The sequence below is a fragment of the Panthera pardus genome, unplaced genomic scaffold (assembly GCF_024362965.1).
Source record: "Panthera pardus isolate Hobbes unplaced genomic scaffold, ASM2436296v1 HiC_scaffold_12, whole genome shotgun sequence".
Taxonomy (NCBI): Eukaryota; Metazoa; Chordata; class Mammalia; order Carnivora; family Felidae; genus Panthera; species Panthera pardus.
In genome coordinates this window covers 50206343-50328238 of record NW_026526677.1, presented here as the reverse complement: position 1 = coordinate 50328238, position 121896 = coordinate 50206343, and the positions used below count along the sequence as shown (strand labels likewise).

The following is a 121896-nucleotide window of genomic DNA, read 5'->3' as shown; positions in this document are numbered from 1 at the left end:
CAGAGCCTGCATCCTTCAGTGACAAAAAAGGGCAGCAAAATTTAGAAGCAGAAGCTTGTCTTGGGTCTGGAAATACTTAGAGATAAATGCTCTGCCAGTTTACATTTAGAGGCAGTTCTAAATTTAATAAGCAGCAGTGAGGACTTCAAACCTAGTAAGTACATGCTTTCCTCACAGTGGGGTCTGCAGTGAGCCATGACCATGGCTCTGTTATGCAAGCACAAATGACATTTCTTATCTGGAGTCCCTGCTTTTCCCTTACTGGCCTTCCCTTTCTAGAATTCTTTGCTAAGCTATACCTGTGACCTCAGGATACCAGGTGGCCCTCAGAGCACACTTTTCCAGATAGCTTAAGGAGTCTGCGATCTTGTGCCCAGCAATGAACTATAGCAGCCCCCAGGAACAGGCCAAGGGATGGGCTCTTGTTTTGAGTTTACTGGTTACCTGTACCTCCAGTTTGCAATTCTGTCATCTCAGGATTAGGGGGAGGGAGAGGCAATACCCCAGAAGTACTGGGGATAGGTTTAATTTTCTGACCAAGTTGAGAGGCAAGTTGGCTTATAGAGAGCACTATTGCACTTAGTAGCTAGGTGATTCTGAGCAAAGCACGTTTTTCTAGGTGGTTTTCTCGTCTACAGCTGAGGAGGTTGGACTGTCCAAGCCTTCAGTAAGAGGGTGAATTAAAGTTGATCCCTGCTTTCATCACTACCTTTTCTGGCTCATCACTGTGCCTTTTTTCTTTCCTAAGAAACATGTCACACCCCTTTCTTCTCTTCTGTTTTCCTGTCCCTCTCCTTTTCCCCCCATCAAGGTCCAGGCAGAGCTACAGATAAGGCCAAGATCCAGAGTTTCTGAGAGAGTAATTCTGAGGGGCTTAGAAAGGGAAGCCCAACTCTGGCCTCATGAAGGCCAGAGTTACAAAGAGGACTTGGTCCGGATGGGTGGCACTTCTCTTGCTGGGAATATACATTTAGCCAGTTTTCATAATGCCTAGAATGTGTATGTCTGTTTGCACAAGATTGTCTTTTCCTATTCTGGAGTGGTCAGACATTTTTGTTCAAAATTATCTGGAGTTTTAGACAAACTTGCAAAACTGTGCTTTTATTAAGTGACTTTTTGAATAAACTCTTTGGTATTCTTGAGCAAATGTATTTATTTACTGGTATGTGCAATGACAAAGTTGGTATTTTCCCATGTTGACATTATATATGTTGTAGAACTTAGTGTTTGTCTAAGTACAGACCATATATCAACAAATTAAACTTGAACTGTTTCAACATGACTGTGCATTTTTTTCTTTGTAGAAAAGGAGAAAAAAACCTTTCTTACCTAAAGTTTTTTCCTACACCATTCATTTCCTTCTGTCCTAAGAGCCTTGGGGGTGGGTGGGAAGGCATCATGGCTTGGTTGGAAACACTATCATGTGGGTTGAGGCTGTCCTGTCTCTGGCTGTGCTCTTCAAATTTAAGGATGGTGAGAACCACACACACATACACACAGGCTGGGAAAGGCTGGAAGAATAGTTAAGGATAGAAGTTAACCACAGTCCTCTGCAAGAATGGGCTGTTTGGTTCCTGAGTGTCACCCTGAGGGCCTGGCCCTTAGGAACAAAAATAGGGTTGGTTTATTTTTTACCCTAGATTTGGAGTTTTTATGTGGCTAAGATAATTTTGGCCTGTATCTCCTTGGCTCTGCCTCTGTGGAAAACAACAGTACAGGTTCTTACTAAAAAGGGAAGAGGTTTTTGTTTAGTGGTTAGGTCAAAAACAAGTCTTTTAAATACATCCAGGATGGGCCTGGTTTACACCTATTGTGTTGGCATAATTATAATTAAAGTCCCCTTTCCCCAAAGCGTCTTAGTTTGTACCATGAGTCATTGATCACCCAAGCCCTAGAAGGTACAGAGAGTGTGGTTCTTCTAGGCCATCTCTTCTAAAGGTCAACTATGCCTCCATTCTTCAACACACCTTCCTTCCTGGGTGTAGTTTCTGGAGTGTGTATACTGCCAGTCTTAGAGCTAGCAAGGTGCTTTCTTTCGCTCTTATTGGACAGGAAAGAGCATCTCCTGGCTGGATCACCCACCTGATTTAACCAAGCATGGTCCCAGGTGACGCAGTGGCTTCCTAGGCCAACTGTCCTCCATGCTCTGCCACAGTGCTCAAAGGTCACTGAAAACTAGTACCTGGGGGCTCATCCAAGTTCACAGCCCAGACCAGTTCTGAAAAATGAAGACAATGGTGAGAGCGAGAGCAGGCATGACAATGAAAACCAGTGCTAGGATTTGGTCATCCTGAGTTGTATGTACACATAATTGTCATCCCTGAAGGATAAAATAATTCTGGAAAATCCAAAAGACTAAACAACTGGTGAATAATCAAAATTTCTAAAATATAAATATGTTAATATTTATTATTGCTGTTTAAGCCAACCAAGAGCTAGGGCAGCAAGAACCATCATGAGCTCTTAGTACTTCTGGGAGGAACTATTCCCATAAGCCAATTTCCCCCAAATATTAACATTCAAAATTCAACAGTTGGTTAGGCAACACCTTACATACCATCCTCAAAAATACCTGAACATCCATACACTTTAACACCAGGTTTGTCTAACACTGCCCTTTCTGCCGAGAATGTTCTCTTCCTTGGCCACCTGAAGTTCTCAGCACGCCTCAAGATCCAACTCGCCCGTCAAGTGTCTTGGAAGTACTTTGGCCAAAATGATCTTTATGTTTCCATAGATTTGGGTCCATGTCTCAATTACAGCATAAAGCCTTGTACAAGAAAAGTAAATTATCTACCACTTATTGAGTGGTTATGTATGAGATAGGAGGGCTAATGCTGTTTTATATGCACTGAGGAGTTCACGTTTAATCCTCCTAACTACCCTATGAGACCTGGACTTGTACTCCCCTGCACTAGATAGGAGAAAACCAAGACTCAGAAGGGTTAAGGACCCAACAAGACTCTATGGACAGAATAGGCATGGATGGAATCATGACCGACATTTCTCTGCTTGCAGAATTCACCATCTTGAGCCCTTTTATAGTTAATAGTTTACCGAAAATAATAAATTAGACAAGGCTCCCACACCAAATTTTGTTTCTCAAAGTTAGGAATTGAGCCCCTGCTCCCACTGCCTACCCCTGGGCAGTGTCTAAATGAACACATGAATGAACAAGCTAGAAACAAACACATCTTAATAATGGAAACATATATACTAAGGCAAAAAAGAAATCAGAACCAGGGACCCAGGACTCCTCATAAATCAACCCCTCACAGTGAATAAAAGGAAATAATGGAAAACAATTTATCAAAACAGTTCAGAGCACCTACATTATTTTTTACCTTAAGCATTACATCTAGATCATTTATAGTACATTTTAAACTACATTCTTTTAAAGTGAATCAAATATTCTACACAGAGATAGATGCAATATACTTCCTACAGACTCAGTTTTCAATGACTTCTCTAACAAAAATGTTAATTTCATCAACAAGAAATGCCTAGTGGTAGCTGACATATTAATATGATCCCATACCTTTTGACAGTCTATAGGCTTAGATGTGTGATTTTAACTATTTTCCTGGCATCTTAGACAACTAGGAACAATGGAACTCCAAAAGCTCTATCTATCCTCACATAATTTAATTTTCACATCTTCTGCATTTTGTGATTGGGAATGTTCTTGGGAATGTGTCTTCTTTAAACTCAGGTCTTACATGTAAACTGAATTCACTCATCTTTACTAGCCAGGATACCTGGGTGCCGTTTTATCTCCAGAAGACACATGGCAGATGGCACCTTAGAGATGAGGTCTTTAGTTTGGTCAAAATCCTTTCAGTCATAACCTACCTCCTACTTTCCCGACCCTTCTCAAAAGACCCAGATACCTGAATAGAGAACAAATAGTCTCTTCCCCTGGCCTATATAGCTATAGGGGCTATATGCCCCTGCTATATTGGTTCTCTGCAAAAGACACACGCTGCAACTTCCCTTTTGGGCTGGCACTTTGTCTACAAGCTCAGTCATCCTCATTTCTGTTTCAATTCATGTGGTTGCAGAGGGCACAACATTTAGAAATACCTTCCAGGCCAGGACTGCTATAAGTACATGGATTCTTTCCCTATCCCTGGCTCTCTGGCCACTTGAGCATCTCATGGAGGACCAGCATTCTCACACGGCTTTCTTGTAGCCTTAACAGCCTCAAACCTTGGATCTGGAGGGCAAGGCCTAAAAAGTCTCTATTTAAACCTTCTTCTGGCCACTGAGGGCCAGAGGTATAAAGGTGCTTCTGGGTTGGCAGTTCTGTAAACACAACAGGGATAAAGGAAGCTAGAGATCCAGGCAATACTGGAGCAAAACAGTCCCCCAACAGGTCTCCGGGCTCATTCACAAATCACTGGGGTCTTCTGCTACTCTGAAGAAAAGCAGGTATCTGAGGCAGCAACAGTGCTCCTAAAAAGGCCCTTGCTGTGGCAAACGGGCTTCAGCTCACACAGCAGAGTCCTACCCTGCTCTGGCCCCATCATACTCAGAAAAAATGTTCTCTTCTTGAACCCAGGAGACCACTAACCTGCTCAAGGCCCACAGAATAAGACATCTTGGACTCTGAAATCTTCACTTTTGCAACCATAAGTCCTCATCACGTGTAAACTGATGTTCGTTCACAGGTAAACCATCTGCTACTCCTAGCACGAGGAGTTAGATCCCTGTCCCTGAGTGTACACTAGATCAAACATAATTACTCAGTGGATCGACTCTCTGGTGGAAGAAAGGCATAAAGAGTGAAGCTGTATTATGTTCATACTAATTGCTACCGTGTTTTACAAGGTGACAGGTGTCTGAGCACCAGGAAGGATACATGATATCCATGGTAGTGGCCTGATTAGCTAGGATATTTAAACACAGAATGAAGTATAGGGCACAGGGCCAAGGATGAAATCGGAGAAGGGAGAGAAAGGTCACCTTGGGACTAGACTAATGGATACTTCCCCAAACCAGCTGTTTTCAACTCCAAACCCTGGGGGTTCCGCTTCCTCAATGTACCATCTGTATGTGCTTTATCAGTGCTCATGTCCAACCCTTTATCCCTGAAGTCTTGGGGCCAGACTTCTTTGGTGGCTTCCTCTTGTTCAGTGTAATTGTCTGCACTGAATCCAGCATTCTCTGCCAAGACGGCAGGATCCTCCTCTTCATGAAAACAGCAGGAACATGTTTCTGGCTTTGGGTCACATGAGGTAACAGAATTATCTTCCTGGACTCTGGGGTCAGTGGGCACTCCCCACCCCAAATGGTCTGATTCTTCACCTTCTAGCAATTCCATTCTTTCAGCTATTTCTTCAGCAGACGGTTCCTTGGGGTCAGGGTAATCCACTAAGATGGTTTCTTGCCTATGCTTGATGCAATCTGAAAGGTCATAAATTGGGTAAGTTTCTTCAGGGTAACCTAGAGAAAAAAGCAGCAAAAAGTCTTACTTTGTGTTGAAGAGACATTCTTTGTATTAGGCTCAAAGAGGCTTCTTAGGCAGCAGCTATCCTGTCCCAACAAATCCATTCAAGAAATCTCTAAGAGGACTCTAACAGTTCTAAAGTTTCACTTGAGTAAATTCTTAGCAATCTGGCAGACTACCCGTGTTCTTTGAAATACAAACCAATTCAGAAGAAAAACTCTTCTTAAGTGCAGGGTGCTTAGGGTGGAGCGGAAGTCTCACACCACCAACTTCTGCTGTAGTGATGAAGATTAAACAAACATGAGCCTTCGGTTAAAAACAAACAAACAAAAAGTACCAAACACCAGAGAGCATAGCTCAAGGCTAATGTTTATAATTTCTATTTGGAACCATTTCCAAATCTTCCTGGGTGGGGAGAGGAGAAGAAAAGGAACACTAAGCTCTTCGAAAAAATAAACCACGAAGGCTTCCACTAATCAAAAGAACTGAAATGGCTTGCAAGTGTCAGAGAGAGAGAGAGAGAGAGAGCACACTCCAGCAAGACATGCCCAAGATCCCGAAGGACAGGAACTGGGTTTTCACAAGACACAATCCCCGTTGTTGGCTTCTTGGTCTTCACAAAATAGAACAAAAGAGACAACAAACCGGTAAGCAAAATAAGTAGTACTGGTACTGAATTCCAGCTATGATAATGAGAAAAGACAAAATGTTGCCAAATTAAAGAACGAAATGAAATAAATCTGTGTCAGGCAAGCTGCGCCAGAGCGGCAGATGGGCCTCGGTGGAGCTCATATGCCAGAGCTGGCAACAGCAGCCGTGCACACTACACGATGTGAAAAGCCGGAGAATTCAAAATCCATTTGCACATTATGATAATTGGCAAATTTCAACCCTAATACAAACCACTTTTTGCCTGCAAATTCTGAAAAGGGTCTTTTTTCTTTTTTATGCAGTGTAGAGTGTGGAGAGACATATTTTAACAACATGAACTGGTTTTTTTTTCTAATCATAAATCATACAGACTCACTGTAAAAATTTTGAAAAACACAGACAAGTTTTAAAAAGAAAACACAAGTCAGCTAGAATCCCACCATTGATGATAATTTGTTGTGTTGCTTCTGGCCTTTTTATCATATACTCATTTTTTCATTCAATATTAGATCATGAGCACTTCTCCATGTCATTAGGCATTTTAAAGTCTGCAAAATATCCCATCATACAGCTACATAACTCACCTGCCTTACCATGCCTTTTCTGTAAAACCTGTAGATTCTTTCCTATGCTCCCTTATTGTAAGTAACACAGCAGCTAAGATCTCTGAATATTAATCTATGTCCACTTCCACATTTCTTTAAGATACACTTCTAGAGGGTGTCTGGGTGGCTAAGTTAAGCGTCTGACTCTTGATTCCGGCTCAGGTCATGATCCCACAGTTTGTGAAATCAAACCCCGAGTTGGGCTCTGTTTGGGAATCTCTCTCTCCTTTTCCTCTCTCTCCCTCTCTCTAATGCCCCTCTCCTACATGTGGGTGCATTCTCTCTCTTTCTCTCTCTCTCATAAAGAAACTTAAAAAAAGATACACTTCTAGAAATATGAGAACTAAAGTTTAGGATTAGACATTTTAAAAGCGTTTTTTACACCCTGCCAAATTACTTTCCAGAAGAATGTATATACACTTTTATTTTTACCAGTGATGTAAAAAAACAAAACAAACAAAACACACACACACAAAAATACAACTGTCCATCTTATACCCTCATCATCACTGATAGTAGTAGGTTAAGAATCTTGCCAATGCAATCTTAGTTCCCAAGCTTAACTTACTGTGTGTGGGTGGAATGCTAGGTAAAAGAGTTTAGCTACCCAAGGCCCTCACTGCCTCCTTGGTCAAGGGCAGGGGGTCCTGGGGAGGCTTACTTGCTAGTTAGCTCCTAGTCACTGAATAGCTTAAGAGATGTCCATTTTCTGGCATGTTCCTGCCTTCTCCTTACACCAAGAACAAAGCCTACCTTTGGAGTTCCATGGCTATCTGGCTTTAGTTTAAGAGGGGGAGGCCTGCTGAAAATCAAATAGGCTCACAAATGGGCTTCTAAGGTAGCCCATTATCTGCCAACATTACTGGCTATTCAAGAACTTTGTTAAAAATATGAGCAAAACTCACTGATCCTAAAAGGAAGTCAGCAGGGGAGCCAAACTAAGCAAACTATGTAAACAGCCCTAAAAGAACAAAAACAAAAACAAAATAGTCAATGTAGGAAACAGGAGTTAATATCAACTTATAATGGATATTCCCAGTAATATTAAAAATAATACTGCATTGATAAAACCCAACCAGGGTTCAGTATAAAAAGGGGAGCAAACAGGCAATAAGAACTATTAGAGCTTGGAAAACTGTACAGCAACATGCAGAAGAATGAACCTGGACCAATTTCTTACACCATACATAAAAACTCAAAATGGATGAAAGACCTAAATGTAAGACAGGAAGCCATCAAAATCCTCGAGGAGAAAGCAGGCAAAAACCTCTTTGATCTTGGCTGCAGCAACTTCTTAACACATTTCCAGAGGCAAGGGAAGCAAAAGCAAAAATGAACTACTGGGACCTCATCAAAATAAGCTTCTGCACAGCGAAGGAAACAATCAGCAAAACTAAAAGGCAACTGACGGAATGGGAGAAGATATCTGCAAATGACATATCAGTAAAGGGTTAGTATCCAAAATCTATAAAGAACTTCTCAAACTCAACACCCAAAAAACAAATAATCCAGTGAAGAAATGGGCGAAAGACATGAATAGACACTTCTGCAAAGAAGACATCCAGATGGCCAACCAACACATGAAAAAATGCTCAACATCACTCATCCTCAGGGAAATACAAATCAAAACCACAATGAGATACCACCTCACACCTGTCAGAATGGCTAACATTAACAACTCAGGCAACAACAGAGGTTGGCGAGGATGCAGAGAAAGAGGATCTCTTTTGCACTGCTGGTGGGAATGCAAGCTGGTGCAGCCACTCTGGAAAACAGTATGGAGGTTCCTCAAAAAACTAAAAACAGAACTACCCTACGACCCAGCAATTGCACTACTAGGCATTTATCCAAGGGATACAGGTGTGCTGTTTTGAAGGGACACATGTACCCCCATGTTTATAGCAGCACTATCAACAATAGCCAAGTATGGAAAGAGCCCAAATGTCCATCGATGGATGAATGGATAAAGATGTATATATATACAATGGAGTATCAAAAAGAATCAGCAACCAAAAAGAATGAAATCTTGCCATTTGCAACTACATGGATGGAACTGGAGGGTATTACACTAAGTGAAATTAGAGAAAGGCAAAAATCACATGACTTCATTCATATGAGGACTTTCAGAGACAAAACAGATGAATGTAAGGGAAGGGAAACAAAAATAATATAAAAACAGGGAGGGGGACAAAACAGAAGAGACTCATAAATATGGAGAACAAACTGAGGGTTACGGGAGGGGCTGGGAGAGGGGGGATGGGCTAAATGGGTAAGGGGCATTAAGGAATCTACTCCTGAAATCATTGTTTCACTATTTGCTAATTTGGATTTAAATTTAAAAAAAATTAAAAAAAGAACTATTAGAAAATATTGGGGCACCTGGTGGCTCAGTCGGTTAAGTGTCCGACTTCGGCTCGGGTCACGATCTCACGGTCTGTGGGTTCGAGCCCCGCGTCGGGCTCTGGGCTGATGGCTCAGAGCCTGGAGCCTGCTTCCAATTCTGTGTCTCCCTCTCTCTGCCCCTCCCCTGTTCATGCTCTGTCTCTGTCTCAAAAATAAATAAACATTACAAAAAAAATTAAAAAAAAAAAAGAAATAGAAAATATTTCAACTTGAGAAAGGGAGAAAATAGATTGAAATGGACACAGTACGTGAGATCAAGCCCTGCACTGGGCTCTGCATGGACAGCATGGGGCCTTCTTGGGATTCCCTTTCTCCCTCTATGACCCTCCTCCACTTGCTGTCTCAAAGTAAACATTAAAAAAAAAAAACATTTTTTTGAATAAACAAACAAAATGGACATGGCTAAAAGGCAGATTAGTATATTAGAAGTCAAAGTCCAGAAATTCTTCTAAGACAAAGGTAAAAATGAAAAGGAGATAAAAACTGTGAGAAAATACACACTGCACTGAAAGCTGGCCCGGGACTACCCAATCTCCAAATCACTGGAATTCCAGAATGAGGGCAGAGTAGGTTGAATGGAAGCAAGAACCAGAAAAAAAAAAAAGTTACAAAAGAAAAGATCACTTAGCTGAAGACAGACTCAAGTCTTCAGATGGAAAAGACTCACTAAATGCTAGACAGAAATACTATGAAAAATCCACATTTTCATACACACTCAGATATGCTAATGAACCTGCCCAAATTCAAATGTGTAAGGATTAAAAGATTATGAATTTTCAGACAGAAAACAAACTAGCTAACTAAAAGCAGGTTCCCTACAGAGAAGAAGAATCAGACTGTGGTAAGATTTCTCATTTTCAATATCAAAGAAAAATAAAGCAACTTTATTTGCAAGTCCTCTTGAAGCAAATCATCTTCAGATGTGTAAGGAAAAATAGCACAAAATTACCTGTATCAAAGTGAAAAATGACACATGCAGATATCCAGGTAATCGTCAAGTACACTTGGGGGTGACAGGGTAGGGGTGGAAACACTTAGGAACTCTGATACAAAGAAAAAAAATAAAAAAATTTGAGAAAGAACATACTGCATATGAGAAAGCAGTGAACAATGAATCGGTAGAAATTATCAATGTAAAATAATTGATACTGTGGTTAGAAATTTAATGCCATTGTTCAGAAATACTTAAAACAGGCTACTATATTTAAAAGTTAATATCACTTGGACCTAAATTCTGTATATTTCAACACCTGAGAGGTAGACAGAAAATGAACAGGATATCGGGACAAGGTTATATAAAGAGATTTGCAATCTGGAGGATAAAATGAATTCCAGTTTTTATTTCCTTGATTACTAGTGAGACTGAAATACTTTTTAATGTTTTGTTAGCAAGGTGCATTTTTTTCTTTTGTGTACTGCCTACGTAGGAGGATTTCAGTGTTTTATAAATTATAGAATTCTTTATATACTAAAAGGTATCAACTTCTTTTCAGTCATACATGTCACAAATGTTTTTCCTGTTTAGTGTTGGCTTTAAGTTTTGTGGTATTCTCTAATCTACAGAAAGTAAAAGTTCTATGTATTCAGAGTACACTATCCTTTCCCTTAAATTTTTTCACTGCTTTTATTATTTTTTTAACATGAAATTTATTGTCAAATTGGTTCCCATACAACACCCAGTGCTCATCCCAACCGGTGCCCTCCTCAATACCCATCACCCACCCTCCCCTCCCTCCCACCCCCCATGAACCCTCAGTTTATTCTGTTTTTAAGAGTCTCTTATGGTTTGGCTCCCTCCCTCCCTTTTTTTTTTTTTCCCTTCCCCTCCCCCATTGGTCTTCTGGTAAGTTTCTCAGGATCCACATAAGAGTGAAAATATATGGAATCTATCTTTCTCTGTATGACTTATTTCACTTAGGATAACACTCTCCAGTTCTACCCACATTGCTACAAAAGGCCATATTTCATTCTTTCTCATTGCCAAGTAGTATTTCATTGTGCATATAAACCACAATTTCTTTACCCATTCATCAGTTGATAGACATTTAGGCTCTTTCCATACTTTGGCTATTGTTGAAAGTGCTGCTATAAACATTGGGGTACAAGTGCCCCTATGCATCAGCACTCCTGTATCCCTTGGGTAAATTCCTAGCAGTGCTATTGCTGGGTCATAGAGTAGATCTATTTTTAATTTTTTGAGGAACCTGCACACTGTTTTCCAGAGCGGCTGCACCAGTTTGCATTCCCACCAACAGTGCAAGAGGGTTCCCATTTCTCCACATCCTCGCCAGCATCTATAGTCTTCTGATTTGTTCATTTTAGCCACTCTGACTGGCGTGAGGTGGTATCTGAGTGTGGTTTTGATTTGTATTTCCCTGATGAGGAGTGATGTTGAGCAGCTTTTCATGTGCCTGTTGGCCATCCGGATGTCTTCTTTAGAGAAGTGTCTATTCGTGTTTTCTGCCCATTTCTTCACTGGATTATTTGTTTTTCAGGTGTGGAGTTTGGTGAGTTCTTTATAGATTTTGGATACTAGCCCTTTGTCCAATAGGTCATTTGCAAATATCTTTTCCCATTCTGTTGGTTGCCTTTTAGTTTTGTTGACTGTTTCCTTTGCAGTGCAGAAACTTTTTATCTTCATGAGGTCTGAATAGTTCATTTTTGCTTTTAATTCCCTTGCCTTTGGAGATGTGTCAAGTAAGAAATTGCAGTGGCTGAGGTCAGAGAGGTTTTTTCCTGCTTTTTCCTCTAGGGTTTTGATGGTTTCTGGTCTCACATTCAGGTCCTTTAACCATTTTGAGTTTATTTTTGCAAATGGTGTGAGAAAGTAGTCTAGTTTCATTCTTCTGCATGTTGCTGTCCAGTTCTCCCAGCACCATTTGTTGAAGAGACTTTTTCCATTGGATAGTCTTTCCTGCTTTGTCAAAGATTAGTTAGCCATACTTTTGTGGGTCCAGTTCTGGGTTCTCTATTCTATTCCATTGGTCTATGTGTCTGTTTTTGTGCCAATACCATGCTGTCTTGATGATGACAGCTTTGTAGTACAGGCTAAAGTCTGGGACTGTGATGCCTCCTGCTTTGGTCTTCTTCAGTATTACTTTGGCTATTCGGCGTCTTCTATGGTTCCATACAAATTTTAAGATTGCCTGTTCTAGCTTCGAGAAGAATGCTGGTGCAATTTTGATTGGGATTGCATTGAATGTGTAGATTGCTTTGGGTAGTATTGACATTTTAACAATATTTATTCTTCCAATCCATGAGCAGGGAATGTTTTTCCATTTCTTTGTATCTTCTTCAATTTCCTTCATAAGCTTTCTATAGTTTTCAGCATACTGATCTTGTACATCTTTGGTTAGGTTTATCCCTAGGTATTTTATGATTCTTGGTGCAATTGTGAATGGGATTAGTTTGTCTTTCTGTTGTTTCATTATTAGTGTATAAGAATGCAACTGATTTCTGTACATTGATTTTGTATCCTGCAACTTTGCTGAATTCATGTATCAGTTCTCGTAGATTTTTGGTGGAGTCTATCGGGTTTTCCATGTAGATCATGTCATCTGCAAAAAGTGAAAGCTTGACTTCATCTTTGCCAATTTTGACGCCTTTGACTTCCTTTTGTTGTCTGATTGCTGATGCTAGAACTTCCAACACTATGTTAAACAACAGCGGTGAGAGTGGGCATCCCAGTCGTGTTCCTGATCTCAGGGGGAAAGCTCTCAGTTTTTCCTCATTGAGGATGATATTAGCTGTGGGCTTTTCATAAATGGCTTTTATGATGTTTAAATATGTTCCTTCTATCCTTTCTTGAGGGTTTTTATTAAGAAAGGATGCTGAATTTTGTCAAATGCTTTTTCTGCATTGATTGACAGGATCATATGGTTCTTTTCTTTTATTAATGTGATGTATCACATTGATTGATTTGCGAATGTTGAACCAGCCCTGCAGCCCAGGAATGAATCCCACTTCATCATGGTGAATAATTCTTTTTATATGCTGTTGATTCAATTTGCTAGTATCTTATTGAGAATTTCTGCATCCATATTCATCAGGGATATTGGCCTGTAGTTCTCTTTTTTTACTCTGTCTGGTTTGGGAATCAAAGTAATGCTGGCTTCATAGAATGAGTCTGGAAGTTTTCCTTCCCTTTCTATTTTTTGGAACAGCTTGAGAAGGATAGGTATTATCTCTGCTTTAAACGTCTGGTAGAACTCCCCAGGGAAGCCATCTGGTCCTGGACTCTTATTTGTTGGGAGATTTTTGATGACTGATTCAATTTCTTTGCTGGTTATGGGTCTGTTCAAGTTTTCTATTTCTTCCTGTTTGAGTTTTCAAAGTGTGTAGGTGCTTAGGAATTTGTTCATTTCTTCCAGGTTGTCCAGTTTGTTGGCATATAATTTTTCATAGTATTCCCTGATAATTGCTTGTATTTCTGAGGGATTGGTTGTAATGATTGTTTTCATTCATGATTTTATTTGGGTCATCTCCCTTTTCTTTTTGAGAAGCCTGGCTAGAGGTTTATCAATTTTGTTTATTTTTTCAAAAAACCAACTCTTGGTTTCATTGATCTGCTCTACAGTTTTTTTAGATTCTATATTGTTTATTTCTGCTCTGATCTTTATTATTTCTCTTCTTCTGCTAGGTTTGGGGTCTCTTTGCTGTTCTGCTTCTATTTCCTTTAGGTGTGCTGTTAGATTTTGTATTTGGGATTTTTCTTGTTTCTTGAGATAGGCCTGGATTGCAATGTATTTTCCCCCAGGACTGCCTTTGCTGCATCCCAAAGCGTTTGGATTGTTGTATTTTCATTTTCGTTTGTTTCCATATATTTTTTAATTTCTTCTCTAATTGCCTGGTTGACCCACTCATTCTTTAGTAGGGTGTTCTTTAACCTCCATGCTTCTGGAGGTTTCCCAGACTTTTTCCTGTGGTTGATTTGAAGCTTCATAGCATTGTGGTCTGAAAGTATGCATGGTATGATCTCAATTCTTGTATACTTATGAAGGGCTGTTTTGTGACCCAGTATGTGATCTATCTTGGAGAATGTTCCATGTGCACTCGAGAAGAAAGTGTATTCTGTTGCTTTGGGATGCAGAGTTCTAAATATATCTGTCAAGTCCATCTGATCCAATGTATCATTCAGGGCCCTTGTTTCTTTATTGATCCTGTGTCTAGATGATCTATCCATTGCTGTAAGTGGGGTATTAAAGTCCCCTGCAATTACCACATTTTTATCAATAAGGTTGCTTACGTTTGTGATTGTTTTATATATTGGGGGCTCCCATATTCGGCACATAGACATTTATAATTGTTAGCTCTTCCTGATGGATAGACTCTGTAATTATTATATAATGCCCTTCTTCGTCTCTTGTTGCAGCCTTTAATTTAAAATCTAGTTTGTCTGATATAAGTATGGCAACTCCAGCTTTCTTTCGACTTCCAGTAGCATGACAGTTCTCCATCCTCTCACTGCTTTTAAAAAATGTAATTGTAGATTCACATGTAGTTATAAGAAATATAGAAACCCCTGTACCCTTTACCCAATGATGGTATCATTACCTTCTCCCAATGATGGTATCTTGCAAAACTATCCTACAATAGGACAATCAGTATATTAATATCGATGAAATTATTATACAGAGCATTTCTATCACCACAAGGATTCCTTATATTTCCCTTTCCCTTTTATTGCCACACCTAGTCCCTCCTGCCCCATTTCCTCCTCAACCTCAGCCAACTACTACCAATCTGTTCTCCATTTCTATAATTTTGCCATTTCAAGAATGTCCTATAATCACACAGTATGGAACCTTTTGGAATTAGCCTTTTTCACTCAGTATAATTATCTGGAAATTCATCCAGGTTGTTGCATATATCAATAATTTACTTTTATTGCTGAGTAGTATACCAAAGTATCAATGTACCATAGTTTGTAACCATTCACCTGGTAAAGGATGTCTGGGTTGTTTGCAGTTTGGGGCTACTACTAATAAAGCTGCTGTGCATATTAATGTACAAGTTTTATGTGAACATAAGTCTTCACTTCTGAGGTTAATGCCCAGGAGTGCAACTTTCAGGTTGCACAGTGGATCTAGTTTCTCCACATCCTTGTCAGCATTTGGTGTTGTTACTGTTTTTTTACTTTAGTCATTCTGCTAGATGTGTGGTGGTATTTATTGTGATTTTAATTTGTATTTTCTTAGTGGCTAATGATGTTTAACATCTTTTCATGTGCTCATCTGCCATCTGTGTATCTCCTCTCTGGTGCAAGTCAGTTCATATCTTTTGCCCATTTCCTAACTGGATTGTTTATTTTTCCCTGTTTTGAGAGTTCTTTATATACTCTAGATATAAGTTCTTCGTTGGACATGTGATCTGCAAATATTTTCTTTCACTGTGTAGCATGACTTTTCATCATCTTAACGGGGTCTTTTGCAGAGCAAAAGTTCTGGATTTTGATGACATCCACTTATCAATTTTTCCTTTTATGAATTGTGTTTATGATGTCAAGCCTAAAAACTCTAGAAAATCCTTGGGATTTTCTAGGATGCCTAGGATTAGGCAAATTTTTTCAAAAAAGGTTTATAGTTTTACCATTTACATTTATGTTGATGACCCGTTTTTAATTAATTTTTGTGTAACATGTAGACCTTGGTTTGAGGATTATTTTTTGCTACGGATATCCAGTTGCTAGAGCACCATTTGTTAACTCCACTGAAATGGTTTTGTAACTTTGTCAAAAATCAGCTGTACATATTTATGTGGTTCTGGGTTCTCAGTTCTTTGATCTAGGTGTCTGGTCCTATACCAGTATCACACAGTTTTGATTACTATACCTATATAATAAGTGTTGGAATCAGGTAAACTAATTCCTCCAATTTTTCCAAAATTGTTTAGCTATTCTATTTTCTCTGCTCCTCCGTAAACATTTTAGAAGAATCTTGTCCAGGGGAGCCTGGGTGGCTCAGTTGGTTAACCTCCAGCTCTTGATTTCGGCTCAGATCATGATCTCACAGTTCATGAGTTCTGTGCTGACAATGCAGAGCCTGCTTGGGATTCTCTCTCTCCCCATCTCTCTGGCCTCTCACTCATGCGCGCTCTCTCAAAATAAACTTTCAAAAATATATAAATAAATAAAATTGATATCAACATATTCTTTGCTATTATGTAGAAATACAAAGATTTTTGTATTTTTATCTTGTAATCTAACACATGCTGAATGCACCCCGGCAGTTTTAAAAATGGATTCCTTGGGGTTTTCTACAAAGGCAATCACGTAATCTTCAAAGAGGAGCAGTTTTGTTTCTTCCTTTTTAATCTGTATGCCTTTTATTTCCCTCACCTGCCTTACTACACTACCTATTTTTTTGGATTATGCTGAATAAGAGTAGTCACCCTTGCCTGTTCCCAATCTCAGGGGGAAAGCATTTATCTTTGATCATTAAACATAATGCTAGCTGTAGGTTTTTGTAGATTCTCTTTATCCAGTTGATGAAATTCCCCTCTATTCCTAGTTTTCTGAAAGTTTTTATTATGAATGGGTCTTGTAATACTTTTATGCTGAAGAAATCCTTTCCTGCTAAAAAGCCAGTACATATTCACAACCATTTTTTCTATTTTTTAAAGGTTCTTCTCTATCCCTAACTTAGTATATCCAGAATCACTTCACTGTTAAATGTGTAGGCTCTTCAGCTCTAGCAATGATGGAGACAAGGGGACCCTTTTCTTTAAACACCTAGAAAACCAGATGAAAAATATGACGCACTGATTTCCAAGCATTACTAAGTAGTGTAGCATGATCCCCGAGAAAAGGGAAACCGAGCCCAGTGGTCTCACTGAGCTGGGAAGATAGACTACAATTTAGGGAGACCAGGGCAGCTAGAATTTACAGGGAAGAATACTAGAAAGAAAGAAGCTTTGCAGAGAAAGATCCCAGGGATCTTCAGAGACAACTCTTCATGCTTTTAATGGAGTTCTGATCTGTGCATCTATGTGAAGGAACTACCCAAGGCCAGGAAAAAACTACTGAAAGGCCTCAAGATTCTTAGAGCTCATACATAGCTGGGAATAGTTCATGTTCCTACTAGCCAGAGTACAAAGACATTGTGAAGCATCAGACAGAATCTTGAGGTTATTGCCTTACTAGTGGGGCTAAATTAGCCAGAGTAAAGGTTGCTCTGGACCCATTCTCACAAATCTTAAAAACAAGCCTGAAGGAATCTGGTAACTTAACTGTGTTAAAAGTATTTTAATGGATTTCTGGTAACTTAACTGTGTGTTAAAAGTAAGTCCAACAGCTATGTAAAGTACTAAAACAAAATACAGAATCCAACGGTGTAAAATTGGCAATATCTTTCATCCAGTCAAAATTTAGCAGGCATGCAAAAAGGGCAATGAAATAAGGGGCCATAGCAGGGAGAAAAATTATTCACTAGAAACAGACCCAGAAGATAAGATCAGCAGCCAAGACTGTTAAAAAGCTATTACAAATATGCCTCATATTTTTAAGAAGGTAGAAGACTATATGAATATATAAGAATGGAAAATGAAATCTATAAAAAAGATCCAAATGGAACTTCTAGAAAGAATATCTGAATTAAAAATACACTAAATGAGATGGAGAGCAGATCATATACTACTGAAAAGATTAACAAACTTAAAGGCACAGTAAGAATAATTATTCAAAATTAAGCACAACATGAAAAAAAAAAAAGAACGGACCATACATTGATATTGACCTGTAAGGACAATATCAAAGGTCTAACAAATGTACAACTAAAGAACCAGAAGTAGGAGGGAAGGAGGGAAGGAGGGGAGGGGGAGAGAGAGAGAGAGAGGTCATTAATAATAGCCAAAGTGGTTGGGGCAGGGGAATCAATCAAGGATCTAGGTTTTCACCTTAAGAAACTAGAAAAAAAAAATAGTGAATTAAACCAAAAGAAAGGAAATAGTAAAGAACAGAAATCAATGAAACAGGAAACATAAAAGTAGTAAAACAACAACAAATGAAACCAAAACATAGTTTTTTGAAAAGATAAACCTGTCACCAGTCTGACCAGAAAAAATTTAAATTAGAGAAAGAACAAATTACCAGTATCAGGACAGAACAGAGAACATCGCTACAGATCTTACATACATTAAATGAATAATAAGGTAATATAAACAACTTTATACTAATAATAGATATGACAATTTGGATGAAATACGTAAATTCCTTGAAAGAAATAAATTATCAAAGCTCAGTCAAGAAGAAATAACCTGAACAGCACTGTATCTATTAAAGAAATTAAATTCATAGTTATGTAAATCTTACCAAGATAACTCTAGGCCCCAATGGTGTCATCAGAAAATTCCATACTTAAGAAAAAAATAGCAATTATGCAAAGTCTTCTAGAAAATAAAAGAAGGAACACATTGCAATGCATTTTATGAGGCCAGCATTACCATGAAATCAAAACCAAAAAGATTACAAGAATGAAAAACTATAGACCAATTTTCCTAAACACAGAAATAAAGAGTCCTTAGCAAGTTGAATCTAGCCATATAGAATATCATGACAAAGTAGAGTTTATCCCAGGAATGTAAAGTTGTTTAAACATTCAAAAAATCAATGTAATTCACTGGGTTAACAGATGAAAAGAAAAATAATATGATCTCAGTTGACAAAAAGTGTTCACAAAAATTCTGTTATCTATTCATGATTAAAAACTCTTGGCAGAGTAACACTAGAAGGACACTTCCTCAGTCTGAAAAAGAGCATCCGTGAGAAACCAACAAACAGCTCACATCACACTAATGGAGAATGTGTGAGTGCTTCCCCCTAATATCAGGAAAGCAAGGATGTTTGCTCTCACCACTTCTATTCAGTATTGTGCTAGAGTTTCTAACCAATGCAATAAGGCAAGAAAAATAAGAGACGTACAGATTGGAAACTCAGAAGTAAAGCTGTCTTTATTCACAATTTGATTCTCTATGTAGAAAATTCTACAAAATCTAACCCTAAGAAATCTAAAGAGAAAAAAAAAGCTACTAGAACTAAGTGTGTTTAAAAAGGTTATAGGAAACAAGGTCAGAATACAAAAATAAATTGTATTTCTAGGTAGTAGCAGTAAGCCATTAGAAATTTTACACTATCACCGAAAATAGGAACTACTTAAGCACAAGTTTACAAAACATGTGCAAGACCTATACACTGAAAACTATAAATGCTGCTGTGAAATTAAAGATCAAATAAATGGTATAATATAAAATGTTCATGGATTTGAAGATTCAGTATTGCCAGGATGTTAATTCTTCCAAATTGACCTAAAGATTCAATGTGATGCCAATCAAAATCCCATTGGGCTTTTTCATAGAAATTGACATACTGATCCTAAATTTATGTGAAAATGAAGGGCTAGAATAACCAAATAATTCTGTAATAAAAGGAAAAAAACAAAGTTGAATTTACACTACTGGATTTCAAGACTTAATATAAAGACACAGTGATAAAGACATTGTGATACTGGTTTAAGTATAGACATGATTTCACACATGTGACATTTAAGAAAACAAATGACCAAATAAAAAAGAGAAACAAAAAAAACAGACTCTTAAATTAGGGAGAACTGGTGGTTGCCAGAAAGGTGGGCGGGCAATGGATGAAATAGGTGAAGGGAATTAAGAGTACACTTATCATGGTGAGCACTGAATAACATACAGAATTGTTCAATCATTATATTTTACACCTGAAACTAATCACACTGTGTATTAATTATACTTGAATAAAAGAATTCTTAAAAAGCGAATCCAGAATAGACCCACACATACACAGTCAACTGAATATCAACATGCCAAAGTAATTAAATGTAACAAAATAAGTAGGAATAATTGGACATAAACTTGAAAAAAATTAACCTCAGTCCTAATGCCTCACACAAGATAGAAGAACTAGCTCGAAATGGATCATAGGCCTAAACAGAAGCTAAAACTACTTTTCTAGAAGAAAAACATAGAAGGCAAACCTTCAGTTAGGCAAAGATCATAAAAGAAAAATGATAAGCTGAACATCAAAATAAAACTTCTACTCTTTGAAAGATGCCACTAAGAAAATAAACAGCAAAACCACAGTTTAGGAGAAAATATCTGTAAAATACATAACTGATAATAAACATATCCAGAATATGTAAAGAACTCTTGCAACTCAATAAAAACAATCAACCCAATGAAAAAACTGGCCAACAATGTGAACAGACACTTCACTAATGATATAGAGATGGCAAATAAACACATTAAAAAATGCTCATCATCATCATCATCATCATCATCACTGGGGAGATGCAAATTAAAATCACAAGTGGGATACCACCATTCATTCACTAGAATGGCTAAAATTAAAAAGACTGACAATACCAAGTGTTACCAAGGATGCGGAGTAACTACAATACTCATACGTTGCTGGCCGAAGGCAAAATGGCGAAGTATTTTGGAAAGCAGGTTGACAGTTTCTAAAAATGTTCAATACACACTTAACTTTTTAAATAAAAACCCAGAAACCTAATTCCTGGGTATATACTTAAAAGGAATAAAAACATACGTCCACAGACTTGTATGTAAAAGTTGATAGCAGCTTGATTCATAGCAGCTCAAAGCTGGAAACAACCCATATGTTCCTACACTAGTGCCTGGAGAAACAAACCACAGTATATCCGTGTAACAGAATACTACTCAGCAATTTAAAAAAGTGCTGATACACTCAATATGTGAATCTCTAAAGCATTATGCTAAATCAAAGAAGCCAGAAACAAAAGCACATGTGCAATATGATCCATTTATATAGAAAAGGTAAAACTGTAGGAACAGAAAGTGGTTAAGTTGTTGCCAGGGCAGAGTAAGGGATTAGTTGCCAAGGGGGAGGGAACTTACTGAGAAGATGTTAACGTTATCACGATTGTGGTATAATCATACCACCTGACACATTTGTCAAAACTCATCCAACCACACACTTAAAACTGGTGAATTTTATTGTATTTACATTATATGTTTTTTTAGGTTTTTATTTATTATTTATTTTCAGAGAGACAGAGTACAAGCTGGGTAGGGGCAGGGAGAGAGAGAAGGAGAGAGAGAATCCTAAGCAGGCTTCACACTGTCCACACAGAGCCCGACGCTGGGGATCAAACCCACTTAACTATGAGATCATGACCTGAGCCGAAATCAAGAGTTGGACACTCAACTGACTGAGCCACCCAGGCACCCCTACGTTATATTTTTTAAAAATTTGTAAGAGCTCTTTTCTGGGCTGACAGCTAACCAAGAAATGATAAGACATTGTTTACCTTCCCAGTCTTCCATGTAAGGGGCTTCCTCAGCTTCTTTCTCTGGAGTGGGTCTGTCAGTGAATTTTCCTTCTTTCATGACCCTGGTGATTTCTCGGAGCTGATGCAGCAAACGTTTTTCTTGGTCAGAAGTCACAGTCTGTGCTCTGCTTAGAAATATCAGACAACCCAGCCATTTAATGGTAAATACTGCTGGGCAATGAATATAGACAATACTATGATCTGTCTGGATCCTAGAATAGGAAGTCCAACAGCAACAGATAAGTATTCTAGGAATTGATTATGGAATTGCATAGCTGATGACTAGGTATGTTAGTTCAGTGTTCTGATTTTACAAATGCAGACACTAAGGCCTAGAAAAGATCAAGTGTTTGCTCAAGGTCTCACAATGAATTATGGTCAATACTGGGACCAGACCCAGATGTTTCAGCTTTCAGTTTCAGTTCAATCTCTAAGAAATTTCACCATTACTCTTATTACCCATTTACTACAAGCCACTTTTCTTTGAAGCAAGGTCATTAAAAGAAAATATGCTGGCCCATTAGCCTTAACCAGGGAAAAATATGCTACTAGGCCAACCCTGGAATCACCAGGCTGCATATATTTGTGCAGAAATGAAGATATGCCCTAACATTTCAGAGTTAGGTCATTCTGAATCAATCACCTAGACCAGAGAAACTGAAGCCCACAGAGGGGGAATTCCACATTTATTCTTATGTCTAGTTAATGTCAGCACTTGAACTATGACTGAAGTCCCCTGACTTCTGATAGCATTCTATACAATTTTTTTAAAAGTTTATTTAGAGAGAGAGAGAGAGCACGCATGCGCACGAGAGAGAAAGGCAGAGAGGAAGAGAGAGAATCCCAAGCAGGCTCCATGCTGTCAGCAGAGAGCTTGATGCAGGGCTCAAACTCATCAACTGTGAGATCATGAGCTGAGCTGAAACCAAGAGTTGGACATCAACCAGCTGAGCAAACCAGGCACCCCTCTATGCAATTCTTAAAGCATAGTGCTCGAGTTCCAGTTTAGAAAACCTGGATTTGAGTCCCAATTTAACTGGACAGTTCTAGGTACATGTCTGTAAAAATAAGATGAGGCTCAAGGATAAAGGCAGGACTATTTTCTTTGAGACAGAAGCACTGCATCACACTCATAGGCAGACAAGGTTCTACTTGGAAGATGGAGAACTGGTTTGGGACCGGTTTTAAGCAGGATTTAACGGAAGCTACTTATTCTCTTCTTAAAAATCCAGAACATTCAGAGGCCATATAACACTCCTGAAGGAAAAATGACATTCAATACTGGCCTCATGGAGGTGCCATCAATTTTTCTAATCAGCTAGTCTGAAGCCTGTGTTTTTATCCTTAGTGTAACAAACTTAAACCTTAATGACTAACAGCAAAAAAGTGTTTCTCCCTCCAGTGTTAAGATGGATCCTGAGAAACTTAACAGAAACCCATGGGGGAGGGGAAGGGGGGAAAAAAAAAAGAGGTTAGAGTGGAAGAGAGCCAAAGCATAAGAGACTCTTAAAAACAGAACTGAGGGTTGATGGGGGGTGGGACGGAGGGGAGGGTGGGTGATGGGTATTGAGGAGGGCACCTTTTGGGATGAGCACTGGGTGTTGTATGGAAACCAATTTGACAATAAACTTCAGATATCAAAAAAATAAATAAATAAATAAATAAATAAATAAATAAATAAATAAAAAGATGGTAACTGATGGTGCAACATTTTCACAGACCTCAGTGGGAGGAAAACAAAACCACCATGAGCTCTACTTTTTCCACACTAAATGGCCTCAAAGCCATGAACTGAAGAAGACTGTCTGTTACATATTCAGCTAAAATCTTACATTTATTGGGCCTCTTACAGCTCTATTCCTCCTATCAGTACAGGAGTCCTGACTTGTCACAACTGCTCATCAGCTCTACATAACTCCTAATTCTTACTATTAAAACAAGATGCCCCCCTCTGTGGGGGGCATCTGGGGAAGCTAGGGCACCCCTAGCTAAGAGAGCTTATGTGCTAGTATTAAAAATATATAAAGAACTTATAAAACTCAACACCCCAAAAACAAATAACGCAGTTAAAAAATGGGCAGAAGACATGAAAGAACATTTTTCCAAAGACGACGTACAGATGGCCAACAGACACATGAAAAGATGCTCAACATCACTCATTGTAAGAAAAATACAAATCAAAACTACAATGAAATACCACCTCACACCTGTCAGAATGGCTAAAATTAGCTACACAGGAAACAAAAGATGTTGGTGAGGATGCACAGAAAGGAGAAGCCTCTTGTACTGTTGGTGGGAATGCAAACTGGTGCAGCCTCTCTGGAGGACAGTATGGAGAGTCCTCAAAAGGTTAAAAATAGAACTACCCTATGATCCAGCAACTGTACTACTAGGTATTTACCCAAAGGATACAAAAATACTGATACATGCACCCTGATGTTTATAGCAGCGCTATCAACAATAACCAAATTATGGAAAGAGCTCAAATGTCCATCAACTGATGAATAAAGAAGATGTGGTACATGTATATAACGGAATATTATTCAGCCATAAAAAAGAATAAAATCTTGCCATTTACAACAACATGGATGCAGTCAGAGAGTATTATGCTAAGCAAAGTAAGTCAGAGAGACAAATACCATACGATTTCACTCACATGTGGAATTTAAGACACAGAGGAACATGGTGAGGCAAGGAGAGGCAAACCATAAAACAGATTCTTAAGTATAGAGAACTGAGAGTTGCTGGAGAGGAGATGGATGGGAGGATGGGTTGAATGGGTGATGTGTACTAAGGAGGGCACTTGTAATGAGCACTGGGTTTTCTATGTTAAGTGATGAATCACTAAGTCTTAGACCTGAAACTAATACTACGCTGTATGTTAACTAACTGGAATTTAAATAAAAACTTGGAAGAAAAAAAAAGCCTATGTGTTTATCACAAAGCTCTTACTCTTGGGCTGCACATGTTACTTCTCTGGACTGTCCCCAGGGCATTTTGGTTTTTACTTAATGAAACAATCTGGACTATGTTTCCTAACTCCTAGAAAACCAGAACCCCAATTTTAAAAGGAATTGCTAGGCTAGAAGCAGAAACAGGCAAGTGAAGCATTCTCAGAATCTAAGTTAAAGCATCCTCTTTTACCTCTGAACAAATATATTCCTATTGTCCATATCATGTATTAGGCAATTAATCATGGCCCACCTTACATCTTCTGAATTTATGTAATGAATGTTTTCATAGATTCCTCATTGTCTCACTTTGGTTTGATAGTCATGGAAGGCACTGATAAGTTCAGGATGGTGTAGGCAGAGTGCCATGAACATTGCAAGTGCTCAATAAATATGTGTTAGTTTAATTGGTCCCCATTTCCTCACCATGCATTTTCTCCCATATTCTAGAAATCTGGCTTCCACTCCATCATTTTACCACAACTTGTGAAAATCATCAATGATACTTTACTCAAGTCCAAGAATCTTTTCTTCACATCTCATTCTTCTCGACTTCTGTGTACTGTGAACTATCCTTTCCTTGAAATGTTCTCTTCCCTTGGCCATTGAGACATTCGTAATTCCTCCCACTTCTTTTAACCATCCCTTGGATCTCTGATCCTGGCTCACTTTCCCCCATCCACCTCCTAAACACATGGTTTTCCTGAGGGATCGATCCTTGGGCTCTCACTTCATTCTTATAGTCATGCCTTCAGGAAGCTAACCCAGTATCACAAATTAAACCACCACCTCTACATAGATGATGCCCAAACTCTACCTCTAATCTTGACTTTTCACATGAAAACCAGTATCATCTAGGCATTTCCACTTAGAGGTCTTGCCGTTAATGAAGTTAACCTTAAATTCACTCTTCCAGGTCCTAGTTGGCCCAGGAGAAGGAAAAGCTGCATGAGCAGCCAGGTTTGGAGAAGTTGGGGATGGCAGATTCTAAGATGCTAGAAAAATGGAAGTTCAAGTTGGAACTTTTAAGTTTTATAAAATCAGAGGAGCCATCAAGTTCTGAATCCAAAAGTAAAGCATGGAGAGAATGAAACAGTTTCTTATAACACCATTCAGGACTAGCACAGAATTCAGACCAGCAAAAGACTGCAGGCTACTGCCACACAGTATGATGCGCCTTACGAATCTGATCTCCTCTTTCCCCATGGCCCTTACTCTTACCTCCAACCAAATGACTTCCAAACTTGTGTCCTTGTTCCTGACTTCAATACCCAAGTTTCCTATTGTTGTTGTAGATCATACATAACATGTTCTGATGGCACCTCAACCAAATTCAAAGCTGAACTCATGATCTCAATCCCAAAGTCTCATCTTCTTTCTCCTCTTCTGTGTTTTTATCTTGGTTGATATCATAACCTTCCTTATAGTTTGGGCTATAAGTCCTCCCAACTCATCTTTAGTTCTTTCTTCTCCTTCACTGCTCTTACCTAGTTTTCCTTTGGGGGAACAAATTTATTTTCTGCTCATAACGCAAAGGTTACAGTGAGGCTATGCATCCCCTCACCTCTCCCCTTCAAGGGTGGCCACATGGCCCATAGCCAATCATCACACTCCATCCCTTGGTTGCAGTGACTGATTCAGTGATATATACAGGATCCAAGTTAGGGTAACTGTACTTTCTCCTAAGACTCGGTCTTGAATGCAGCAAAGCCAGATCTGAAAACTTTTCACATTAATTCATTCTAGCATCAGTCCTTGAAGAGACTGTCCATTTGTTCCTTCCTCTAAATCCCCAGAGCTGCTCTGGTTCCCACTCTAAAACCTGGATCTTCAGCTATTCTTTTGATATTGTGACCTACCCCATACTTTTCCAATAAATTCTGTCACCTTCTCCAAGTTTTTGCTACCCAGAGTTGGCTGTTTGCTATCAAGGAAACCCTGAAAACAGCATGTGATTTTGTTTTAAAGTTTTTATTCACTCATTTATTTATGTAACCTCTATACCCAACATGGGGCTCGAACTCACAACCCTGAGATCAAGAGTCACATGCTCTTCTGACTGAGCCAGTCAGGTACCCCCAGCCTAGGACTTTTTCCCCCCTCCATCAAGTCCCCTTAATTTGGCCCCTCATTTCCACTCTCACTGGCCTGTTTATTACCTTTTGCTAGAACTTTTTCAGTAACCTTCTAACATGTAGTCACTCTACATATCACTAGAAGAATTACTTTTCTAAAGCACAGAAGATCATGACATTTCTCTTCAAAAGCCTTCAGAGGCATTCCACTATAAAGACAGAATTCCAAATTTCTCAGCCTACCATTCAGGGCCTTCCAGTCTGGAGTTTACTTTTCTAATTTCCTCTCCCCTTACTTACCTCCCTACCCATTTACCACAGCCCTGATGTTCTCCACTCTAGTTACCTAGGACTACATGCTATTCCAAAACCATGTCTTGACTCTTTCACCTTGTTTGCGGCTTATGCCACCCTCTCAGTCTGAAACATTGCCACCCCCTGAACTCTGCCTGTAGAAATCCTTTCATCCTATAAAGGCTTATACAAATTATTTCTTTTCCATAGAGCTTCTGTGGTAGACAGAATGATGTTCCCTTCTCCACTCCCCAAATAAGTCCACATACTAACCCTGGAACCTAAAAGGATACTACTTTATATATCAGGAGACTTATGGTTGCAGATAGAATTCCTGTTGCAAATCAGCTGGCCTTAAAATAGAGAGATTATCCTGGGTTTCCTGAGAAGGCACAATGTAATTATAAGGGGTCCTTAAAGATGGAGGACAGAGGCAGAAGAGGTCAGAGTAATATGATGTAAGAAGGTCTCAACCCACTATTGCTGGCCTTGAAGATGAAAGAAAAGGTCCACTGAGCCAAGGAATGTGGTCTCTAAACGCTGAAAAAGACAAGGAAATGGATTTTCCCCCAGAGCCTCCAGAAGGAAATGCAGTCCTGCCACCTTGATTTTAGCCCAGTTTAAGACTTCTAACATAGAGAACTGTGAAATAATAATTGTGTGTGGTTTTAAGGCATTGTTTGTGGTCATTTGTCACAGTGGCCATAGAAAACTAATATACATCCCTGGAGTATAGTTGCCTGAGATATAGTTCCTTATAGAGAAAATAATACCTGCCATTGACAACCACACAGGGCTGCACAGAACAAATCAAGCTAGGTGCCAAAGAAGATATTCTTATTATTGCTGAAATGGCCTGCTTTATTTAAAGTACTTTCTTTATATCTACCTCATTCATTCTTTCAACATATACTGACATTGTCAGTGCACCAGCACTAGGAATAAAAATTTGAACAATAAAAATTTCCTGTCTTCAAGAAGGTTATAGGGTATTAGGGAAGACAGAAAAGTTAGTGGAAGATCAGAAAGTAATAGGATGCTTAATATATTCAGCAAACCTAGGTGGCATGGGAGCACACCAGAGGGATGTCTGAGTTTGAGGTTCAGGGATGCTGAGAGAAAATGATGTCTAAGTTGAGACCTACAAGAGAGAGTTAAAAATGAGGATATATGGGATAGGGGTCAGGGAGACATTCAATAAAGGAGAAAAGTATATGCAAAGTCCTAGAAGCAAAAGCAGATGAGTATTTTAGAGGAAAAGCAAGTAGTCGTTGTGGCTGGAACACAGAGGGAGTGATGGAGAAAGCAACAAAGGTAGGTAGAGTCATGTCACCCACACCATGTAAGCCAGGTTAAAGATTCTGTACTTTAACAAGATCAATAGGAACCCGTTAAAGGGTTAAGAGAAAAAAAGATAATCCATTTGTTTGGAAGAGAAAGCGAATCAAAGAGAGGCAAAATTAGAGAAGAGGAAACCACATGAGATACCACACAGGACAGTCCTGATCTATGTCAAAAGTCAAGGCTCAGGGCAAGATCCCTGATGAGCAAAGATGCAAAAACTTCAACAAAATATTAGCAAACCAAATCCAACCATACATTAAAAGTATCATTCACTATGATCAAGTGGGATTTATTCCAGGGATGCAGGATGGTTCAATATCCACAAATCAATCAACATATACATCACATTAACAAAACATAGGATTAAAACCACATGATCATCTCAATAGATGCAGAAAAAACATTTGACAAAATTCAACATCTATTCACGGTAAACTCTCAGCAAAGTGGGCTTGGAGGGAACATACCTCAACATAATAAAGGCTATATAGGATGAACCTACACCTAACATCATACTCAATGGTGAAAAAGTGGAAGCTTTTCCTCTAAGATCAGGAACAAGACAAGGGTGTTCACTCTTGCCCCTTATTTTCAACATAGTACTGGAAGTCCTAGCCTCAACAATCAGACAAAAATAAATAGAAGGCATCCAAACTGGTAAGGAAAAAGTAAAACTGTCATTATTTGCAAATGACATACTATATACAGAAAACCCTGAAGACGCCACCAAAAAACTATTACACCTAATAAATGAATTCAGTAAAGCTGCAGGACACAAAATATATAAAAATCTGTTTTATAGAAACCTGCATTTCTATATACTAATAATGAAGTAGCAGAAAGAAAAATAAAATGTACGATTGCACCAAAAAGAATAAGAGAAATAAATTTTAAAAAATATATTTATTTATTTGTTTATTTTGAGAGAGAGACAGAGACAGAGACAGGGAGAGAATGAGAGCAGGGAAGGGGGCAGAGAGAGAGGCAGAAAGAATCCCACGAATCCCAACACAGGGCTCGAACCCACGAACTGTGAGATTGTGACCTGAGCCGAAACCAAGAGCCAGATGCTTAACCAACTGAGCTACCCAGGAATAAATTTATTCCACCAAGGAATACATTTAAGGAAGGAAGTGTGTGTGAACAAGATTAACACCATCTTGTACAAATCCACTATGATGACCACTCTGTGACCTGAAGCCTTCTTCAGTACAGCACTACCCTCACACACATATTCTTTTTGTTTGGACACACCCTTAAGTAGACCCTTGGGGTATAAAATCCTTGAATCTTCTCTGGAGATAGGACTGTGATTCTGAAACATTTCTTCCCAGTTCTCCCAGAAATACTGCCCAATCTCCAGGGCTATAAAAGCATGTCTTATGGGAAGTGGGTTGTGGAGATCTACTCAATTTGCAGCCACCCACAACACACTTCTGCTCATAGGTCCTTTTAATAAACCATTTATTGGCATCTGGATTCCTCAGCCTTCCTGTTCGATCTTATGTCACCTCAGGCCTTTGGGGATCATTTTGCATATATCTCCCTTTCATAAATAAGGTGAAAGACCTATACTCTACAGCCTATAAGACACCAATGAAAGAAACTGAAGACAATACAAACAAATGGAAAGATATACCACAGTCACCAACTGGAAGAATATTGTTAAAATGTCCATACTACCCAAAGCAACCTACAGATTCAATGCAATCTCTATCAAAACACCAACGGCGGGGCGCCTGGGTGGCTCAGTCACCCAGCGTCTGACTTCAGCTCAGGTCATGATCTCATGGTTTGGTCCTTGAGTTCAAGCCTGGAGCCTGTGTCCGGCTCTGTGCTGGCAGCCCAGAGCCTGGAGCCTGCTTCAGATTCTGTGTCTCCCTCTCTCTCTGCCCATCCCCCACTCATGCCCTGTCTCTCAAAAATACATAAATGTTAAAAAAAAAAATTTTTTTAAAGAAAACGCCAATGGCATTTTCACAGAACTAGAATATAAAAATCTGAATAGAACCACAAAACACCCCAAACAGCCAAAGCAATCTTGAAAAGGAAGAACAAAGCTCAAGGTAGCACAATCCAAGATTTCAAGATAAACTACAAAGTTGTAGTTATCCACTATGGTACAGTATGTACTGGCACAAAAATAGACATATAGATAAATGGAAGAGGATAGAAATCCCAGAAAAACCCCCCACACCTATGTGGTCAATTACTCTATGATGACAAATGAGGCAAGAATATACAACGGAGAAAATATAGTCTTCAATCAATGGTGTTGGGAAAACTGGACAGCTACATGCAAAAGAATAAAGCTGGACCACTTTCTTACATCATACACAAAAAATAAACTCAAAATGGATTAAAGACCTAAATGTGAGACCTGAAACCATAAACTCCTAGAACATAGGCAGTAATCACTTTGACATCAGCCTTGGTGACTTTCTTCTAGATAGATCTCCTCAGGCAAGGAAAACAACAGCAAAAATAAACTATCAGGACTACCCTAAAATAAAAAGCTTTTGCACAGCAAAGGAAATCAACGAAATGAAAAAGCAATCTACTGAATGGGAGAAGATATTTACAAATGATATTTCCGATGAGTTAATATCTAAAATATATAAAGAACTTTTACAACTCAACACCAAACCACCTCCCCACCACCAACAAATAATCCATTTAAAATAGGCAGAGGACCTGAACAGATATCTTCCCAAGGAAGATATACAGATGGCCAACAGACATATGAAAAGATGCTCAACATCACTAATCATCAGGGAAATACAAATCAAAACCACAATAAGGTATCACCTTACACCTGTCAGAATGGCTAGAATCAAAAAGGTAAATAACAAGCGTCGGGGCACCTGGGTGGCTCAGTTGGTTGAGCGTCCGACTTGGGCTCAGGTCATGATCTCACAGCTCGTGAGTTCGAGCCTTGCGTTGGGCTCTGTGCTGACAGCTCAGAGCCTGGAGCCTGCTTTGGATTCTGTGTCTCCCTCTCTCTCTGCCCCTAACCCACTTGCATTCTGTCTCTGTCTCTCTCAAAAATAAATAAACATTAAAAAAAATTTTTTTTAAAAAAGAAGTAACAAGTGTTGGCAAGGATGTAGAGAAAAAGAAACCCTACTGCACTGTTGGTGGGAATGTACACCGATGCAGCCACTGTGGAAGACGGTACAGAGGTTCCTCAAAAAATTAAAAATAGATACACTATATGATCCAGTAATTCCACTACTTGGCACTTACCCAAAGAAAACAGCACCACTAATTCAGAAAGTATGTACCCCTATGTTTACTGCAGCATTATTTACGACAGCCAAGACACGGAAGCAACCCAAGTGTCCATCAATGGGATGAATAAAGAAGATGTGGTGTGTATATATGTACACACACACACACACACACACACACACACACACACACACAGAGGAATGTTACTACCAAGCCATAAAAAAGAATGAGATCTTGCCACTCACAATATGGATGGACCTAGAAGGTTATTATGCTAAGTGAAATCAGTCAGAGAAAGACAAATACCATGATATCCCTTACATGTGGAATCTTAAAAAAAAAAAAAAAAAAAAAAACCCTAACACAGAAACAGACTCAAATACACAGAACTGATGGTTGCTGGTGGGGGGAGTAGGTGAAATAGGTAAAGGTATTAAGAGGTATAAACTTTGTTATAAAATAAGTAAGTCATGTAGATGAAAAGTACACCACAGAGAATTTAGTCAATATTGTAATGATTTATGGTGACAGGTGGTAACTATACTTATTATGGTGGGCATTGTGTTTATACTGAAACTAACGGAACACTGTATGCCAACCTCAAAAAAGAAAAAAAAGGTAAAGGCATTCATTCATTTTCATTCATTCACTCATTCTTCCCTTTCAGCTAATACTTTTTTAGGGCCTACTGTTGGCCTGTGCTAGGCTCTGGGAATAATACAGATAATCCCTGCCCTAGCAGAGCTTAGAATATTTTGCACAGAGACAGAATTATTAACTAGGAATAAATAATAAGACATGGTGATTGGCAAGACACAGAAGTGAAAGAAAAGGGAAATCAGGAACAATATCTGATTTCTGCTTTGGGCAATTAAATAGATGGTGGAGCCATTTGCTCCTATTAAAGGTGAAGTAGGGTCAGCTGGGGATAGATGAGGATTTTCATTTTGCACATTCATTCATTCATTCAAAAAACATTTATCAATTGAAGATGGGCAGTTAATCGAGGAGATGTGTTCAGTAGGACCCTAAATACAGAGGTCAGGAAGTGAAGGGTCTTAGCAAAGAATGCCATGATTTACTCTTCTACCATGATAATACATGTATACAAATGCTTATATCAGAAGTATTATTTTTCAACAGTAAGAATTTCCTCAGTATCTATTATGTGAACACAGTGAACAAAACAGACTAAGTCTGTCCTCAATAAGTTCATATCCCAGCAATGCATGCCATAAATCCACAGTCCCACATGCATCCTCAACATGCCTGCTATAGCTGTTTTCTGCCCAAGGCTGCACCCTCACTTCTCCTTCAGGCCATGCCATGCTTCCAGGAGGTGAATGATTACAACTGGATATACTGCTTCAAGAAGGAAATTTTGCTGATCATAGGGACAGAAATAAGGACGCTTCAATTCTGACTCCTGGATTCTTTCCTTAAGCTGTGTCCTTGGGATGGATACTGTGCTAAGTATGATACGTAATCTCTTTTCTCTTTTCTCTCTGTCTCAAGCAGATTAAAAAAGGGCATACTTTAAGTAAAACCAGATTATTAGACAGCTATGAAATCATCTTCAATAGAACCTGGCTACTTGGCCCTGCAGCACTGCTCCTAAACTTGCCCCTCACAATAATGTGCACACACTGAACACAGACTCTTGAAAGCTGAGACTCTGGTAAGCAGATGGAATGAAAATGGAAATGCTTAGTGAGAAATCATACGTAAATGACAAATAAGTTAACAATTATATAAAATGAAAGCAAGTCGTCCAGAAATCAAAAGCAAAATTTTGAATTGATTCTTTAAATAAATGGGAAATAGCCTGAGTCCTCTTATGTGAAAACCTACCTCTCACCATTAGGTCCCACTCTGTTGATTAATTTTTCCATGGCTTCCTCAGTCTCCTTCAGTTTTTCTTGCAGTTGAACAAGCTCAAAGTTGGCTGAAAAACAAGCATCACTCTTAAGAACCAATCATACACAATCTCCAAAGCTCTTTTCTGAAACTGGCTGGCTGGGACGCCCCACCCTACTGGGATTCCACCTGGTTGTGAAATTCAGAATAGAGGCTCCAAGTCCTTCCAGCTGGTCCCATCAGGACACAAAGGGTCTCACAAAGAGGTGAGACCTCAAGAATTCGTGTTTAGGGAGTAATGAACAAATCACTCTCTTACACACAGAAACACAGCAGACCCAGCTAAAGAAAATACCTGGGAGTGAAAAAATACCCCTACATGGTCACCTAAGAAGAAATGAAGAAGATAAACATAGTCCTTCTAATCCAAGTGATGCTGGGGGTTAAAGTACCAAACCTGAAAGGTACTTCAGAAAAGGAGTTAAGACCCCGAAAAGAGCAATATTTCACCTGCACCCAAAGTTTGAAAACCTATCTAGAAGATAATGGTTTAAATATTATGCTTCTTCAATAGGGGAAGTCTTGAGCTAGGGCTGAAACCTCCCTGCCCAAGGTTTCCAAACGACTCCTTTGGGGTGAAATGGTGTAACCGTGGCTCCCAATATTCTCAGTAAAGTTCAACAGAGATCACATCTATCTACCAAAATTAACATTAAGACCCTAAAAGTAAATCAGAAAAAAATAAGTCAATGAGTACACGAAATGAACTTTAAGGCATCAGGAAAATAAAATGCTGTTTATTATGCAGACAATCCAGTTTTTCTGTTTCATACCTCAGTACCCTTCTGCTGAGATATATTTAGGAGGTCACTGTAAAATATAGTATCTCAAAGGCCTTTTAATACTTCTAAAACAAATTCTTATACATGCAGTTAACATCTGAAAAGTGTCTAGAGAACTGTGCCATGTAAATGTTCATTTTTATTTTCTACATGATTCAAAATTGAAAAATAAAAAGTAGATATAACTGCTACATTATAAAACAGCTGCTCTTAGGAATTCACTTTATTTACTTTTGTTTTAACTGAATCATGTGACTGGATACAGAATTTGCTGCTCTTTTCAAAATTATTTTTCTGATGCATTTACCATCACTGTTGGTTAGATGTTATCACAAAAGCTTTCTTAAAGGATTCCTTGAATATTTAAGATTTCTAAAAAGGATGCAGACTGTGACTGGGGTATCTACTTCCACAGAGAATCTAGAGTAAATCTAAAAAGAAGTTACATCGGAGGGCAGAGGCTTCAGTGGCTCAGCCTTTCATTTTGCTTCTTTCTTTTAAAAACTCCTGATGAGACTTCATTATCCACAGGATAAAGCAATTTGGCCTCCAAACCTGCAACAATATGGCATAACCTACCTACTCTTCAGGCCTTCTTTCCTACAGCCGTCTTACATCAGGTTGGGTCTTCCTCAAGTCATCTCATCTATCAAACAGGACCCAGCTCGAGATCATTCCCTGCAAGGCTTTTGCCAAATCCATTCCAGATAGTAAACTTTTCACAAGTTATTTTTCCTAACCTCCATCCCAGACTCTGAATTATTAGAAGGGAGAGCCATGCCATAGACACTTCATTTCCCCAGAGAGCACAGAATATTCTACTTGGTCAGTAAATATATGATGACCGTGTCTCATGAGTCAGAAGGGTTAAACTCTGTCCCTAGATCTCACAACTGATTTTGGCAATGGCTTGATCTCTCTTCCTTAGTTTTCCTCTCTGTGAAATAAAGATATCTGCTACCAATATTCTAAAGTCTGGAAATGAGAAGTAACCCATTCCAAATGTGCATTATTAATTTGCTAATATAAAAAAGTAAACTGACAGTTTTGTACTTTTCATAACTCTTTCTCTTAAAAGCCCAACGTCAATATGGAAACTTGAGAATTTTCAGAGCTTAGGTAAAAATGGCATCAGATTAATTTGGGGCAATTTCTGAGAAATGCTTTTAAGAAATATCCACAGACTGTTCCTCTGGCTAAATTATGGTGGTCTGACTCAATAAAACTTGTCCACCTACTGAAAAGGAGCACTTACTAATTTTCCTGTGGGTGTTTCCAGCTGTGGCAGTAGAGCATTTCCGATCCTCTGCAGGAGTTTTCCCCTTTGAAAGCTGAGAATTGAAGGAGGTACAGCACATCAACAGCAGCTGAGAAACTCAAAGTCATGGAACTCCTCATATTAAATGAAAAAAGAAAAGGTTGGGAGACAAAAACTAAGTCGGAAATCAAACGGCAATATTAGAGAAACATCTCAAAAAAAAAAAAAACAACAACAACAGTAGAGAGAAAGAGCCAATAGAAGGTTCCCAAGTGAAAAACCATCAATGCACAAAGAAAGAAAGAAAAAGAAAGAAAGAAAGAAAGAAAGAAAGAAAGAAAGAAAGAAAGAAAGAAAGAAAATAAATAAATAAATAAATAAATCTCTTTCCAGGTCATCTGCCTTGCCCACACTCATCTAAAAAGGGGACGTGTAGCCCTCGGGGATGTTCTTACAGAGGCAACTCGGGCCCCCTGCAGAGTTCCTGGGCAAGAAGGAACTCACCTTTTACTCTGGTTAGAGGGGCACAGTGAATATTTAAGATTTCCCAAAAGGATGCAGAATGTGACTTCTGCTCCACTTCACGGTCTCTAGGCCCATAACCTGCTGAGGCCTGCCTGGAGATGGAACTTAATTGGGAATCTGTTTTTAAAGGACCCAAACCATGTCTCCCTAGAGCTAGGAAACAGCAGGCTTAGTTTCAGGATGCGGCAGTTTTTGTTTCAGAATTACTGCAGAGGATGTTAAAAACAGCACCTCATACTCCTAGGAGGGGAAAGAAGGACAAAGTGGTGTTGGTACGGTCATTATTTGGCCTCACAGTGGCTGCTTGGAAATCATTGTGCTAATCCTAATGACGAAGGTCTTCTTAGAATATCTTTATGCCTTTTCAGCTTGCAAAGATACCCAATAAAAAAAATTAGGGTGGGAGAGGGCTTTGAACTTTGTTGCTCACTGTATTAGCAACTAGAAGACCCAAGTTCAAGTCCTGATTCTGCATTTCTAGTTGTGAATTCTAGGGTATACTGTTTAAGCTCTGAGAGAAGATTTTCTCTTCTATAAAACTGGAATAACAGTTATCCTAAGTACCTCATAAAGAGGAAGCAAGGCTTAAAGATGATTTTAATAAAGGTTATGAACTGTAAAGAGTTCTAATACCAACAATGATTTTTATTATGATATTGGATTTTATTGATATAATATGATCGAGATGATTCCACTTACCTTAAATAGAATATATAGTATATATAAAAAAATCCCAAAACCATAGATTGGAATAATCTGTCCCATCAGGCCTCTTCCACTACCTCCTCCTCCAGTGCCTCCACCTGATCCTTTGGCCTTTGCAAATGCCTCTGCGAGGTGAGACCTCTGGAAACGAGCCCCAAGGGTCTGGCCATCTGAGGGTGGCTGGTGATGATGCATCATAGGTGGAAATCGACCCAACTTTCCTGAGAAAATAATCAGTATTTATGTCTTCTACTATTTTAAATATTGCTATTATGAAAATACTTCATGCACTAAGGCATAACAGAAGCCAACTCAAGTTTAAGAAAAAACAGAAACTTGATTATAAGGATTCAGAGGTATCACACAGAAAATAAACATAATGTGGCAATCTCTAGCCGCTCACCCAAACCCATTTTCCCTTCCTTTCTAGGCCCATAGCTTGGTAACATTTTTCAGCTTCCCATACAGTTAAAGGAAGCCATGTGACAGACGTCCAACCAGAGGAATGTGAGTGATATGTGCTGGTTCAAGGCCTGGCCTATAAAACTTTCCATGTATTAAACTCCACACTCATTTCCCTTCTGCAGGCTTCATGCTGATACCTAGGGAGACCTCTGAAGTCATGTGATGAAAATGACAAAGCTTCCTTCCATCAATCTAGGTTCATGAATAACTGTGTGACACAGAGCCCTCCAGGGCTACCACCCCACCAACTTAGAACCATCTGGACTTGTTTACGTGAGTAAGAAATCAACTTCAATCGTGTTATGGCCATTATACACTTTGGAGTCTGTCACAGCAGTTAGCCACCACCAACTACTACAGAAAAGGAAATGTGATCTGGTCTCAGAAGAGAGAAGAACCCAAACTGGAAAGCTGGAAAGCCATTAGGATCTGGGACAGCTACTCTCACATTCCACTTCAATCTCCCTTTTTATGGGGCCATGAGGCTTTTTTTTTTTTTCCCCTGTGTTTCTCTGTGCGGATCTTCTTCATTCTCCCTTCTGTGAAGACCATTTCTTTAGCTTCTTTGTGAACACAGAGGAAGATAGTCACCCCCAAGCCCCTCAATTTGCAGATCCTTCAAGAGGCCAGCACAGACTCATCACAGTCCCAAATTCCCTGGAGGAAGATTTTGAACACTCAGCTTGGGTAGGTACGCATCCCTTTCCAATCAGCTATAACTGAGCAGACAGGATTCATGTGGCACAAAAACAGGGTCACAGGGTTCCATGAGTGGAAGCACAGAGCTTGGAGAAAGGAGTGTGCATCAATGTTCTTGCATTTTTTTCCTCCATCAGGGGCAAACATTAACATCAACTGCCAAGCTCCTGAGAGCCATAGATGAGAAAGGTAAGTCCTTTCTTCAAAAGGCCATATAAACAAGCTTGTGTGGAAAAACCAACAGGAGCTAACGCTACAGAGCAGAAAACACTAGAGAACAGAAAGACTTCATAAATCAGACTGTAAAAATACAAACTATACAATACTGTTGGACTTGATTTTAACAAAATTACAGATTTCTGTTTGATAAAGACCACCACAGAGTTAAAGTAGATGACAGACAAGGAAAAGCTTATGCAACATCTACAATTGACAAGAGATTAAATATTTAAAATAGACATGGAATTTCCACAATTTGTTATTAAAAAAATCCTAAGAAACCCAATAGAAAGCGCCTACAGAAAGAGAAGCTTAAAGGATTAGCAAGTAAATAAAGAGATGATCAAATTGAAAGAAAACCCAACGAGTAAAATACAAATTAAAACAATGAGATTGCACTGTTCACACCAATCAGAAGGGCAAAAATTAGAATGGTGGATAACAGCAAAGGTTGGCAAAGGTGGGGAAGAACTCTCATGCTCTGTGTGTAACAAGGTAAACAGATCTAACCATTTTGCTAAGAGATCTTAGTGACATGAAGTACTTAGTGATATCAAGTATGTCTATGTCCTATGTGATCCAGTGATCCCACTCTGGTGGGTAAATTCCAGAGGAATTCTGGATGGTCTATATGCAAATTACAGACTTTATAGAGCTGTGTGAGAATTTGCTGGGATGATAATGTAGCAGGGAGCTTAAAGTCACTTTGATTTTGATAATTAGAAGAATGGAAAACCAAAGTGAAGTGGATACAAATATGGAATCCTACGTAGCTTTTAGAAATCACACTTCAGACATACCTACAGCAACATGAACATCTTAAAAAGCACACAACTGAGTAAAAAGTAAGCAAATACCATTATGTAAGCGGACGGCATCATAATTATACTACATATGCCCTACATATATACTACATATATTAGCAAATATGTAAGTGTAAGGACATAAAACACAGAATGGACACATATGAATGAGGAAGGGAATGGCTATATGGACTGAAGATAAAGAGTTAACAAGAAAAGAATAAGAAAGGAAACTTGCACTCCTGATGTCAAAAAGCTGCTATCAACTGATGACTATCTTTAAGTCAACTGTGCTCCTGAGGTTAGAAAGAAGGTGGGTGGCCAGGTAGAGAGGTAAGACAGCTAGCCACTAGGTTTGGAAGCTGCCATCTGCCTTGTATCCTCTCTCAGCCTACTCCACTCCAATGGTCCTGCTTTCCCTCCCAATACTGACTTTGGAGGACATAAAAATTACGCCAGAAATGCTTTTTAAGAGTAGGTCAGCAACAGAAGCAGAGCTTCAGACAGTAGAACGAGGCCAGGTTAACACTCCTTATTCTGAGTGCTGGTGACTATGTAGCTATTAAACTGTCAAGGATCTTAATATATTAAGTGGTGAGTAATGGCTCTAAGGCTATAATACACCTTCAAAAAATGCCTAGCCAGTATTCAAGAAGCTAACCATTCTCTTGAGAGAAGCTGATTTATCAGATGGCTAGTGTTCAATATACTAGATTTAGTAATTGTGGTAATACCTTGTTGAACTTCATTTTACTGTACTGAGAACACACACTTCAAAACTTCATATAAAGCAAAAAACATTAAAATCAGGTAATAGCACAAAAGGCATTATTTTGCATTTCTAAAATTGAAAAATGATGACAATGCTGTACACTGTACATCTCTCCCCAAAACCTTTATAGTCTGTCAGCCAGGAAGATACTGCTACTGGACAGCTATTATGTTCAGTAGGTAGGAGAGAGCCCGTACATATAATAAACAACAGTCACACATTGAACAATGCTTTTAAAAAGTAGTATATTCAAAACAAACACCACCACAAAAGGACAGGGTATCATGGACCTTATTACTAGACAAACTAAATGTCTAAGCATTAAAAGAATGCAAAAGAAAAAATAAAAAGGAGTCAAAGGGGATCAATCGTTGAAGAGAATGAGACACAGAATAGCAGAGAAGCAGAACAGGAGGAAAGAAGAACACCTCCAACAATAAAGAGAGGAGAACAAAAAAGAACAAAGAATAAATAAGGCTAACTACCAAATTAGTTTGGCTCCATCTGGGGAAGTAACAAGAGACGAGAGGGAAGTGGAGGGGGAGGGTTTAAATGCTAACTTGTGGTAAATTTGTGCTAAATTTGGTAACTGTGGGTCTAAGATCAAGGAAATGACTTAATGAGAAGTGTGTCTGAGAGGGATTAAATCTAGCATCTGAGTATAGGGCCTAATGCAGGGAGAAACTAGGGTGTGAGAAATCAGCAAGAAGGCAGTAATTAAGCTCTGAGATGCAAGGGCCTAAGGTGCTGGCTACAGCTATAAAGAGGAAGGAATAGGTCCAAGGGCTCTTAGCATGAAGTGATCAGCAGCATTTAATATTGAAAAGAACACAGAGCTAATGAGGGAAGAGGTCAGAAAACTCCAAGATTAGGAGTTTAATATATGAAGAGAAGAATGAAAACCATGCGTGGGTTTATGGCAAGGGGAAGACTGGGTACACGTTTTTCACACACTAAGTTCCAGGTGTTGGTGGCACATTCAGAAGAAATTGTTATTGGACCACAGTTAGGCTTGAGAAGAAACTCTATAAACTACCTAAATGAAAAAGCTAATTAAAAGATTAAGTGAGTGAATTATTCCCATACTAAAAGTGTTGGTGGGATAGGTGTACTTAGGTGCAACAAGAGTAAGAAAAGACAATGGAGCTGTCAAAGAAGACTAGAAGCAAACCAGTTTCCTTAAAAAAAAAAAAAAAACAAAAACAAAAACAAAGAAGAACTGAAAGCAACTAAGAAGTCTAGAAGAAACTGATAAAAGACTAATGGCAACCCCCATTTTTAGACACAGTGTATCCTCGGGAGAAAGGATGGCTACCGTATGAAATCTTGACTGTCCACCTATTTAGACAATAACAGAAACCAGTATACTACAAAGCATCATACAATCTGCAGAGTCAGAAGGAGTCTTAAAAATCATCTTCAGTCTTTTCAACAAATGGTATGGAGACAACTAGATATCCACCTGCAAAAGAGTAAAGTTGGACCCCTACTTCACACTATTTTTAAAAATTAACTCAAAATTGATTAAAGACCTAAATGTGAGAAAACTATACAACTCTTAGAAGAAAACATAGACCTAAATCTTTGTGACCTTGGATTAGGTTTCTTAGACAGGACACCAAAACCACAAGCAAACAAAGAAAAAATAGGCAAACTGGACTTCATCAATTTAAAACTTTTGTGCTACAAAGGATACCATCAAAAAAAGTAAAGACAAAACACTGAATGGGAACAAATATTTGTAAAACACAGATCTGATAAGCTTCTAGTATCCGAAATATATAAATAACTCTTACCACTCAATAAGAAATAATCCAATCAAAAATGGTCAAAGGCTCTTAATAGACATTTCTCCAAAGAAGATATAGAAATGGCCAATAAGCACACGAAAAGATGTTCACCACCACTAGTCATCAAGGAAATGCAAATTAAACCCACAATTAGATTCACTACATTACACCCATTAAGATGCTATAATCAAAAAACAGATAATAGAGGCACCTGGGTGACTCAGTTGGTTAAGCGTCCAACTTTGGCTCAGGTCATGATCTCGCCATTCACAAGTCTGAGCCCCACACTGGGCTCTGTGCTGACAGCTCAGAGCCTGAAGCCTGCTTTGGATTCTGTGTGTGTGTCTCTCTCTCTGCCCCTCCCCTGCTCACACTCTGTCTCTCTCTCAAAAATAAACATTAAAAAAACCCAGATAATAAAGTGTTGGCAAGGATGTGAGGAAAACTGAACTCTCATACTCTGCTGATGCGACTGTACAATAGTGTAGTCACTTTGAAAAACAGCCTGACAGTTCTTCAGAAGGGTAAATAAAGTTTCCATATGACCCAGCAATCCTACTCTTAGATATCTACCCAAGAAGAATATGTTCACACAATAACTTGTACAAAAATGTTCATAGCAGCCTTTTTCATACTTAGCAAAAAGTCCATCAACTTACAAATGGGTAAGTAAAATGTGGTATATCCATTAAATGGAATATTATTTGGCCATAAAAAGAATGAAGTACTGACACATGTTATAATACAGATGAACTTTGCAAACATTAAGTAAAACAAAAGAAAGCCAGTCATGTAAGACCATATATTACATGATTCCAATAATATGAAATGTCCAGAATAGGCAAATCTATGAAGACAAAAGTAGATTAGTGGTTGCCTAGGGCTGAAGGGTGAGGGGGGAAAGAGAGTGACTGCTAATGGGTATGAAGTTTTTTGTGTGTATGTGGGAGGGTGATATAAATGTTCTAAAATTGATTGCGGTGATAGTTTTATAACTCTGACTATATTAAAAACCACTGACTGTACACTTTAAACAGATAAATTGCCTGGTATGTGAATTATATCCCAATAAAGCTTTTTAAAAAGTCATCTGCTCTAACCACCTGTGTTCAATACCCTCCCCTTCCTTAAGTGGAGGCCCTGACTTTGCTGAATACCATTAAGCAGGAAACTCAGTATTGCCCCCAGGAAGTTCATGCCACCTCTGGACAGCTCTGTTAGAATGGCCTTCTTTATACTGAGTTAATGAGTAATGGGAATAAGAAGGAAATAAACCATAGGGTTTCAAAAAGCAACACTGAATGTGATATGGCAAAAAAGTAGGGAAACATGACTGATAGGGTTTGCAGACTGGAAAGTAGAGGAATACTTTTTTCAAAGGTAAGGAAGAGAAGGAATTGGGGAGCAATGGATATCTAGATAGGCTAGATAGTAAAAATAGGTTTTATATCTTGGAGAAATGCAAATACATATTTTGTATTTGGTGTAATACTTCACATATTACTAAACACTTAATGTACCACACACAGAGATTAAAATGATAAATAAAACAGCTCCTATCTCTAAAGAATTTACAGACAAGCAATATAGTTACAGCAAACAAGGCAACTATGCCTTAACTATCAAATCCAATAACTTTTCCCTGTCAGGTCTCACTCTAAGACTCTTCTGGTAAGGGGGCACCTGGGTGGCTCAGTGGGTTAAGCATCCAACTTCGGTTCAGATCTTGATCTCACCAGTTTGAGCCCCTCATGGGGCTCTCTGTTGTCAGCATGGAGCCCGCTTCAAATCCTGTCCCCCTTTCTGCCCCTCCCCTGCTTGCTTTCTGTCTCTCAAAGATAAACATGAAAAAAAAATACAAGAAAGTGATTATCACATACTACTCATTTAATAAGTGTGTGCTTAATCTGAATAAATTCTTATCAAACTTTCCTGCCTTAATTTCTGCCACATCACTCTCCTGAGCTCTTCTTTTCCTACTGACTAGTCTTTCAACCTATTCTTTCTCAGTCTCTTGCATAGGTTCTTCTTTAATCCTCCCTGGAGATTTTTGTTTCAACGTGTTCGTTCTTTATCCTTTTCCTTTGGCAAATTCATTCATTCTCACAGATCCATTATAATTTCCAAAATGTATAGCTCTAGTTCTGACCTTTCCTTCTCAAGTTCCTCTTATCTCTAAATCCCATTAGTATATATGTCCTTTTGTATGACTATCACGTCAAACCTAAAAATGAGACTCATTTTCACCTTCCAAAACCTGGTGTCTCCTCGTGTGTGTGTGTGGGGGTGTTTTAAAGAGAGTCATTCTCCCAGACCTTTTAGGCTTGAGACCTATAACCTCTGCTACCTGTGACCAAAGGTACTCTTGAGATGGTATGCTGGGGTCAGAATGCTCAATTTGGAAGAGATTTGTTTCTTTGTTTTTCCCATAAAATTAACTGTCCTCAACAGGGAACAACCTCATGTGTTAGATCTTGGTACCACATTTCTTGGAACTGAACCCGGGAAGTTTAAAAATTCAATGGCTATAAAACATTTGCAAATGTCTAGTTGAAATAATTTAAAAAAAATTTTTTTTAACGTTTGTGTATCTTTGAGACACAGAGAGAGACAGAGCATGAGCAGGGGAGGGTCAGAGAGAGAGGGAGACACAGAATCTGAAACAAGCTCCGGGCTCCGAGCTGTCAGCACAGCTCGTGCTGTGCTCGTGCACGAGCTCGTTCGAGCTCGTGCGGGGCTCGAACCCACGGACCGCGAGATCATGACCTGGGCTGAAGTCGGACGCTCAACTGACTGAGCCACCCAGGCGTCCCTGAAATAATTTTTTTAAAAAGAAATTTTTAAAGGGAAATATCCAAGTGTACACAAAAGTATAAACAATAATGTCTGAGCAATTGTATACCTGCCTACCACATAAATATAAGTGGAACACCTACGTACTGTGTCCCACCCGGAGATAGCCACAGCTCTGAATTCAGTGATTAGAATGTATGCTTTATACTTTACTACATGATTACATATCCATAAACTACACACAATATTGTTTTGAGTTTTAAAATTTTATGTTATGAATGGCAAGTACTGACAATTATATAGTAATATGAATATACTTAATGACACTGAACTGTACACCTACTGGTTAAAATGGGAAATTTTATGTTAATGTATATTTTACCACAATTTTTAAAAAACCTTTATACAATGGCATCATACTGTACTCATTCTTCTGCAACTTCCCTTGTTTGTCTTTTTTTCTGGGTGGGGATCAGTATTTTGGCCTAGAAATGTACCATGTTGATGTATGTAGCTCTAGTTCATTCACTCCATCTGCTATATAGCACCTCCTTGTAGGTCCATTATCACAATTTATTTACCTCCTCCCCAGCTGATGGATATTTAGGTTATTTTCTATTTTTCACTACGACAAGCATTCTACTTTATAGCTACATTACAAGGAGGATTTGTAGTTTTTAAATTTTTTTGCTTAAAAAAACAGCTGAAGAGATCAGGACATTAAAATTGCACTTTTAAATTTTTATTTTTTTTTTTAAATTTTCTTATGTTTATTTATTTTTGAGAGAAAGAGAGACAGAGGCGTGAGCAGGGGAGGGGCAGAGAGAGGGAGACGCAGAATCCGAAGCAGGGTCCAGACTCTGAGCTGTCAGCACACAGCCCGATGCGGGGCTCGAACTCACAGACTGTGAGATCATGACCTGAGCTGAAGTTGGACACAACCAACTGAGCCAGTCAGGAGCCCCTAAAATTGCACTTTTTAAAACAGAAAACAGCTGTGTTCACTACCTCTCTATGCACTTAAGTAGTCTCTGAAATGGAATCTGCCTAAATTCAATTGTTTATTGAAAGCTTTCCCCATATTTAGGTTTATTTAATTATTAAAATTTCACTTAGCATATCATTTAAACTAGACTACAAACTTAATGGATTTTACAGGGTGAAGCTCTACTTTCCCTTGTTATTAACCATCCTTATTGCTAAAAACAAAAACTCTAGCACTGTTAACAAAAGAGCTTTCTGAAAGCAGAATTAAACCATCTGCAACATTTCATTCTTACGACAAATAAATCAATACAGAACTGGATGTGTTTATGTTTGATTACCGCAGTTTAAGAAAGATCTTAATAGGCCAATTCCTTAAGATACATAAGCTTCTCACTAAATACTGAGGAAATTCTAGAGGCCAAATTTAACTCAGCATTAAAGTGGAGGCTGGGACCACAGCTGACTATTCCCGATCAGTCTCCAAGGGCCCCTCATCTTGTTACATTCTTCCTCTACTTAACTCTGCTCTGACAGCTGCTTTGATGTTTTCTGCTAGTTTAATGAGATTTTTATCTTCATCTTCTACCAACTTCCTCACCCCCAAATCATCGTACATACTACTAAAAGAGATACTTGTGTGTCTAAGCTGCTTATTAGCACAAGGCCTAGTCCATATACCCTACACATGTTAATTATTATAGTTTTGACATGAGTCATCTTCCCAAAGCACATTTTTTTTAATTTTTTTTTTTTAACATTTATTTATTTTTGAGACAGAGACAGAGCATGAATGGGGAAGGGGCAGAGAGAGAGGGAGACACAGAATCAGAAGCAGGTTCCAGGCTCTGAGCCATCAGCCCAGAGCCTGACGTGGGGCTCGAACTCACGGACCACGAGATCGTGACCTGAGCTGAAGTCGGACGCTCAACCGACTGAGCCACCCACGCGCCCCCCCAAAGCACATTTCTAACTGGTCTTGCCATTTCTCTCATGGGTCCCACCGAGGACAAGAGACTGTTACACAGGAGGCAGCCAAGTGAGTAAGCTCAATACTATCTTTTCACTCAGGGTTATTAGTTAAGATATTGGCTGTGCCTCCAACTATTTAAATGGAGGTTAAATGAACCTTTCTTGAGCTCATCTTCATCATCTGTAAAATGGATATAATTGGGGCTGCTACAAGGACTGTTCAGGGTTCTTACAAGGATTACGGATTAAATATCAGATACAAAGCATGTGGCATGCACAGTGGGTAGTTAAATTCTGGTTTTGGCTTCCCTACAAAACTGAATTTCTAAACAACTGAATTCCATAATCTAGTCCAAAAGTACCTCTTTACATTTCTTTCCCATTACATACTCCTGATTCAGCCTAACTAGACCTCTCACCATGCTTGGAGCCTGCCTTGTGATTTCTTACCACTAAGCCTTTGCTTTTTGCTGACTAGTGGTTTTGTTTTTCTAATTCCATGTGTTTAAATCCAGCTTATCCTTCAAGACCCAAGCCAAATACTGCCCTCACCACCAATGCTTTTTCTCTAGTTACTCCCATGCACTTAGAACATACTGCTTGAACCTCTCTAATTGTACTTATCACAACTGGCTGTATTCAAGAGTTATATTTAGGTCTTACAGCTGCTACTTGAATGGATTGAGAATCTTCCACTAAGAACCATTTCTACCCAATTTTATTCAGTGCTGACTGAAACCTATAAATCATATCAGAGAATAAGAAAATATGCCTCCGACATCCAGAAGCTGGAGTGCTACTATCAGCTAGGCCTTGGTGTTGGTATGAGCTGGCTTGGCACTCACAGTTAGGTCTTGGTGTTCTCAGGTTAAACGTCAGCAATTTGAGAATATCAACATTAGACAAGGCCATTCTGTGACCATCGTGGATCAAGACAAAAGAGTAAGACCACTTTGTAATCTGCCTGAACACAGACAACATCCATCCAAGCTAAAAAATATCAATAGCCCCCATTCCTGGATAATGAAGGACTGCTGCTTCTTCACCAATTACAGCTTTAGCCTTTCTCTGGTCTGCTCTCCCTTTAGATAAACTCTATTAAGCTATCCAGACACTGAATTTTCCCCACTTTCTGATGGCATCCAATGCAGAGCAAAGCCCCATATCCTTAAACCTTCTTCAAAATCACCTAACACACACCCCCATCTTATAATAAAGCTTTTCTTTTTTTAAAAAAAAAAAAAATTTTTTTTTAGTGTTTATTTATTTTTGAGAGAGAGTGAGCTCATGCGAGCAAGTGAGCATGGGTGGGGAGGGGCAGAGAGAGAGAAGGATACACAGAATCTAAAGCAGGATCCAGGTTCTGAGCTGTCAGCACAGAACCCAATGTGGAGCTCGAACCCACAAACCGTGAGATCATGACCTGAGCTGAAGTCGGATGCTTATCCGACTGAGCCATCCAGGCACCCCATATAATAAAGCTTTTCTACCACTCTTCCTGTGATGCCGCATGCTCCCCCATGGTATGCATTCTTCCGCACTTCAACAATAAATCCAACTTATTTAACTGCAGATATTATTCATTCGTGCTCTGTAGCTGAAGGACAAACTATGAACTTCTTGAAGAAAAGTCTAGTGTTTTCTTTATGCTCAGGTCCCCTAAAGGATAAGCTCTGGGTCTTGCATGCTGTACACTTAGTGGAATTGATCTGGATGACTTCTACTGTGCCTGCCAGTAACTTTACTGGAATTTCCAGACCGAGCACTATTACTCTCAGGGTTGAAAATAATTTTGTACTTCATTATCCTGACTGTTTTTTAGTTCTGAGACTAGAAAACGGAAATCAGGGTAACTAGTAAAGGTGCTCCACACCTACCACTGTTCTCCATACCCACTCCCCTAGAAGTTTCTGAACTTGAAAAAGTGCCCAATTTGCAGGCATTCACAGGCTCTCAAATTGTCTCCTCTCTTCTTGGGCGCTCCTTCAGAGAAGATTCTCAATGTTTCATTAGAAGAAAAGAAAAGGTAAGGGACCAAAATAATATGTTTGTCCTTAAACTTATATACCAAAAGATAAAGAGCTAATTTGAGAATTATGTATGTATATTATATATGTATATATATACACATATGTACACACAAATATACATATATGTGATATATATATACACACATAATAAAATATATGTGTATATATTTTCAATCTCAGCTCAAGACTCAGTGGGCAGCACTCAAGGAAAATATGGTGACAGAAGAGTCAAAGTTATTTCATAGGAACAGGGCTACTGGAAAGGGACTGGTAAGGAACCCTATTTATAAGTACTCAAAGTGAGTCATGACTGGAAAACATGGGCAGGCAGGGTCAGGAGGAGAGATGTCAGGACATTATCATGGGAACACCACAGGACCCAGCTATGGAAGTGGTGAGGACTCTCTTGAAACCGACTCTAGCGTAGAAGCAGCACACTGTCATCTTGGAGGACTTCAACTACTCTGGCACCTGTCTGAAGTCTCAGAAAGCTAACACTGGAATAGCTGACAAGTTCCTGACCTGGCATGCTGACATTTTCATGTTACACAGGTGCATAAGGTGAGAGTAGGGGAGCTGTACTTTGGCCAAAGAAGATACTGGATAGTGAAATGAAAAGAGAACTGTAGGAGAAAGGGACTGTGCCAACTCAGTATTCATGGCAGCAAAGTAGGGGTTCTGCAGCATGGGCTCTAGGAAGGCAGAATTAAGTTCTGAAAATAGAAACAGAATTCCATGGCTTGAGACAGACCCTTTCTAAGAGTAAAGTTCTTAAAATGCATTGCTGCTTGGGCATTTCAAGAATTCTCAAGCAGATAGGAAAGGCAGAGGCGGGGTGGGGGCGGGGGGGGAAGCAGATGTCCATGTAGCTCTTCTAAAACAACAGAGAAAAGATGAACAGAAAGACACAGAAGTGACTAAGTGGCAAGATATAAAGAGCCCCATGAGGCAGCCAAGGTCCAAAATAAATTAAGATTTGCCAAAAGGCTAGCTAAAGCAAAAGGGGTACTTTTAGACCAAAAAAAGGCAATTTACCTGATAAAATTTAATGCTGAGAAAGCAGATCTTCTGAAGTTCTATTTTGCTTCCACATTCTCTATGAAAGGGAACGAATTTTGGGTTACATGAAAGAAAATTAACAATCCTAAGGACAAAAATAAAGTCCCAGATGGGTGAGGAGGATAGGTCTATCCACCAGATAATTTCTACCAAGACTGGAAAACTTGCAAAAAAGTTCCTAAACTAAAATTTTAAGAAATTACGTTGATAAAAATGGCATTTTTAAAGATGGAGTAGATGTGTACTGTCCCAGTTTGCAAAAGGTGCATGGTGGATTTTTCAACTGTAGAGAAGTGAGCACGTTGTAACTGTTGGGCTAGATTTAGATTCTAAAAAGGATGCTTCTGGAGATTGTGAGGAAGATGGCAGAGGAGGAGGATCCTGAACTTACTTCATCCCATGGACACACTGAGATAACAGCTACACTGTGCAACTAACTCTGAAAATGACCCAAAGACTGACAGAATAGCACTTTCACATTTAATTGTAGAGAAGAGGGAGGCCACATCAAAAAGGGCCAGAGGAGCAGAGAGGAGACTGGGAAGCAAACCCAGATAAGACTAACCACAAATGAAAAGGACACAACCCATGGTGAAGCTAGAGGACCAAATCCCACATCAGGCACCCCAAGCACTGGGGACCTGCATTGGGAAGACGAGTCCCCAAAATATCTGGTGTTGAAAAATATCAGCATATCAGCAGGGCTTAAGAGAGCTTTTGAAATCAGCAGGGTTTAACTCCAGGTACTTTAAAAATCAGTGGGCTTAACTCCAGGAGAGCTGAGGGGAGGTAGGAAATGGGGTCCTCACCCTCAAAGGGACAGAATAACCTGGCTTTAGACACAGCATAGAAACCATAGAAACAACCGTTTGAAAAGCGCCTGAGGTGTATGTGAAGGAGATTTACTAACCTCAGAACATATACTGGAGGCGCAGGGATCTTCAGGAGACTTCAACATAAGTGCTAACATGTGCCATTTCTCTTCTCCTCTCCAAGCCTAGATAACAAGATGCTTGGAAAAACTAACACTAACACTCTCCACCTATTTTTCTAGTTCCATGTGCATGGCCCCACCTTCCTCTGCACAGCCTCAGCAGGCAATCCTCCAAAGCAGCTCCTGCCCCACCATACCCTGCAAACAACCCCAGCAAGGACCAGCACCACTGCAAAGTGAATCCTGTGCTGGGAAGAAGGAAAGATAAACCCCCACACCAGTGCCCCCGCAGTTCCAGCAGCCAAGCCTTTTAACTAGGCAAAAATGGAGAAACCCCTGCCTTCTAGGGTGTCTGCAACTGCAACAGAGAGACCAGGGGCAGACAGTGAGGCTGACTGCTCACCCTACCCACCCATGTTCCAAAGCATAAAGTGAACAGTACAAATTGGACAAAGTAGATGAACAGCAGTCATTTTTTAAAAAAAGCTTAGGGGTGCCTGGGTGACTCAGTTAAGCATCCAACTCTTGGTTTTGGCTCAGGTCATGATCTCATGGTTTGTGAGTTTGAGCCCCACACTGACAGTGCAGAGCCTGCTTGGGATTCTCTCTCTCCCTTTCCCTCTGCTGCCCCCTTGTTCACACTCTCTGTCTAAATAAACAAACAATAACAATAATAATAACAATAATGATAATAAAAGTTTAGGATTCTAATAAACCACAAGGTCAGCAAGTAAAATGCCAAAAATCTAAAGCAATCCTTAGGATGCATTAAGAGAAGTAGTAGGGAGCTTTTTAAAGGAGGGTGGGGGAGGCAACAGGTTGCTCTTCCATGAGCTAATGGGCTTCCATTTGCTATTACTTGCCTTCTAAGAGGGCACTGAGATGTTGAGATACCTAGAACTAGGTGACATGAGGAATGGATGATGGAGCCAGAGATGTCAACATAGGAAAAAAGACTGATGAAGGGGACATGATGCTAGCCTTCAAATTCCTGAACTATCTTTCCCTTTTAATCTACTTTTCCTCCATTCCTATTTTGGTAAAGGGCATCACCATCTGTCTAATCACCGAAGCCAATAAACTGAGACCAATCCAAGATGCCTCCTTCTCCCTCACCTTCCACTTCTACCTAAAAATGGCTCTTAAAAGAAACAACTGAAATTTCTGACAATGTTAAATAAATTACAATTATAAAGTAAAAAATAAAAGTAAAAACCAAAGAAATATAAAAAATACTAAAAATAAAAATAGCTTTTAAAATTGTTCTCCTCCCAGGGTGCCTGGGTGGCTCAGTCAGTTAAGCAGCTGACTCTTGATCTCTGTTCAAGTCTTGATCTCATGGTCCTGGGTTCAGGTCCCGCATTGGGCGTAAAGCCTACTTAAAAAAAAAATTGTTCTCCTCCCTACCCAATGGTAACAGCCTCCCTGCTCTATTTCCTCTTTCCTCCAGTACCTCTATATCCCTTTGGGAATCACACTCAACTTCAGAGGGGTTAATCAGTATGTTCTTTCTTCCCAAAGCACTGCAAGTAACTTACTTCAGGCCATTAAGATGGGTGGATAGGTTAGCTGGAACTAATGGGACAGAACGAGGGTGGGGGGGGGGGGGATAAGAATGAGGTGGGAGCGAAGGAAGAGTTTAAAAGAAAAGACATCCTCTTTCTCTGGACAATGGAATTTGAGAGGTGATGTCTGGAACTGTTGCAACCATTGTTGCTACCCTGTGAGAGCAGTCAGGACAGAGTTGACTTGAGAAGGAACTTGGAAGTGAAACGGGACACAGAAAATCAGGGCTGGAGACTTGATGAGAATGTCAATCTCTGGATCAAACAACACTGAAGGCCAGTTCTAACACAGAATCTCTTCATGTATACAACACAGTAAATCCCCTTTTTGTCTTCAGACAGTTCAAGCTGAATTTTCTGTCTTTTATCATGAATATTCTATCTGATGAACTCACCAACACTGACTTAATGATGCTCACACTGTCTCAACTGGACTTCTGCAACTATCTTCTCCCTAAAGAAATCCTCACAATGCAGCTCCTTTCCTGCTGCCAGGATGTGCTTTCCAAAACCAGACTGGATGTTTCTCTTCTACTTACAAACTTACAATGGCCTCTTCTACTTTTAGAATAAAATCCTAACTCCTTGAATATGGCAGAAAAAAATCTTCTCAGTGTGGCCCCTGCTAACATCTCTACTCTCATCTCTCATCAAAATGAAAAACTTTTCTTCTTAAAAAGACACCAGCAAGAAATCAAAGACAACCCAATGGGAGAAAATATCTTCAAATTATATATCTGATAACTGATTTTTATCTAAAGAACTCTTTAACACTCCACAATAAAAAGTAACCCAATTTAAAAATGGGTATAAGATCTGAATAAGACATTTCTCCAAAGATGATATACAAAAAGCTAATAAACACACAAAAGGATGCTCAATGTCCTTAATCATTAGGGAAATGCAAATAAAACCACAGTGAGATATCACTTCACACCCATTAGGATGGCCATAATCAAAAAGACAGCAGGGCACCTGGGTGGCTCCATCGGTTAGGTGTCCGACTTCAGCTCAGGTCATGATCCCAGTTTGTGGGTTCAAGTCCTGCACTGGGCTCTCTGCTGTCAGCACAGAGTCTGCTTCAGATCCTCCACCTCCCTCTCTGCCTGTCCGCTGCTCACGCTCTAAAATAAAATAAACATTTAAAAAAAAGGCAGACAATAACAAGTGTTGGCAAGATATGGAGAAACTAGAATGCTTATACACTGCTGGAAAGAATGTTAGATGGTGCAAGTCTCTTTGGAAAATAGTTTAGCAGTTCCTCAAAAGGTTGAAAATAGAGTAATTATATGACCCAAATATTTCAGAGGAGAAGTTTAGATGGTGGAGAAGAAGTAGGGATACCAGGATGTCCCTTGTCCCTCAAACACAGCCATAAAGGGTCAGAACACTTGGAACATCCAGGAAATCAATCTGTGGAGTGACAGAAAAATCTCCCCAGGTGGAGTGAACAGTTTAGCAGGACAGAGGTGCATGTATGCAAACTGGGGGAGATTAAATAGTGTAGGCATGGAGGGGAGGGAATCGCTTCTGTGGAGAGACAAAAGGGAAAAAGAAAAGACAGGCTGTGGATTGCAGTTGTGTTAGAAGAGGAAAACCTCTCCAGACCACGGACTCAGGAACAAGAAACACAGTGAGTGCCAGTTTCTACTTTGCCAACAGCCTTAGGTGCTGAAGATCAGTTTTCAAAAGTGCGTGACTTTCTCTGGACTGGAGCCATCGATATGTGTGCGCACCTGGGGGACAGGGGCCAGCCCTGGGGCACTGTAGCAATCTCAAGGGCACACTGGGAGAGAACAGTCCCCTCCCTCCCTTGAGTATTGTGGGAAGAGGGTTTATTGCCCGTCCACCCCACCCCCCACCCCCCACACACAAGGCGCCAAAGGCCCTTTATCGGCAGGGCAGAGTGGTATTACACCAGAACAGAATCCATTCAGTGCAGAGCCCCTTAAGACATCCGGTTTTGAATCCCAGCTGAATGTCTAGGAGGCACAGGAGACTGAGGAGCAGGGCAAGGTGACTGCCTGTACTACTCTGTGTGGGCTGCCTGAACAGCATGGTTTGGGACCCTGGTTGGGGGAGGTGAAATTGAGTTGTTGCCATTTTCACCAACAAGGTGGGGCTTCAGGGAACAGGACAGCGGCCCCTAGTGGAGCCGGGACCCGCTTACACCAAATCCCACCCCTCTGTGCCAGCAACTGCTTACCTACTGGAGTGAGACTGAGCCAACCAGACGGCCTCACCTCCGGACCAGCACAGCCACCAGTCCAAGGCACTAACAGATACCTATCCTGCGGTCTTGTGTGTTAGTCTGTTGCTCTTCCCCCTCCCCATTTCTTTCCTTCTCTTTTCTTGTTCTTTCTACCCTCTTTTTTTTTTTTTTTTTTTCCTTTGCAAATCAGGCTCACAGTTTCTGATTTGACTTTTGGTCAATTTTTACTATATTTTTTTTTCTTTCTTTCTTTCTCTATTTTGTTTGCTTAATCAGGCATTACTCTATTCTTTTTACACCTTTTCTATATCTTCTTTATTTTCCTTTCTCTCTCTCTGGATTAAGCCTTATAGATTGTTTGATTCTCTGTTTGTTTGTTTTTTTTTTTTGCCCCTTTCATTTTTCTCTTTGTATGGGATCAGGTTCCCTGCCCTTTCCTTTTTTCTAGGGTTACTTCAATGAACAAATCAAAGCACACCTGGTGGAAGGTCCAAATAATCCACCACTACAAGGAAGAGCATTATAGAGGACTGACCAGTGGGATAGAGGACCCAACTATACAGAGAGCGTGCCATACACTCCAAAAACACTTCCTGAAGGGCCAGGCCTTGGACAATGTGTGATCCCTTTTTAATATAATAATACTCACAGGTGCAGGACACATAACAAGCTATTAAAATACAGAGAAGACAGAATCCTATCCAAAAATGACAAAATGGAAGAATTCCCCTGAAAAGAAATTCCAGGAAGAAATAACAGCCAGAAAATTGCTCAAAACAAATATAAGCAATAAATCTGAACAAGAATTTAGAATAATAGTCTTAAGACTAATAGCTGGGCTTGAAAAAAAAGCATAGAAGACACCAGAGAATCTACTGCTGCAGACATCAAGGAAGAAAGTCATGATGAATCAAGAAATGTTGTAAATGAGTTACAAAATAAACTTGATGCAGTGACAGCAAGGATGGAAGAAGCAAAAGGAGAGAATAGATGAAAAGATAAAATTAAGGAAAATAATGAAGCTGAAAAAAAGAGGGAAAGGAAAGGATTAGACCACAAGGGGAGAATTTTAAAGACCTAAGTGATTCAATGAAACAAAATAGTACCCATTATCCTAAGAGTTCCAGAAGAAGAAGAGAGAAAGGGGCAGAAAGTTTATTTGAACAAATTATATCTGAGAACTTCCCTAACGCAGAGAAGGAAACAGACATCCAAGTCCAAGAGGCAAAATACAAAGATAAAGAGAGAATTCTGAAAGCAGCTTGGGATAAATGGACCTTAACCTACAAGGGTAGACACATAAGGGAAGTAGCAGACTTGTCCATTGAAACTTGGCAGGCTAGAAGGGAATGGCAGGAAATATTCAATGTGCTGAATAGGAAAAATATACAGCCAAAAATCCTTATCCAGCAAGGCTGTCATTCAGAATAGAAGGAGAGATAAAGGCTTTCCCAGACAAACAAAAACTAAAGGAGTTCATGACCACTAAACCAGTCTTGCAGGAGATCCTAAGGGGGGACTCTGTGAGCGGAAAGCAGCAAAGACTACAAAGGACCAGGAACATCAAAACAAGCACGAAACCTACAGATAACACAATGACACTAAATTCGTATCTTTCAATAATCGCTCTGAACATAAATGGACTAAATGCCCCAATCAAAAGACAAAGAGCTTAAGAATGGATACTCAATTTAGACCTGAGGACGCCTGCAGATTCAAAGTGAGGGGATGGAGAACCATCTATAATGTTACTGGACATCAAAAGAAAACAAGAGTAGCCATACTATATTTTTTCTAAGGTTTATGTTTTTGAGAGAGTGAGAGAGACAAAGCGTGAGTGGGGGAGGGGCAAAGAGAGGAGGAGACACAGAATCCAAAGCAGGCTCCAGGCTCTGGGCTATCAGCACAGAGCCCAACACAGGGCTCAAACTCATGAACTGTGAGATCATGACCCAAGTTGAAGTCAAATGCTTAACTGACTGAGCCACCCAGGTGCCCCAGACAAACTAGATTTTAAAACAAAGACTGTAACAAGAGATGAAGAAGGGCATTATACCATAATTAGGGGGTCTATCCATCAAGAGGAGCCAACAATCGTAAATGTTTATGCCCCCAACATGAAACACCCAAATATAAATCAACTAATCACAAACATAAATACATATATAATACAGTGATTGCCACTTACAGCAATAGACCAATCATGTAGACAGAAAAATCAATAAGGAAATAACAGCTCTGAATGACACATTGGACCAGATAGACATAACAGATATATTCAGAACTTTTCAACCCAAAGCAGAATACACATTCTTCTCAAATGCACATTGAACATTCTCCAAAAGAGATCGCATACTAGGTCACAAAATAGCCCTCAACAAATATAAAAGGATTGAAATCATACCATGCATATTTTTTTTCATACCATGCATATTTTAATCACAACACTATGAATGAAACTTGAAATCAACCACAAGAAAAAGTTTGGAAATCCCCCAAATACATGGAGGTTAAAGAACATCCTACTAAAGAATGAATGGGTTAAGCAGGAAATTAAAGAAGAAATTAAAAAATATATGGAAGCAAATGAAATGAAAATATGACAGTCCAAATCCTTTGGGATGCAGCAAAGGCAGTCCAGAGACGAAACTATATTGCAATTCAGGCCTTTCTCAAGAAGCAAGAAAGGTCCCAAATACACCACCTAACCTCACACCTAAAGGAACTACAAAGGCAGCAGCAAAGAAAGCCCAAAGCCAGCAGAAGAGAATAAAGATTAGAGTAGAAATAAACAATATAGAATCCAAAAAAAAAAAAAAAAAAGGTAGCAAAGATCAATGAATCTAAGAGCCGGTTTTTTGAAAGAATAAACAAAACTGATAAACTCCTAGCCAGACTTCTCAAAAAGAAAAGAGAGATGACCCAAATATATAAAACCACAAAAGAAAGAGGAGAGATCACAACCAACACCACAGAAATACAAATAATTATTACAGAATACTATGAAAAATTATATACCAACAAACTGGACAATCTGGAAGAAGTGGATAAATTCCTAGACACTCACACACTACCAAAACTCAAATAGGAAGAAATAGAAAATTTGAATAGACCCATAACCAGCAAAGAAATTGAATCAGTTATCAAAAATCTCCAACAAATAAGAGTCCTGGGCCAGATGGCTTCCAAGGGGAATTCTACCAGACATTTAAAGCAGAGTTAATGCCTATCCTTCTCAAGCTGCTCCAAAAAACAGAAATGGAAGGAAAGCTTCCAGACTCCTATGAAGCCAGCATTACCTCAATTCCCAAACCAGACAGAGACCCGACTAAAAAGGAGAATTACAGGCCAATATCCCTAATGAACATGGATGCAAAAATCTCAACAAAATACTAGCAAATCGAATTCAACAGTGTATCAAACAATTATTCACCATGATCAAGTGGATTCATTCCTGGGCTGCAGGGCTGGTTCAATATTCACAAATCAATCAATGTGGTACATCACATTAATAGAAGAAAGGATAAGAACCATACGATCCTGTCAATAGATGCAGAAAAAGTATTTGACAAAATACAGCATCCTTTATTAATAAAAACCCTCAAGAAAGTCAGGATGGAAGGAACATATCTTAACATCATAAAAGCCATATATGAAAAGCCCACAGCTAATATCATCCCCATGAGGAAAAAAGTGAGAGCTTTCCCCCTGAGATCAGGAATAGGACAGCACCACTGTTGTTTAACACAGTGCTGTAAGTCCTAGCCTCAGCAATCAGATAATAAAATGAAATAAAAGGCATCCAAATTGGCAAAGAAGTCGTCAAAGTTTCACTCTTTGCAGATGACATGATACTCTACATGGAAAACCTGAAAGACTCCACCAAAAAACTGCTAGAGCTGATACATGAATTCAGCAAAGTCGCAGGATATAAAAATCAATGTACAGAAATTGGTTGCATTTCTATACAGCAACTACACCAATAATGAAGCAACTGAAAGAAATATCAAAGAATCAATCCCATTTATAATTGCACCAAGAACCATAAAATACCTAGGAAGAAACCTAACCAAAGAGGTAAAAAAAATCTGTATGCTGAAAGCTATAGAAAGCTTATGAAAGAAACTGAAGAAGGGGTGCCTGAGTGGCTTAGTCAGTTAAGTGTCCGATTTCAGCTCAGGTCCTGATCTCATGGTCCATGGGTTCGAACCCTGCATCAGGCTCTGTGTGGACAGCTCTGAGCCTGGATCCTGTTTTGGACTCTGTGTCCCCATCTCTCTCTGCCCCTTGCCCCCGCATCTCAAAAATAAACATTAAAAAAGTTTTTAATAAATTGAAGATGACACAAAGTAATGGAAAAACGTTCCATGATCATGGACTGGAAGAACAAATATTGTTAAAATGTTGATACTACCCAAAGCAATCTACACATTCAATGCAATCCCAATCAAAATAGCACCAGCGTTCTTCACAGAGCTAGAGCAAACAATCCTAAAATTTGTATGGAACCACAAAAGACCCCGAATAGCCAAAGTAATGCTGAAAAAGAAAACCAAAGCTGGAGGCATCACAATTCTGGACTTTCGCCTGTATTACAAAGCTGGAAGCATCAAGACAGTATGGTAATGGCACAAAAACAGGCACAGAGACCAATGGAATAGAGAACCCAGAAATAGAGAACCCAGAAACATATGGCCAACTAATCTTCAACAAAGCAGTAAAAAAGGCATTCTCTTTAGCAAATGGTGCTGGGAGAACTGGAGAGCAACATGCAGAAGAATAAAACTGGACCACTTTCTTACACTATACACAAAAATAAATTCAAAATGGATAAAAGACCTAAATGTGAGACAGGAAACTATCAAAATCCTACATGAGAAAACAGGCAGCAACCTCTTTGACTCTGGGTACAGCAACTTCTTACTTGACATATCTCTGAAGGCAAGAGAAATAAAAGCAAAAATGAACCACTGGGACCTCATCAAGATAAAAAGCTTCAACACAGCAAAGGAATCAACAAAACTAAAAGCCAACTGAAGGAATGGGAGAAGATATTTGCAAATGACATATGACATTGGATAAAGCATTAGTATCCCAAATCTATAAAGAACTTACCAAACTCAACACCTGAAAAACAAATAATCCAGTGAAGAAATGGGCAAAAGACATGAATAGACACGTTTCCAAAGAAGACACCCAGATGGCCAACAGACCCATGAAAAGATGCTCAACATCACTCATCATCTGAGAAATACAAATCAAAACCACACTGAGATACGACCTCACACCTGTCAGAATGGCTAAAATTAACAACTCAAGAAACAGCAGATGCTGGTGATGGTGTGGAGGAAAGGGAATCCTCTTGCACTGTTGGTGGGAATGCAAACTGGTGCAGCCACTCTGGAAAACAGTGTGGAGGTTCCTCAAAAAATTAAAAATGGAATTACCCTATGACCCAACAACAGCACTACTAGGAATCTATCTAAAGGATACAGAAGTGCTGATTCGAAGGGACATGTGCACCCCAATATTTGTAGAAGCACTATCAACATAGCAAAATTATGGAAACAGCCCAAATGTTCATTGACTGATAAATGGAGAAAAAAAAGATGTGGTATATACATACAATGGAATACTACTCAGCAATTAAAAAGAATGAATCTTGCCATTTGCAGCAACATGGATAGAACTGGAGGGCATTATGCTAAGTGAAATAAGTCAGTTAGAGAATGACAGATCACATGATTTCATTCACAGGTGAAATCTGAGAAACTTAACAGATGACCAGAGGGTAAGGGAAGGAAAAACAAGATTAAAAACAGAGTGAGGTAATCCATAAGAGAGACTCTTAAACACAGAGAACAAACTGAGGGTTGATGGGGTTGGGGAAAATGGGTGACAGGCACTGAGGAAGGCACTTGTTCGAATCAGCACTGGGTGTTGTATGTAAGTGATGAATCACGGGAATCTACTCCTGAAGCCAAGACTACAAGACTACCCTGTACGTTAGCTAACTTGACCAAAGGGGGAAAAAAAAATCCACTTTTAGTTCTAGCCACACTAAAATGTTCATATTTCCCAAATATATACACCCAAGAAAAATGAAAACATGTCTACATCAAAGTTTATATTCAAATGTTAAAAGCAGCATTACGTATATAATAAAAAAAAATACATAAATAACCTAAATGTCCATCAATGGATGAATGGATAAACAAAATGTAGCATATCCACAAAATGGACTACTATTCGGTCATAAAGTCATGAAGTACTGTTACATGCTACAACAGGGATGAACCTTGAAAACATTATGCTAAGCAAAAGAAGCCAATCACAAAAGATCACATATTGTATGATTCCATTTATATGAAATTTCCAGAACAGGAAAATTTATACATACAGAAAGTTGCCTAGGGCTGAAGGCAGAGTGGGGTGTGTTGGAGGGTGATGGATAGAGTATGATGGAGATGGGGGGGTGGGGAATGACAAAGTAAATGTTCTAACACTGATTGTGGTAATGGCTGTACAACTCGGAATAGAACAAAAATCACTGAACTGTACACTTGAAGTGGACGAACTGTATGTGAACTTTATCTTAAGAAAGCCGTTAGGAAAAAAGAACATCTCCTGCTCCCAATAAAACTGATCATTCTAATCATGAGTTCCCACTGGTTCCTGCAAGGTGTTTGAGTATATGCAACTGATATTGTTCTTCACTTATTTATTGTCCATTTACCTCTACTAAACTGTGCGTTCCTCAGGCAGATAATTGGCTCATTTTTCTTAGAATCCACAGTTATCTGTACACTGTGTACACACTAAGTGAAAGAGCACATCATAAATATTTACTAAAAGATGGTCTAAACAGCGGTCATGTGGAAAAGGGACTGTACTTGTTTCACATACTCCAATGGGCAGAAATGAAAGTTACAATGGCGGGTTTTAAGAATTTTCAAAAATCAGGGTTGTCTTTCTCTAAAACAAAGGTTTCTTGGTTCTGTGAATTCTCCGAATTGACATGCAAATTGTGAATGTATGTGTAAATAGTATGTGAATTTTTCTAGGGAGAAACTCTAACTTTCATCAGATTCTCAAAGGGGTATGTAACCCCAAAATGGGTAGGAATTCCTATTTTTTTTTCTTTTTAAAAAATTTTAGGGGTGCCTAGTTGGCTCAGTCAGTTGAGCATCTGACTTAGGCTCAGGTCATGATCTCATGGTTTGTGGGTTCAAACCCTGCGTCAGGCTCTATGTTTACAGCTCAGATTCGAGATGCTTTGGATTCTGCTTCAGATTCTGTGTCCCCCTCTCTCTCTGCCCGTCCCCTGCTCACACTCTCTTTCTCAAAAATAAACATTAACAAGATTTTAATTAAAAAAATTTAATCCCAGTAAACATAGTGTTATATTAGTTTCAGGTGTGCAATTTAATGATTCAACAATTCCATGTATTACTCAATGCTCATCAAAAGTGTAGTCTTGGGGTGTCTGGGTGGTTCAGTTGGTGGAGTGTCTGACTCTTGGTTTTGGTTCAGGGGATGATCTCACAGTTCATGGGATCAAGCCCTGCGTCAGCCTCCACGCTGGCAACACAGAGCCTGCTTGGGATTCTAACTCACTCTCTCTCTCTCTCTCTCTCTCTCTCTCTCTCTCTCTGCCTCTCCCCCACTTGTGTGCACATGCACCCACACTCTCTAAATAAATAAATAAGCATTTAAAAAAAAAGTGTAGTCTTTAATGCCCTTCATCTATTTCACCCATCCCCCAACCTACCTCCCCTCTGGTAACCATCTGTTTGTTCTCTATAGTAAGAGTCTGTTTTGTGGTTTGTCTTTTTTTCCTTTTTATTTAATTTTTATTTTGGCTTTTTATATTTTAGTTAGTTAATACACAGTGCAATATTGGATTCAGAAGTAGAATTCAGTGATTCATTACTTAGATACAACATCCAGTGCTTATCATGACAAAGAATTACTCACCATAATCAAGTGGGATTTATTCCTGGGCTGCAGGGCTGGTTCAATATTAGCAAATCAATCAACATGATACACATTAATAAAAGGATAAGAACCATATGATCTTGTCAATAGATGCAGAAAAAGCATTTGAAAAAAATATACCATGAATTCTTTTTTTTTTTTTTTTTTTTAATATTTATTTTTGAGAGAGTGAGAAAGAGCATGAGCAAGGGAGGGGCAGAGAGAGAGGAGACACAGAATCTGAAGCAGGCTCCAGGCTCTGCACTGTCAGCACAGAGCCCAATTCTGGGCTTGAACTCATGAACCATGAGACCATGACCTGAGCCGAACTCAGACGCTTAACCAACTGAGCCACCCAAGTGCCCCATGAATTCTTTAATGTTTAATTTTGAGAGCAAGTGCACACGCAGAGAGGAGGGGCAGAGAGACTGGGGGACAGAGGATCCTAAGCCAGCTCCACGCTGACAGCAGAAAGCTTGAGCATCCATTCTTGATAAAAACCCTCAACAAAGTAGGGATAGATACAACATACCTCAATATCATAAAGACCATATACCAAAGACCCACAGCTAATATCCTTAAAGGGGAAAAACTGAGAGCCACTCTCCTACTATCAGGAACAAGACAAGGATACCCATTCTCACCATTACCATTTAATATAGTACTGAATGTCTTAGCCTCAGCAAACAGACAACAAAAAGAAATAAAGGACATACAAATTGGCAAGGAAGAAGTCAAACTTTCACTCTGCAGACAATGTGATACTCTATGTAGAAAACCCAAGACTCCACCAAAAAATTGCTAGAATACATGAATTCAGCAAAGTCATAGGATATAACATCAACTGTACAGAAATCTGTTGCATTTCTATACACCAGTAATGAAGCAGCAGAAAAAGAAATCAAGGAATCAATCCCATTTACAACTGTGCCAAAAACAAGAAGATAGTTAGGAATAAACCTAACTAAAGACGGAGGAAAAAAAAAAAAAATCTGTACTCTGGAAGCTATAGAAAACTTGCGAAAGATACTGAAGAGGACACAAAGAAATGGAAAAACATTCCATACTCATGGATTGGAAGAACACTGTTAAAATGTCTATACTACCCAAAGCAATCTACACATTTAATGCAATCCCTATCAAAATACCTGTACCACCAGCATTCTTCACAGAGCTAGATCAAACAATCCTAAAATTTGTATGGAAGCACAGAAGACCCTGAATAGCCATAGCAATTCTAAAAAAAAAAAAAAAAAAACTAGAAGTATCATGATTCCAGATTTCAAGCTATATTATAAAGCTGTAGTCATCAAGACAGTATGGTTCTGGCAGAAAAACAGACATATAGATCAATGGAACAGAATGAAAACCCAGAAATGGACCCACAACCATATGGTCAACTCATCTTCAACAAAGCAGTCTCTTCAGCAAACAGTGTTGGGAAAACTGGACAGCGACATGCAGAAGACACACTGGACCACTTTCTTACACTATACACAAAAATAAACTCAAAATGGACAAAAGACCTAAACTTAAGACAGGAAACCATCAAAATCCTAGAGGAGAACAAAACCAGCAACCTGTGATCTCGGTCAGAGCAAATTCTTACTAGACACATCACTGAAGGCAAGGAAAACAAAAGCAAACATGAACGACTGGGACTTCATCAAGATTAAAGATTCTGGGGGTACCTGGGTGGCTCAGCCAGTTGAGCATCTGACTTTGGCTCAGGTCATGATCTCACGGTTCATGAGTTCAGGTCCTACATGGGGCTCACTGCTGCCAGCGCAGAGCCCTCTTCAGATCCTCTGTTCCCCTCTCTCTCTGCCCCTCCCCCGCTCATGCTCTCTCAAAAATAAACATTTAAAAATCCACAAAGATGAAAAGCTTCTGCACAGCAAAGGAAACAATCAACAAAACTAAAAGGCAGCCTACAGAATGGGAGAAAATATTTGCAAACAGCACATCTGGTAAAAGATTAGTATCCAAAATCCATAACTTCTCAAACTCAACACCCAAAAAAACAAACAAAATGGACCCAGTTAAGAAATGGCAACACACATGAATAGACACTCTTCCAAACAGGACATCCAGCTGGCTAACAGACACATAAAAAGATGCTCAACAACACCCATCATCAGGGAAATACAAATCAAAATCATAGTGACATATCACTTCACACCTGTCAGAATGGCTAAGATTAACACAAAAAACAACAAGTATTGGTGAGGATGTGGAGAAAGGGGAACCCTCTTGCACTGCTACTGGGAATGCAAACTGGTGCAGCCACTCTGGAGGACAGTATGAAGGTTCTTCAAGAAACTAAAAATAGAACTACCCTATGACCCGGCAATTTTACTACTAGGTATTTACCCCAAGGATACAAAAATACAGATTCAGAGGGGTACATGCACTCCAATGTTAATAGCAGCATTATCAACAATAGGAATGGCTATTTTTATTTTTTTAATGTCTATTTATGTTGAGAGAGAGCAGGTGTGCTCACACAAGCACGCAGAGAAGGGGCAAAGAGAGGAGAGAGAGAATCCCACACAAGCTCAATGCTGTCAGCACAAATCCCAACACAGGGCTCGAACCCACAAACTAGGAGACCATGACCTGAGCCAAAAATCAAGCGTCAGACACTTAAGGGACTGAGCCAATCAGGCACCCTGAAATCACTATTTTAAAAATGTTACATACCGGTATGAGGATTTTAATTAATTTTTTTTTTTGAAGTCTAGTTGACATACAATGTTACTATGCCATACACCTGAAACTAATGTAATTCTACAACTCTATACATTATTATGCTCACAAGTGCAGCTATCATCTATACTGCACAGCCCTGTGACACCATTGGCTATAACACCTGTGCTGTACTTTCATCCTGTGACTTATTAATTTCAAAACTGGAGGCCTGTACCTCCCACTCCTCTTTGTCTGTTTTGCCCATTCCCTCCCCCACCCCTCCCATTTGGGGATCATCAGTTTGTTCTCTAGGTTTACAGGTCTGTTTCTGTTTGCTCATTTAATGTTTTAGATTCCATTTCACATATAATTGAAATTATATGGTATTTGTCTTCCTGGCTTATTTCACTTAGCATAATACCCTCTAGGTCCATAAAAGGGCAGAGGTTTTAGTTAGCAAAATTTCAGTTACTGACATAGATCATTCAAGGTAAGTTTTTGCCTAGATTATACTCTTTTAGTAACTAATGCAAAAAGAGAATTCACAATATTAGTAGCTTCATGAACTTAACTTATTCACGTTATTTGACTGCCATTTTAGCTAAATGCTAAATGAAGTAGTTAGTGGTAGACAAGACAAAGTCCCCACCTTCATGAAGCTTACATACTCGAAAGTAGAAACAGAAAAAAAGTGAGTAAACAAGAACATTTCATACCATATAGTAATTCCTTCAAAAAGGAAAATAAAACAACATGAAGGACTAGGAAGTGATTCGGGTGGAGTTGTCTTAGCTAGGGAGAGTCTCTCTGAGGAGATTACATTTGAGCTGAAACTTGAGTAAGGAGAAGGAAGGTGAGGTAAGAACATTCCAGGGAATAAGGAGAACAGAAAGTGTTCTCATCTCTAAGATGACAACATTGAATATCAGCTCTTGAGTTCTCAAGGGAAAGAGCCACATTTAATCTCTCCACAACATGTATAAGAGGATCTCCCACTCACATTCAATGGAACTTATTCAAGATAATTCAGCATAATGGAATTCAATTCAGTGAAATATCATTTTAGAAGAATCTTTACTGCTCAAGATCATCATGAATTAATCTTCAAGGCAGACAAGACAGGACCATTAGACAAAGTGAGTAAAACCTTTAGGATTTTGTAACAAGGTAGAAAGAAGAAAAAATAATGTGATAATTTTTTGGAAGTCTCTTCCAGGTAGATAGTCTTACAAGCATAAAGTTTATCAAGCAAATTCTATCAAGAGAATTCTGGGTTCAACCTGTCCTCCACCCCTAGAATTTAGTGCTTTGCATCTATAGTATTTCTAATTTATGATGTGCAACAGAGTGGAACGATATAGTCAGTGTGCACAAATAACAGGGAAGTGGATCTCAGTTCAAAAGGAGCTGTCCAATCACCAAGGGCTGAATATTAGTGCAAGTGTCTGGAGACTATAAAACCATCCTCAAGGGTATTACAGAGATTATTTACAGGAGGAAGTTCCTAGTAGAACTTCAAGACCTCCAGAGAACTGTTCTAGTCCCTTCTCTCAACCTGGACATCCATCCCTTTACACGCATTATGGAAAAGCCCCTGAAAGCAACCAACACGGTGGGTTTGTAAACACCACAAAGATCATACCAATAACAAAGGATTACCAAACAATTTAAGTAAGGGGAAAGTAGTAATTTGCTCATCTCAGTAACTGAAATTTGAGTTAAAAATTTCAAATTATACTTGAAAAGGCACAAAAACAGGCTCAAGCGGGGCGGTGAAAGTACACAACGACTTAAGGCTAACCACACCGATATCAATTGACTTTATGTAAAAGCACGACAGAAAGCACACGGAAACCCCCGAGAGGGGAATCCAAGTGGAAGCCCTCCTGACTCAAAGCACCTGAGCAGATGGCGACAGCTGGGTTAAGCCAGTGAGGGCAAGGGGGAAAGCTTCGAACGGGTGTGCGACGGGCCACCGAGAGGGTGCCCAGGCGCGCGCGAACGCCAGCACTCCCGGCCCTTCCTGCGTCAGGAGGTCGAAGGGACCAGACAGCTGGAGGAGTCGTCCGCTGACGCCAAGGGACCCGCAGGGGCTTGGCACCTCCCAAACGCCGCCAGGTCCGCCCTCTCTAGCCCTTTCGAGGAGACCTGGAGCACCCCTCAGTGCAGCAGTGCTCTTCGCAGACTGAGGGGAAGCTAGCCCGTTTGCTCACCTTCCGGCGCCGGCGGCGGCTCCTGCCGCTTTCCGCGGGACAGGAAGGCCTTGGGCAGCAGCAGCGACACAGCCAGGACGAGCCCCGAGGCCAGGGCCACCCTCTGCACGGTGGAGTACGCCATGGCCGCCGCCCTCGCCACAGGTGCCGACACCAGCCGGAACCGGAACCGCAGCGCCGGCGGCCTCCTCCGACCGAACCGGGGCTGCGCGGACGGCGACGCGCGAGGGACAAGTGCGCCAGGCGCCCGCACCGCGGTCGCGGCCTCCGTACTCGCGGTCGCGGCCTCCCGTCTTTGCCAACTGGAAACTCCTCCCTCTCCACGTCCCACGCCCAGGGGCGCGTCCTCCGGACCCGGGGCATTGGCGGTCCCGGCCTTCTACGCATCCCGCTCACTGCGTGGCTGCGTCCGTGCGTCTGTCCGTCGGTTCGTCCCCTTACCGCAGGCAGCTCCCGTTGCTCACAGCTGTTCTCTGTCTGCAGCCAAAGGAGCGAATGCTGAAACGCACGCCTAATGATCCCCCTCCACAGCGCAAAACCTTTCAAGAACGCCTCTTTATCCTTGGTACAGCCATCCGACTTGTTTCTATGCCCTGAAAGCTCTGAATGATTTGGTCTTAACAGTGCTGCATCCAAACTAGATCATTTGCTCTTTCCGCAGCATATTCCTTGCTTTCCGGGGGCCTTAGCTTGTCCTGTTCCCTCTGCCTGGAAAATTCCTAACGCCATCTCCACCGGGTAAATACTTCTCTGTAGAACAACTGAAAACAAAACAAAACAAAACAAAACAAAAAAAAACAACCACTCTCTTCGTGAAACTTTTCCAGTCAGCTTCTCCTTCCTCTGCATTCCCACAGTCCTCCATTACTGTCTTTATTATTTAATGTTTATTAGCTAAATGAATATGCATTTTATGAACATTCAGTTCTTCTGATGTATCAAATCCAGAAATGGCACTCCAGAGTATAAGATGGGTTTCCTTATGGGACAGATAGGTATCTATGCAGAATATTTTCTGCATTTTCTGGAGTAATCAGCTCAACTGGAAGGAGAGGGTCAAGACAAGCTCCTTAAAGTACGTGAAATTCGAGTGTGTTTTTAAAAAATAAGTCACTAGACAAGTGGGAGGATTTAGAGTATTCAGGCAAAGGATGCAAAGAAGGCAAAGGCATGAAAGCCTGTGTGTGTTCCAAGAATTGCTAGTGATTCATTTTGGCTGAGCCACAGGGTTGCTGACGATATAAAGTGATAAGACTACAAATATAAGCAGGAGCTAGATTGTGAGAAGCTTGGATATAACTTCCAGTTCAACATGGCAGATGGAACACATCCATTTATCTTTGCTTCCCCCAGACACCTCACAAAAATGAAAATAAGGAGATAAAGTGTATCAACTACAAGACTAAGGAGAATGGGAGAGAATATGACAAGGGACAATAAAGGTCAACATTTTGTTAAAACACAACACTATCCAATAGAAATTGGATAGTCACGTATGTAAAATTTTCTAGTAGCCACATTAAAAAAGTGAAAACTGGGTGAAGTGCATTTAGTCCATTTTGTTTAACCCAATATACCCAAAATATTTCAACAGGTGTAGCACTAGTCAGTCACATTTCAATGGCCTAATAGCCATGTGTGACTAGTGGCCACCATATAATGGCATAAAAAGTGAAATACATACAGAGGGAAAGCCCCTAAAAAGAAAACTAATTTGTCCCTCAGAACCTAGGAAGTCTTAAGAATTGGAGGCACTGAGTATTCCTTTAAAGGCAGAGATGTAGCGTGGGGCTGCATAAAGAAGGTTTGGTTGAAAGTCTGGTTAAGAAGCAGGTGATATCCTTTAAATCTTGTTCCTCAGTCTTGTTCCAGGTGGTTGCCCCTACCAGCATGCTCTGGCATCATCAATCTCGATATCATCAACATCACTAAAAGCTATTGAGTACTTACTATGTTCCAGGTATTTTACATATCATAACAATTGTATGGACTAAGCAATATTATAAAGCAATATTATATACCCATTTTACAGATGATAAAACCAAGAAACACAAAACTTAAAAGTAACTCCCCCCAAATTACACAGAAGTCAAAACCCATTATTTGAACCCAGGCATGCTTACTCCAGGACTTGCCCTCTTAACCACCAGTTTTACTCTCTGGAACCAGGGAAGCTCTGGACTCATGGATAACAGGTGCAGTTTATGAAGGTGGTGACTGATGGGATAGGACTTCTAAGAGGTGCAGGGAAAAGTGCAATGACCCCCAAAATTATGGTTTGGATGACTGGATAGACATTGATTCCATATAACAGAATCATGAGAATGGATTAATTAGGTTTGTGAAAAAGAGTTCCAATTTTGACTAGTTGAGTTTGAATTCCATGAAATACCCATGTACAGCTATCCAGTTGGATATGTGAGTCTGAAACTAAGAAGAGATGTTTGGGCCGGAAACAAATATAGAAGCGATCAGTCCATCAATAGTAAGTGAAGGCTGGGAGAAGATAACATTAGCAAGAGTGCTCATGTAAAGTGATGAGAGGCCACAGTAGGAAACTCGGATTACACCATGATATTGAAGTTCCCAAGTAGGAGAACAGAAATAGGGTGGAAAAGATAGTGACCTGGATGTTAAAATCTTGAATAAGAAGTTACTGAAACTTAGAATAAGAAAGTTAGAAGGTGACAGAAACAAAACGTATAATGAGTGGCCAGATGACATGCTCTTCTAAGGAGTGGTAGGATTTGTTGGTTTTGAGAGTGGTTGTAACAACGGCAGCAGGCTCTGCGAGGAATACTTTTAAGTCCTTTGCGTGCAGAAACACACTGATGATAATACGAAACTGAATAAATGCCTGCCCTTAATCATAACTGTACTTTTTATTTAATCATTGTATTTTTTATTTTCCTACATTTGAACAAACTTCTTTTCCTCCCGCCTGTGGTCCCACTGCCACAGAACTTGTAAATTGCTCCCTAGAAGCTTTCTCCTGTGTTGCCGGAGTTCTTATCCTTATGCTAGTTACCTTTCCAGCATTCCTGATTTACTTTTGTTACACTACTCTTGACATCCAATTTCAGCCCAGAGACGACTGCTCACGGGTCGTGAGACCAAGGGCAGAGAACCTACCTTTCTCTGGTGTGCAGTGAGAGGCAGAGAGGGGACTCTTCCAGCCTTAAACCCCAAGGAAAGACCTCGGTTCGTCTCCTTCTCCTTAGAAGCTTCTACTCCTCCTTTTAATGACCAGCAGGTCTCCCTGAAATGAGGCGCTTGAGAGCCCACAGCTGGAGCCACTGACCTGCAGCTGCTGTCAGTGATTTCTTTCTCTCCACCCCTTTCACAGCTGACCTTGCCCTAATATAGAAGGCCCAAACAGATCTGAACCTCTTCCAGGAAGCTCTCCTGGACACTACAACTCATGCTGACTCTTCTTTCATTGGACTGCTGTGGACACTATTTATCATGGGTTTGTTGGGTATTTTCACCTGGGCAGGAACCACAGGAGGATAGGGTTATGTCTTCTCTCCTTGACATGGCCAAGCACAGAACTGGTTCACAGTAGGTAGTTATTGAAGTATGATGTTGCTGGTTTCCCACACACACTGATTTTGCCACTGCTCTGAGCAACTATACATCTTCCTAGGAATCAACAGTTTTCTTGAAGAGTCACCCCAAAAGATATTTAAACTTCCACTTACAAAATAAATAAGCCCTGGGCATGTAATGTACAGCATGGTGACTATGGTTAATAATAATGTGTTGTATATTTGAAAGTTGATAAGAGAAATCTTAAAAGTTCTCATAAGAAAAGGGGCACATGGGTGGCTCAGTCAGTTGAGTGTCCAACTTTGGGTCAGGTCATGATCTCGCGGTTTATGGGTTCAAGCCCCGCATCAGGCTCTGTGCTGACAGCTTGGAGCCTGAGGCCTGCTTCAGATTCTGCATCTGCTTCTCTCTCCGCCCCTCTCCTGCTCACGCTCTCTTTCTCTCTCAAAAATAAATAAAAAAATTTTTAAAAAGTACCTGTAAGAAAAAAAATTGTAACTGTGTGGTGATTGATGTTAACTATGCTTAGTTTGGTCAGCATTTCACAATATATGCAAATACTGAATCATGTTGTATACAAGAAACTATCATGTTCTTTTTTAAAAACTATTATGTTCCATGTCAATTTTAATATTCAATATACTTATATTTCAATTAAAAAGACATGGTCAAAAGAAGAATCAAACCAAAGAGTCTCATTTCAAAAAGTCACTGATTTTGTCCACAATAGGTTTCTCTATCCCATCCACCAAATTTGCCCCTTAGTGACCATGATGGTTCATTTTATGTGTCAACTTGGCTGGGCCACAGTGTCCAGATATGTGGTCATACTTTATTCTGGATGTTTCTGTGAGTGTGTTTTGGGTGAGAGTAACTAAAATCTGTGGAGTTTGACAGGACACCTGGGTGGCTCAGTGGGTTAAGCTCAGGTCATAATCCCATAGGTTTGAGCCCCATGTCAGGCCCCGCATTGAGAGCACAGAGCCTGCTTGGGATTCTGTCTCCCTCCCTTTCTGTCTCTCTGCCCCTTCTCCCCCTCTCAAAATAAATAAATAAACTTTAAAAATCTGTGAAATTTGATAAAGCAGATTGTCCTCCATAATGTGGGTGGGCCTCACCCAATCAGTTGAAGGCCTGAACAGAACAAAAAACTGATCTCCCCTGAGTAAGAGAGAATCCTGGCGGCACTCGTGTGGTTCAGTCAGTTGAGTCTCCAACTTCGGCTCAGGTCATGATCTCACAGCTCATGGGTTTGAGTCCCACATTGGGCCCTATGCTGACAGCTCAGAGCCTGGAGACTGCTTCAGCTTCTGTGTCTCCCTCTCTCTCTGCCTGTCTCCCACTCATGCTCTGTCTCTTTCTCTGTCAGAAAATAAATAAACATTAAAAAGAGAGAGAGAGAGAATTCTGCAGCAGGAGCTCTTCAGACTTGAACTGCAGCATCAACTCTTCCTGAATCTCCAGTCTGTCAGCCCACCCTGAAGATTTTGGACTTGCCTGGCTTCTATAATTACATCAGCCAACTCCTTAAAATCTCTGTCTCTCTCTCTCTTTTCCCCCTCCCTTCCCCTCCCCTCCCCACCCTCAGTCACACACACACAGTTCCAATTGGCTCTTTCTCTGGAGAACTCTGATGAATACAGTGACTTTGGCCACTTCCAAAAATGAATTCCCCCTGCAATTGAGGCTTTTCCATCTCAGAGGAGATTCCAGGGATGCACCTTGGTCTCTGAAAACAGTTCTTAAAAAAGCCCAAAGAACCACAGCAGGCCATTGTGAAGAGTCACGGACCCTTAATATAGGTAGGAAATTGGGGTGGTTCACAGGAAAATGAGACCCAAGTATCCAGAACACTAAGAAGAAGGGAGCAAGGGGTGTAACTCCAAAGTCCAGAATGAAGAGGTTAAATAAGAAAGGCAGGAAGATGGGGCAGGATGCCTACAGAGGGTATACTGGACCCAGACATTGAAAGAAGGGTAGAATTTCCATCAAGGATAAAGGAAATGTGCTACATCGCCTGTCAATTGTGGATGTCCAGAATCTTTTGAATACCCTTTCTTTGATGTTACCTGCATCAAGAACCTCCCTTTCTCAATGTGGAGTCCAGCAAATGGTATTGCCCCTCGCCACTGGGGCACAGGTATATAACTGGTTCCCTAATCAGACACACCCATGCGGGACTTTGGTTTGGAAGTTATCTATGAGAGGAAACAGCAATGCCGGGCTGCCTTTTCTGATGGTCCCAGGTGGCAGCAGAGGTGGGATATTCCTGCAGTTGGTGGTGACCGCAAGCAGGTCTGGGGTCGGTGGCAACAGAAGTCCCGTGAGAGGCCAGCTCTGCGGCACAGTTCTAGGAGTTGTTTCAAGCTCCAGGGCCCCAGTTTCCTCACCTGTGAAATGGAGGTTGTGCTGTCTCCCTCCCTGAGCTAGCAAATGTGACGGAGCCTGGAAGGCAATTGGGTGTGAGATGAAACAACAGCCGGAGCTGTGGCTCAAAGCAGGTCAAAAGGAAGAAAACTAGAATCAGAAAAGGGGAGGCAGTTTCAGACGAAAACCCACTGGGAGGACCCTAAAGCTTTACCTGACCAGGACTGGGTGGGTAGAGGCGAGGGGCATGAGGCCCCAGGCTTCCGGCTGGTGGTTGGTCAAAGTATGAGAGTCCTGACCACTCTCCTACCACCTCTCTTCACTGGCCCCTGCCCCCGACGGATGCCGCGCAGAGAGAAGTCACAGTTGGATACCTTGGGCCTTTCTGCCTCGAATGAGAAGAAATAGTCTTTGGCTCCAATTAATTAAGCAAACTGATAGAAATTCCCTGCCTAAGTCACACTTTGCATATCCATAATCTCTGCGCTACATTTTCTGTATACTTTACCCCTGGGTAAAAATTGGTGAGCATTTAAATGCTTCCTCACATAATCTTGCTAAAGCACACCCTTGCCTATAAATATTCATGCCACTGCCAAAACATTTGCAAGCTTTCCCCAAAGGTGAAATGTGTGTAATGTACTTTGTCTTCTGGGTATAAATATTATCCAATACATTTTGGTTAATATGAATACACTAATTATTCCTGTAACCCTTTTAAAAAGGGTCATCTTCATGATGTGAATTTTTAAAAAATGTAATTACAGTAATTGGATACTTAATCTAATTAAAATTTGCTTTATCTTTAATGGGAATTTTTCTAAAGAGGGAGAATGACAATGGCCTTTTTGATAACGACTTTCTTCCTGCAGGGGGATCGGGTTGGTGAAAACTGGAGAGCCAGGCAGTTTGGGGTCCGTCAGTGCCCTGGTTGCTGGGCAAAGGCAATCCAGGCTTCGCCTTAGGACTCAGTACTTATAAAATGAATATCGGTTTTAGTTACTGAAGAGAGTGGAGGAAAGGACTAGGGGAACATTTTCTATTCCAACAGATAAAGCTGCCCCCTTACTAGGAAGCAGCCTTTCATTCCTCTGGACCTGTGATTGGCCCATGGTGGGAACTTGAACCTCGGCCTGCTAGATCAGGATCCTTCACAGAGCTTGCTGGAGCTGGAGCTGGAGCTGGAGGAGAAGCAGCTCCACGATGATTCGGGGGACACAGTGCTACAAGGAGTTGTAGTGAATGTTACAGGTGCTCACTCAGATCCCAGTGGTTCACCTTTGAGGTCACCTGCAGATAGCTCCTGTATGTAGGTTGGAGTCCTGCATCTGTCTGCATAAGGCCATTCTCTAAGCTGTGGAACAAGCTAGACCCGCTGGAAGCTATCACCCCAGAGCAACTCTCAGACAACGAGGGAGGGGAGCTGGTAGATAACTACCTTAGGGTGGACAACCTGAGGGGTTCTCTGCACATTCTTTCCCGGGCATCCCAGTGGGATTAAGCTCTAACTGCTGCCACCATAACCTGCTTGTTAACATACCCATTCTGGGGCTTCATCTCCTTCCTTATCTCGCTTTGCCACTCCCTTCTGGAGATGATCTTCCAAATAAAGTAGCGCAAAGTCTTACCTTGGAGGCTGCTTTGGGGGAGACTAAACTAAAACAGATGCAAGGTTGGGGTCTCCAGGCAGATGATCTCTCCACCATATGGAATTGGCCTGTCTGGAGGACAGAGTGAAACCAGCAGAAATAAGCAGAAATGAGGTAGATGGAGAACAAGCCTGGTGTGGAATCCAGGCTCCAGCCCCAGACCCTTCTTGCTCCCTGCTCCTCCTTTGATTCTGTGGGTTTCCTGGAAACCTCCCCGCCATAGGAGTCAATACATTCCTCCCATTCTTTTCCATATGTGCTAAGCTTGCCTGATTGGGTTGGATTTTTGTTTCTTGCAACTGAAAGTATTGTAACTTTTGCCCAATGAGTGAGTTTTGCCTAACAAGTTACAAAATAACTTTTGTAAGTAAGTGAGGTTGCATGCAAAGCACTTAGACTAAAACTTGCCTCTGATTGATTGTTACCACCATCATCACTATTATTGTTAAATGCATATTGTTATTATTCAATGTCTGACCTGCTTCCAGAAGGGCATATGGTTCCAGATCCTAGAGCCTAGAAAAGAGTCACAAAAGAAGTCAGTTTAATTCTATCTAATTTTCTCCCTTTTGTCTTTTTTTATAACTTGAAATAAATATTATTCTATTTTGCTTAAGGGTCACATTCACTTTGCTCTAATTTTGTTACCAAATCTGAGTGGCATAGACAAACTGCTGAGCATGAATGCCCCAGTCAGGTTCAAGTCATGGTGGGCTCTGACTGGCCACAGGACCACATTAGGATTGTCATGGGTCATTGGTGCTTTTGCCTTGATGGGTCCCATCTTCCATAAAACATATTTAAAGTTACATTTTATGACTGCACTGGTACAAAAACAAATATGTTACTATTATATATCAAGGCATTTTCTGCTAAAAATTCATTTTTCCTTCTGGTTTTAAGAGAAATGGAAACATTTTAGTAACATGCCTCCTGCTTTGTGTTTCCTATAACACGTACTTTTTTTTTAATTTTAAATTTATTTATTTAAATTCAACACATAATCGTTTTTCATTGCATCAAGTACCATAGAAATAGAATATTGCCATTTTTAGAAAAGTTTGCAGGCAGATGTTTCCAGAAGACTTGATGTTGGCAACGGGAAAATGCTCCTGTGAATCTTCTGGCAAGGTCCATTGAGTCATCTATATACAGAGTCGCGGTTGAGACAATGAGGACAAGGGGCTTCTAAGAATAAATTAAAGTGACGTTTTCCTTCAATGAGAGGCTGTTATGTTGTAAACTTTGGGATCTCTGGTGGCTCAGAGACAGGAATTCAACAGCAAGGAACTGGGGAAGAAAGGGCAGGGTTTGAGGGCCTGTGGTTGGTAGAAGAGAGAGTCAGCCAGGAAATAGCTCCCTATGTATGATGAGAGATGCTCGGTAGATTATGGTTTCAGTAAAGTGATATCCAGGGTTTCCTCCTGCACTGCATTCCTCTTATGGTTTCTTCGAGCCTTTAGAAAAGTCTGTGGTACACAATGGACTGTGCCATTGGTGCTGGGGAATATGGGAGAGGATTGGTCCCTGCTTGGAGCGAGGCACTCTCATCTCCTAAGACCAGGGCTGAGGGAGCAGTATCGAATCAGTAGACAATGCTAATCCCAGCAGCCAAGGTGACAAGAAACAATGTGCATGGAGGGCTGTGGGGTGACCTGGTGAAAGAAAAGAGGCAGGCTACTGCATGTTTGGTAAGAATGCACTTGAAACAAAGGCTGTTTCTCCCAAATGCACTGGAAGACAGTGATCCTGGAAGGGAAAGGTGGTAGAGAGAAGGATTGGGCCCTACTATTATGTGGCTAAGGGACCCAAAGCAGCCATTTGTAAATACAGTGTCCTTGCCTCTCTGAACACATCTCCTATGATGTCTGTGCTTCAAGCTGCAGCCATGTTAGCCTCCTTGCTCACACGCACAGGCCTGGGCAACACCACCCTGAGTCTTTGAACTCTTGCCCCAAATATCTGCATGGCTCAAACTCTCTCCTCCTTTAAGTCTTTGCTCAAACATTGCCTTTCTCAGTGAGACTTTCTGTGGTCAACTTATGTAAGGTAAACACTCCTTTATCCACCTGCACTACTTTATTTTCCTCCATGGCACTTGTCTTAGCCAGTTCAGGCTGGTATAACCGAGCACCACAGACAGGGTGACTTATCAACATAGCTTTATTTCTCATAGTTCTGGAGGCTATCATCTGAGATCAGGGCACTGGTAGATTTGGTGTCTGATGAAAGCCTGCTTCCCAGTTCATGGATAGCCATCTTCTTCTGGTGTCCATGGCAGAAGAGGCAAAGGAGCTCTCTGGGGTCTCCTTCATAAGGACACTAATCCAACTCATGAGGCTCACCATCATCATGATGTAATCATCTCCCAAAGGCTCTACCTCCAAATACCATTACATTGGGGATTAGGTTTCAACGTATGAATTTCAGAGGGGCACAAACATATACTCTACAGGAACACTTATCACATTCTATAGGTTATTACTTTGGTTTCTCTCCTGTTTCTCCCCACTAGAGTGTAAGCTGCACGAGGGCAGGGAATGTGGTCCGTTTTGCTTACTTCTGCTTCCCAAGTGCCTAGAACAGTGCCTGGCACATGGTAGGCATCAATACATATTCTTTGAATGGTTTGATGAAGATGACAACATATAGATTTTATAGATAAAGTGCTTTGAAAAATCCCCTCAACTGGCTGGAAATAAGTTACATGCATATTATATAGCAGCTGAAAACTACAATTGGGCAAATGAAGTGGGAACAGTTTTACATTGAATGATTGATCATCCACATTCTCATGTTTGGCTTAGATGGTGTTTATCATGCTGAGTGGTTTTTAAATGCTGTTCTGTAGAAACTCAGGTGCTGCAGGGCTTTCTTCAATGTTTGTTCTTATTTTTGTCCAAATATATTCTAACTATATTTAGAATAACACGTACTCAAATGTGGTATATATTTAATTTGAATATATTGACAACTCCTGATGTGTTAACTACTACTGTCATGTTAACACGTTTTTTAAAAGGTAGAGCCTAAGCACAAAGATTCTCCTTTCATTTCTACAAATATATTTGAATTTCTTATAAATATTTCCATAAAACATAATAAGTTTGGAGTTCTCCATTTTTGACACTTTATTTAATAAGGAATGCAAGCAGTTAGGTAATTTTGGTGATTCTCTATTGGAAACAAACACACCAATTTTCTACTATTCTCTTGCAAGCTTCTGAGGTTAATTAAAGATAATCTTGAGGATGCAAGGCGTAAAATATGTTTCCATTTGCATTACCTCAGAATGTTCTCAATACTGTGTGACCAAAACAAAAGGTAGAAATCGACTGGGCTTCAAAACTGATAAGTAGCAGAAACTCTACTCAGTAGCCTTGCTTTCAAGATTTTGTTTTGAAATAGTAATTATTTTTTAATTTGTGGTACTTTGGGCACAGTCTTCTCTATTTTTTGTTTTGTTTTGTTTGTTTTTCTTAGGCAACTAATGAACTATGTTAACAAATAAACTAGTGTCACCACAAGGGCACAGTCTTATGTCTTCATAAAGCCTTGGCAACCTGTAGGTCCAAGCATTATACTCTTTCCCCCTCTGTCTGGGTTGATACAGCTGTTTGTTTACAACAAGGTTTTGAATGTGGAAAGCTAAATGTTCACTGGGGATTTTTTTTATGGTTTTAAATTTACAAATGTAAAATTCACATTTTCTATGAGTTTTTACACATACTTGTATCCTTTTAACCACCACTTCACACAGGATACAGAACAATTCCAACACCCCCGAGAATTCCCATGTGCTGCACCTTTGTCTTCAGATCCTCTCCCTGTACCCACCCAGACAACCATGGATCTATTTTCTGTTTCTATATTTTATTTTTATTTTTTAATTTTTTTGGGGGGGAGGGCAGAGGGAGAGAAAGAATCTCAAGCATGGAGCCTGATGTGGGGCTCAATTCCATGACCCTGGGACCATGACATGAGCCGAAATCAAGAGTCAGATGCCCAACTGACTGAGCCACCCAGACACCCCTGTTTCTATATTTTTGCCTGTTCCAGAATCATGGAATCATACAGTATGTAATCTTTTGAGATTGGGTTCTTTCACCTAGAAAAATGCATTTGAGATTCATTGAAGTTATTGTGTGTATTAATACTTCATTGCTTCTTATTGCTGAGTGGCATTCTATTGTACAGATATAACACAGTTTATCTATTCACCTATTGAAGGACATTTGGATTGTTTTGAAGTCTTGGTGATTACAAAATTTTGCTATGAAATTTTTTTTGTTTATTTATTTTGAGAGAAAGAGTGTGTGTGAGCAGGGGAGGGGGAGAGAGGGAGAGAGTATCCCAAGCAGGCTCTGCACTGTCAGCATAAAGCCTGAGGTGGGGGTTGAACCCACAGACCATGAGATCATGACCTGAGACTAAACCAAGAGTCAGTTGCTTAACTCACTGAGCCACCCAGGCACCCTGCTGTGAACTTTTTTGTACATTTTTTTAATGTGAGCATAGGTTTTCATTTATCTAGGGTAAATACCAAGAAATGGAATGCAAAGGATATAGTGATGGTAAATAGTGTTTCACTTTCCTTTTTTCAAAAAATTTTTTTCATGTTTTTTTTGAGAGAGAGACAGAGTGTGAGTGGGGGGGAGGGGCAGAGAGAGAGAGAGAGACACAGAATCCAAGGCAGGCTCCAGGCTCTGTGCTGTCAGCACAGAGCCCGATGGGGGGCTCGAACTCAAGAACCATGAGATCATGACCTGAAGCAGAAGTTGGATGCTTAACCGACTGAGCCACCCAGGCACCCCAAATGTTTCACTTTTTAAAGAAACTGCCTCACTATGTTTTCCGGAGAGCTGTAATATTTTGCATTTCTACCAGGAGTGTATGAGAGTTCCAGTTGCTCCCTGTCCTTATCAGCACTTGATATTGTCAGTTTTCATTTTTTAACTTTAGCCATTCTGATGTGTACATACTGGTATGTCATTGTGGTTTTAATTTACATTTATCTGACTAATGATGTTGAGCATCTTTTCATGTGCTTATTCATTAATATACCTTCTTTTGTGAAATATCAGTTTAAACCATTGCCATTTAAACAACTAAGTTGCTTATTTATTGTTGAGTTTTGAGTTTCTTTATATTTTCTGCATACAAGTCATGTCTGGCATATGATTTGCAAATATTTTCTCCCAACCTGTGGCTGATATTTTTTATTCTTCTAGCAGTATCCTTCACAAAGCAAAAGTTTCAGTTTTGATGAAGTCTAATTTATCAATATTTTCTTTTATGGATTGTGCTTTCAGTGTCATACCTAGGAACTCTTTGCCTAACGCAAGGTCAAGAAAACTTTCTCCTATGTTTTTCTTCTATGAGTTTTATAGTTTTACATTTAGGACCTTTATCCATTTTGAGTTAATTTTTGTATATGATTGTTTTAAATTTTTGATATTTCAGAACCATAGGTTGTTTTAATTGTTTGAATTCCTTTCTAACTATAATGATTTTGTTTTTATAAAACTAATATATGCTTACTATAAGATACAATACAGGATACAAAGAAGAAAGTTAATATTCACTCCTAAATTCTACCACCTGGAAAGAAACATCTATAATTCTTGAACACTATTTTAGAAATCTCTGAGCATATATACAGATAGATGTGGGGGGGGGGGGTGGAGAAAATGTGTGAAAGATAGGTTAAGTATTTTAATTTTCTTTGGGGACATTTTCATGTTAAGAAACACTAATTATACATAGTAGATTTCTTTAGTCTTCCTTACCTATCAACTTCTTCATAATCATGTTTTCATTTTTATTTTTATTCCATTTTATCTAGTGTGATTTCCTAAAATTCTGATCACGAGGACTCTGGCTGTATTTTCATTCATTTTTTTTTTTCCTGTTATTTGTTGCTTCTAATGGGAGGTTGCTCTGTATATCTCACTGTTTCTTGCTTGCGTGCTTGCTTGCTGAAAGAGAGAGAGAGAGAGAGAGAGAGAGCATGAACTGGAGAGGAGCAGAGGGAGAGAGAATCTTAAGCAGCCTCTGTGCTCAACATGGAATCCCACTCTAAGCTCAATCTCATGACCTTGAGATCGACCTGAATTGAAATTAAAAGTCTTAAGCCACTTAGGGGCGCCTGGGTGGCTTGGTCGGTTGAGTGTCCGACTTCGGCTCAGGTCATGATCTCACGGTCTGTGAGTTTGAGTCCCGCGTCGGGCTCTGTGCTGACAGCTCAGAGCCTGGAGCCTGTTTCAGATTCTGTGTCTCCCTCTCTCTGTGACCCTCCCCCGTTCATGCTCTGTCTCTGTCTCAAAAATAAATAAAAACGTTTAAAAAAAAAAAAGTCTTAAGCCACTGAGCCACCCAGGCACCCCTGTTTCTCTTGTTTCTTTTTGTTTCTATTTATTCTCTTGACTTTTGCCACCTTATTTATTATTTGCTATCCTATAAGCTCTTCACTACACCTTTGTGTCTCTTCTCTGTACTTTTCTTTAGAAAGAGAGATCATGTGATCTATAATGAAGGCTACCGAAAATTATTTGCATCCTTCCTTTGTTTGCTTAATTCCTCTTGAAATGTATGTCCTTCATCTGCTTTTTTTGTTTCTGTTCTTTTTTTTTTTTATGTTCCTCACCCCCTGCCCTTTGCTAAGCCCCTGTGTGACTTCCAGCTGGTTCTATCTCATCTTACAACTGAGTGGGTTGTTGAAGAATAGTCTGGGGAGAGGAGAGAGCTAAGACAGTTAACAGCTTCCACTCAAGTGAGTAGTGGCAGACTCTCAGCAATATTATTTCCCCTGCCCTAGGTGCCTGTTTTTCATCTGTTTTCAGCTTTCTAGAGGTCCAGAAGGCTCACAGTAGGGATCCTAACGTCACAGGTTCTCTTTAGTGTGATCTCATGACCCCCATTTAAGCTCTGCCTCTATACCACTTCACCTCTGGCTAGGAGTTTAGAAGTAGAGTCATAATTGTGTGTTGCATCATTTCCCCACCCAACTCATCTAACCTTCTTGCATGTCAAACTGGGTATCTCAGTCATTTCAGCTCCTGTGACCTGTCCATGTCCTGAGATCTGGTTGCTCCTATACCATAGCTTTACTTGGTAATTAATACCTAAAAATATGCTGCTAAGTCTTATTTGCTAATATTTTATTGAAGATTTTGGTTTTGTTATTCAAAATGAGATTAATCTGTAGTAGTTGTTTTGCCTTGTCCAGTTTTACTATCCGTATTTTACCAGCTTTGTAACAAATAACTTGGAGATCTCCTTTCCTTTTCATGCCCTGGACAGTTCAACTCCACAATTATTTGTTCCTCAGAGATTTGAATGAATTCACTTGTGAAGCTCTGTGTGTGTTTGTGTATGTATATATACAAGAAAATCATAAAAATTTTTTTCGATATCTTCCATGATTATTAACAGTCTTTAGTCAGTTTTGGTAATAATATTTTCCTAGAAATAATTTCATATAGTTTTTAAAATACATGAAACACAGGGTTGTGAAATTATAAAATTATCATTTTAATTTTCTACATATTTGCGGTTATTTCCCCGTTTTGTCTACTTGTGCTTCTTTGCTTTTTTTTAAAAAAAAAATCTGATTAACTAGTAATTCATCTGTGTTAGTCTTTTCATCAGTTGGGCAGTTAATAAATTGTTCTTAATGAATGGATTTCTATTTTATTATTAATTTCTTCTTACTACTGTTCTTAGGATGATTTTGTTATTTTTTTCTTTGGCTGGATGCTTAAGTCACGGATTTTAATGGTTTCTTGTTTAATGTTTAATGTTCCTGAGACAGCGCTCCCTGGATACATGTGTGATCTCCCCTTATATATCACAGGGTCTCTTGGAATTTGGCATCAGGTCTGCAACTAGTCCTAGCCAATGCACTGTGAGCAGAAAGTGGTTTATATTTTGTTTGGATTGAAACAGTTATGAGCCGGTATGTCTTCTTCCTCCTTCTTCCTCCTTTTCCTTCTGCTTTACCACAATCTTGTAGGTTATGTGTTCCAGATGGTCCAGCTACAAGGCAGAAGATTCTCTATCAGCCTGCACCCCTGAGTGACTGATTGAAACAGGCATGTAGCATGAATAAGAACTAACCTTTACTGTGCTAAGTCCCTGCAACTTGGGGGTTTGCCTGTTGTGCTAGCTATTAGTTACTAACCTTGTCCAACAACGCATTTAAGTCTATGACTCTTCCTCTGAGTATAGCTTTAGACATATCCAAAGGTTTTGATATACAATTAAAACAATGATTTTTCACCCCACTGCACGGAGATATATGTACCACTTCCCATTTGTTCAGTCTGGCAGCTGCAGGATACATCTGCTCAGTCCAGTTCTTCCAGTCCCAGTCTGGCCAGAACTCCAGGCCCTCCCACTCACTCAGGGCAGTCTGTAAATGCAAACTGTGATTGCCCGCCAGGCCCCCTGGGTGCCTACTGCATTTGCTCCTGACCTGCTTCTGCTCCAATGCCATGCCCTAGCAGGTTACCAGCTCTTGTTTCCATCTCTCCTTCACAAATCTGCTTCTCCTCCTTTGGTCTTGGCATTTGCAATCATCTCTCTGGTGGCTTATGGCTTTCCTCCGGAGTAGCTTGGATTCGGCTTACTCCCTTCAGATGGCTTCAGACAGCTGGTGCCCCAGCTCAGCCCTGCTTGGCCAGCTCAGGAAGTGAGTGTGGAGAATATGCCATCCTTAGGTTTCCCTGCAGACTCCTATCTTCTCTCATCCCTCTGCCTTCTTATGCTCCCTCTGTTGAGAGTCAGAAGTACATGCTGCACGCCATTGGTGCCTGGAGAGGTCCAGGTGGTCTCAGCCCTCACCTTGCCATAATGAGGGCTTCCCACACCCCACCGGGAGGCCCGAGGGGGAAGGAGATGGAGTGCCGCCACCGCCACCGTTTTCACAGCTTTGCAACAATCTGTATTCTTGGGCCTTTTCCTTAAGAGGGAGTGTGGGAATACATATGATTTATAATGTAAACAATATACACTGACAGGATGTGAATGAATAAAAGATGAATAAATAAAAGTGCAGGAATAAATAAGCCTCCTACCTTGGCCTTGCTCTGAGCAGCAAAGGAAATGGTGGGAACATCACAGTGGGACAGGGCAGCCAGGGGCTGCTGCCTCAGCCTTCTTCCTCACCAGAAGGCTGGCCAGCCTCCCTGCCCATCCCCTCCCCCAGAGTCCTCCTGCGTTCAGGCAGATCTTCCATTAAGGGGGGGCAGTTTGGTGCACGGAGAAAGCACAGGACAGATACTAACTAGCACTGCAATGCGTAGCAGGTTGGCATCCTTTTCTCCTGCTACCCCCCAGGCCTGGTGTCCCCATCTATAAATGCAAGGATTAGACTATATGTCCTCTGAGTCCCTTAGGAATGTGCTTTAATAGTCCCTCTTATCAGGAGGGGCAGCGTGGTGCACCATATTTCTGGGCCTCAGTTTTCTCATCCATGACGTGGGGATTCTGATGGGAGGTCTCAGAGGGTCTTCTCTCTCTGGTGGTCTGCTAGGTGGCTCTGACTCCCCTGCCTTCCTCCCAGAGATCACAAGAGGGGCAGTCTCTGTTCCCGGTGCAGTTTCAGTGCAGCTAGCTCTGGAACAGGCCTGGTTTTCTGGGCTGACGGCCCTCAGGCAGACTGGAAGCAGCATGGAGGTTACATCCATGTAAGTCATCCTATGACAAGTCAGGTCCCACGGCCGCCTCTTTCCTGCCTGGCCTGGAGGGGACAGGTAGCATCTCCTGCCTGAGAGGTCATATGCCCCAAGGTCCCTGCTCTGCGCCTGGGGACAAAATCTGTCCTCAAGGAGCAACTCTATCAGATGGGGAGTTGGGGAAGAGGAACCCAAACCACAGAGGGATCAGTACATTTATGGGGTGTGAGAGAGGGCTTTGGAGGCCACAGAAAGCAGGCAGGGAGTCAGGGAGGGAGTCTGGGGACCATCTGGCTGGGACTAGCAGGAGAGAGGGGCTTTCCTAGGACAGGATTCTGGCTTGGCCTCAAATATGGGCAGCCTCCAGGTCATTCTTCCATCCTCCCAGCAGATGGCAGTGTATGTATGGGAACCAAAGTGACAGCTTCTGGAATACCCCATGGATGATTTTGCAGGGCTAGAGAGCACTGTCTTGTCGACACACTCAACTTCATTGACCTCTGTTTTCCCACTGTCCTTGTTAGTAAACTCCTTATCCTAATCTTCTCTGCATGCAAGGAGCTGAGTGCTACTGGGGACAGTTACCCAAACATAAAGACCAGAACCATATACACAATGGGCTCCTTTCCGCCAAGCCCTCAGCACTGCCCATCCATCCCTCTGTCGGTCCCCAGTATCTGTCTCCTGCTTTCCAGCGGAATTATTGCAGAATTGACTCTCTCTCCTCAAACCTTCCTCCACTGCACTCATGTCAGAATAAGGAATAAGGAACTTCACAGGGAAACTCCTTTGATGAGCTTCTCTATCAATTACAAATTGCAACCTCTCTCTGTCAATTAGCTCTAGCTGGTTCTCAAACTCCAGCTTTTCCTTCCTCTCCTAATGAGCCACTTTGAAGATATGGCCACCCTGATTGTCTGTTCAGGTTTAGCATAGAGGGAACGCAGCCACATGGCTGACATGGGGGTCTGGGTACAATGCGGGAGCTCCTATCCAAGGCAAGACAGAGGCAAGCTAAATAAGACCCCATTTTTTGGAAAAATTAAAGTTCATGCACTAGAAACACTCAGAACAAACTGGAATCCTAAAAGGACAGTGGCAGGATCAAGAGTTTGGGTTATGAAGCAAGAGCACAGAGTCCTAGGAGATTGTATCACAAGGAAAAGCAGATGAGGAAGGAGAAAGGAAGAGTGGGTCTGGGTTGTTTCTCTGAGTAGCCTTGGAACATCCAGACCATCTTTCGTGGCCTTTGGGTGTCATACACTAAAGGGGCGGGTGTATAGATTGTCTTAAATGTCAGGGAGGTGTAGGGTGAGATCAGGAAATGAGGCTGTTCCTGAGAAAGGTGGTGTGTGTGGCCTTCTGCCCTCCTTCCTGGCCTATTCCTCTCAAGGATACATGCACTGAGCTGTCCATGGTACCAAAGTCTATCTTCCCTCTCTGGATTGTGACAGCCAGACTAAGGGCGGGAGAAGAGTCTGGGGATTGTAACAGGATGTCTTCCATGTCCAGGATATCCTGCAGGACAGTCTTACACACAGTAGGACCTCAGTTAATATTTGTTGAATGAATCAGGACACCCATACAGGTGTAGGCATGTCTGGAAGATGATTTGTCCATTTGTTGCTCCCTTCTATCCAGCTGAGGCTGTTTGCACACTGACTTCATGAAGACTCATGTTCTGTGTGTGAGTCCCAAAGGCCAGATGAGTTCTAACCTGTTTATACCACAGAAAATCAATCTTGGCAAAGCACGGTTCTCTTTCCCACCACCTCATCCCAGGAGGTAGTGTGTTCTTGTGGGAGAAGTCCTGGACTCAAAATTAAACACTGGTGTTGTGGTCCCTTCATCATCACTGACTTGTTGAATGAGCTTGGAAAGGTCACCTACTCTTGGGGGCCTCAGTTTCCCCTGGGAATAATTATCTCTGCCCTTATAGGATCATTGCAAAATTAAATGAGCAAATGAATTGAAAGAGCTTTACAGATCATAAAACATGGTGAATGGGCTTAGGACTGTGATGGTAATGATTTTGGGTGTGGCATCCAAGATAAGGTCTTGGCCAGGCAAGGTATGAAATCTCTTTGAGGATAAAACATGTGGGTGATTCTTCTCTGTCGTCCCCCAGGGCTCAATAAGGGCACTATGGAAATGCCTAGTAAGTCATTAAATGAGACTGAATTTCTTTCTTTAGAAGATCCTTAGTAGTGACCCAGATATGGAGGTTTTGGGCCCAAGGAAGGTAAGGCTTTCCAGCACCTGCCATTCCCCAGGGATTAGCTGTTCTTTCTTTTGCACCCATCTACCATCCCTCTGGGCCTCAAGTAAAAAGCCTGGAATCTGAATCTCCAACTTCACCAAGTGCCTCCTGTCACCATGGACTTCTATAACCATTACTATGTGCAGTGTGGCTGCTACCCAAAGGGAGGGCAATGTGCGGCATCAGCATCTATTAATCAATCACTTTCAGAAATACTACTCAATGCAAAATTGAAAGCAACAATTATGCTAACTACATCCATTTCTTGTTATTGGAAGGTATTCAATAGGGGAGCTATAATTATTGTGCATCTATGTGTCATTTTACAGTTTTCAATTTCTTACTTATGTTTGGCCAAAAATTGGTAAATACATAAATTAAGTACAACCCATTGATTCATACCCTGCATGGAACCACAGGGTGCCCTGTGGATCTGCTGTACCAGTGCTCACATGCCTTTCCTTTCCTCCACAGCTGGCCATTAATTATGCCCAACCTCAGTCTCCTGGGCACTGTCACAGGGCCATGTTAAGACAAGCTGAGGTTTAGGTGTCTGTAAGAGAGAAGATTTGACTCGAGCCCAGAGAATAGGCCTGGGTCAGAAAGAAAGGACTCTAAGTGCTCAGGAAGTGATGGATATAGCACAAGGACTCTCTGATGTTAGTGGACATTTTACAGCCTGTTTGCAGTAGTCTGGAGGGCGATCCAGGTCTAGGGAGGCTCTGCTTCTCAGCCTAATTATGGTGGCTCAAGGCATGAAGGTTCTGCTTATCCTCTTCTTTCCTCTACTTCTCCAAATGACCCCCCTGTCCTAGGTCTCTGCCTTGACAGCACTGTAGCTCCTCGTCTATCTCCCCCTGTCCACACCACCTTTCTAGCCATATCTGAACACATACTTGACTCTGGAAAAGAACCTGATGTGAGGGGTCAGACTGGGAGAAGAGAATGTGAGAATCCTTGGCCAAGTGCTCCATGGCTAAGTAGTATCCAGCCCATCCTATATACCATTCTGATACTGGGGCCTCAGGCACCCTGTAATCCATCCTTTTTTTCATCCATCCATTTAATAAACATTAATTGAGCACACAATATGTACCAGTTTCAGTTTAAATGTGTCCATTGATTGAAACATGTGAAATACTTTTGGGAACACTTTGGTAAGAAGTAAAATGTCAAAGCTAGATGCATATGGAGTCAGAGCTCATGGCACCTGGCCTCACTTACTTGCTCTGTTAATTTGGGTAAATTATTTAGTTTCTTTGTGCTTCATTTTCCTAATGTGTAGTATGGAAAGAATAATAACAATGGTAAGGTCATGGTAAGGATTAAGTGAGGTATTAGGTTGAGTTGTATGAAGTTGCCACCAGTTGGCTATTTTTGAAATACAAAAACACTAATTTCATGTAGTTTAGCCTCAACAAGTGCTTAACACAGGGTCTGGTTCAGAACAACTGCTCAGTGAGTGGTAATGTTGCTTCTTATTCTCCAGATGGCACAAGCCTAACAGAGAGTGAGTTCTTTCACCTCAACTATTAGTTTCACGCTAGCATTTGAAGATGAAGCTCTTTCTAGCAACCACCAGGAAGGTTTTGACTCAAGATTTACATACTCAATGGGTTAGTTTTACCCAAGACTGGGGGACAATCATGTTAGAGCAGGCAGTGACCACCAACAGTTCATGACTAGCCAAGGAGTGACCTAATTGTGTCTGGGAGGTGACATTTCTTTAGGTTTTATTCAAAGTGGCACACATCAGTTAAATATAAGGTTAACTATTAATGCTAATTAATACTCTCTCCATTATTTTAACAGAGAGTTATGTTTCTAGGAAGTCATAATGGAATGGGAATTGTCTATAGTTAATCACAGATAATGTGCCCATTAATCACAAATCTATTTTTTTAAGTGCCAGGAAGAGGCAGAGCAGGAGCATGTTGTCTGTGAGCTTTGGAGAGTTCAGTCTTCAGTCCTAGGGGGCAAGAAGGGGAGTGGAAGGAGGGATGTGAGTCTGCTTTCCAGAAAGCTTAACTCCAGGAGGAACATAGAGCCTGGAAGTCAGGGCCCTGGACAAACCCTCCTTTCTCTGCATCTTTTTCTCTTGAAAGACTTATTCAGGCAGCACTGTCACTGGAAACATCAAAGGCTCTACCCTGCCAGAAACCAGCCCACCTAACCTTGTGTCCAGAGCTCCTCCCACAGCAGCACTGGTCTCTGCTCTAATGTTCAGAGGTGAAGAGATAGCCAGGATCCATAAGCTTTTCCATGAGCACCTTGTGGGCAAAGCAGGCTTCTCAGAGCTTTGCAGATTTTCTCAATGCCACTAGGGCTTTTCCTTTCATTCCCTCCAGCCAGGGCCCAGTTCCTGCTTCTCAAGGAAGTGAGGCAAGGCCGCTAGCTTTGTGGTCTCCTGGGGACTCCTGGCTTGGCAGAGCAAAAACATACCTGATACCTCTACAGCTGCAAGACTCTTCCTAGTTTTCCCTAATCTCTCTTTCCTAGCATGTTTCCAGTCCTTAGAAAGAGCATGAATGGGACCCTGAATTCCCTTTGGCTCTTAACAAAGAGGCTGTCTTTTTATTTACAGACTCAACAAGATGAGAGGCAAAGAGAAAGCAAAAATACACTGTGGTTTGCCAGTCATTGCCTTAGAGCAGGAAAGCCCCACCCCACATGTTGCACTTGAGGCAGCAGAGGCTCAGAGACGGGGAGGGGCTTGCCCAAGGTCACACAGTAAGTCTCTTTTCCTTGCTCTAATAAGCTTTTCTTTCCACGATTTTGTATTAAGTGCCAAACTGTAGGCCACCCCCAGAGAAGAAGAACAAGAGAACCAATCTCAAAGTCTGCATCTCAGCCATAGAACCCTCTGTGTTATGAGGCCTTAGGGAAATGCAACCCCCCAAGTTTGAAGTGAGGAGGCCCCCTCTTGAAAAATCAGTTAAAATGCCCTCCTTTATGCACATGCCAACTTTGACTTCAAAAAGACTTTATTCCCAAGGATAAACAACCCCATGTTTGTGTAATATAATTAAGTGAAGGCATCTTTAAATGTCATACTAGCTTGTGCCCATTTCAAATTGTTATGCATCAACAGAACTTAACGAGATAGCCAAGCCTTCTCCTTGCTGTGAGGCTGAGATAAGCCACAGCACTGTGGGCCCTTTAATAGATTGCCAAAATAAAGCATTTTCTATGCAAATTATTCATGCAGTGGGACAGCTAATCGCCTGCCAAGAGCCCGCCCACTGCCTCTCTGCAATTAGTCGTGAAGTTGAAGGAGCTCCAAACTCCGCAGGCGCACTCAGGGCCTCCTGCTCCTATGGCTGATTTTCAGGTGAGCAGAAACTTTCTTTCCTTTGGTGGTGGGGCCTGGACTCCCCCACAATGGAGACAGGTGCGAGGAGTGAGTGGTGGTCAGGAGGCAGAGAAGTGAAGAGAGATAGAGGGCTGTTCCTGGAGTCCCAGCCTAACACCTGACTCGATGTATATACTGTGTACTTGGACACACCCTGAGACTCAGTTCCCTCATCTATAAAGTCACGGTGGACACTGGTCTGATGTCTGGTGTTTCAAGGACAAGGGGCTGAGGGAATTGGGAACACGCTCTGCTTTTCCTCTGCTCAAGAAAGAGCCCACTGTGGGCTTGCAGGAAACCAGAGACTCAAGATCAAAATAGGGACTTTGGGTCAGGAAAACCTCCAGTGTCCCAGCCCACCCCGGCTCCCACCACCACCTGGCGTCTGTCATCATAGACATAGGAAGTCTCTGTGGCAGCCAAAGGAGAGTCCCAGATAATTTAACCAATGACTAGAGCTCCCTCTCATTCTTACACAAACCAACCAGCGCTTTTGGTGTCTCTCTCTCCCAAGTCTGTCTCTGAGTCTCTCACAGTCTCTCTCTCCCACCACCAGCTGGCTATGGGAGCCTCTCCGAGGGGGACCAGCATCCAGTGGCCTCCTGAAACATAACCTAGACAGATTCGATCTGCCAGAGGAGGATGGGGGTATCTTGCTCTTGCCACCATCTTGTGCAGGGCAGTACCCCCAACCTGGGATCACATGCTCACTCTCCAAAGTGGGTGGAGCCAAGACTGTAGCCTACTTTGGGCCTTCAATCCCAAGATCTGACAAGCTGAGCCAAACCCGAGTTTTTCAAAGGAACAGACTTGCTCAGTGAGGGCCCAGGAGCCCTATGAGGGCAAAAGTCATGTATGTGCACATTCGTGGGAGAAGGAAGGGACTGTTTTTGACATTCTGGGAAGCTTTAGAAGTTACTTGCTAACTTGGTAAATGAGGGTTTGGGCTAATCCATGGGTTCTCAAGTCAATGTTTTGCTTACTAAATGGAAGGTTATTTTTCTCATGAGGTTTGTTAACATATCAGAATGGCAGTCACTTAACCTAGCAGCAGAGTGTTGGATGATGGATAACTGCCTCTGATATTATGCAACAGCCTTTTGATGCACCAAGAGTCCCCAGGGAGGGCACCAATGAAAAGATGGTTTAGTTGGGACTCTGAGCATGAGGTATGCCCGGTCCCATGCTGAGTGCTAGTGACAGCGCACACAGAGCGTGCAGCCGCTGAGCTTCCCCAGAGGCCTGGGGCAGCTGTTAACCTTCCCACATGGAGGTCAAGGCCCTAAGGGCACCTGTTTCTCAAGACAGGAATGACCCCAGAGGAGCAGCAAGTTGAGCCCTTGCTGTGGAATCGCATTAAAAACAAAGGAAGTGCTTAGATTAATGAATCTCTGCCTCCTTGGCTTCTTTCTTTTCTCTCTCATCAGCCACTGAACCTACCTGTGGCCTCAGTGTGGCTCAAGAGATGTCACTCTGGTCTCACTCAGTATCACAGCTGGTCCCTGCCTCAGGCCCCAGCTAGGGTTGATCACTTCATCCTAACTTGTTCAAGGCCCCATTGGGTTACCTGCCCAGGGATGCCACCTTCCTACTTAGAGCTGCCCTCTGCTCAGACTAGCTTTGCCCCATTGTGGCTGGGGCCCTGTCACTTGCTGATGCTCAGTCCACCTTGCACCTGGCCTTGGCTCTCTGGGAAACAGAGCCCTGAACTCCTATCACCAAGCTCTGTGATCTACAAATTCCTCCCCAACTTTGTGGGGTCAGGGGCTTTAAGGCTGAGCTGGGCTATGCCTGGTGTTTGCCCCTACCCATGGCCTCCTGGTTCCTATTGCTTGACTGACTCCCACATAGCACCTGAGAGAAGAGTGCTATACACTCTCCCCACTTCCTCATCCTAGGTTGCCTCCAAGTCCACATCTGACTAAAGCCCTCTACCTCAGTGACTCAGGCTTGTTCTTTGATGTGTGGAGAGAGCCATAGCTGCTCCCTGAGTGCTTGTGACCCTGGACATGGGGGTATGGGTTGGGGGAAGGCAGGGAGAGGTGAGCTATGGAACACTGAGCCCTACCTGATGGGGCAGACCTGGGAAGGTACATGATAGAGGATGGGCCATTGGGGTGAAGAGAGAAGGTAGGGCAGGATGGGAATGCAGGACACTGAGGAACACTTGCCCACTCAGAAGTAGCCAAGGCCTGAATCTGGGGTGTGAGCCTTGGGGAGAGAATAGATAAATCCCTTCTCCATAATCTTCTTCCCTTTCTCCACTTCCTTCTCTTCCCTTCTCTGCCCATGGCACCTGCTGCTAAAGAGATGTACTGAGTTTCAGCTTTGCTATGGGTCTCACATATCTGGGGGCTAGCCTGGGGGCCCTTCCTCCCACATGGACTGTCATTGGCTCCCAATGGGTTTTCTGGAGCTCAAATCCTGTTTAGCCAGAGCTTGACTATCCTGGTGGGCGTGTGCTGCCTTGTTCTATACTGGACAGGACTCCCAACGGGCCACGATCATGGCGGCCTGTTTCACTGTTTGTTGGCCAGCCCTAGTGTTCCCAGGGTGACTTGTACACCTCAGTGCTTTCAGCGGATAAGGGAAAAGTGACTCTATACGGCAGGACCCAGGAATGTGTATATTGAGTTCTCCCCCAACCCAGGTGACTCTAAGACACAGCTAGGAATGGGAACTCTTATTTTGTCAACTGCTTCTTGAACTTCAGTATGCATCTGAGTCATCTAAGGAGTTCGATGAAACATAGACTACTGGGCCCCATCCCCAGAAAGCCACATTCGGGAGATCTGAGGGAGGCCCAAGAATTTCGGCCATCTCCCAGCCGATAGATGCTGCAAGACCATGTACTACACTTAGAGCAGCGAGGGTCTGGCCCAACCTCTCAGCAAAGCAGGGCAGGGGATGCTGGTCCTCCACTCAAACACTCAAGGCTATGAGGGTTTGGGTTCCCACTTGAGGAGGGCAACAAACTCAAGTCAAACCCAATGGGTCATGTTGCCATGTGTCGGGCCTCCAGCCTGGCCCAGGTGGCCAGGGTATCAGGAGTGTTAGCCACTGTCATTGGCTGGTCCCTCATTGACAGGTTGTCATTGACGGCAGAAACTTGGCCAATGGCAATCAATCAGGGGGCCCGCGCTGCCTTAAATACCAGCAGAGCAAACAGCCTCAGACAAAGCTGCGCCATATATCAATTACCAAGAGGCTGTGTGTTCCTCTGGGTGGAGGGAGCCCGAGCAAGCGGCCAGGGCTGCTGCCCCAGCTGATAAGGGCCTGCATTGTTCGGGGACAGCTGGCGGCCCGATAAGGGCCTGCTCGCCCGAGATAATGGCAGTGGGCAGGCGCCTCGCGGCAGTTTAGAATTTCTTGGGTCTCCAAGAAAGGTTCTATTAAGCCCACTGACCCCAATTGAATATTAATTAGCTAATTAACGGATTTATTGTTCCACGCCATTTCTGGAGAGGCCATTTTTTTCGAGTGCCATTATTTTTGTAAATGATTTTTCGCATTGTGCATAATTGAATCTTTGCAGCTGCCAGCATCTTCTGCATGATTTGGCAAAAAAAAGGAAGCAGAAGCACTTAGGGTTTTTCACCCCCCCTCTCTCTGAACAAATGTTTTCAGCCCCTCCTGCTAATGCTGGAGCGAGGGGGAGGGAGGGGGGCCTGGCTCTGTTTCACAGGTTTGTTTTTTAAGCTGAACTGCAAAGTCCACACTCCCTTTCCCTTCCTTTTGTAGGCAGCTGAGGGCCTAGTGCTCCTGGCGGTCCCGCACCAGGCCTTTGTCTGGCTGTCTTCAAACTGGCCAGACTTAGCTTTTCTGAGTCCCAACTCCTTAAAGCGTTAGAGTAGGGGGTAGGTAGAGGGAACAAGGCCCGAGCTTGTCACACCCAGAGCTCACAGGGGAGAAAGACCAGCTCTGACCAGGAGGGCAGTGCCCCCTGTGGGCTGTGCCTCTGTTTCTGCCCTCAGCTACCCCAGCCCAGCCTTTTCTAGCTAGAGCCTACCTTGGGTCTGCTTGCTCTGGGGGAACAGAACCCCACCCCTGCACATCTCAGCTGCTCTTTAATGAGTCCTCGCTCCAAATTCCACGCCAGGGCTGCCTGACTCCCTGGAGCTGGCATCGGCCCATAATAAATTGACCCGGCCAGTCCCACAGGCAAATATCTGATTGAATCAAACCCATTCCTCAGCAGAGGGTCTGGAATGGGGGGGGGGGGGGGGGAGGTGTGCGTGCACTGGGGTGGGGCTGGTGTGGGCGGCTCAGCAATATTGTCAGGCAGCATTTGGGAGCCCCCTTGGACCTCTCAGCCCCTTCAGCATTGTTAATGAAGCCAAGGGCAGACAGAGGCTCCAGGAATATTAGTCAGGGCCCCCGGGTGGGCGGGTCTAAGGAAGGCTTGTGCCCAGGACCTGCCCCTGGCCACCAGGGGCTGCAGAGCTTTATTGGGATTTTTTATTAAGCCACCTCTTCCTGCCCTCATCCCTGTCCCTATCCTGCTGCTTGTGCTCAGAAAGAGGAATTCTGAAGGCCTTTCTGAGCAGAGAGATCAATCAGGAAGGAGTTTTTGCATCCTCCGCTGCAGACACTGGCTGGGACCACATCACCTGCCCATTTCCTTTGCTCTGGACTGGAATAAGAGCCCAGGGGACAGACAGACAGATTGTCATGGGCATCCCTGCCAGGTGCAAAAGTGGAAGGGACCCCAAAAGTCTGGCTAAGAGCTGGGAGTGGCGCTTAGAGTTGGGGAGGGGGGTCATTCAGCTTCCGTTTGAACACTGCTAGGGGTGGGAAGCTGACAGCCACTGAGGCAGCTTTCATACCGAGAAGGGTGGTCTTTATTACAGAGTCTGCCTGCTCCTTTCTCTCTGACCCCCACCCCGAGTCTCCCACTCCCCAGAAGAGCCACTCAGCTCACAACAATAATAACCATAATAGTATCTAATGTTAACTGAACTACTATGTGCCACACACAGTACAAGGCACCTGTCACGCATCAACTCAATTTAGTGCTCCTACGATCCCGTGAGGTAGATGGGTTTCTGGGGCACAGACATAGGACGTAACCTGAGCAAAGGTCACTGGTGAGGGCAGTAGCACGAGACACCAACCCCACTTTGCCAGACCTGAGCCCTCGCTTCTGACCACTTTGCTCCACGGTCAGGAAAACCATGCCCCTGAGGCTGCTCTCCCGTAGGGTAAACCAGCTCAGCTGCAGCACAGGCTCCTTGTCCTACATAGTCTGTCTTCTCCCTCCCACCCTGAACCTCCTTCCTGAAGTCCAAAGGCCAGAAGTGGTCTGGCCAGGAGAGAGCAGAGTGAGTCTGTCAGGTGCCGCATGTTAGACACCATACTCTGGTCGGCAATAAGGTTCTTGGCAAGAACCCCCTCCACAACCCCTCCCGTCCACTAAGGTTCACACTCATTGTTCTGAAAGGGAGCCAAAAAGATCGCCTTCTCCAGTTCTCTGAATTTTAGAAAAATTTGGTGTGATCCTCGCCAAGTGGGTTTCCTACAGCCCCAGAATCTGCTGAGGGACCCCCTCCTCTGAGCCCTGCGAGCTGAGAATTGCATGCAGCCTTCCTCAGGGTGAGATGGAGGCCTCCAGCCTGGGGGGTGGGGGGGCAGTGGGGCTGCGCCATCCAGCTCTCCCCTTCTAGACCATTTGAGTCCTGTTCTATTAATGTGACCCTGGCAGGACCCTCGGCCCCGGCAGCATACCTTCCTGGGGGGGCCTGGGGGCTGCAAGCCACATTGGGCTGTTTTGGGAAATTTCTTCTAGTTTCTTCTTTTGCAACTAAGAGTAGGGAAGAGACCTGTCCAAGGTCACCCAGCCACACTATGGAGGCAGGACCATGTCCTGTTCTCCTCTGCCCTTCGGGAAGGGCCACTGAGTATTTGGTAATGGATCCAGGAGCCCAAGGTCATGCTTGGCTCAGAAGATTAAGGTGACCTCCTCTCGGGAGCCTGATTCTGAAGGTAGCACCCACTGGCCCACTGGTCATCTCAGTCAGGTTGCCTGGGATCCTGCCCTCATTGTCATGACCACATTCTAGGAGTCAGTATTGCTTAAACCCTAGTCCCCTGCCCCCTGTATGTCTCTAATATGATGTTATCAAGCTCTCATCAGGAATCCTTTCATCAGATGGGACAACTCAGGCTCCAGGGAGCAAATCTCTTTCCCCCTAGAGCTTCAGGGTCCTGGCAGGGGTTTCTTTTTTTTTTTTTTTTTAACGTTTATTTATTTTTGAGACAGAGAGAGACAGAGCATGAACAGGGGAGGGCCAGAGAGAGGGAGACACAGAATCTGAAACAGGCTCCAGGCTCTGAGCTGTCAGCACAGAGCCTGATGCGGGGCTCAAACTCATGGACCGCCAGATCATGACCTGAGCCGAAGTCAGCCGCTTAACCGACTGAGCCACTCAGGCGCCCCCCTGGCAGGGGTTTCAAATCCTTGACTTATCGCTCAGGCTCAGTGGCCTTGGGCAAATCACATCCCTCTGAACATTGGTTTCTTAACTGTTCAGTGGTGGTAATAGTTAAAGCTAGTCCTCATTTCCTGAAGTTTCTGGAAGACAGGCAAGAAGAGACTCTGTGCTTTTTCATCTGGAACACCCAGTGCTATGCTGGGACTTGGGAATGCCACAGGACAAGTACAGGCTTCTGCAAACAACACTTTCGCTATGTAGAAAGGAGTTTAAAACATATATTTTGAAAAGCATATATTATGGACTGGCGGAATAGAGGTCGCCTTTCAGGGACAGTGACTGGAAGGGGCACTAGGGCTTCTTAGGGTGCTGCTGATGAACCCCTTACTCTGGGTTCTGGTGACACAGGTGTGCTTCTTTTGAAAAATCATGGGACCGAGCACTTAAGATGGGAGCACTTCTGTTTACATTTCATTAAAAAAGCGTACCTTAAAAAGACTGAATTATGAAGATGTGTGTGAACTTTCAAGACAAAACACGAGACTTAAACACAATCTTGTGCATATGGCAGACCACACCCCTCCAAGGGGACTCCCAGTGGCTTGACTAATGATGATGGTTTTAGGTTCTAGGCAGATGGGCTGGGGGATATTCTGGGGTCTGGGGGAGCCTCCCAGATGACATAGAGAGGCTTTCACTTCTTTAGGCAGAACCACTTGTGAGCACCCACGTTTCAAAGGACTCACGTCCTGGGGTGCCTGGGTGGCTCAGTCGGTTGAACGTCCGACTTCGGCTCAGGTCATGATCTCACAGTTTGTGAGTTCAAGCCCGGTGTCAGGCTCTGTGCTGACAGCTCAGAGCCTGGAGACTGCTTCGGATTCTGTGTCTCCCTCTCTCTCTGCCCCTAACCCACTCACTCTGTGTCTCCCTCTCTCTCTGCCCCTAACCCACTCACATTCTGTCTCCGTCTCTCTCAAAAATAAATAAACATCAAAGGGCTCACGTCCTTTCTAAGAAAGGAGAGTGGGGGCTGTGCAGCCTCAGGCTTGGGCCAGCAAAGGCCCTGTGGCAACCTCTCCACTGAGCCCAACCATCTTACACAGGGTGACTCAGATTTTACTGGAGAAAAAATATCTTAGCTACATAGAGCCTGGGAAGGAGGGTGGGAGGGAGAGAGAGAGACAGAGGGAGAGAGAGTCAAAAGGAGACAGAGACTGAAAGGTAGGAAAAGAGAGAGGGAGAGACAAAGAGGACACAGGGCAAGAGTCACAGGGGAGAGACAGAGAGCACTGGCAGGGAAATGTCTTTTCAGTGGGCAAGGCTGAATATCAAAGCAACCAGCATGGGGCATCAGAATCCCTTTCATGTTTCCAAGGCAGGGGATAGGAAGGAGAACAGCTTTGAAGGTTTCCTGGTCCCAGCCAGGCCATGCCTTGGAGCTAGGGCAGGCTGACTGCACAAGCTTCCTTCTTCAGAAGCTTTCAAGAGCCCATTCTAGCTGATGCCTCAGCCTGAGGGAACAAGAGAACAACAGCTTCCAGCTTTTGCCTGCCTGCCTGCCAGTTGACCCATTGGGACACTGGCCTCGGGCTTTGGCTGGGCTTGAGGCCCAGCACAATGGATCTCCCAGTTGCTACCTGCATGTACATGGCCCTTCCCCTCAAGCAACAGGGTCAGGGAGGGGGTGAAATGCAGGGTTGGATGGGACTGAATATATTGCTGCCTAAGGAGAGAACAGCCACCCCTCACCTGCTGTTCAAGGCCCTCCTTTCTGGCCCTCAGGTGAGGCGAGTGCATAGTCTGTTGATATTCTCTTGAAAGGAAAATTGGGAAATTGGCCCTTGGACCCTCAGGCCTGGGGAGCTGTAGGGCCAGTGCCCCATCTGAGGACAAAGAAGGTCCTGCCTCTACTCTGAGTGCTACTCTGCCTTGTCTTCTCCTGGTCTAATACATACTTAACTCCAGTGGACGGGGTTATAAGCTGTTCTGCTCTTGAGGGGTTTAACGAAGCACCTGAAATCATACGGGAAGCTGGAAGACAGTGGCATGAGATTTTAGGCAACCAAAAAGTTCCCTTGTACTACACCAAGGGGGTATAAAACCCCGCCTTTGGAACCCTTTGGAGAGTGTGTTAGTATAGATGCTTTGAGCTGCAAGTAACAGAAACTCCCGACTCAAAGGGGCTTGAAGAATAAGAGTATAGGAAGTACAGTAGGCCCCAAGTACGAACTACCAGCAGCTGAATGAAGCTGTCAAGGACATGGGAGTTTCCCATTCCTCCATCCCACCTTCCTTGGTGTCATTCTGCCTTCTTGGTTTTCCTTGTGGTCCTAAGATGCTTCCAGTGGCGGGGAGCCTGGGTGGCTCAGTCAGTGAAGCATCCGACTTTGGCTCAGGTCATGATCTCGCAGTTCATGAGTTCGAGCCCTGCGTGGGGCTCTGTACTGACGGCTCAGAGCCTGGAGCCTGCTTCCGATTCTGTGTCTCCCTCTCTCTCCGCCCCTTCCCTGCTCACGTTCTGTTTCTGTCTTTGTCTCTCTCTCTCTCAAAAATAAAAAAACATCAAAAAATTTAATAATAAAAAAAGATGCTACCAGTGGCAAACAGGGCTACCTGTTTCTTTATTCACACACCAAAAGAAAGACAGAAAACCTCTCCTCCAATCATAAATATAAGTCCTTAGTTTGACCAGGATAACTTGGATACCTACTTACCCTGGACGAATAATAAGAAAAAAGAGGTGCAGAGAGCATTCGATTTAGACTGATCATCTACAGAATGGAGGTTGGACCTTAACCAAATGTCCACCACAGAGGGTGTCTCAGGGAGATGCTCCCTTGTCTATATGAGAGAGAAGATGTCCGCGCTTTGACCCTTTCTAGTACAATCTCTCAACCAGACCTGTGTTGCTTCCTCCTGGGTAAACCTGAGAGAAATTCACCACCACAACAAGCTGGTTCTCACCAGAGGGATGCATATGCCTCCTAGTAACCTGATTTTTATTTCTCTCCAAACATTATGACCTGGAATTATTGGGTTAAGGAAGTGCTTGACCCATTTCTGCCCCTGCTTTCACAGACCCTTCGCTCACAGAATATGCCCTTATCTGAGTCATTTGGGATATTGGCACCATTCTCAGTTCATTTCTCTATGAGGCCCAGATGTCTTCCCTGCTAACGTGGGATGGAGGAGGTGGCCACAGCCCATCTCAACTCGTAAGAAATTCTTTGCCCAATGTGTACACTTTTGCTTTGGCCATTTTATTCTCTGTACTGGAAGATGCCCTAGGAGCAGATCAAGGGTGAAAGTCCTTGGAGGGTCTATGGGAGGCTGGGTTTTCTGAAAAGGGGAAAAACAGACCTTGGAGGCTGTGGCAGGGTGGAGCATTTTACCTTCGCACCCCCAGGATGCTTCTAGTATATGTTTTTGAATGGATATAAAAATAAAAAAAGCCCGGCGGGGGGTCATGAGGAGGGAGCCATGCAAAACTCATTTCTCACCTGGGCAAGTGAAACTGCAGGTGTCCCCACCCTTGGTGTCTGCTCCCTCTGATTCTCCCTTTATATCACCCCAGAGTGATCTTTCAAAGAGTGCAGATCTGATCATGCCTTGTTCCACTTACAAAGCTCTGACATTTCCCTGTTCCTCGAGGATAAAGGCCCATCTCCCCAGCCCAGCGTGAGACACCCCCCACCCCCAACCCTCCCACCCCATGCGGCCTTGCTGCTCTCCTCCAGGGCCTCCGCATCCCTGTGCAGGCACACTGAACCTCGGGCCACCCTTCACCCAGGCCCCACTCTCTCCCACTTCTGGGCCTGTACCCACTGTCTGCTATGCTCATCCTCCCTTGTTTGATGGCTCAAGTGTCCTTTCCCCAGAACCTTCCCTGTCTCCCAGGCCAAGTTCGTTACCTCCCCTTTCTAAAGCTGTCGTGACACCGACCACACCGAGTTTTGACTTTTTCACAGGCTGGCTCCTGACTCTCCTCCTCTCTGTGAGAGTTTTTTAGGGCAGGGACTTTGCTTCATTTCTTTTATAACTCCCTTGCCTTACCCTACATTAGACACTCAACATACATTGGAGAGATGGAAAGGTGGGCAGGAGGAACAGGAGTTACATAAGGAGGGAAGGTGGGAGGGAGAGATGAATTAAACCAACGTTACTTTTTTCTGCCTAGGTCACTAGACGGCTATCAGGGATGCTTTGCGGTGTCTGGACTTTTGATAAATTCTTTCATAACTTCATCTGTGCCTGTGATGGAAAACTGTGCTTGACGCAGTGCTAGTCAGCTGTTTGGAGAACAGCCCCCAAAGATCACTAAATAATGGTAATCTGATAGGAGGTGCCTAGTGGTCAGCCCCAGGGCTCTGCTCTGGGCCATGTTATGCTCAGTGTTTAGCCAAGAAAACGGTCCTCTCTGCTTTTAATTGGCGTTATTACTCCTTGGCAGAGGTGGCATTGAAAAAATGTCACCCCACGTACTACACTCTGCCACCTGCAGAACCTTTCTGGTCTATCAGGCCTCAGAGCTCTCCCCAGTAAAGGGCACCCCTGACCTCGATCATGTGCCTGATTCCCCAGAGACCATCCAGCGTCTCCAAGAACTGCACCCCTTTACTTGCTCCCTCCACCCCTACTTCTAGCAGCATCCCTGGTCACCTGTTCCACCTGGAGCTCCCCGGGTGGGGAGGAGCTCCCACCTCTAGGCACTTGCTTTGTCTCAACCTGAAGTGTCCTTTCTCTTGTGTCTCCACCAGATGAATCTGAGGCCCAGCTCAAATAATTCTGCTTTCCTGGGCCCCAACCTGACCCACCAAGAGCCTTCTTCCTTGGTACTCTTGCTTCACTGCAGGCTGTCACCCTCCTTACTAAGGTGGAGCTTTGAGGAGTAGTGGCCAGTGAGGTTTTCTACGTGCCTGCAGGAGCGGACACATTGAAAGTGGCCATGGCTTGGAAAACAGGGGCTCGTGTCCCATGTCCTGCTCAAGAACCTATAACAGCTCTTTGTGTTGCAAGTCCGGGCTTAAACTCTTCTGTTCAGCTTCCTGTTTCCTATCCCCCACCTCAACCCCAAACCCACTCCACTTCCAGCGTCCCCTCTTGCCTTTCAACCAGTCGAGATTCCAGACTTCCCCCTATACCTGTAAGGCCTCCCTCATATCTCCGGCTATTCTTTCCGCAGGAAGCAACTCAATATCAGGTTCCTCTCAGGTGTTTTGTGCCACGTGGGCCGCCCCTTCTTCAGAGTGCTGACAACATCATACTCACCCATTCATTCTTGCCACGTACTGCTTACATGGATGTGTATTCCTGAGATACCACAGAGCAGCTACCCTGTCCCCAGATGCAGAAGAGCTGACTTGAATTCTCTCCTCTGCACCACCTAGCTACATTACAATGTGCTTTATTTCCTCATCTGTAAAGGGGGGGGGGCATTAACCTATGCACTCCCAGGGAGACTGTGAGATACAATATAGCAAAACAGGTGACGTGTTTTTCATAAGCAGAAAATTTTTCTGTTATGCGGAGCTGTCATTGGCCCTGTTAGGGGCAAGTTCCCAGATGGTACAGACCTATGACCTCAGGAATTTAGACTGCCCACAGGGAGCAAGGAGCCCTTGATATCCTCCCTCTTAAACCTCTTCAGGCCCAAGGGCATTATTTTGCTGCACGAAGGGGCTACTGAGGAGCAGTGGGGAGTAGGTGGAAATGTGAGCATTCCTGTAGGGAATAAAGGCAACCAGAAGTGTAATCGGGATCCGATCCTCACCCAGATGGGTCAGAAGCCCGGAGCCTAAATCTATCGTAGGACTCAAATCTGTGCCTCTTTCTCTGCATGGACTTTTTATCAATGTCTGTTTCCCTACCAAAAATAAGAAAGCAGGGCTTAAAGGGGTATAGGACTGGTAGAGTGCAGGAAGAAGGGGGACAGCAGTATGGTGCCTCATGCTTCGAGTGGTGAGGGCCATCAGAGACAAGGCCAGTGGCAGAAGGTAGAGCCTGAGTCCTGCTTGACCTGAGGAGGGCCTAGGACTTACACCGCAGAGGACTTGGGGTCCCTGAGAGGGTGGATCATGCCACTTTCCCCCCTTATATCCCACTTTAACAGGTTCTGGTTCTGGGCTGAGCATTGGTGTGCATCCACTGCTGGAGGGGTGGGAAGAGAGCCTGTAGTGACAGCCACCACCACATGTCGCTGGGGAGGGGACTCAGAATGTGTGTGTGTGTGTGGGGGGGTGACCTCTAAGATTACATAGCAAAGCCCCCAGTGAACAGAGCCCCATGAAGTTTGGAGCTCAAGTTAGAGGCCCTAAGTTAAATAAAAAATGTTAGGGAATCCCCCTATGTGATTTAGATAAATATAACATCTAAATTGCAGAATAAAATTATATTCTTGAAAGAAGCTTTTATATATATGCTGAAATTAAGACCACTCCTTTGTAGAGAAATCCCCCCCCCCCCCCACCCATTTGGTTTGGGCCAGAGGGGAAGAAGACAAGGGTCACGATGCTCACTGTTGGCATCACTTCCTGGAGTCAGAGGGGCCTGAGCAGGGGCCTCCCGTCATAGAATCGAGCTGCTTTTGGAGTTGATGAACTCCTGTGTTCCAGGCATAGCCTACATCATAATACTCGGGGGTCATTTCCACCACCCCTTTCATTTTGTGCACCCGATCATGAGCCCAAGGGTTCAGGCTCAAAAACTCCAGAACCACGGAGAGTTCTAGAGAGTTCTCTGACCCTGCCCTGGTCTCCGTAGGGCATGTTCAAGCCTTAGATTTGGGCGGGGACCTTTTTCAGCACTGAGGCCCCAGAGGGGCTGGTGGCCACCACTGAGAGACGGTTTTTCTCCCTACTCGCTAACGATTTCTCGCCATCCAGCTCTCCAGACTGAGCCTGTCCTGCCTGGTCTCCATCAGGCTCAGCTTTCCTGAACTCACTGGGATGTGAGCCTGGACAGAGAAGAGCCTCAGATGCTTCTACCTCCTCCCTTCCCAGCAACCCAAAAAGGCTTCTGTGAGGAGCCACTGTCTGAGGAGGACAAGGAGCAGGGTCCCTCTTCAGATGGGAAGTGCACAGTAATTAGCTTGAACAGGGAGGGAAGAGTAGCCCATTTCATTGCAGGGAAAGAGGATTTTTAAATCATTTAAAGGACGGTGTCGGCTCTAAAATGGCTTGTGGTGGAGCCTCAGAGGGGTTAGTAATTAGCTCTCATGTCTCTAATGAAAGCAGAGGGCCAGGAGGAGGGGTCACTTAATGAATACAGGGATTAGCTTCCAAATAAGCCCTAAGTAAGTAGGCAGGTGCAGGGGAAGGGGTAAAGGACAGGACTGGGTCATCAGGGCCCCAGCCGAGGGGCGGCCAGACCATGGGAACTTGGGAGAAGGGGTCCAGGGTCTCCTGAGGCCCACAGAACCAGTGCCCACCCAACCCTGCTTTGGGCAAAGTTCCCTTCACTCCTTCACTGTGAGAAGCTAGGGGTGGGTGGCAGCCTGATGTCCCCAGGCTAGAAGCAAGGGGCTCTATCGTCAGCCACATTCTGGAAATCCATAGCCCTGCATGAAAGCCCAGGGTGAAGTAGGGAAGTATCACAGGGCACACAAAACAACCCTTCTCCCAGGGGCACCTCATGGTGTGTGTTGTTGGCAGCAGACAGGGGCCCCCACACCTCCGTGCCCAGGATACAGTCATGAGAAATCCACCTGCCTCAGCTTCTCTCTCGATCCCCGGAAGCAGGAAGGCCCAATAGGGGCCCTGAGGCTGAGCCTAAGCCTGGAGTACCTCCCCCCTCAGAACAGGCCAGCAGGCTGAAGGCAGTGAGGTCTGGAGAAAGGGAAAGAAGGACTGGTCATGTCAGCCCCATTGTCCCGTGGCCCTCTGGGCATTACCAATTCCTGCTTTTACAACAAATCCTCTTCTCCCCTGGAAAACGGGTCATGCAGAGTCTGCAGAGAAACTACTTTCTTGGTGCATCCTCTGTGGAGGACAGTAACTCCAAGTGTCCAGAATAATCAGGCTAGATTCCCTAGAAACCACGATCCAGCCAACATATCCCAAGTTAGTGGCATCATGGGGCAGGGAGACTGGCAATGGCAGCCAAGAACCCAAGCCCAATTTCTTGGTATCTTAAGGAATAATGTTTCTTATTAACCCAGAAAGTAAAGGGAGAGAAACACTGAGCAGACATCAGGATTGAGCAGCTCTTCCTCTCCTCCATGCACTATGTGCCCCAGCAGGATCCCTGTGGGAATGAAGGCCTCAGGATGCAGGAGACATGGCTCTGGGCCAGGCTGAGGGCCAGAAGGTCAAATTCCCAACCTAGGCTGGCTTCAGTGTGCCCCTGTCCATCACTCTGGGCCTCAGTTTCCCCAAAGCAAGCCCATTAGATAAGATGGTCTCTAAAGGTGGGCAAGAAAAGATCATTCTTTCCCATTCTGTCTAAAGCAGGCCTCTCTCCGGCCACTCCACACTATCTTCAGCTCATTACTGACCTATTTATTTATTGCCTATCTCCCCCACTAGACTATAAACCCCACATGGAGAAGGACCCTGTCTGCCTTCTCCACTGGGATTTCCATTCCCCAGCACCTGCCGCCATGGCTGGCACATAGCAGGCTGGCTTCCTGACTAACTGAATGCTGGTGCACTGGGGCCTGCCTCGCCGATAAAACCCCGGCCCAGGGATTGGTGGAACTGCCCATGTCAGATCGCTGCTCCAGCCTGCACTGCCTCTGATGACATCATCTGGAACCGCTCATTCCACCCAGCATTCCGCAGAAGCCAGGCCCAGCAACAGGCTCATTTAGGATGTGCTACGAGGGACAGAAGCGTCCAAGTCACTTAGTCTTCCTCCCTCGTCTCTCCCTCTCTTACCCAAGCAGGGGGGATGGGCCATAGAGAGAAACAGGGGCAAAGTGGGGGGTCTAGCAGATTATTCATGGGTACCATCTGCCTGTGCGCTCCCAGGTCCTTCCCCATACAAGGGCTGTTTCTAGGTGTCAGTTTCACATGGGAATTACCTGATTGGAATCTGGAGTCAGACCAGGCCTGAGTTCAGATCCAGTCCTATTACTTACTGGAGTAATTACTTTGAGCCTCAGTTTCTTCAGCTGTAAAATGGGGATGATGATGATAATCTCACCTCCCTCACAGAGTTACTGGGCACTGTTTTTATTTATGAAAGCCTGCTTCATTTGTCTGCCTGGCTGTTTTCCCCCACCAGTCCCAGGGCACCATGCCCTTTCCAGGGAGCACGCACTGAGGCCCAGAAGCAGCCCATGGGGTGCGGCAAGAGGTTGCTATGGGGAGCCCAGGCCTCCTGCAAGAGGGCCCCAGGCCTCAGAAGCGGCAGGCCTGATGTGGGTTGTATCAAGTCAATGCTCCAGCAGCAGCTACGTTCTGGCGTTTACCACGAGCCAGCTGCAGTTGTGAGTAGGTGCCGTGTGACGACTCATCTAATGCTCAGGGCAGTCCTGAGGGTAGGTGCTATCTGCACCCTTCTTGGAAAGATGAAGAAACTCCTCACCTGTAAGATGAGAGTGAAGCGAGCAGCTCAAGGCCATGCAGCTGCCAGGCAGAGGAGCTATGGTCTGAACCCGCCTAATCTGGCTGCTGGGCCACATGCCACCACTGTGCCACACTGTCCTTTGCCGCCACAGCCGTCCTCACTCCACCCCTCCCCTGTAGATTCTTCCCAGACCTGTTGTCCATTCCCTCTGCTCTCCTACCTTGTCTCATCTCTTCCCATCTGTTTCTCTCTCTCTCTTAATCTCCCCTCTTTCCTTCCTTCCCCCCTCTCTTACTCTCTCCCATCTCTCCCTCTCTGTTCCTCTACCTCAGGTAACTGTGCCACCTCAGATAGGGAGGGGGGCAGAAGTAGGGGGCCCTGGGTCACTCTGAAGAGCTCTGAGACCCCCGTGGGGAGAGCCCCATATTACCCAAGTGCAGCAGGGAGACCTGTTACAACAAGAGGTGTGGCCTGGGAACTGCCTCTATCCCTTAGCACCTCCAGACTCCGAAAGACAGAACTGCACTTGCCAGAACCGTAGGAAACCACAGGTCCCAATGGGGTTCCCCACTCTCACAGAGCAGACTCAGGAGGTAAGAGTGTAAATCAAGCCCCAGGCAGGAGTCCCTGGACCAGTTCCTCTCCGGACTCTAGTTGTGTCCCCAGATAAGGCAAGGGACCGAAGGAATAGAGACCCCAATCCTGTGCCACGGGCAGCCAAAGGGCTCCTGAGCCCCTCAGGGGCTCACGCTTTTCCTGCAGAGGCCACAAGGTCTGCAAAACCCAATGCCAAGGGGATAGTCTGGAGAGTGGGCTGTTGGATTGGGCTCAGAGCATGTAAGCTCAGAGAAGAGGGGCCCAGGCAGCACCCACTGGAAACCTTGGGTAGGTGTGCAGCCTGGGGCTCTGGAGGGGAAGAAACTGGTGTTTGGAGGAAGCCAGCAGTACAGAGGATTTTCACCACATTTCATAAAGGGGAAGGACGGTGCCCTAGAATAAAAACCACTTTGGAGAGTCCAAAATATTTGAATCCAAGTCTGTTTCCTTCACTGGAAATAGGCTTTACAAGCTAATCTCTCTCTGAGCTGCAGGTTTCCTTTTTCCTTTAAACCTGCCCTTGACGCCCCCCGCCCCACCCCACCCCCACCACCACTCTTTCTCTTCCTGCTATGGAAGTTCCATAGTAAAGTGTCTTTTGCCTCTGCCCTGTGCCCTGATGGATGTCCTGAGCAGCAACTGCGTTCCCCTTCCCCTGGGTCTGGCCCTACCACTGGAGAGGGAGGGTCCTCAGACAAGCCCCAGCAAGGGAGGTCCCTTGCTCCATGAAGTAAGCAGAGGTAGTGAAAAGGAGAAAGCACAGGGCTGAAGTGTGACGTGAAACTTATGTGAGCACTGGGCCCAGACCAGAGGGGAGAGGTGCTGAGTGCTGGAGACCACGGGGGCCTCAGGGAGAGCATGCAGGAGCACAGAGGTGCTGCTAAGTTGGGGGGTAATTGCTGGGTGACAAATATGGCACCGATAAGGAGGGAGCTCAAGAACAATCTACTCTGTAGGTTCCAAGAGTCTGAGAGATCTGGGATACCCTTCAACCTCATGTCTAGGGGGCAAGAGACTCCCACGCTTGTTGAGACAAGGCAGTATGAAAGTCTGCCCCAGGGGCAGGGATGAGGTTTGTTCATAAGATTCTGATTAATTAACACTCTTTAGCTCTGTGTGTGTGTGATCTGATTGTCTTCTCATGATCAACCAGGCTTGACCAATTATTTTTCTGGACAACTGATCTTCGTATCAGCCCATCTTTAGTTGTTGAGTTTTAGGCAAAATCATAGTTGTAGAGGTAATAATAGAGTTGCAGCACAAAGCATCTTTTCTGAATCTACCCTCACTTGGTGGCAGCATCCCTAGATGGGTGGTGCTGGGAAGCACTCTGTGCCAGATGTAGTTAGTCTGGCTGTGACGATCACGGACAGCTTTAAGGGAGACAGCAACTGTCTTCACGCAGAGATGAGACTTCCTAGGCAGGAATTTCACGTGGGTTCTGCCCTGGATCCTGTGTATCTCAGGATGTGGCGCACAGTTTCTGGGACCAGGCCCAGAAGAGAGGACCCAGGTGAGATTTCATGATTGGCCGTGCAGCAGTGTCAAGATTGGAATCAAACTTCTTTCCACACGCAGACTATGTGGTCCAGCTTCAGGCCAAGGAGTAGGGGCATAAGCAAGTACCATACTCCATGGGTACCAGTCCCCTTGTTAGGGTATCTCTGACACTGGCCACCAAGAAACACAGGGAGGGAAGACGGGGTCCCATGGGCTGGTTGGAGGAAGAGGGGACCGCTCAGCTACAGTACCATGCCCATCCACACTGCCACTGCCCACATGGCCCAGGCTGAGGCTCGAGCTGCTGCAGCCTCTAACTCTTCATGTTCAGTACTTCCTGTCTCTCCCTTTCCCTAATCTTCAATAGTTCTGCAGTCCCAAGGAGTCAGAGCCATGCATGCCCTATACTTAACTGAGTTTCTCCTGTGCCCCTGTGGCCGGGGACTTCCTAGGTCAGGCTTTTCTCGGGAGCCCGTGTGACATTCACCAGGTACATAATCCCTGGCCCCAAGTAGTCACTATGGCCTTGCCCTGGTTGCCCTGCTACAGGGAGAGCCTGGTTTCCTCTCTGTTCCCTCTGTCCTCCTATTGGTTCGACACCTGCCACAGCCAAGGCCTGTGTGGCCTCTTTTTGGGGGCAACTGTGGACTGCTACGGGAATTTCCCGGGTGAAAGTCTCTTGCTCAGCACCTCATGACGTCCAGGATGATGACCCCAGCTCATGCAGGCCCGGTACTTCACGGTGTAGATCTCAGCCTCGTGGCTACCCTGGGAAATAGATCGTCCCCATTTCCCGGATGAGGACAATGACACAGCAATAAGTGGGGCCATGGTGCTGGATCTGGCATGTTCCATGGCATGTTGAACTGAGGAGTCCCCTGGTAAGGTCTGCAGTGGGCAGAGCAGGGCCGGGGGCCTCCTAGAAGGCCACCTCTGCTCTCAGGAGCTTTCAAAGGCTGGCTGCCTGATGTCGAGTCTATCTCATTGTGAGTGAATTAATTGTTGTGCAACCTAGAGCGGTGAGACGAGTTAATTACATAATTACTGCAAAACGACATGCTATTTCATGGCTGCAATATGGGGACTCTGTTGGAAACAATTGTAATTGCCCAGAAACTGCATTCGAGTGGCTCCGTTATCTCTCGATAACCATGTAATTAACTTGTGTTACAACTTCATCTGCAGTAAACTCTGAAGTTAGGAGTTGGGGCCCTTGGGGTGGGGGCACAGCCATCCTTGGTAGAAGGGCCCAGGGAGGGGCTGGTGCTGGGGTCTCTGCTAAGACCCAGGAAAATGATTTGCTTTTCCAAGCTGAGTGAGAAAATCCCTCATGACAGACTCCAGCCCTCAAACTCACGCACTCAAACCCATTCACTGTCTCATACGGCCATGTACAACCACACACCTCCCCAGTCTCAGTCACACCAGACACGTCACACAAAAATTCCTACTGCAGCCAGGCTGACTGGCTCTCTGCTCCTCCCCTCTGTCATACAGCTCTGTCACAGAAGGTGGTTGTCCCAAAGTTGAGGACCCCTACCTACCCCAATATCCATGGTCCTAGCCATCCCTTCCCATGGACTGGGCCACTGGCCACAAAACCACAACGTGGAGAGGTAGCCTCTTCCAAGTGCCCAAAGGGCCCAGCCACCACCCCCAACTTCACTCAAAGTGGAGGAGCAGGCCTGGGGCAGGGTGAGGTGAGGTTCCCAGCCCAGGAGGGGGTGAGGCTTGAGGCAGTGGGCAGGCTCCATCAGCCCCGGGCTCTCGTCTGAGGCCAGGGTGAAAACCGTCCCTGGAGAAGGAAGAGCAAATGACTGCTAGTGGGAGGAGTCTGTCCATAGAGCCTTCCCTGTGCCGGCTTTGGATCCAAGGAGTCCCTATTTTTAATACCGCTCAGTGACACGTTCACAGTCCCAGGCTCTGTGCTTGGTGCTGGGGCTGCGGCCAAGAGTGAGACAGCGTCCCTGCTGCCCTGGGCAGGCCTGGTCCAGCTGGTGAATGCAAACCGCCCTGGGTGTCTGCCTGGCTGGCTGTCCCTGCCTATTTCTGCCTCCACCCCCACTGCTGGTGGGTCCGTGTCTCCTCCCTGCCAGCACACGTATCTGTCTGACTGTGGGTGTTCACTGGATGGCCTGTCTCAGACTCTCCGGAGTTTTCAGAGGTGGCCCTTGTCCGCTGATGGGAGCTGGCCTGTCCCGGGTCTCCCTGCGGTGCTCGTCCTCACTGTGATGTGCTCCATTTCTTTTCCTGGCTTTCTCCCTCCTCCTCAAGGGCAGAGACTGTGTCCGATCCATGATTCATCCGCATGTCTGGTGCTTGCAGCATGGGGCTGAGACAGAGTGGATTAAGGTTTGCTGAATGAATGAATGAAAGCCTCTAGCCTGTGTGGGCTGAATACAGGCAAGCAGGATTGTTCTCGCTCACCCAGAAGAGCAGAAAGGCGGGCCCCAGGTCAGGCCCAAGCTGCAGGGAGGAGACAGCAAACGCTGTCCATCACCCTGAAAGGGAAGAGGGCTTTAAGAATGGTATTCCCATGGTAGGGGGCTCAGGATTTGGGGTCCTGCTGTGGGGGAGGTCAGGGCTGGGTTCCTGGCTGGGGGTCTCAGTGGAGGGATGTAACACAGGAACCCAGGGAAGGGAGGGTTTCATCATGCCTCTCCGTATCTTGGGAGCCAGGGTATATGCTCTGCCAGGGGAGAGCCCACCCCTGGCTGTGGGATACTTGGAGTTGTCCCCTTCCCTCCACCTTCTACCCAGCAACAGCACATGCTGGAGCCCCATGCCCTGCTCCACACCCTGCTCTGGAGGGGTCAAAGGGAGGGCCCTGTTCTGCTCCCAGGCAGAGGGGAGGGACCCTAGGTCTGTGTTAGTCATGTGATCAATGCACAGTAACCTCCCCGGAAACATTCATAAGTTTAATCCACGCCAGTAATAAAATCGCATTACATTTCTCATAAAATAAATGTTCCCATTTATATACAGAAGACAGACTGTACAGGCCCAGCCTGGCCCCAGGAGGGGTCACACACAGACGGGCGGCGGAGGAAGGGCCGTCCCTCCCATCGAGGACGGAGGAGTTCTAATCGGCAGGAGAGTGGCTGGCCGGCCAGGCGGGTGGACAGACGGGCAGACGGGCAGACAGGCAGACGGACAGACGGGCCTGGAGGCCAGGCGCCGGGCATTACTGAACCTGGGATTCAAAGGTGCCATTGAGCTGTCCCTCCTCATAGTCCATCTGACACAAGATCATGTTGTTCTTCAGGAAGAATTTGTCTCCCACACAAAATCTGGAAAATCCAAGCAGGAGAAAGAGGCCATGGAGGGGTCCCAGTGGATGGTGGAGGCTCCAGACAGGCCCAGCCCAGCCCAGGAGGTGGACATGTGAGAACTGAGGTCCTGGAAAGTTTGCTCCTTGAATTTTCCAGAAGGGATCCCCAAAAGTCTCATAGCAAACCTGGTCAATCACCCTGGGTCAGCCTAGTCCTTAGCCAGGCCCTGCAGTCTGGGGTGTAGGACAGACAGACAAGTCTGGGCCACAGTCAGGTCTCCATGGAGGGGTGGGGTCGGTGAGAAGGTATAGGAATAGCCTACCCCAGTCCCAGAGAGGGAGAAAGAGAGAGAAGGACAAAGAGACAGAAAAAGACCAAGAAAGGAGAGAGGTAGAAGTAGGGAAGGAGAAAGGGGCAATATGGTTGATTTTTCCATCCCTCTGTTCCCTTCCCCAACTTAAGAGGATGACTCAGTGAAGGGTACTCTTGAACAGAATCTGTAGGTTTCCTGGAGGAGCATCCTTCCAGGAGGAGGTGGCTCTGTCCACCATCTTCCCTCCCACCTAAAGAAGGCCTTGCTTTGCTGCCCCCACCCGCTGGCCCTCCTCAAGTACTGGAGGATTTAGCCCTTCCCCAAAGATGTCCCCCAGGTGGCTAGGCCTTTAGTGGGACCCAGGGTCATAGGCCCAGTCCCAGCAGATTCCAATCCAACCACCAGGTGGCACTGCAACTTCACCGAGGTCTTGGTAACAGAGGGTCTGGCCAAGTCCCCAGCTATCCCCTCAGCGTTCCCTCTGGACCTCATCCTCTGGGAACATTTGTATTAGCTCCTTCCTGACATGGGCTCCAGAGGGTTCTGGCTCCTTAGGTCCCTGGGGCCTCCCACAGGGCTGGGACACTGTGTAGGGGCCAAAGACCAGAAAGGAGGCAGACTGGAACCAGAATCACAAGAGTGAGTAGCCATTCCCATAATGGATTTCACCTGCCGGGTCTGGGAACACCTTCTCACTGAAATGTACATGCATGCACATACATATGGCACATACACAAGGGCACAGGGCATGCATTCAGAACCCTTGTACGTGCACATTCAATATGTGTGCACGTGCATACTCCATCATGCACACACCTGCTCACAGAGCACACATGCATACCTACCTTGTACAGGGACATTTACAAATACATACACGTCCATGGCACAGCATGCACACACAGTACGCTGACGCAAGACCCATTATATTCATACAGATCTGTGCCCTACAAATATGCACACACAGTGCTGGAGGACACACACTTGGCTCCAGGGCTCAGGCACACACAAAACACATGCATGCACGTGCATGCTCAGGACAGCACGGACGTACCACCAGATGCACAGCAGGACCCACATTTGCATGTACATGTCTACAGCACTCCTGGTCTGTGCCAGCAGGCATCGGCTGGGGTCTGGTGAGAATGTGGGGTCTGCTACCCGTTCAGCACTCACCTCTGGTTGCAGAGCTGGCAGGCGAAGCAGTCGAGGTGATATACGTTGTCCCGGGCCCGCATCACCATCTCGAAGGCTGGGATCAGCTTGCTGCAGGCGGCGCAGTTTCCTGTGGTGCCAAAAAGCCTGCCAAGGGAAAGGTGCAGAGGGTTCAGGGGGCTGGGGGACAGGGGAGCTGCCTCTGCCCAGGGCCCCGCTGGTCCCTACTCCTGTGGGCTTAGCAGGTGGGCCTAGGCAAGGGGAAAGGAGCACAGGCAGCAGCATCTAGATTCTGCTAAGAGATCAGGCTTTGGAGAAATCGGCACAGCGATCCAGGGAGGGGAGCGTAGGGACTCCAGGGGTTGGATGACATCGCCCATCCCTGGGCTGGGCTGGCAAAGCCCCCTCCCCAGCTCCCACCGGGGTTCAGCTAGCACCCAGGGCCACTGGAAGAACACTGGGCTGGGCCCTGAGCGAAGACTCCAGATTCACACAAGCGGGAATTCAGAGGCAGTCTGCCTGCCCTCAGGCAAGTCATGAGTCTCCGAGCCTCACTTATTTCAACTGTAAAACAGGGACACTGAAATACATCCTTTGCAGGCTTGTTGTGAGAACTTCTATAAACTCTCGGTCATGGATCATTTAGTGAACACCTATAACAGTGTGTGTTTACTATGTGCCATGCACTGTTCTGAGGGCTTTACAAGATAAACTCACTTATTTTTTTTTTTTTTTTAAGAGAGAGAGCGCATGTAAGTGGGCGGAGGGGCAGAGGGAGAGAATCTTAAGCAAGCTTCACACCCAGCGTGGAGCCCTAGGCGGGTCTCGAACCCCAAGATCATGAACTGAGCTGAAATCAAGAGTAGGATGGACGCTTAATCAACTGAACCACTGCGGTGCTCCCCAAGATCAACTCACTTAATCGTGACAACAACCCTGTGGGGTGGTCTTTTTCTGCTACCAACTCACTGGGCGATCCGCCTAAAGCCCTTTTTCCTTTTCCTGGATCTCAGTTTATCCTTCTTCAAAATGGGGATGCTGGGCTAGGTGATCCTGTTCCAAGTCTAAAATAGGACTGATTCCCAAAGAGAGTTCCCAGGACACCTGGAATGATGCTTCTTTCACGCAGGCGCCCCTCCTCTTAGCTGCTGGTTGCAGAGTGCAAGGGGCGGGGTGCACACTTTCTCCCCAGTGCAGGCCAATCTTTGGCCGGGTGTTCCAATTGCTTGAGCCAGCCAAGCTCTTCCTTGCTCCTTTTCTGCACACTGGCTGAGCAAGCCCTGAGTGAGGCAAGGGGGCTGAGAGGCAGGCAGGAGACCCTCTAATCCCTGATTTGTCCAGCTCAAGCTCAGGCGCCTGCAGATGAGCTTGGCTCCATTATTCATCAGCCTGAGCTGCCTGGTGGCTCAGATTAAGGCAGACAAAGGCTGGGCCACAACATCTGCCTGCCAAGGCGGGGGCTTCACTGCCCCCAGTCCAACGAGCAGTGGCTACAGAGGTGGCAGGCCCTGGACAGCCATTATCTGGGGCTGAGCAGCCCCAGGAAGTCTGCCCCCACCCCAGCCCACTGACCTACCTGGCCCCAAAGTCATTCCCTGGCCTCTGTCAGAGCCCAGAAAAAAACACTTTCAGGCTCCAGTAGCTGGCAGAGCACAGAATGCTTATGGGTGCTTTGGCTCTGTTGACAAACCCATCCTTCACTGCGGTCCCCTCTCTCTAGGTCCTCTCGTACTCATCAGTTGGTGTGACACCTCTCCTCAACCTGGGAGGTTCAGCCCCCCAAGGATGCCTGAAACCTTCAGACTTGGAGGCCCCTTCCAGGTCATCAAGGGGGAAGTCCCCAGAAAGAACTTTTCTTAACTCCTCCTTCTGGCCTCAGCCCTTTCCTCTAGCCCAGTGAGGAGCACTGGGTCACTGATCTTGGATTACTGCTATACCTTAAAAACTAATGAAGGCAGGGGCCCCTGGGTGGCTCAGTCGGTTGAACATCTGACTTCGGCTCAGGTCATGATCTTGCAGCTTGTGAGTTGGAGCCCTGCGTCAGGCTCTGTGCTGACAGCTCAGAGCCTGGAGCCTGCTTTGGATTCTGTGTCTCTCTCACTCTCTACCCCTCTCCCGCTCATGCTCTTTTTCTGTCTCAAAACTAAATAAACATTTTAAAAAATTAAAAAAAAAAAAAACAACTTCTGAAGGCAGAAGAAAGAGAAGGTGCAGGCAGGTAAACCTTAGGCTCTTCCCCAAAGTAGGAGAGACTGTGTTGATAACCCTGCCCCCCCCCCCATACGGCCCAGATGTGAACAGAGAGAGCCCCACAAAGCCCTTGCCCTGACCTATTAATTAATGCAATGGGCCTTCCTTCCTCACAAGGCCCAGCCACTACCCAGCAGCCTGTGTAGAAGCCAAATGTAGATGCTGGGTCTCAGCCAAGGCCCCCACTTTGTGGCCTCGTTCCAACCTTGCTGATGTCATAAATGGCCTAAGGGAGGGTTAATTGGGGGAGACAGCCCCAGGGAATAGGATGCAGGTTGTGGGGGAGGGTGGGTTAGAACTCCAAGGAATGTGAGCTGAAGCTTTAGTCTTCATACTATTCTAGGAGGGGCAAACCAAGGCTTGGAGAAAGTTAAAAGCCAGAAGGTTCATAGTTCAAACCCAGGACCCAGGGGACTTAGAGCTTCCCTACTTGCTCCAGGAAGCCCTCTGAGGTGTCCCTTCCCAGATTCCAGGGACAGGGTGGGTCAGAAGCACCTGGCAAAGACAGGGGCCAAACCAGACTGGTGCCCTAGGGAAACTTATCTCCAGTGCCCAATGGTTGCAAAGGCTTGCCCACGACCTGTGCTGGGCATGGAGGCCAGGGAGTTAATGTGTGGCTCTGTCTTCAGGGCTCCGTGAGCATCCAGTGGAGCAGGGCTGGGCCAGGACTGTCTGGGACGAGTGCACACAGACAGGGCCTAGGTCAGAAGGTAGGGGCAGAGCCCTGCTGGGTCCTGGGAGATGGGAGCTTTCTGAGCAGAGCAGCCAGGGCTGGCAGGAGGCCCACCTCAGATAGTCGCGTCGGCACAGGATGAGGTTGGCCTTGGTGTAGAGGGTGGAGCCCACCTCGCCCAGGCGGCAGTCACAGCAGGCACACTTGAGACAGTCCTCGTGCCAGTACTTGTCCAGTGCCTTCAGCAGGTAGCGGTCCTTGATCTTGCGGTTGCAGCCCGCACAGCCCTTCTGCTTCCCTTTGGGCTGGACGGAGAGCATCGGCACGCCTGTGGATGGACAGATGACAGACAGATGGACATAGGAAGGACCCTGTGGCTCCAGGCCCTGGGACCCATCCCTCTGGGAATAGGGGCCCACTGCTTCTCCTAGGGGTTCCCAGGCATCCTCACTTTCTCCCCAGCAGCCTCCTCCCCTGGCCCTGGGTCCTGTCCTTCCAGCTGTACGGCACAGTCTGTTCCCTGCCCTGAGAAGATCCCTCCAGAAGCTGCAGCGGCAGCTGGGAGCCCTGCATCTGCTGTGCTGCAGGGTACACACATAGCCCCAAGGCCCAGCCCCCCTGAGCTGTGTCTCCCGTCCATCCTGCCACCGCCTCCTGTGTGGTCTGCTCCATAGGAGGCCTGAAACCCTCCTCACGCAGCCACCATCTGACTGGCTCCTTCAGTGGCCCGAAGAACTGAATCTCATAATGGGCTTGGGTCCACTAGAACAGATCTCTCACAGATCTTTTTTGCGACCTCAAGACTTCCTCACATTGTTTGTGCCTTTGACCATTTTAACCTAAAATGTCAGGCGACAGCCTCTTGGTTTATTCATGTAGACCTGTGGCAGTATCAGGAACAAAGTGGGGTGCCCCATGACACTCCCAGTGGTGTGCAGGAGCTCTGGGTCACCCGGCAGATGCCTGCAGCTGGGCCTGGCCTAGTTGGGGCTCTCCTTAGGAAAACTTCTGGCTAGATTCAAACTTTTTACCTGCCCTGGCTTGAGGGAGGGAGGTTCAGAGTCTCTCAATCCTTCCTCCTCCCACCAGGATAAGAATCTCTGAGCCAAGGTAGGGAGGGTGACAGGCCAGGGTGGGGGGTGGGGGGGGGGGTTGGAGGGAAGCTCCCAGGGCCCATGGGTGCTTCTCAACATACAAGAAAAAACACAAGGGCAGGAATTTCAGCATGGAGCTTCCTGGAAGGAGAGGCAGACCTCCCAGTAGGCAAGTGCATGCACTCATGCACATCCCACATACACAGGCATAGCATGCAGGCATGTGCACAGAGGCATAGCCTCCTACCCTCTGGCCTTGGGGCCACAAGGAGTGACCACAGGGAGAAAAAGTTGAGGAGGAGGTGGGGACCGATGTTGTCCTGAGTCTGGACATGTGTGTAGAGCCCTGAGGCTTGAATGTGGTGAAGATTATGCTCGGAGGGACGTGCAGGGAGTCTCAGAGCCAGGCCCAGGCTGGGGGCAGGTGGGGGTGCCTATAAGAGTTGCCTGAGAGCCCCTCATGAAGGCAGTGGGGGTGGGGGGTGCCTTCCCTGACATGAGCTCAGGTGGAGGAGTCCACTCTGGAGGGGAACAGCCCACCCCTTCCTGCCTCCTTGGCTCCCCACCAAGCCTCTGGAGTCTACCCCTCTCCTGGCCCCATCCTCTCCAAGCGACCCCAGCACTCTCCAGGGCTCTGGGCTCAGCTCCCATCTCCTGGCATCCCTCCTACCCCACCCCCGGCCCACTGCCCCCTTTCTTTTCCCCCTTCCTGGCATGTGACCCTTCCTCCGACTTCAGAGGAGGACCAGCCTCCAAGGGGCCCCAGTCTCAAAACCCACAGATGTCAGGTCAAAAGGGCCCTCAGAATTCTTCCAGGCAAATGTTCTGAGAAATGATGGAGAAACCAAGGCACAGAAGGTCTGAAGGTAAAATCTAGTGTAAGCCACTAATCAAGCTGGCCCTGGGGGGTCCTCCCTGCCTCCTGTGTCTCTCTTGGGGAGGGGACCCGCCAGAAGCAGCAGGACAGGTGAGGGCAGGGGAGAGGCAGCTCAGGCTGCCTTCCTCCTTCCTGCAGTCCCCGCAGGGCCTGGCTGTTAGCTGGGAAGCTTGCTGACTAATTTCCTTAATGCAGCTCTAAAGGTTAATTGGTCTGAGAGAGTGATGAGGCCCAGGATGACTACGTCCTCAGGCCTGCCTGTGTCTCCTCTGGCCGGGTCCAGCCTGGTCACAGAGCTCTGAGGAGGCCGTGGAAGCCAGCTGGGGAGCAGGCATCCCCGAGAGCTAAGGGGGCTCTGAAGTGTTTTTTCCAAGGTCTGGCCTACAGGGAGGAATCAGGTGTGGGCAAATGGGGGAGGAGTCAGGAGAGCTGGAGGTGAGGAGGTGTGTGGGTCTCAGGGTGGGGCTATTGTCCCCGGAGCCTGTGGAAGCAGCAGCCAGCCAGCACAGCTGTACCTGTACATGCACACCAACTTGGAAATCTCAGGCCAGGCCCCTAGGATAGCTCCACTAAGGCTGGCTTGCCCCTTGCTCGCCTGGACTGGCAGCAGGCCCGAGCCCCCCAGGGCTCTATGCTTGTGCTCTCAGTAGCAGGGGGTGTGTGAGTAACTGGAAAAGCCACACTCAGGGGATCCACCTGATCCACTAGGTTATACCCCCAAATAAAGAAGGACTCCAGCACTAAAAGTGTCTGTCCTGCTCTATCCTCCCTCTGGCATGGCTTCTGGACAGGCTGGCCTTCCAAGCTCAGGCCCCAGCACGCCTAGCAGGCCCCAGAGCCTGCAGGGCTGTGAGCTGCAGTGCGAGCTGGCAGTTCCATCACTGGCGGGACCCTGAACCTACAGGACCCAGGGAGGCCATGAGGCGTGAAGTCACAAGCTGCCCCCAGGTCCCTTGTCCCCTGCCTGTGGTTGGGCTGGGCCTGGCCCTCAGCAGTGCTCTGCAAGGCCTGGGAACCCTGCTCTAGGGTACTGAACTCTGCTTCCTGGGCCCTGGAGAACTCTTAAGAAGCCATACAGATTTGGGGTGCCTGGATGGCTCAGTTGGTTAATCATCTGCCTTCAGCTCAGGTCATGATCTCACGGTTAGCGAGTCTGAGCTCTGTGTTGGGCTCTCTGCTGTCTGCACAGGGCCTGCTTCAGATCCTCTGTCCCCTACTTTCTCTGCCTCTCCTCTTGCCCACACACGCGCGCGCGCACACACACACACACACTCTCTCTCTCTCTCTCTCTCTCTCTCAAAAATAAATAAAAACTTAAAAAAAATTAAAACAAAAAAAGAAACCATACAGCTTCTGCCAGTTTCTGACACCCACTGAGAACAGAACTGCAGGGCCAGCCTGCCTAAGGAGGTCCCAGGGCACAGGGGACCTTGAACCTTCTTCTGCCTAGAAAGGCTGAAGTCCTGGGAGAAGTCTGACTCACCCCTTCTTTCTTTAGGGAGCATCCATACTGTTTGCTCTCACTGAGTTAGTTCAGGAGACTTAAAAACACTCCTGGAAAGGCAAGGAGGTTTAAAGGGGGCATCTCTGGTCTCCTGCTCCCTAAATGAAGTGAAATGCTCCCCTGAGGGTCAGGGCTCTCCCTCCCTGCCCTGCCTCCCCAGCCCCCACCCAGCCTGCCAGTCAGCCCCGCAGACACCTCTTCCCTCCCTCCCCTGCCTGGCTCTGGGAGCTGAGCCTCGGGCCATGCACTTTCCATTAAGGAGATAGCATCCCTTTGCTGAAGTCCATTTGGGATCCATTTTAGTGTTATCTAAAAATCAAATCTACATGGTAATCCTTTTAATGTACTCCTGACTTTAGGAAAAAAACAGCTTTGCGCTCCTTCAGGAAAGGTTTTAAAGCATTACCCAGTAATTACTACTCACCCATGAAAACACTGATATTTTACAATGGATGATGTTGAGCCTGCCCACACGTGCGGGCACAAGCTCAGACATACGCGGGGACCCAGCCAAAGAAACCAGTTCACATAGCCTATTTGCTCCTCCTCAATCTCAGGGTGTTGGGGGATGACATCTGAGGGGAGATCGGCCAAACCCCTACCCCGCCTCTACACCAGGCAGGCTGATAGTGGAAGGAGGCAGCCTCCCAGTCTGACTCATCCGGCTGCCAGACACTTACCCTTAGCTCTTTAATCTGAGGACAAGCCAGACAGTCCCAGTGACCAGGAGGGACTGCCAGAGGTCATTTGGCTCTTTCCACACCCACCCGCCAGCCAGGAGAGAAGCCCTCCTCTTCACAGGGACCCCCACAAGTGGTCTGCCAGGTCAGACCCAAGTCCTCGGCAATCCCCACCCACCCACCCCAGGCCACGCTGCCCCTCACCTTCGGCACGCGGACCTCTCCAAACTGCCAAGCCCGCTGCTCCCAGTCCCACTGATGCCTCCAGCGTGGACAGCAGGCTGAGCTCCTCCAAAGCCAGTCCTCTGCCCTGGAATGCCCACCCCATCCAGCCCTGGGTCACTCTGAGCTATGTCTTGGGCCCCTGCACCCACCACTGGCAGCTCCACCTGGCATGTGAGGCTCCCTCCCACATCCAGCACATCCTGCTCGGCCCTCTGGATCTGCTCCCTGCGGAATCCTGGAATAGCATCCCTCTCCATCCTGCAAATGGACCTTGTTTGCTTCTGTCCCAGGACCTTCCCTCCATCGCTGCTCCCAGAAGAAAGGCCTGGTCCTGCCCATCCCACCATTGACCAAAACTCAGAGTCAGCACTGGGGCTGAGGCTCAGGGCACTGAGCTTGAACTCTGAGAGCCTACTTTCCAGCCTGAGAACTGTTCCAAGTAGCTGGAGGTTCTGGAGCAAATCCCTCATCTTTCTGACTTGCTGTTGTGAAATGGGAGCCATAAAGGTCTCTTTCCACACAGATGACGGTGAGGACAGAACAGGTCATACATATGAAGCCACAGGAGAGTCTGGCATCCAGCGGGGGACACACCAGAACTGGACAGTATTATTAATATGCATCTCAGGATGTCCTCCCCCTGTTCTGACACTTGTTTCCTTTCTCCTTTAACTTTTTATTATGATGTAATTTCAAACCTTCAGAGAAGTTGCAAAATAGAAAGAATTCCAGTATACCTTTTGTGTAGATTCCCTAAATATGGGCATTTTATCATGTTTGTTTTATCCTTCCCTACAGACCTCCCTATAATATCTATAATATTCTTTCCGAATCATTTGAGAGTTGGCTTCAGACATGAAGCCTTATAATCCTCAATACTTTGATGTGTGTTTCCTAAAAGCAAGGACATTCTCATACAATACGATTAACAAAACCAGGAAATGATCATTGACGTAACACTTCTATTACCAACAGACCTCATTCAGATTTTACCCGTTTCCCCAATAATATATTTTACGGCAAAATAAATTCTGGAGCATGCATTGTATTTACTTGTCCAGTTTAGTCCACTTAAGTCTGGAAGACTTCCTCAGCCTTTCTTTGTGTTTCAAGATACTAGCATTTTTGAAGAACACAGGCCAGTTATTTTATAGAGCATCCTTCAATTTGGGTTTGTCTGATGCCTTTGAGTGACTTTAATTCCTCTGTGCCTCAGTTTTCTTTCTTGTAAAATGAACATGAAAATAGTACCTATTCCATAGAGTTTCCAGGAGGAATAAGGGAGTTGGAGCCTGGGTGGCTCCGTCAGTTAAGGAATAAGGGAGAAAATCTATGTGAAGCTGAGGACTAATTGGACCCAGCAGTCAAAAGTTAGCTCTGATCAGTGTCACCCCATTTGGCACACGGGAAGGGGTGACCTTACTCACAGCTCCATCTCAGGTCCCTCAGATAGCGAAGATCACTCACTTTGAGGCAAATAAACGGATTTGAATGTGCCACCACGGTTAAGATCACACAGGCGCTGATTAGAGTCCAGCGATACCCAAAGGACAGTCCAGTGGTCACTGCAGAGGTGTGCAGAAGGAAGCAGCCCCGTCTGTCCAACAGGCTACTTCGGTGACCCATCAAGTTGGAGGGGACTGCTGTGGCAGCTCAGGGCGGGCTCCTCTGGGGCCATGGGTGGGTGTGGCCTCTGCATTGCTCATAACCTCTGCATGTGTCTCAGTAGTGCTTCCGAATCTGTGTCCACACAGCACAACACAGCGACCCAGTGCAGTTCCGGGGCTTCTCTTCCTCACCATGGGCCCCACTTCTCCTCCTCTGGGAAGGAAGCTGGGCTTTCCCGGGGCCAAGGGCAACTTGCAGGGAGGTAACGCCTGACGCTGCTGGCAGCGCTCGGCTTCTAAGCGCTTGGCTCACAACCGCCTTATGAGATGGACACCATTATTATTCCCACTTTAACAGCGGGAAAACCAAGGCCCGAGAAAGGTTCCAGCTTGCCCCTGTTAGCATGGGACACACCTGGGATTTGAATCCTGGCAGTCTGTCTTCTGGGCCCAAGTACTGGATTCATCTGCCCTGCTGCCAGGCCATGCACTGCTAAGCTCTGAGGAGCTGGCAGACCCAGGAGGGAGGCGTTACAGAGAGGGTGCACAGATGCAGGACACGGCTACCAACATGCACAACGGCACACAAGTACTTGTGCCTGACACATAATCACATACGTGTACGCCGGGGCTGCGAGAGGCGGAACTGGGTCTACTGAT

General features: G+C 43.9%; 2 protein-coding genes across 8 annotated transcripts in view; both read right to left on the bottom strand.

Annotated features, from left to right (window-relative positions):
* Positions 1-1085: 1085 nt before the first annotated feature.
* Positions 1086-67415, bottom strand: RIC3 (RIC3 acetylcholine receptor chaperone). 6 transcript variants are annotated; one of them, XM_053900006.1, is made up of 7 exons: positions 66701-67415; positions 36517-36743; positions 35290-35365; positions 33187-33280; positions 21420-21568; positions 5651-5724; positions 5248-5445 (listed from the first exon to the last, which is right to left on the bottom strand). In XM_053900006.1, the coding sequence occupies exons 1-7, from the start codon at positions 66822-66824 to the stop codon at positions 5374-5376; spliced, it is 816 nt and encodes a 271-aa protein (XP_053755981.1). In that variant the 5' UTR covers positions 66825-67415; the 3' UTR covers positions 5248-5373. The 6 variants fall into 6 exon arrangements, with proteins under 6 accessions (XP_019311757.2, XP_019311755.2, XP_019311756.2 ...); XM_053900007.1 differs by having other exon boundaries at positions 5248-5406; XM_053900008.1 differs by lacking the exon at positions 5651-5724 and adding an exon at positions 20678-20765 and having other exon boundaries at positions 5328-5445; positions 66701-67414.
* Positions 67416-110494: 43079 nt separating this feature from the next.
* Positions 110495-121896, bottom strand: part of LMO1 (LIM domain only 1) — a 41681-nt gene continuing 30279 nt past the window's right edge. For both annotated transcript variants that reach the window (XM_019456215.2, XM_019456214.2), the window contains 3 exons: positions 115364-115577; positions 112348-112473; positions 110495-110879 (listed from right to left, as the gene is read on the bottom strand). In XM_019456215.2, the coding sequence (XP_019311760.1) occupies positions 110774-110879; positions 112348-112473; positions 115364-115577 (446 nt within the window). In that variant the 3' untranslated portion in view covers positions 110495-110773. The remainder of the gene's footprint in view (positions 110880-112347; positions 112474-115363; positions 115578-121896) is intronic.

Bases quoted from the DNA above. Each gene is read 5' to 3' on its own strand.
- RIC3 (XM_019456210.2), bottom strand. From the start codon at position 66,824: ATGGCGTACTCCACCGTGCAGAGGGTGGCCCTGGCCTCGGGGCTCGTC. The intron at 35,366-36,516 runs GTAAGTGGAATC...TTCAATTCTCAG, and splicing joins TACTATATATTCTATTTAAG to CTTTCAAAGGGGAAAACTCC. The intron at 33,281-35,289 runs GTAAGTGCTCCT...CTTGTTTTTCAG, and splicing joins AAACACCCACAGGAAAATTA to CCAACTTTGAGCTTGTTCAA.